We start from the raw sequence: 144,179 nt of genomic DNA on the forward strand, positions 1-144,179 counted from the left end.
ATGGTAAGACCCCCACTACAGAACGCTCCTCTGGCTTCAACCAACTTCTTGATCTTCTCACCATCTTTTCTCTGACGGAGATTTGGGAATTGAATGTTTTTCAAAAGACACTGATTTGTTCTATTAATAAAGCCACAGAAGGAGACAGACTACCAGGCTTCTTAAAAAGCTCACCAGTTTGACCAGATAATCTGTTGGGAGAGTGGCCGAGTCCCAGCAGTCTTAGCAGCTCAGGGTCACACTCTGTGTGATAAATGTAATATAGGTCTCTCCTGGTGCTTAGGACTCAAGGGACCTGTTTTCATTTCTGTCTCTGGCTTCCTTTCAGAACCTTGCTGAATCAGTATGTCTCAACTCAAGCATTTTCCAGTATAGACTAAAAACACTATCAGGAAATTAAATGAAACATGTATAACTTACTGGTCATATTCGTAACCCCATCGGTAAATATTTAGCACAAATTATTTACTATATATATCTGAAAATAAGGTGAGGTTTTTTTTTCTCCCCAGAGTTATCTCTCTGCAAAGAGGGAATGGCCTGATGTTTGAAACCTCAGCGACTCTCGCATTTTGCAGTGCCCTTCCCATTTACTTTATTTGGATCGTCCTTTGTTGTATTTTTACTGTTTGGGGAAGCTTATCTGTAAAGACTGCACATCTACACTGGTTTTGGCTGCTTAGAGAGGTTGCCTCACAGAATCAGCATTTTTTAAAAGAGAAAGAGAAAATATGGACTCACTAACTCTGGTTTTATGAGTTTACAAATTCAGTTGCAAATTTTATAAACAAGTCTTTTAAGATCGCAAATGTGCGCATCTAAAACAAATTTGTAAATAAAAGTGCTAGAATTCATATGAGTAGGTAGTTAGGTCTTTTATTTTTTATTCTGCCTGAGGCACTGTCTCCAGAGGTCCTGAGAACATGTGTCCCGCTAGTTAGGTCTTGAGATAGTATCCAAAAGTATCATTATCATAGCTGTAGAAAGTTTCCTATCTCAAAAGACGAGACATCCACAGGTAATATACACTGAAAATGTGTGCTAAACATCTTGAAGAAAGGGGACACTGGTACAGCAAAGACACAGATGCTACTAGGGCAGATGGAGAATTTGAGTGAAACTGTTACATGAAATGTGAAAGAAAAACAGCCATGTTTCTACATTAATAAACCATAGCACTCAATGTGTGATGTTAACCTGGCATGTGCCCCAATGGTTCTTTAAATAACATGGAGACTGTTTCATCTACAACCACAAACACGTGGACTGTAAGACTTGAAATTGAGTAGGTTGATTCCTCCCTTCATTATTCTTTTTCAAAATTGTTTTTAGCTATTTTAGTTCTCTTGCCTTTCCATATAAATTTCAGAGTATTGTCTAAACCTACAGAAAAAAATCTGGCTGGGATTTTGATAACAATTGTGCTAAACTTCTGTATGCATTAAACCTGGAAAGGGCTGACATTATTTACTATGTTGAGTCTTCTAATTTATGAATGCAGCATGTTTCTGCATTTGTTTAGTTATTCTTTGCTTTTTTAAAAACTTGAAAAATTGTTTATTTATTTATAGCAGGGTCTCGCTTTGTTGCCCAGGCTGGTTTTGAACTCCTGGATTCAAGCAATCCTCCCACCTCGGCCCTTCCAAAGTGCTGGGATTAAAGGTGTGAGCCACTGCACTCAGCCTTGATTTTTTTTTTTTAATCAAGTATTTTGGAGTTTTTAGTATACATAAAGCCCTGCACATATTTTGTTAGATTTACACCTATTTCATTTATTGGAGTGATTGTAAGTGGCATTCTATTTTTAATTTTAGTGTTCTTGTGATCATTGCTAGCATTTAGAAATCCAATTGATGTTTGTATGTTTATCTCATATCCTGCAACCTTGCTGATCTCAGTTTAAACCCGAGGTGTTTTCCTGATAGATTCTTTGGGATTTTTAAAATGGGGACAATCATGTCATCTGCAAATCGGGACAGTTTTCTTTCTTTCTAATGTATAAATGCCAATGAGTATGCAACTATGATGTGCAACTTTCAGTGTTGCCCAAGTTATAAGAGGATGATGCAGTGGCTGTGACTTTGAAAAACAAAGAATGGTCCATCAGTCGCAGCTGCTGCAGCCGTTTCAGCTATTTGGCAGAGGTGGTAATGCTGCCTTTTGGAACTACAATATAACCAAATCTTTGTTCAAATCATCTCACCTCCTGGCTATATTCGTAAGAAAGGAGGGTGCTTTCAGGCGCTGAGCTCATGGCACAGGTCCCACGAGTGACTTATGAGCCTCACCGCTAGGAGCCGCTTAGGCGCAGCCCCTGAGTGGGCGGGGACTGCGTTTAGGGGCGTGGCCTCCGCCGCAGAAGCCCCCCCCAGCTCCTCCTAAACGCGTGAGGGCGCTGTGGGGCTCTGTGGCTTGCAGGGGCGCTCTTTCTCAGCTTTCTTGGGTCGTACTGAGGCTTTCGGGACGGCGGCGGAAAGATGGCGGCCCCCAGGGGTGGGCTTGAAGCTGTGGAGCCAGAGGGCAGCGCAGGGCTCCGAGGGACCTCGGGAATAGAGCTGGCGCTTCCCTCGGGTCCCGCCGTCCCGGCCCCGCTGTGCCCTCACGGTGGGTCAGAGTCTGGGCTCAGCCTAACTGCCGGGTGCTGAGGGTGTGAGTTGGCTTCGAAGTGGCTTTGGGGGCTCGTGTATGTTTATCCTCGTCTTTCCCTCACCGTGTGCTGCCTAGAAAATACTCCTTCCTCGGAACGTGGTGTTTTTCAGCTTCCTTGAAAAACATTCAGAGCAAGTCTCCACTATTGTGATTTTGGCTCCAGGACTGTTTAATCCCTTTTGAGGGGACAAAATCTCTTTGGCGTAGGCAAAGAGAAGGATGCATGGTATTGAATAGTTCTTTCGTTGACAGGTACTTGGGGATTTCATTTGTTGATTTGCTGTCCTTTCAAAAATAAAAATTTAGGAAGAAAGTGTAATTCTTGCTTGGGAACTAGACTCAGTTTTCTGTAACTTACAGAAAGTGGGCGTGTCCAGCTCAAAGCTCAGTTTTCACTGCAAGGGCAATCTCGCAAGATATGTCAAAGTCCTTAATTCTCTGAGTCCCCCTTCTGGTTTTGGTCTCAGGTTTGTAACAGGCAGAATGTAGACAGCAACTATACTGACAATAGCATTTTCTTTCTGGAGAGACCAGTTTTCAAAAATTATTTATAAGTAGTCACTGCCAGAATGTTAACAGAGAGAAAAAAAACATTCATTAAACACAGAGAAGTCGGCGTGGTGGTGTGCGCCTGTAGTCCCAGCACTTTGGGAGGCCGAGGCAGGCGGATCGCTTGAGCCTGGGACTTTGAGACTAGCCTGGGCAAAAATGGCGATACCCTGGCTCTACAAAAAATAAAAACAGCCAGAGATCGGCGGTTGTAGTTCCAGCTACTCGGGAGGGTGAAGCAGGAGGATCGCTTGAGGCCGAGAAGTAGAGGTTGCAATGAGCCATGATCGTGCCACTGCACTCCGCCCTGGGTGACAGAGGGAGACCCTGTTTCAAGAAAAAACAAAACAAAACAAAAAAAGCAAAAAACAACTAAAGGGATGAATTTAATTATGATAAATTGTGCATAAAGCTCAAACACATTTTATTTAAGGGCGGTGAAAAGTAACTTGATATAGATGACGGTTATTTGACACTTTTCTTTTTTTTTATTCTGGAACTAGGACCCACTCTTCTGTTTGTAAAGGTAACCCAAGGGAAAGAAGAAACTCGGAGGTTTTATGCATGTTCAGCCTGTAGAGATAGAAAAGACTGTAATTTTTTTCAGTGGGAAGATGAAAAGGTATATCAACTTTTTGGATATTTATTTATTTATTTTTGGTATATTTGGCAATTTTATTGAGAATGTGTAAACAAATAAAATATGCGGTCTGAACATATGAGATAAATCTCTTAAGAGAGATGGAAATACTATGTTTGTTGGTTCAGAAAACTGGATTTCATGCCTACTCTGATTACTGATATCTTAAACTACTGTCTCGAAGTCTTAATTCCATGTTAAACTCTCTGAAGTGGTAATATTGAGTGGCTGATCTTGTATCTTAGCTTGGGTTTCTATCACAGAAGTAACATAGGCTGTGTGGCTTAAACAACAGACATTTGTTTCTCACAGTTCTGGAGACTGGGAAGCCCAGGATCAAGATGCTGGAAGATCCAGTGTCTGGTATAGGTCCTGCCCTCTTCCTGATTTGCAGACATCCATCCTTTAATTATATTATCATTTCCCAGAGAGAGGAAGCAAACACCGTCTGTCTTAGAGGGACACTAATCTCATTCCTGAAGGCTCTACCCTCTTGATCTAATTACCTCCCAAAGGCCCCTCACTTAAATACCATCACCCTGGGGTTAAGGCTTCAACATGTGAATTTTAGGGGGCACAAACATTCAGTCCATAGCACTGTTGGGCAATATAGATTTCTCACTAAAGAGAAATCATCATCATTCCAGAAAGTGTTAAAAAACACTTTTTTTTGAACATTTGCATTGAACGTCCCTTATACAGCTATTAGATGACCAATGAAGGTACTTAGAGATATAGTTATGAGCTTAGTGTCCTCTTGGACTCAGCTCCAGTTGAAGTGTCTGATAGCTTTGACGAGAATTTTCAGTTTTGTTAGGTTTATGGAAAAACAGTATTATATACCACTCTTCTGCAGACCCATAAGGTGAATGTTTGGCTCATGTCCTTTTTGCGACAGTGGACCATGCTACAGTGAACATATGTGCATTTATCTCTCAGTGCTTTAATATGCTGGATATTGCTTCAAGCTGCTCTAGAATTTTCCCAGTTTTCACTGTTTTGTTTTCCCCTGAAATGAATGCATGACGAATTTGTTGAATTTCTGGCCTCTTGATGTCAGAATGTGATACCAGTTCTTCTGGGATGATAGAGGCTTCCTACTTTATTCAGTGGGTTTTGTACTCTCTTTCAGTTATCAGGAGCTAGACTTGCTGCCCGAGAAGCTCATAACCAAAGATGTCAGCCTCCCCTATCCCGAAGGCAGTGTGTGGAAAGGTACTGATGTGGCGTCATTTTTCTTTATTAGTTTAGCTGTCATGTTTCTTTATTTGTTATTGTCTTTTTCGATGCCTTTAAGTTTACTTTCATTTATTTATTGTAGTTACATATACATATAGATATGAACATAAAATTTGCCATTTTAATCATTTTCAAGTGTGCAATTCAGTGACATTAAGTACATTCACAGTGGCCGGGTTTGGTGGCTCATGCCTGTAATCCTAGCATTTTGGGAGGCTGAGGCAGGTTGAATCACCTGAGGCCAGGAGTTGGAGACCAACCCGACCAACATGGAGAAACCCCATCTCTACCAAAAATACAAAATCAGCTGGGCATCGTGGCACATGCCTGTAATCCCAGCTGCTGGGGAGGTTGAGGCAGGAGAATTGGTTGAACCTGGGAGGCGGAGGTTGCGGTGAGCCGAGATTGTGCCATTGCACTCCAGCCTGAGCAACGAGAGTGAAACTCTACCTCAAAAAAACAAAAAAGTAAAAGTCCACTCACGGTGTTGTGTGGCCTTCATCTCTATTCGCAAAACTTGTTCATTACTCCAAACAGAAGCTATCACTCTTAAGCTGTAACTCCTCATTCCACCTCCTCCCAAACCCTGGTAACGTCTGATTTATTTCTGTGGTGTTTTTCGAGATAGGATCTCACTCTGTTGCCCAGGCTGGAGTGCAGTGGTGCTGTCATGACTCACTCTAGCCTCAACTTCCTGGGCTCAAGGGATCCTCCCGCCTCAGCCTTCTGAGCAGCTGGAGCTTCAGGCACACACCTCCACACCCAGCTAATTTATTCTTATTATTTATTTATTTATTTTTTGAGACAGAGTCTTGCTGTGTCACCCAGGCTGGAGTGCGATGGCATTATCTCGGCTCACTGCAACCTTTGCACTGAGGATTCTGATGATTCTCCTACCTCAACCTCCCGAGTAGCTGGGATTACAGAACCTTGCCACCACACCTGGCTAATTTTTTTGTATTTTTAGTAGAGATGGGGTTTTGCCATGTTGGCCAGGTTAGTCTTGAACTCCTGACCTCAGGTGATCCACCTGCCTCGGCCTCCCAAAGTGTTAGGATTACAGGCGTGGGCCACCATGCTTGGCCTATTATTTTTTGTAGAGACAAGGTCTTGCTGTGTTGCCCAGGCTGGTCTAGAACTCCTGGGCTCAAGGGATCACTCATCTCAGCCTCCCAAAATGTGAGGGTTACAGGCATGAGCCACTGTGCCCAACTATTTTTGTTGCTATGGATTTGACAGTTCTGTGTACCTCATGTAAGTGAGATTATACAATATTTGTCCTTTTGGGTCTGACTTATTTTACTTAGCCTAATGTCTTCAAGGTTCATGCACGTTGTAGCATGTATCAGAACAGTATTCCTTTTTATAACTGAATAATATCCATTGTCCGTATATACCACATTTACAAAATCTATTCATCTGTTGATGGACACTGGCATTGTATCCACTTTTTTGCTGTGTGAATAATGCTGAAGTGAACATTGATATACAAATATTACTTTGAGATCCTGTCTTCAATTCTTTGGGGTATATACCTAGAAGTGGAATTGGCAGTAATTCTGTGTTTAGTTTTTTGAGGAACCACCAAACTGTTTTCCATAGTGGCTGTACCATTTACATTCCCACCAAGCATGTATTAGTGTTCCAGTTTCTCCACATCCTTGTCAACACTTAACTATTTCTGGTTTTTTTTTTTTTTTTTTTGATAATAGCCATCCTAGTAATTGTGAAGTGGTATGTCATTGCAGCTTTGATTTTTGTTTTTCACCAAATGACTAATGATGTGAATCATCTTCTCATGTGCTTATTGGCTCTTTATGTATGATCTTTGGAAAAATGTCTATTCAAGTCCTTCATCCATTTTTAATTGGGTTATCTTTTTGTTGTTGAGTCACAGGAGTTCTTTATATGTTCTGGATCTTACACCCTTACGAAATAAATGATTTGCAAGTATTTTCTCCCATTTTGTAGACTGTCTTTTCACTTTCACGATGTCCATTGAAGCACGGAAGTTTTAATTTTGATGAAGTTCAAGTTATCAATTTTTTTGTTATTGCTCGTGCTTCTGGTGTATAGATCAGAACCCATTATCAAATCGTTTTCATGAAGATTTGCTGTGATGTTTCTTTTTTGAAATACTAAACCAAACAAATTTGAAAAAGCTATAAATGTCTATTTTTTAAAATCTGCATTGTTGAAATGTTTTATTGGGAGGATTAGAGTTGAGTCATAGATTTAATTTTTTGACAAACTTGTGAAAAGAATTTATCCCTTACCTGTGTCACTGACATTATACAGTATGGGCTAGGAGAAGCTCCTTAAAAAGCCTCTTGTCTAGATTACTGGTGACAAATAGGTTTTCACTTTTATGGCAGCTCCTTCATTTTATCTGGGCTGCTGTGTTCAGAAAGATTGTGAGACCTCATCTAGCCTAAGCACAGAGGAGTACTGGGGAAATGTGTACTATTTTTCCTGAGCTGCTTAATAGTACATTTTAAAGTCCTTTGATACAGGAGGCATTTCTCAAGATAATTTGATTGCCCTGTACTGCAGTGCTTAATCAGAGATGTCTATGTATTTACTGTATGGGAATTCAGTCATCACCGAAAACATCTTGAAAAGGGAATTAAAGAAAATTGAGGCTGGGTGCAGTGGCTCACACTGGTAATCCTAGTGCTTCGGGAGGCCAAGGTGGGCGGATCACTTGAGATCAGGAGTTCTGAGACCAGCCTGGCCAACATGGTAAAATCCCATCTCTACTAAAATTACAAAAATATGCCAGGCATGGTGGCAGGTGCCTGTAATCCCAGCTAGTTGGGAGGCTGATGCAGGAGAATTGCTTGAACCTGGGAGGCAGAGGTTGTAGTGAGCCAAGATTGTGCCACTGCACTCCAGCCTAGGTGACAGAGTGAGACCCTGTCTCAAAAAAAAAAAAAAAAAAAAAAAGAAAAGAAAATGGAGCACTACTGTGAGATAGGCACTGTGCTAGGTGTTTTACATGAGAAATTATTTAGTCCTGCAGAAGTGGTTTACTTAGATGAGAAAATTGAGGCTTGTAGGAGTTATACTTTATCATGTTCATGCTATGAGAAGTACTAAGCTGTGACTCATCTTATGCCTGATGCTAAGGGATTATTTTTAAATGTAAAAGCAGATAGTAATATATGATGTATGGTGATTTAATTTGAGGATATATAAGGAGATAAAAGGTAAGGACCATGTAGAGAAGTATCATAGTGATTATTGAAAGAAAATAAAGTATTGAAGATGGAGAAAGTAGAACCACATTGCCGGTGGTTTCTTCCTTTGAACTCATGACCTTGGTCATTTTGTATCATTTCCTCCTGGCTTTTTTCCCTGTGCCAGGTTTGTCTGTGGCCATAATGTATACATAGTTTTGTATTCTGTCCTTAACACTTACTCTTATCTGATAAGCATGTTTCTGTTAGAAGGATATTGGTGATTTAATTAAACTCTTTGTCAGAAAATCTAGGTGATCTTATTTCTATGCATAATAAAATTTTAGTTTGGAGCTAAACCATTGTTCTTTGTAAAATTTTTTATTTTTCAGTCTCTTTTTTTTTTTTTTTTTGAGATGGAGTTTCACTCTCATCACCTAGGCTACAGTGCTCGAGTGCAGTGACACGATCTCAGCTCACTGCCACTTTCACCTCCTGGGTTCAAGCGATTCTCCTGTCTCAGCCTCTGAGTAGCTGGGATTACAGGCACCTGCCACCACGCCCAGCTAATTTTTGTATTTTTAGTAAATATGGGGTTTTACCGTGTTGGCCAGACTGATCTCAAACTCCTGACCTCAGATGATCTGCCCATCTTGGCCTTCCAAAATGCTGGGATTACAGGTGTGAGCCACTGCACCAGGCCTAGACCACTGTTCTTATCTTTGTAGTGCCAGAACATGTTTATTTGATAAAAAATATGTATATATTTGAAATGGCCAGGCACGGTGGCTCACACCTGTAATCCCAGCACTTTGGGAGGCTGAGGTAAATGGATCACGAGGTCAGGAGATCAACACCGTCCTGGTCAACATGGTGAAACCCCGTCTTTACTAAAAATGCAAAAATTAGCTGGATGTGGTGGCGCACACCTGTAGTTGAAGCTACTTGGGAGGCTGAGGCAGGAGAATTTCTTGAACCCAGGAGGTGGAGGTTGCAGTGGGCCAAGATCACGCCACTGCATTCCAGCCTGGTGACAGAGTGAGACTCAGTCTCAAAAAACTAATTTTGAAATTCATATTTTATATTAATTAGAACATAAAAGCTGACTAAAATGTGAATTATTAAAGAATTTCCAAAAAGTTATTTTTTGGAGGAGGGCTATAATTTCAAGTTTTATCTAGTGCTAATTCTTGCCAGCGTATCTCAATAAAATGCTTTTCAATATCTTAAATCACCTATGACCCATTATCTTGGATTTTGTTGCCAAAAGTCTCCATCCAAACATCTGTCCACTTAGTCATTCACTCATTCATTCATTCAGCAGGTATTTGTTGAGGGCTCAAAAAGAACTTAAAATGCTAGTAATGGAGCTGAGATATATAGATAAAGATTATATAGTATAAAGTAAGGCATGTTAAGTATCCAAGGTATTCATAGAGAACAGCAAGCATCTTGGAAGTTGGAAGCCTTAGGGCTAATTTGTGGCCTAGGTGATGAGTAGAGGGTAAGGAGAGGGCATGTGAACAGGTTTCGGAAGATGGGTGGAAGTTTCTTATTATTCATTTCACTGTATCACTTTGTAATCAGTGTTCCTATGGTTTATTATATGCTTTCTATGGAGCAAACAGTTTGAAAGCAGTCATTCTTCTGAAAACATTCAGTGTCTTAAGATAAAGAGTCCTGTTATAATTTTGGCTTTTTAAAATCAAAGACACAATAAATAACCTATTCTCTTTCTCTGTCTTCAGCTTGAGACCAGCAGTTCATTCTTATGACTTCCTAAGGATGATGTACTATTGTTGAGATTGTGATTGTTTTCTAATGTGGATAATTTAATTTTGTATAACTCGTTTATAAGTTAGCTTATTAAACAACTATTATATTTGAAAATATTAAACTGCATTTAAACTTTATACTGATTCTTAAAAAAAATTATACATATTATCTATAAAACAAATTTTTTATGTTTTTGTGCAGTTACAATAGCTTTTCATTGACTAATTTATTTTTTAAATCATTTGTAGGGTCTTACGATAGCTAGCAAGATAAATTGACCTGTTAGCTGATTTTTATTATGGGACTGGTAGCGCTGCATAGATTTGTAGGTTTACAGAATAGGATTTGATTTTCATTTTTCTAATCTCACTCTTTGAACCATGCTTTATGTTTCATATGTGTTCAGTTGACATATTTACATTTCGTGCCTGAGATTTGCTTTTTAAAAATAGTTTTTAGCTGCCTGTTGTGCTCCGAAATGTGTTATTATGTTTCTTATGTATTGTGTTTGCACCCTTATTGTGACCTATGAAGTCTTAGGGAAGATATTTAAATGGAAAAATCAGCATTAATTTATGTGCATCCAAATAGTTTTGTTTCGTTGATATTTCATTTGGTTGTTTTTTTTTGCAGATCTCATTTAAACTGAGATTTTCAAAGTCTGCTATTAGAGAAATGCCATAAACATAATTTGTGTACTCCAGGAAAGGCAAATGGAACATCAAATGCAGATCAATAAAAATGACATTTCAAAATGCTAGCCTGCAATTTGTGAATCATGCTGAGCCATGCAGCAGAATGAATTTCTCTCCCCCTGGGGAATGTGTTGTAAATACGAATGAGGGGGGAGAGCTGAGTAATCTTGAGTGCTTCATATTCTCATGTTCTGTCTCCAAACTTCTAGAAAGCCGTGTGTCTGAACGTTAAATTTAAGGCGTGATAGTTGCTGATTATGTTGTGATTTTGAATAGAGCGAAATATGCACAAGATCTCAGTTTATCTTTTATCAAGAAAAGGTTAATAAACCAGCAGTGAAGCTTTCTGAAGGGCAATTTGAAAATACTTAAAGGAAAGAGGTAATTGTCAAGGCACAAAAATGTATCGTGTACGTGGAGATTCATTTTGCAGTGTTCTCCTGTTCTTCCTTTTAAAAATGATTCAGCTCAGTTCCTTATGGTGAATGAATCATCACCACCTCAACCCCCTCGTTCCTTTGAACTTTCTTTCCTGCCTTCCTAGTGATTTTGCAACTTCTGCCTTCAGCTGGTATTACTCAGTGGGTGATAGGTAGTCCGTTGGACCATATTTGAGTAACAAAACCCGATACAACTTCCTCTACTTGGGGGATTTTCCTTTCTTAGGTCCTCTAAAGGCCTTAATTATTGTTATTCTTTCAACCAGGAATATTTTTTCTTTCTTTTCTCTTTGTCTCTTTTTTTCTCTCTGTCTCGCTCCTTCTCTTTCACTCTTCCTCCTGCTCTTTCTTCCTTTCCCTTTGAATTCTCTCCTCTCTTTTCTTTCCTTTTTTGGAGACCGTTTCAATCTGTTGCCCAGGCAGGAGTGCAGTGGTGTGTTCATATCTCATTGTAGCCTCAAACTTTTGGGATCAAGGGATCTTCCTGGCTAATTTTTTTTTTCTTTTTTGAGACGGAGTCATCCGTCTGTTGCCCAGGCTGGAGTGCAGTGGCAAGGCCTCGGCTCAATGCAACCTCCGCTTCCTGGGTTCAGGTGATTCTCCTGCCTCAGCCTCCTGAGTAACTGGGGTTAACGGGCACCCACTGCCATGCCCAGCTAATTTTTGTATTTTTACTAGAGACGGAGTTTCACCGTGTTGGCCAGGCTGGTCTCAAACCCCTGGCCTCAAATGATCCGTTCGCCTTGGCCTCCCAAAGAGCTGGGATTACAGGTATGAGCCACCACACCAGACTCTGGCTAATGTTTTAAAATATTCTTAGAGATGGGGTCTTAATATATTGCCCAAGCTGATTTGGAACTCCTGAACTCAAATGATCCTCCTGCCTCAGGCTCTCACGTAGCTAGGATTACAGGTGTGAGCCACAGTGCCCGGCCAGGGAATATTTACTTCTCTAATATCAAATGTATGTCCTGTTGCTCGGTTCTGGCACCCAACTGAATGTGTGATGATGTGTTTCAGTAATGAATCATTGGGTGAGGGTAATTAACTCTCCACCTGTAGTTCCAGCAGTGCACAACACTTACATAAAAACATGACAGCTTCAAGAGCAAGGACCGAATTTTCACGAGGTCTGAGCTACATGTTGGCCTCTGGCTGACAGCAATTATAAATCATATCTTGATATTGCAGATGCCAAAATGTGAAAAAATATACACCTTAGAAGTGATGAAATCAGGTGGTTGGATTTTGCTTTGTGATTCAGCCTGACAGGCTTTCTATTTATTTATTTATTTATGAGATAGGGTCTTGCTCTGTCACCCAGGCTGGAGTACAGTGGCATGATCATGGCTCACTCTACAAAGTTGTACAGCTATCACAGTCTATGTCCAGAATATTTTCATCACCTCAAAAGGAAACCTCGTGCCTGTCAGCAGTTACTTCCATTTCCCCACCCCCTGCCCCGGCCTCTAGCAACCACTATTCCACTTTCTATTTCTATGGATTTGTTTATTCTAGGTATTTCGTATAAACAGAATCATAACAATAGCCACATATCAATTTTGATTTAACCTTTTTTTGATTAATCAAAGACTTATGTTTAAAAAACACCAAATTGTGCACTTTAGTTATTTATTTTTTTGAGACAGGGCCTTACTGTGTCACCCAGGCTGGAGTGTCGTGGCATGATCTTGGCTCACTGTAACCTTTGCTTCCTGGGTTCAAGAGAGTCTCGTGTTTCAACCTCCCAAGTAGCTGGGATTACAGGCGCATGCCACCACGCCCGGCTAATTTTTGTGTTTTTAGTAGAGATGGGGTTCTGCCATATTGGCCAGGCTGATCTTGAACTCCTGGCCCCAAGTGATCCACCTGCCTTGGCCTCCCAAAGTGCTGGGATTACAGGCACGAGCCACTGCATCTGGCCTGAATTGTCCACTTTGAAAAGGTGAATTGTATGGTACGTGACTTGTATCTCAGTTTTAAAAATCTCTGCGTGGTAGTAGAATCAAATCGTTCTGTGAGAGTGCACCTGCAAAGAATAATCAACGCTCCTGTATTTCTCCTTTCCCAGTAGCAACTGTAGGCAGCTCTTTAGGCTAATTCTTGCATCACATCAAAAGGCAGATCATGTTTGGTTGTTCACTTTTTGTGATATTAAGATTAATCACGTGTTCAGGTATTAGCCAACATAAACCATCCATTACAAACCTCCCCATCAGCCCTTTGTCTCATGATTTCAGCAGTAACTGATGATCATTGCTCAGAGGTTGTAAAGGGTTTTGGAATCTTGTCATTGTTTATGCATTCATTAGCTGTAATTCTTTTGTAAAGAAGAATGTTGTTTCATCAACTGTTGGCTTACCTTGTTACAGTTCATATGGGAAAGAAAAGATAAATGTTTCATCCTTCCCCTCCTGTCCTTTTTAACTAGTTTTTAGAAAAATGATTTGGTACTGCGGCAACTTCCAAAGTTGATTAATCAGGTCATTGTTCTGTTTTTTTTTGTTTTTTTTTTTTTTTTAATATCACTATGAAAACAAGTATTTTTAAAATTTGGTGTTTTATAGTTCATTGAGATTATTACTCTTTGTGATATAGCACTTTTAGAATTTGATCTGATTTTCACAATATGATGGGGGTTGTAAGCAGGGTGACTGTAGAATTTTAATCCAGGCCTAGATACTTTTTGAGGCTATAGGGGAGGGAGGCAGTAACCAGATGAACTTCAGGATGGAAGGTGTCAGCTGGGACTGTCCTGGACAACCAGGAGTGTGTGGTCACCCCAGTGGTATGGGATTGTTAGGGGAAAATTCACTTTTCCCCCACATTTTTACCTTTACTGAGGTATGATACTTTACATACAATTAATTGCACATATTTAAAATGTACCATTTGATGAATTTTGACATATACATCTACCCATGAAATCACCACCACAGTCAAGATAAAGAACATACTGTTACCTCCAGAAGTTTCTGGCTGCCCCACTGTTCTATATCCCCATAACGCTAGGGTCCCCAGACATCCACTGATCTGCTTTCTGTCACTAGAGATTAGTCTGCGTTTTCCAGAAGTTTATATAAAGGGAATTATGCAGTATGTACTGTTTTTTAAAGGCACGTGCATTCATTTATTTAGCATAAATATTTTTGATACTCATTCATGTTGATGTGTTTGTCAACAGTTCATTCCTTTATTCATGAATAATATTCCACTCTGTGGATATATCCATTCAACTGTTTGTGGTCATGTAAGTTTCCTCCAGTAACTGACTGTTAGAGAAGAGCTGCTATGAACATTTATGTACATGTCTTTGTATGGACTCATGCGTTTATTTCTCTTGGGTAAATACTGGGAATAGAGTGGATGGATCATATGGTAGATATAGGTTTAATTTTTTCCAAAGCTGCCAGACTTTTCCAAAGTGGTTGTACCATTTTACATTCCTTTCAGCAATGTGTAAGGATTCAGATTTTTTTCCTGTCTCCTCCAACACTTATTATCTGTCTTTTTAGTTATAGCCATTGTCAAGTGATATTGCATTGTGATTTTCATTTGTATTTATGACATGGAGCATTTTTTATGTGCTTATTGACTATTTTTGTATTATCTTTGGAGAAATGTCTGTTCAGTTCCTTTGCTGTTTTTGAATTGGGCTAATTGTCTTTTTATTGTTGAGTTATTCCTTATATATTGTGGATACAGTTCCTTTACCTGACATATAATTTGCAAATATTTTCTGCCATTCTTGGGTTGTTTCTTCACTCTCTCTCTCTTGTTTTTTTGATTTTTTTTTTTTTTTTTTTTTTGGCAGTGGCACCATCTCAGCTCACTGTAACCTCTTCCTCCTGTGATTATAGGCGTGTGCTACCATGTCCGGCTGTTCGTTTTTTCTGTTTTTTTTTTTTTTTTTTTTTAGTAGAGATAGTATTTCACCATGTTGGCCAAGCTGATCTTGAACTTCTGACCTCAAGTGCTCTGCCTGCCTCAGCCTCCCAAAGTGCTGGGATTATAGGTGTGAGCCACTGTGCTGTCTTTTCATTTTCTTAATGGTGTCCTTTGCTGTACAAAAGTTTGAAATTTTGATTAAGTCTGATTTTTTTTTTGTCTCTTATGATAAGGGTATCTTTTGAAGAAAAAAATTTTAAGTCGTTATGAAGTTCAGTTTATTGATTCTTATACTTTGTGCATGAGTCTATTTAAGAAATCTTTGCCAAACCCAGTTATTATTATTATTTCCTAATATGTTTTCTTTTAAGTTTTAGTTCTTAGAGTTAGGTCTGTGATCAATTTGGGGCTAGCTTTTTTTTTTTACATGAAGTGAGGTAAGAGGCAAGATTCATTGCTTTGCATATGTCTTTCAAACTTTTTCAGCACCTTCTCTGCTGTGGGATTAGAAGAAAAAAAGAAAAATTTTTCCAGCACGATTTGTTAATAATATTATCCTTTCCCCATTGAGTTGATTTGGCACCTGCATTAGTTTTCCTGTTGCTGCTGTAACAACTCACCACAAGCCCAGTGGTTTACAACAACATAGATTTATTCTTCCAGTTCTGGAGGCTCAATATTCAAAATCAACTAAAGCAAGTTAAAGTTCAGCTGTTGGTGGGGCTGGTTTCTTCTGAAGACTCTGAGAGGAGAATTTGTTTCTTGCTTTTTCCAGCGTCTGGGGCCACCTACATCTTTTGGCTGTGGCCCCTTGTTCCATTTGATAGCACATCACTCCCGTCTCTGCTTCTGTCACCGCATCATCTTCTCCCTCCCTCCACTGCCTCTTGCTTATAAGGACTCTAATAATTACGTTGCGTCTACCCAGATGACGCAGATAATCTTTGCATCTCTAGATCCATGCCTTCATGACATCTGTAAATTCTCTTTGATCCTGTGAGTGTATTCACAGGTTACATATTATCTTTGGTAGGATGTGGAGAATGAAGGGGCATCATTCAGCCTACTGCAGCACCTTTCTCAAGTCAGTTGACTTTATGTGTGGGTTTTTTTCTGGACTATTTTTTCCCCTCACCTATAGGTATATGTTTATGTAAATACCACATTGTTTTGATTACTGTTACTTTATAATGTCTTCTTGAGATAGGGTAGTGTACGTCTTCTAACTTTGTCCATTGTTTTCAAGGTTGTTTCAGCTCTTCTAGGTCCTCTTTATTTTCATACGAAGTTTTTGAATGGGGTTTTCAGTTTCTACAAAAAAATCCTGCTGCGATTTCGATTGAGAGTGTTGATTTTATAGATACATTTGAGGAGAATTGATATCTTAATCATACTGAGCTTTCTAGTCTGTGACTGTGGTGTATCTCTTCAGTTACTAAGTCATCTTTAATTTTTCTTGGTGATGTTTTGTAATTTTCAGTGTACTGTGGTTACACATCTTTCGTCAAATTTATCCCAAAGTATTTCCTTGAACTCCGGACCTCAGGTGATCCACCCACCTCGGCCTCCCAAAGTGCTAGGATTACAGGCGTGAGCCACCGCACCCGGCCAACATCCCAAAGTATTTCCTATATTTTTAATGTGGTTTTGAATTGTGTTGTTTTAAAATTTCAGTTTCTGATTGTTGCTGGTCTCTCTACAATTGATTTTATGTATTGATCTTTTATTTTTGAAACCTTGATAAGCTTACTTACTAGTTCTAGCAGGCTTTTTGAAGATTCCTTAGGATTTTGTACAGGTATGATCATGTTGTCTATAAAGAAGTTTTAATGTTTCCTTTACAATTTATGTCTTTTTAAAAATTCTGTCTTACCAAACTGTCTAGAAACCCTAACCAATGTCCAGTAGAAGGCTGAGAGCAGACACCCTTGCTTTGTCCCACTCTTGGGGGAATGCATTCAGTTCTTGAGCAGTACGGTGTTAGATGCCCTTTATCAGATTGTAGAAGCTCCCTTCTATTCCTAGTTTTCTGAGAATCTTCTCTTTCCTTCCTCCCTCCCTCCTTCCTTCCCTCCTTTCTTCCTTCCTTCCCTTTCTTCCCTCCTTCCTTCCCTTCCTCCCTCCCTTCCTTCCTGCCTGCCTGCCTTCCTGCCTGCAGGATTGTTGCATGGGTACCTACATGGCAAGGTGGTTTGCTGCCTCCATCTCTCTGTCACCTATATCTGGCATTTCTCCCCATGCTGTCTCTCCCAACTCCCCACCCCCCGCTGTCCCTCCCCTATTTCCCCCCAACAGACCCCAGTGTGTAGTGCTCCCCTCCCTGTGTCCATGTGTTCTCATTGTTCAACACCCGCCTATGAGTGAGAACATGCGGTGTTTGATTTTCTGCTCTTGTGTCAGTTTGCTGAGAATGATGGTTTCCAGATTCGTCCATGTCCCTACAAAGGACATGAACTCATTGCTTTTTATGGCTGCATAGTATTCCATGGTGTATATGTGCCACATTTTCCTTGTCCAGTCTATCATCAGTGGGCATTTGGGTTGGTTCCAGGTCTTTGCTATTGTAAACAATGCTGCAATGAACATACATGTGCATGTGTCTTTATAATAGAACAATTTATAATCCTTTGGATATATACTTGGTAATGGGATTGCTGGGTCAAATGGAATTTCTATTTCTAGGTCCTTGAGGAAACACCACAGTGTCTCCCACAATGGTTGAACTAATTTACACTTCCACCAACAGTGTAAAAGTGTTCCTATTTCTCCACATCCTCTCCGGCATCTGTTGTCTCCAGATTTTTTAATGATCGCCATTCTAGCTGGCATGAGATGATATATCAATGTGGCTTTGATTTGCATTTCTCTAATGACCAGTGATGATGAGCATTTTTTCATATGTTTGCTGGCCTCATAAATGTCTTCTTTTGAAAAGTGTCTGTTCATATCCTTTGCCCACTTTTGAATGGGCTTGTTTGTTTTTTTGTTGTGAATCTGTTTTAGTTCTTTGTAGATTCTGGATATTAGCCCTTTGTTAGATGGGTAGATTGCAAATTTTTTTCCCATTCTGTTGGTTGCTGGTTCACTCTAATGATTGTTTCTTTTGCTGTACAAAAGCTTTGGAGTTTAATTAGATCCCATTAGTCTATTTTGGCTTTTGTTGCCAATGCTTTTGGTGTTTTAGTCATGAAGTCCTTGCCTATGCCTATGTCCTGAATGGTTTTGCCTTGGTTTTCTTCTAGGGTTTTTATGGTGTTAGGTCTTATGTTTAAGTCTTTAATTTACCTGGAGTTAATTTTAGTGTAAGGTGTCAAGAAGGGGTCCAGTTTCTGCTTTCTGCACATGGCTAGCCAGTTTTCCCAACACTATTTATTAAACAGGGAATTCTTTCTAATTGCTTGTTTTTGTGAGGTTTGCCAAAGATCAGATGGTTGTAGATGTGTAGTGTTGCCTCTGAGGCCTCTGTTCTGTTCCATTGGTCTATTTCTCTGTTTTGGTACCAGTACCATGCTGTTTTGATTACCGTAGCCTTGTAGTATAGTTTGAAGTCAGGTAGCGTGATTCCTACAGCTTTGTTCTTTTTCTTAGAATTGTCTTGTCTATGCAGGCTCTTTTTTGGTTCCATATGAAGTTTAAGTTGTTTTTTTTTCCAGTTCTGTGAAGAGGGTCACAGGTAGCTTGATGGGGATAGTGTTGAATCTATAAATTACTTCGGGCAGTATGGCTATTTTCACAATATTGATTCTTCCTAACCATGAGCATGGAATGTTTCTGCATCTGTTTGTGTCCTCTCTTATTTCCTAGAGCAGTGGTTTGTAGTTCTCCTTGAAGAGGTCCTTTACATCCTTTGTTAGTTGTATTCCTAGGTATTTTATGTTCTTTGTAGCAATTGTGAATGGCAGTTTGTTCTTGATTTGGCTCTCTTTATGTCTGTTACTGGTGTTTAGAAATGCTTGTGATTTCTGCACATTGGTTTGTATCCTGAGACTTTGCTGAAGTTGCTTATCAGTTTAAGGAGATTTTGGGCTGAAATGGTGGAGTCTTTGAAACATACAGTCATGTTATCTGCAAATAGAGACAATTTGACTTCCTCCTTTCCTGTTTGAATACCCTTTATTTATTTTTCTTTCCTGATTGCTCTGGCTAGAACTTCCAATATTATATTGAACCGGAGTGGTGAGAGAAGGCATCCTTGTCTAGTGCCAGAGTTCAAAGGGAATGCTTCCAGTTTTTGCCCATTCAGTATGATGTTGACTGTGGGTTTGCAGTAAATAGCTTTTATTCTTTTGAGATACGTTCCGTTGATACCTAGTTTATTGAGAGTTTTTAGCATAAAGGGCTGTTGAATTTTGTGAAAGGCCTTCTCTGCATCTGTTGAGATAATAATGTGTTTTTTGTCTTTGGTTCTGTTTATGTGGGGGATTACGTTTATAGACTTGCATATGTTGAACCAGCCTTGCATCCCTGGGATGAAGCTTACTTGATTGTGATGGATAAGCCTTTTGATATGCTGTTGCAATCGGCTTGCCAGTATTTTATTGGAGATTTTTGCATCTATGTTCATCATAGATATTGGCCTAAAGTTTTCTTTTTTTGTTGAGTCTCTGCGGGGTTTTGGTATCAGGATGATATTGGTCTCATAAAATGATTTGGGAAGGATTCCCTCTTTTTGGATTGTTTGGAATAGTTTCAGAAGGAATGGTACCAGCTCCTCTTTGTATGTCTGGTAAAATTTGACTGTTAACCCATCTGGACCCAGGCTTTTTTTTGGTTAGTAGGCTATTAATTACTGCCTCAACTTCAGCCCTTGTTATTGGTCTATTGGGGATTTTGACTTCTTCGTGGTTTAGGCCTTGGGAGGGTGCAAGTGTCCAGGAATATTTCAGTTTCTTCCAGGTTTACTGGTTTATGTGCATAGAGTTATTTATAGTAATCTCTGATGGTAGTTTCTATTTCTGTGGAATCAGTGGTGATACTGCCTTTATCATTTTTTATTGCATCTATTTGATTCTTCTCTCTTTTCTTTTTTATTAATCTGGCTAGTGGTCTGTCTATTTTGTTGACCCTTTCAAAAAACCTGGATTTATTGATTTTTTTGAATGTTTTTTTGTGTCTCTATCTCCTTCAGTTCTGCTCTGAACTTAGTTATTTCTTGTCTTCTGCTGGCTTTTGGGTTTTTTTGATCTTGCTCCTCTGACTCTTTCAATTTTGATGATAGGCTGTCGATTTTAGATCTTTTCTTGCTTCTCATGTGGGCATTTATTGCTATAAATTTTCCTCTGGACACTGCTTCAAATGTGTCCCAGAGATTCCAGTATGTTGTGTCTTCGTTCTCATTGGTTTCGAAGAACATCTTTATTTCTGCCTTCATTTCATTGTTTATCCAGACAACATTCAAGAGCCAGTTGTTCGGTTTCCATGAAGTTGTACGGTTCTGAGTTAGTTTCTTAATCCTGAGTTCTAATTTGATTGCACTGTGGTCTGAGAGACTGTTTGTTATGATTTTGGTTCTTTTGCATTTGCTGAGGAGTGATTTACTTCCAATTATGTGGTCAATTTTAGAGTAGGTGTGATGTGGTGCTGAGAAGAATGCACATTATGTGGATTTGGGGTGGAGAGTTCTGTAAATGTCTATTAGGTTTGTTTGGTCCAGGTCTGAGTTCAAGTCCTGGATATCCTTGTTAATTTTCTGTCTAGTTGATCTGTCTAATATTGACAGTGGAGTTTAAAGTCTCCCACCATTATTGTGTGGGAGTCTAAGTCTCTTTGTAGGTCGTTAAGAACTTGCTTTATGTATCTAGGTGCTCCTGTATTGGGTGCGTATATATTTAGGATCGTTAGCTCTTCTTGCATCGATCCTTTTACCATTATATAATGCCCTTCTTTGTCTCTTTTGATCTTTGTTGGTTTAAAGTCTATTTTATCAGAGACTAGGATTGCAACTCCTGCTTTTTTTTGCTCCCCATTTGCTTGGTAAATCTTCCTCCATCCCTTTATTTTGAACCTATGTGTGTCCTTGCATTTGAGATGAGTTTCCTGGATACAGCACAGCCATGTTGCCCATGCTGGTCTCAAACGCTGGACTCAAGTAAACCTCACACCTTGGCCTCCCAAAGTGTTAGGATTACAGGTGCGAGCCACTGCATCTGGCTTGTCATTGATTTTAAATAATTTTGGCCAGGTGCAGTGGCCCATACCTATAATCCTGGCACTTTCAGAGGCCAAACCAGGTGAGTCAGTTGATCCCAGGAGTTTGAGACCAACCTGGACAACATGGGAAAACCCTGTCTCTACAAAAAAATACAAAAATTAGCCAGGTGTGGTGGCAGGTACCTGTAGTTGCAGCTGCTCAGGAGGCTGAGGCGGGAGGACCGCTTGAGCCTGGGAGGTCAAGGCTGCAGTAAGCTATGATCACATTGAGGGAATGTGTTCTCTTTCCAGGTCCATGAAGGGGCATAGGTTTAAGGGCAAGAATTTCCCAGCGCCGTGCCCTGCTCCCATCTCTCTCCATCCAGGATATTTAACAGTTTATGTTTGAATTTCGTGGGCTTGGAAAGAAACCAAAAGTCAGTCACCCCAGCGAAATTTTAAAGGAACTCCTTTCATTGGCCAGAGGAACTTAGGAAGGTGGGAATTTCTCCCAGAATAAATTCCCCTGCTCCTTGACTCATGCCAGATTTCCAGCTCTCTGGAATCCCCTCCCACATGGTGGGAGCTCCCTCTCCCCTCTAGGATTTCCCCTCTGGAATCCCCTTCCACACTCTTCATGGAAGTCTTTCTCTTCTCTTTTCTCTGCCTAAATAAAATCGCCTTTCTGCAACACTTCTTGGGTCCGATATTTACATTTACGAGCATACGGTGTACCTGCAGTGGTCCCATTGCTGATTCTTTAAGAGATTGGAGTCCAAGAACCCACAGCATTCTCGCAGGGGAGCTGTGCTTCACCAGCACCCAAGAAAAAACCTGGTTACAATGTCACTGTACTCCAGCCTGGGTGACAGAACGAGATTCTGTCTCAAAAAAAAAGTAAATAAATAATTTTATTATGATGTGTCTTATAGTTTTCCTTCAGGTTTCTTGTACTATGGTTCTCTGAGCTTCTTGATATTTTGATGTAATTTTGAAAATTATCATTTATTATATTTTCAAAATCTACCCTCTCCTTTATTTTGAGGGCTTCATTTCCACATATTTAGGCCCCTCAGTTTTTCATTTTGGGTCATATCTGAGACTGTGACTTCAAGTTCACAAAGCTTTTCTCTTTAGTCTCTGAGCTGTTATTCCCATGTAGGGTGCTTTTTGTTTGTTTGTTTGTTTTTAAATAAATAATTTTAACAAATCTTTGTAGGTTTGGTTTGGATCTTTTTATATTTTGTATGTCTTTGCTTAACAGCTCTTGCTTTCCTGCACCTTCTTGAACACATGGAGTATAGTTATAATGAGTAGCTTTAATGTCTCTACCAGTTTCATCATATGTCATTTCTGGGTTGGTTTAGACTTTTTGATTTTTTAAAATTTTTTACTTTTTTGAGACAAAGTCTCACTCTGTCACTGAGGCTGCAGTGCAGTGGCATGATCTCAGCTCACTGCAACCTCTGCCTCCTGTGTTCAAGCGATTCTCCTGCCTCAGCCTCCTGAGTAGCTGGGATTACAGGTGTGATCCACCACACCTGGCTAATTTTTGTATTTTTGGTAGAGACCGGGTTTCACCATGTTGGCCAGGCTGGTCTCAAATTCTTGACCTCAGGCTTGTCTCAAACTCCTGACCTCAGGTGATCCACCCATCCCAGCCTCAGTGCTGGGATTACAGATGTGAGCCACTGCACCTGGATGATTTTTTTTTTTTCTAATCATGGGTCATGTTTTTCTGTTTCTTTGCATACCTGGTAATATTTTATTGGATACTAGCAGTGTAGAATTTACCTTGTTATATACTGGATATTTTAAATTCCTGTATATATTTTTTATTTTGTTCTGGGACAGTTACTTGTTGTGGTTTGATGTTCTTGAGCAGGAGTTAGCAAACTACTACCTGTGGCCAGCCCTGGCCTTGCCTATTCACTTGGCTGTGTTTGCTTTTCTGTTATCACTACAGAACAGTTGTGACTAGGAGACTTTATGGCCCGCTCAAGCTTAAAATATTTATTATCTGATCCTTTACAGAAAAAGTTTGCTGACCCTGCTTTTGAAGGTGTGTCCTTAAGCTTTTTAGGCAGGATAGAGCAACCTTTCTTGGTTCTAGGGCTAATTCTTCCTCCCTACTGGGGCAGCGCTCTTCTGAGTACTTGAATGCTTGTGTATTGTGAAGCATTTCCACTGTGGCTTGTTGGGAGACAAACCATTCTGGGCCTGTGTGTGTTGATGAGTTCACCTGCTCCTGGCCACTGGTTCTTTGCCTTGCCTTGGGGAGTTTCTGCATATGCACGTGCTGCTCAGTACTCAACCGAAGACTCAGTGGAATCATCAGCTGGTCTTGGAGGACTTTCTCTCTGTCTCGCTGAGGGTACAGCTTTCTGCTCTCCTGTCCTCTCTGTTTATTCCCTGGTACTCTTCCTGTGAATTCTAGCCACCTTGCCTCCTGGAGTTCTCGGCTCTGTATCATCAGTTCCTTGGGAGTTTCGGTTTCCCATCCCTGTGCCGCCAGCTCTCCACAGGCAGGAAACAAGGCAGCTGTACCACTCGCCTCTCTATTCCCTTCCCTCAGCATTCACTCTTTTGGGCTGCTAGCTGTCTAATACCTTAAAACTGCAGTTTCATATGCTTTGTCTTTTTAAAACTTCTTTTTGAAGGCCAGAATGGTAAATCTGGTCTCTGTTGCTCCATCATAGCTGGCTATGGAAGCTCTCAACATTTTTTTCTTTTAGAGACAGAGCTTGACTCTGTTGCCTTGGCTGGAGTGTGGTGGCATAATCATAGCTCACTGCAGCCTTGAACTCCTGGCTTCAAGTGATCCTCCTGCCTCTGTCTCTTAAGTAGCTGGGACTACAGTCATCATGTACCACAATGCCTGACTAATTTTTACAATTGTTTGTAGAGATGAGGTCTCACTATATTTCCCAGACTGGTCTTGAGCTGATCCTCCTGCTTTGGGCTCCCAAAGCACTGTGAGCCACTGTGCCTGGCCTGTTCAACATTGTTAGCACTTAGTGATGAAAGGTAATAGTAGTAAATTAAATGTTTCTGTTCCCAAGGAGTGTTTATTGGTTCTTTCACTTGCATTTCATGTCGTAGGGCCATTTCTTCTACTGACGTTCTCACTTTGAATGACTAAGAAGTTTCTTCTAATATCCATCTATCTCCTTTTTCTTTCTGGTTATAGATAAAGCTGTCAAAAGATCAGTTATCATAGGAATAGAAACATTTAAAGTACTGGCACGATAGCTTATTTCTTGCTGCAGCCATTCAGAATATCTATTTGTCACTGCCTTGGGTGCTTTGAAGTGAAACTGTGCGTAGATACATAAAAGTTTAAAACTCACTTTGATTACATGTTAGGTTCAGAGTTTTTACACTGTAGTTCCTGAATTTAGTTCCATCAAAACTGTTATGACTAGGCCAGGTGTAGTGGCTCATGCCTGTAATCCCAGCACATTGGGAGGCCAAGGCGAGTGGATCACCTGAGGTCAGGAGTTCAAGACCAGCCTGGCCAACATGGTGAAAACCCATCTCTACTAAAAATACAAAAATTTGCTGGATATGGTGGCACATGCCTGTAATCTCAGCTACTCAAGAGGCCCAGGCAGGAAAATTGGTTGAACTTGGAATGTGGAGGTCGCAGTGAGACGAGATCACGCCATTATACTCTAGCCTGGGTGACAGAACAAGACTCCTTCTCAAAAAAAAAAAAAAAAAAAAAAAATGATATGACTCTTCCCAAAATGTAAGGATCATTTAGTGCACTGTTTAACATGCTTAGTTTTAGACATTTCTGACTCTCATGGTCCTCAATAATACTATTTCTTTTTCTTTCTCTTTTTTTGTTTTGTGTTGTTTTTTTGAGATGGAGTCTTGCTCTATCGCCCAGGCTGGAGTGCAATGCTGCGATCTCGGCTCACTGCAAACTCTGCCTCCTGGGCTCAAGTGAGTCTCCTGCCTCAGTCTCCCTACTAGCTGGCATTACAGGCATGCACTATCATGCCTAGCTACTTTTCATATTTTTAGTAGAGATGGGTTTTCACCGTGTGGTTTTCTTACTCTGATTTCATAACTGGCATCATATATACAAAATCAGCAGTTTTTAAAACATACTGACCATGATTATTTTCTCTTCTCAATAATCTGTAATAAAATTAAAAAAAAAAATGGTGACTTCAAAATCAGATATAAGGGTGAGTTGAAAGAAATCAAATGGGCTATTCAGTGTAGTCTTTTTTAAGACTTTGAATATTGTCTTGCTGTTTTTGAGGTGAGCTTATAACTCCATCAGTACTGCTAAGAACAGAGGAGCTTTGAGAAACATCTTTTATTTTAGGAGGTAATTTTTCTTGCTAAGTATGTCATAAGAACTTGAAGAATGATCTTAATTTCTCATTTTAAAATGACTGTCAAGTGAGCCAGACTGTTTAACAGATCAGTTAGAACATGTGGATTTGTCAGTAAATTTCAATTTGATAGTAGTTGTCATTACTACTAAGTTGTTTGAGTAATATGTTATATTCACATTTTAAATAGATATTGATCTTCATTCAGTGACTAAATTGGAGCATCTCAATTCTTGTGAAATTGCTGATCCTTTTCCTCTTTGTAGGTATGCAGTCAGACATAAATCCTAACCAACATTCCACAGATTTCTTCCTACATTTCTCCTTTATGTAGTACTCTTTAGGAAATAAGAGTACTTTCTGGATGCTAAAAATAGCAAAATACATTGTGTTTACAACAATAAACTTCAAATATATTTCTTTGTGTTTTATTTTGTCTTGAAGGTACTTGAAGTTTATTGAGTTGCCCTTGACTCAGAGAAAGTTTTGTCAAAGATGTCAGCAGTTGCTGTTACCAGATGACTGGGGACAACATAGTGAGCATCAGGTTCTGGGCGATGTTTCCGTCACCCAGTTAAGAAAGCCCAGTCAACTCCTCTATCCACTGGAAAACAAGAAGACAAATGCTCAATATCTGTTTGCTGATAGGAGCTGTCAGTTCCTGGTAGACTTACTTTCTACCCTCGGATTCAGAAGAGTACTATGTGTTGGAACACCAAGGTATGTCATATGATTTTTTAAAGAATTATCTTCTCACCACTATTCAAACTGCATGAAGATTTTATTAAGTAGTTATTTACCCTGTGCAAGGTATAGCATGTAGCTTTGAGTATTTAAAATGTGAAGCAGAGTCCCCCCTCTGAAGGAGTTTGCAACCTGTATTCCATTTGAGAAAAATCTTTATAGATTCCTCTCTGGTACGTGAGAGAAGATTCTTTCTGATTTAACTCCCAAATTGTTTATAATTTTAGACCTCTCTGTTTCAGATAAGTTCTGCTCTTAAAAAATATTTACAAAATTGAAACCTTGATTACACCTGCCAAATTCTCTTCAGGGTCTCATTGAAATATCACAAATGCAAGAAGAACATTGATGGTTTTGTTGTTTGTTTGTTTAATTATTGTCTATGACATTTGTGATTTCTTATTACATTTGCTTTCACTAATTGCTTTAGGTTGCATGAGCTGATCAGGTTGACAACATCAGCTGACAAGAACTCTAACATTAAAAGCCTTTTATTGGATATTGATTTTCGGTACGTTTGAAAATACGGTATTTATTTCCTTTCATTGTCTCCTGGTTTTTTTTTTTAATGCTTTTCTGTTTTTAATTGTTTATACTGTGTTAGAACTCTTTAGTTTACATTTAAAAATAGTAATTTGTTACTAGGAAACTTTTTAGTTCTGTAACCTCAACATGTAATCTGTATTTCAAACAGGGAGGCAGTTGATTTCTCCTTTTGCTGGTGTGCCTCCTAGATTTTCTCTGTGAATGTGTCTAGTTTGTCTTTGGCTTATGATCTACAGATGAATTCCCATTGAGTAAAGTTTCTTCTCATATATTATGTTCAAAGATAATCCTGAACTGCCTCATACTTAATCAGACTTCCAGGATTTTGTCTCATCAGATCTTTGAAGTGTGAGAACTCAGACATTTCTTTTAGTATATTTTACTGGATGTTGTACATATTGTCTTTCACTGAACGTAGCCTGCAGTGAAGGGAGTGCTGAGTAGGGGATAGACAGGTCCCAAAGCAGAGAATGAGCCGACAGACAGACTTTGTGGGCAAGGGTTGGAATTAAATGGCATCTGATATATTGGGACAACAGATGACACAGAGGGAGGAACACATCTTGAATCTCCCCTCTGGTGGTAATTTTGAAGGAACAGACCTTTAACTTATAACATGGGTGGTAAATACATCCGTCCACTGTGTCTATAATTCTGTTGCTTTGAAGTACTCTTTGCAGTTTCTGTAATTGTTTAATACCAGGAGTTCATGTTGAATTTATAAGATGCTTTGTTCTTAGTATTCTTGATGTGTTCTTGAAGGTATTGAAGGAATCAGGCTTTGTGTTTCCTTTTATTTAGATCTACTTCCTAAAAACAAAGCAGACAGATTTTTTTTTGCCTTAAACAGGGTCTCGCTCTGTCACCCAGGCTGGAGTGCAGTGGCATGGTCATAGCCCATACCCTTGAACTCCTGGCCTCAAGTGATCCTCTAGCCTCAGTCTCCCTAGTAACTAGGACTATAGGCTAACACTACCGCACTCAGGTAATTTTTTAAAAACATTTGTAGAGTTGGTGTCTGGACCTCCTGGCCTCAAGCACTCCTCCTGCCTTGGCTTCCCAAAGTGTTGGGATTACAAGCATGAGCCACTGAGAACCAAACAAATTTTTAAAGTGTAAAATGTCACTTTAAAAAGTGTAGACTGGGTCGGGTATGGTGGCTCATGCTTGTAATCCCACCACTTCGGGAGGTCAGCAGTGTGAGACCAGCCTGGCCAACATGATAAAACCCCATCCCTACTAAAAATACAAAAAAAAAAAAAAAATTAGCTGGGCATAGTGGCTCACGCCTGTAATCCCAGCTACTGTAGTGGCTGAGGCAGGAGAATCGCTTGAACCTAGGAGGTGGAGGTTTCAGTGAGCTGAATTCGAGCCACTTCACTCCATCCTGGGTAATAGAGCAAGACTTGGTTTCAAAAAATATTACTACTGCTAATAAAAGCATAACCTGGCCAGGTACAGTTGTGGGTAACCCTCCATATAGGCACCAAGGAATAAGAGCTAAGCAGAACCTTGGCATGGTTAGGGCTTGAGGAATATCTCACTTTGTAGTGTTACTACTCAGCAATTTCCTTTTATATAATCCTTTATATAATCATATATTAGTTTATAGAATTAGGGCTTGAGGAATCCCTTTATATAATTCTCTATATATAATCATATAGTAGTTAATAGTATGAGTGCCTAAAGAATATTTCCCTACATATATATAATTGTATCATAGTTTATAATTGGAGGAATGCCTAGAGTGGACACAGTACAGAGCGTAAATTAAGGAATAAGCAGCTTATAATTGGAGGAATGCCTAGAGCAGACACAGTGCAGAGCATGATTTGAGGGAAAACAGTTATACCAGGACAAGAATCCATGGCCCAGGCGGCAGCGTTCAGTATCGTAAAGATACCCACCGTATGGCAGGCTTAGGGCGAGAGCCACTCCTCCTGATAAAGGAGTTGTAGGACCTTGCTCCAGTTCTTGTGGAAGGCTGCCCTCAGACCAGCAATCCACCTTGGTAACTGTGAACTTTATCAGCTCTTGCTACTGTGCTGCTTGAAAAGCATCTTCCCATAGAACTCATTGGAAGCTGCCAGAAGGTGGCGGTAACCTTGACAGCTCTGTCACTGCTATGTGACTTAAAGTATCCTCCTATAAATCTTCTTAGAAGTAGTTTGCCCACAGATGGAAGTATTGCACACTGCACCGTCTTCACTGTGCACGGCCCACCTTCAAGCCTCAGTGACCTAATAGGGGTGAACCCCTTACTGCACATGGCCCTTGCCTTCGTGGGAATGGGCCCCTTGCTGTGCACTGTCTACCTCCTGGCCTAGGTGACCTAATTGGGGTGGACCCCATGTTTTATTGCTCACGACCCTATCACTATCCTTAAAGATGATTTCACTCATTGCCCTGCTCCCTAACCTATACACAATAAATACTGATGCTTCTGGACATTGGGGGCATCACCTGACTCTGCTTATAGGTGGCGTGGCCCCCTGAGCCCAGGTGCATTTTCCTTGTACTTCTGTGTCCTGTTTCTTTATTTCTCGGATCCTGCGCCTCAGCACAGCATAAGGCACACCCCATGACCCTGTGGGGCCTTCAGCCCTACAACAGTGGCTCATGCCTGTAATCCCAGCACTTTGGGAGGCTGAGGCAGGTTGATCACTAGAGTTCAGGAGTTCAAAACCAGCCTGAGCAACATGGTGAAACCCCATTGCTACTAAAAATACAAAAATTAGCCGGGCGTGGTGGTACGTGCCTGTAGTCCCAGCTATTCCGGAGGCGGAGGTGGGAGGATTGCTTGAGCCCAGGAGGTGGAGGTTGCAGTCAGCTGAGATTGTGCCACTGCACTCAGCCTGGCCAACAGAGCGAGACCCTTGTCTCAAAAAAATAAAATAATAAAACAAAATAAAAAGTGTAGCTTTAATAATTTATTTTCCTTTAGATTTCTGAGTCAACTCTAAGTTGTGTAACATACACAACCACCTTACTCAGAAATTACCTGTACTCTCTCATTCCTTATGAACAGTTCTGGCCTGTTAACACTCATCCCTTGTTAACAGGACTAGCACACTTCACTAACATCTGCTTAACGTGAGTGATCCTTGATAAATAATGATACAGACTTCTTTAAGATAAACTCAGTTTATTTTTAATTGGATATAATTCATTTAGTAGTCACCACTTAAAAGTATATATTTCACTGGTTTTTGTTGTAATCACGGTGTTGTGCAGCCATCACCACGAGGTACTCCTAGAATATTTCCATCACCCTGAAAAGAAAGCTAGCGTTCACTTCTCCTAACAAGCACTTTCTGTCTCTCTTTTTTGGATTTGTCTGTTCTGCACATTTGATATAAACAGAATCATGAAATCTGTGACCTTTGTGGCTGGCTTCTGTCACTTAGCGTAATGTTTTGAGGGTTCACCCATGTGATAGCATGTAATGGTACTTCATTCCTCTTAAGGCTATGTGATATGCCATTGTATGGATATGCATCGAGATAGCAACTTGTTTTTTTAAATTCTGTGTTCCTTTTCTAAAGTATTAAATCATTCTAAATGCATTATTTTAGAAGTAGAAGTTTAACTTTTGGGTTCTTACAACGTATTATTAACAGCTGGTATATTTTGTTTGTTTGTTTGAGAGGGAGCCTTGTTCTGTCACCCAGGCTGGAGTGCAGTGGTGCAATCTCAGCTCACTGAAACCTCTGCCTCCTAAACTCAAGTGATTCTCCTGCCCCAGCCTTCCCAGTGCTGGAATTACAGGCATGTGTTGCCATGCCCAGCTAATTTTTCAGCTTTTAGTAGAGAGGGGGCTTCACCCTGTTGGCCAGGCTGACCTCGAACTCCTGACCTCAAGTAATATGCCTGCCTTGGCCTCCCAAATTGCTGGGATTATAGGTGTGAGCCACCGTGCCTGGTATAGCTGGTATTTTTTGAGTGCCTGTCATATTTCAGGACTTGCCCTGACTCATTCCTCACATTAGCCCTCTAATAGATGTTATCATTATCCTTGTTTTTCCAGATGGGAAAACTGAGGCACAAAGAAGTTAAATAACTTGATCAAAATCAGAGTTTATAAGTGGCCAAGCCAGAATTCAAGCCAAGGCAGTCTGGCTCCCAAAACTAAGCTATCTATTGGAAATAACTTAGCTTTTGAGCTCGTATATATGCCTTTCTTGTCTAGTCAGTTTCTTTCTTGTCATCCTTCCATCTCTCCCTTTTCCCCTGTATCCTCCTACCTTGTTCCACAAAGATTTTCAGATGAATCAAAACTGGTTTCTAGGTTATTTATATATTTAGAATTAGGCACTCAGGAATTTTTTTCTTGAAGACCTGGAAATCCAGTCATGTAAAAGAGAATGTATCGGTTCTCATTACTGAGGACTAGCATATAGCAGGCTTTAGTCTAGCTGAGATAGCCTCACACAGTGTTGCTAGGGCTTCCTCCTTCCCTACCTCTCATTCTGTCTTTCTCTGTATATTGGTTTCATTCTGCAGACAGCTTCCTTCCTACTGCCAGGGACGTTGGTGGCAGCAGCTTTAAGCTTATCTAGTCTCGGCTTAATGGCCCGGTGGAAAGAGGCAGTTCTTCCTGAGAGCTCCAGTGGCAAAACTCCAGAGAGTGCTCTGATTAGCCTGATTGGGGTCACTTGCCTATTCCAGAGCCATCACCGTGGCCTGGCAGATGGTGTACTCCGGCCAGCCTCTGACCAATCACATGAAGTAGGTTCTCCACAGGAAACAGGTGTTCGACTTAAAGAGAAGGGATGTAGGTGCTGGAGAGACAAAAACCCACATGTCCACAACTAAACTATTCAAGGCAACATAGACAGTTGCCAGCAGCACTCATATTCCTACCTTTGACACTTTTACTTCAGTGAAAATGGTACAGTGTGATCTTTCTAAATAGTATGGTTTTGAATTTACATTAAAAGTTATATAATGATTCTAAGTTCATTAAAGACAAGCTTTTTCAAGCTAGTTTTAGTGGACTGATTTATTCAGAAAGAGACTAGGAAAAATCATAGTTTGTCTTCTCAAAGAACTTGTTAAAATTGCAAGAATCCTTGGTTTACTTTGTTTTTAAAAAAAGAAAAATGATCTTTGATTCTGCCATCCAAAACGTGGGTTTTGGCTATTTAAACCTTTTTTATGCATACAAACATTTAAAAAAGTAGATGCATAACCTTGAAAACTTTTCCTGGTGGTGATATTTTAGGTATATTTCTTTCTTTCTTTCTTTCTTTTTTTTGAGACAAGTTCTTGCTCTGTCACCCAGGCTGGAATGCAATGGCGTGATCTCAGCTCACTGCAGCCTCAACCTCCTGGGTTCAAGCGATCCTCCTACCTCAGTCTCCCAAGTAGCGGGGACCACCATTGTGTGCCACCACACCTAGTTAATTTTTGTATTTTTTGTAGAGACAGGGTTTCACCCTGTTGTCCAAGATGGTCTTAAACTCCTGGGCTAATTAATGCATTTTGCCCACCTGAGCCTCCCAAAGTGCTGGGATTACAGGGTGTGAGCCACTGTGCCCAGCCTATTTCTTTTTAAAAAATTGAGACATATTTGACATAAATAAAACAGTGGTTTTCTGTATATTCACATGGTTGTGTAACCGTTGCTACTGTCTAATTCCACAACATTTTCATCACTTTCAAAAGAAGCAAGAAGCACTCTCCCTGTGAGCAGTCGCTCTCCATTTGCCATGCCCCCAGCCTTTGGCAACCGTGAATCTACTTTCTATCTTTATGGATTTGCTTTGCCTATTCTAGATATTTTTTATATAAGTGGAATAATATACTGTGTGGCCTTTTGTATCAGACTTCTTTCACTTAAGTTTTCAAGGTTCATCCACATGGTAGCATGTATCAGTACTTCATTCCTTTTTATGGCTGAATAATATTCTACTATATGGATATACCAAATTTTGTTTATCTTTTCATGTGTTGATGGACATTTGAGTCACTTCCACATTTTGGCTATTATGAATGGTACTGCTATGAACATTTGTGTCCAAATTCCATGTGAACATAGGTTTTCAGATCTCTTGGGTAATATATTAGTTTGTTAGGGCTGCCATAACAAAATACCACAGACTGTGTTAAACAGCAGAAATTTATTCTCTTTCAGTTCTGGAGGCTGGAAGTCCAAGATCAAAGTTTCAGCAGGTTTGGTTTCTCCTGAGGCCTGTCTCCTTGGTGTACAGATGGCCACTGTCTCCTCACAAGGTCTTTTCTTCATATGTGTATCACTGGTGTATCTTACTATGTCTAAATTTCCTCTTATAAGGACACCAGTGAGATTAGATTAAGGCTCACATTAATGGCCTCATTTTAACTTAATTACCTCTTTAAAGGCTCTGTTTCCAAATAGTCACATTCTGATCTCCAAATAGTCACATCTTTATATTGAAGCCCAAACCACTTGAAAACTTTAGTGGTTTGGGCTTCAACATAAAGATTTTGGGGGTGAAACAGTTCAGCCCTTATACCTAGAAGTGGAATTGCTAGGTCATGTGGTAACTATGTTTACCTTCTTGAGGAACAGCCAAACTGTTTTCAAAGTAGGCACCTCATATTGTATTCTCAGGAATAGATGAGGTTTCTAATTGCTCCACGTCCTTGCCAATATTTATTGTCGTCTGTCTTTTTGAAGTGGTATCTCCTTGTGGTTTGGGTTTGCTTTCCACTGATGGCTAATAATGCTGAGCATCTTTTCATGTGCTTATGGGCCATTTGTTTATCTTATTGGAAAAATATAAATCCTTTGCCCAGTTTTTAATTGGTTATTTGTATTTAACTGTTTAACTGTGAGAGTTCTTAATATATTCTGGATATTCGACCCTTATTAGATACATGATTTGCTAATATTTTCTCCCATCCTGTGGATTGTCTTTTCACTTGTGATGAAGTCCAGCTTTTCTTTTTTCTTCAGTAGCTTTTTTCTTCAGTTGCTTGTGTATTAGGTGTCATATCTAAGAAAGTCTTGCCTCATCCAAGGTAATGAGTATCTATACCCATGTTTTTAGCTGAGAGTTGTGCAATTTTTGCTTTTACACTTAGGTCTTTAATCTATTTTGAGCTAATTTTTATTTGTTTCTGAGGTAGGGGTCTAACTGCTTGCATGTGGATGGCCAGTTGCTCTAGCACCATTTATTGAAAAGACTGTTCTTTTCCCATTGAATTGTCTTGGTACCATAATGAAAACCAAAGGACCACAAATATATAGGTTTATTTATGGACTCTAAGTTCTATTCCATTGATCTATGTCCGTCTGTATGCCACTCTCACACAGTCTTGATTATTGTTGATTTATAGTAAATTTTGAAAATTGGAAGTGCAAGTCTTCCTGTTTTGTTCTTTTTCAAGATCGTTTTGGCTGTTCTGGGTCTCTTGCATTTCCATATGAATATTAGGATCAGCTTGTCAATTTCTACCAAAAAGCCAGCCGGGATTTTTATAGGGATTGCATTGAATTTTTAGATTAATTTGGGGGAATATTGCCATCTTAATATTAAGTTGTCCAGTCCATGAAGATGAGATGTTTTTCCATTTCTTTAGGGCTTCAATTTCTTTAAATGATATTTTGTAGTTTTCAGTATATAATTCCTGTACTTCTCTTGTTAAATTTATCTCAATGTTTTATTATTTTTGGTGCTGTTATAATTTAAATGGTTTTCTGGATTTTATTTTGTGGTGTTTATTGCTAGTACTATGATTTGCTTTTAAAAGTTTTGCAAAAATACAGTTAACCCTTGAATGACATGGTTTTGGATTGCCCAGGTTCACTTACAAGTGGATTTTCCTCTGCCCCTGCCACCCCTCCTCTTCTGCCTCCTTCTAAGCCTAGTCACTATGAAGGTGAAGACCTGTATAGTGATCCACTTCCACTTAATGAATATTAAATAATATTTTCTCTTCTTTATTTTTTTTTAATAATAGAGACTGTCTCTTTGTAGTTGGCCAAGTTGGTCTTGAACTCCTGGCCTCAAGCAATTCTCCCACCTCGACCTCTCAAAGGACTTTCTTAATAACATTTTCTTTTCTCTAACTTTATAGTGAAAATACAGTGTATAAAACATAAACAAAATATGTGTTAATTGACTGTTATCTGTAAGGCCTCCAGTCATCATCGGCTGTTAGTAGTTACGTTTTTAGTGAGTTGATATAGTTTGGATATCTCATGTTGAAGTATGATCTCCAGTGTTGGAGTGGGCCTAGTAAGAGGTGTTTGAATAATGGGGTTGATTCCTCATGAATGGCTTGATGCTGTCATCATGGTAGTAAGTGAGTTCTCATTCTATTAGTTCATGCAAGAGCTGGTTGTTTAAAGAGCCTGGCACCTCCTCCTTGCTTTCTTGATCTTTCTCTTGCCATATAACATACCTGCTCCCCTTTCCCTTCCTCCATGAGTAAAGACTTCCTGAGGACTCAGTGGAAGCCCAGCAGATGCTCGTGAAGCAAATAAATCTCTTTTCTTTATAAATTACTCAATCTCAGGTATTCTTTTGTAGCAATGCAGAACGGACTGACACAGGAGGTAAAAGTTATATTTGGATTTTCTACTGCCTCCCTAACCCCTGTGTTGTTGAAAGGTCAACTGTACGTATAACAATTACCATAGTAGCCATCTTTAGATACACAACTTAGTGGTGTTAAGTAAATTCACATGGTTTGTAACTGATCTCCAGAACTTCTTCATCTTGCCTGATTTAATTGGAAAGATTTACATGGCCCCTTAACTATTTCACCTTTAATGCCATACCTTGTAGTTTTCCTTTTCTTGCACCTGTAGTTGATACGTCCTGGTCAGCGAAGGGGTTAGGGGATATGAATAAACTTACTTCATCATGTATGGAATATACTGATACTTTTTTTTTTCATAGTTTATTAACTTCTGTGTGTGCCTTGCAAACAAAAACTGATGATGTTCTATTGGCAATATCACAGCTCAGTTTTTTTGATAACATAGTTTGCTACCGAGTCAGTTCTGTAGGAGGTCAACACTAGTTGTTAAGAGAGAGCTGGTTTTGTGAACGATGCTCATTTAAAAAAAAAAAAAAAAAAAAAGAGAGAGAGAGAGACAGAGAGCTGGTTTATTGAAACACGTAAGTTGCTGGAAGGCTCAGAGGCTATTACCTGTATTTACAGCATGGTGGAGTGTATGGTTGGTTCAGATTTCTCCTAAAGACCATGGTTAAATTAGAAAAAAAAAATTCTGTGTGGTACAGAGTGACAGTGAGTAGGTTTTTGGCACTTTGACTTTGGTTTCTTGGTGCCTTACAACACGTTTATCTGAGGCTGGACTGCCTCGGACTCTAGTGTTCTCTGTGGATGTGCTATAAATACCTTTTTTAGGGAGTAGAAGATATGAAGTTCACATTTGCTAAGATGGATTTCTATATGCTCTAATTTTAGCATGAAAGATGTGAAACTCTGTTTGGCAAACTATTATCCAAGTAAAGTTATGTCAAAAAAATGAATTTCTTAGGTTCATTTCATGAACTAATTTTATTCAGCTCTTGATTACATTTCCTGTGTATAGAGCATGTTTCACACTTGGTAGCTGACTCTCATTTAAAGAGAATGAATGGCCAAGTTAAATGAATGTCCTTTTGAGCAGTTTTCAAGTGCATGCATTTCTGATTGGTTTTGTTTGCCTTATTCAATGGAGAGAATAATTCTTTGTGGCCAGTTTCATTTTAAGAGGGCAATGTTGAGTGATTTTTCATAATTTAAAATATGAATAATTATGCTCTCAAATTATGTATTTGATGGAAACTTAGAACTGAAATCTTGGCTTTTCTTTCCCTCTGGCTTTGAACACTGCTGCCCAGAATGTTTTGGACAGTTGTGCTGTGCTGAATTTCATGTAAATCAAATTTTCTTTTTTTAATATTCAAAACTGACTATTATATCTTTGTAAAGGAATAGAAACAATGGGGATCAAGTTAAAAAGGGAACGTATTTTCCTTTGCTTATACTCAGGGCAGTGCAAGAGAGAAGAAAACCCTCAAATCGGTGTTTACCCATAGCTGTGCTAGTACTGATATACTTTTTGTAAAGCCAGTTATTTGAAATTTAGTTAAATAGGAACATACTTGTTTAACGGTAATTTGACCTTGCCTACAGTCAATTTTTGGAATGTTCATGAGGTTACAGTAGATAGTTTAAATATTTTTCAGTAATCTAAACCTTTTATTTCTTCAGCAAATTTGTATCTTATGAAATGTGCTAGCAGTGTCTTAAATGACATTTAAGGATAATGTACTGAGAATGGTCGGCAGCTCTTCGTCCATCTCCACACAACAAGAAGAAATAGATTATCTTTTGGTGAACATAAATATAATTCCCTAATAATAGGATCATTAAGACATAAATCTTTACAGCTGATATTTATTAAAATAATAGCATTTAATATTTTAGTATCTGCTATGTAGCTGGCATTGTATTAAACATTTTACATACATTATCTCATTTGTTGTTATCTAGTCCTATGAGGTAGAAATTATTATTTTTCCCATTTTATAGATGAAGAAACTGAGTCTCAGAAAGGTTAAATGACTTATGTAGGATACCCAGCTAATGAGTGAGAGACCCATAGTTTGAAAACAGACCATCTGACTATAGAGCCTGTGCTCCTAACCACAGTGTAATGGAAAGAGGATAAACCAGTGCTGTCCCTTATGTAAATATTCACCATGGATGATCAATCAGTTATAGACAGTATGGATATCTGAGTAGAAATACAAGCAAAGAAGTTACCAGTATCATGATTTGGTTCAAGAAGTCATAATAAGTAAGGATGTGTCATAGATTTTTTTCAGTCTTTTCACTATGTTACAAATTCCCAAGAAGGATCGTGTGATTCATATGTGAATTATGTGTAATAAAATAGTCAAAGTTCAAAATCCCATTGAGATAACAAAGAGGTTTCTATATTATATGGAAAACTCAGAAATCAGCAAGACAGACATTAAGACCCATATACATAAATAGGGAAAATATACGAACAGACAGCACAAATACAGTTAAGAAGTACAGAAAGTTCCACCTTGTAAGTTATCAAATGCAGATTTAAATCATAATGTGATATGAGTTTTTCCTAGTAAATTAGCAAGAATTTATAAAATGTTAATGCCCAAAGCTGGTACTCTCATTCACTGCCAATGGCTTTTTAAAGTACTACATTAGAAAAACAAAATAATTCGATCAGTAAATACTTGGCACCAATTTAATAAATACAAAATGCATATACTTTTTCTATTATATTGAAAAGCATATTTTATTAAGCTAGTCTGCATTAGACAAAAAAAAAAAAAAATTGTATTTCTTTGTTTTTGAGACATAGTCTGACTCTATCGCCCAGACTGGAGTGCAATGGAGTGATCTTGGCTCATTGCAGCCTCCACCTCCTGGGCTCAAGCCATCCTCCCACTTCAGCCTCCCAAGTAGCTAGGACTACAGGCACGCACCCCTATGCCTGGTTAATTTTTGTATTTTTTATAGAGGCGGGGTTTCACCATGTTGCCCAGGCTGGTCTCAAACTCGTTAGCTTAAGCAATCTGTCTGCCTCAGCCTCCCGAAGTGCTGAAATTACAGGTGTCAACCACTGTGTCCAGCCTGTATTAAATACTTTTTTAAAAAATCCCCTCAGAAGAAAATAAATGAACAGGTTGTTGAGCAGAAATGTTGATTTATATCCTCCTTGAAATTATTAACCATGAGGGATATGTCTTAATTGCCAACCCACTGCAAGCTTAAATTGCATAATCATCTGTCAGTAACTGAATGTTTATGTATAATCTTCTGGTACATATGAACATGTGTTTTTTATATACGAGTATTCTGTTAATTAACCATGGGAAAATGACTTAAATTTATTTATTCACTGTTACAGATTCCCTGAAATTTTTGGAAATTATTCTTTATTTCAAAAAACTAAAGAATGATGAAGTTTTTAAATTAAAGGGGTGATTTTATAGTTTTAAAATTTAGTTTATATTTGCTTACTCTATAGATGTGACTGGGCAAATAACTCTATAATTATTTTACAGGTATTCACAGTTTTACATGGAAGATAGCTTTTGCCATTATAATATGTTTAACCATCATTTCTTTGATGGAAAGGTAAGAGTTGCGACCATTATCTCATTGTTCTCTTATTGTGGAATAACAAATTTCAGAGTGCCTTCTTTGTTCTTTCTCTAAATTCCCTCAAGGTCAAATTGCGGCTGTTCTACCATTTATTGATATTTAGTTTTATTCTTTCATTGTTTATTGAGCACCTAGAAGTGATTTTATTATTCCCTTGTTATGACTTTTCACTACTTTTTGGATGAAGGCCCACATTCTTAGAAGGCCCGTGGGCTCTGTGTGATCTGACCCCGATTTCCACTCTAGCCTCCCCTCTCCCTGTTTCCCCTTTGCTGTCTGTACTCAGGGCACAGGGCTTTCATCTGGAACTGGTCAGATGTCTTTCCACCACAGTGAAGACCCATGCTGTTCCTGCTGGTTTCTGCTATCTTTTTGCATTGATAACTCCACTCATCCTTTAGAACTTTGTTCCAAATCACTTCTAGCCTCGCCCGACTCCAACTCCCCAAAGGGTCAGGTTCTCCTTTGTAGACTTACCACAGTGTGATTAAATGCATGTGTCAGGGCTGGGGGTGTATGGAAGATCTTGCTTCCTTTCTCTCACTTTTTCTGTGAACCTAAAACTGCTCTGAGAAAAAAAAGGGTGGGGGTGGGGAGGTTCTTAAAAAAAAAAAAAAGACAACAGCTTAAAAAAAGCTTTTTTCAATATGATGTTAATAATGTCACTGAGAATAAACAGCATAGCAGAGCTGATACATTTAATTTGAGCTCTTCATCAGGCCTATTATAAAATAAAATCTGTAAGCAGCCAAGTAATCACACCTGCTAGGACACTGGCCAGAATTATTTTGAAATGATCAAGACACCTTGTAGCATACCCATAGATATATGCATACATGTCAATTTTGTAAAAATTGTGGACCATACTTACTAGATATTGTGCTTTGAGATCCTAACTAAGGATAGGATAAAAACCAAGCAAGACTTTAAAAGTCAGCATTCAGAAAATGAAAACAAATAGGAAATTGTTGGTTGGGATTGAAAAATGAGTCCCCTGATTTAGTAAGTATAGCACTCCTTCCATTTGAATCAGTTTAGCATTGGGATATATATTAATATTTTTCAGCTGTGAAGCCATTAAAAACCAGGTATTGAAATAAACAGCAGTTATAATTAGATGAATTTCAGCTGTTTTCCAAAGAGTTTATGTGGTTGGTAATCACTAGGATTTGAGAACTGATTAGATGAATGTGAAGGAAAGTGGGAGTTGAAAGTCACTTGCCAGTGGATGATGAGGGACTTCTCAGCTGGGACAGTGGCAGTGAGAAAAGGAGAGGAAAGAACTGGATTATCACTGCACTTATGTATGTTTCTGTTTAACTTGTGGACAAAGACTTATGGATAGGTGCAAAAAATAAATCCTCTTGGCCAGGCACGGTGGCTCACGCCTGTAATCCCAGCACATTGGGAGGCTGAGGCAGGCAGATCACGAGTTCAAGAGATTGAGACCATCCTGGCCAACATGGTGAAACCCCATCTCTACTAAAAAGCTACAAAAATTAGCTGGGCTGCCGGGCGCAGTGGCTCAAGCCTGTAATCCCAGCACTTTGGGAGGCCGAGGCGGGTGGATCACGAGGTCGAGAGATCGAGACCATCCTGGTCAACATGGTGAAACCCCGTCTTTACTAAAAATACAAAAAATTAGCTGGGCATGGTGGTGCATGCCTGTAATCCCAGCTACTCAGGAGGCTGAGGCAGGAGAATTGCTTGAACCCAGGAGGCGGAGGTTGCGGTGAGCCGAGATCGCGCCATTGCACTCCAGCCTGGGTAACAAGAGCGAAACTCCGTCTCAAAAAAAAAAAAAAAATTAGCTGGGCATGGTGGTGCGTGCCTGTAGTCCCAGCTACTCGGGAGGCTGAGGCAGGAGAATTGCTGAACTCGGGAGGTAGAGGTTGCAGTGAGCCGATATCACGCCACTGCACTCCAGCCTGACGCCTGACAACAGAACGAGACTCTGTCTCAAAAAATAAAATAAAATAAAATAAATCCTCTTTTGTAATCCAGAACTCATTGTTCAGTATGAGTTTTGTTATATATAGGAAGAGATTTTATGATACCTGAGACAGTTAACTGATGGGAGTATTGATAGTCCTAAAAGTTGGTTCCAAGCCAGGTGCAGTGGTGCAAGTTTACAATCCCCGCACTGAGGTGGGAGTATTGCTTGAAGCCAGGAGTTCAAGACCAGCCGAGGCAAGAAAGTAACAAACACCTCATCTGCACAAAAATTTAAAAATTAGCTGGATATTTGGGCATGTGCCTGTACTTGCAACTACTCAGGAAGGGGAGGTTGAGGCCAAAGGGTTGAACCCAGGAGTTGGAGGCTGCACTGAGCTTTGATGGCACCAGTGTACTCCAGCCTGGGTAACAAAGACAGACCCTTTCTCTTAATTAAAAAAGATTAATTCTAGGAATGTAAATAGTTAAACAGCATGGGATATGAGGGAAATCCTCAGCAGGATTAATTTTGCATTCCAATTTCACATTGACTTGATATATAAGATGGCTTTTTGTTTTAAAGGCTTTTATCTCGAGAACATGATGTCTGGAGTTAAAGGTATTGTCATATTTCCACACATCTGTACTATCCTTGAGTGTCATTACTTAGGAATGAGTATGATTTGAACTCATTCATGTTAAGAGAGGGTACTAAATTGAGAACCAGGCAAATCCACCACCTACAGCAAAAGCGACCCTAAAGTAAATTGGTTGAAGAAATTAGATCCCAAAGATACTTGGTGAATTTTGAAGTCTTCATCAGTATATCCATATTAAAAGGAGATGACAGAAGCCAAAATAAAAGAATTATGGGCTGACAGGACAACTGGATTAAAATAAGCATCAGTTTCATTAAAAAGGGCTAACTTGACGATAAATCTTTTCACTCGAATTCTTTAGAGGATTTAAAGTGATCTTGATGGACAGTGGAAGAAAGCACAACCTGGAATTCCTTGAATAAAAATTTATTGACTTTAAATAATTTTGGCTAATGTTACACATATACAATTATTTAAAAAAAAAAAAAGCAAAATTCTAAGGGCTGATATCCAGAATTGACAAAGAACTAAAACAGGTTTACAAGAAAAAAACAAACAAGTCCATTCAAATGTGGGCAAAGGATATGAACAGATACTTTACAAAAGAAGACATACATGAGGCCAACAAACATATGAAAAAATGCTCATCATCACTGGTCATCAGAGAAATGCAAATCAAAACTACATTGAGATACCATCTCACGCCAGTCAGAATAGTGATCATTAAAAAATCTGGAGACAACAGATGCTGGAGAGGATGTGGAGAAATAGGAACCTTTTACACTGTTGATAGGAGTGTAAATTAATTCAACCATTGTGGAAGACAGTGTGGCAATTCCTCAAGGACCTAGAAATAGAAATTCCATTTGACCCAGCAATCCCATTACTGGGTATATATCCAAAGGATTATAAATCATTCTACTATAAGGACACGTGCACACGAATGTTCATTGCAGCACCATTTATAATAGCAAAGACTTGGAACCAACCCAAATGCCCACTGATGATAGACTGGACAGGGAAAATGTGGCACATATACCCCATGGAATACTATGCAGCCATAAAAAGCAATGAGTTCGTGTCCTTTGTAGGGACATGGATGAATCTGGAAACCATCATTCTCAGCAAACTGACACAAGAGCAGAAAATCAAACACCGCATGTTCTCACTCATAGGCGGGTGTTGAACAATGAGAACACATGGACACAGGGAGGGGAGCACTACACACTGGGGTCTGTTGGGGGGAAATAGGGGAGGGACAGCAGGGGGTGGGGAGTTGGGAGAGATAGCATGGGGAGAAATGCCAGATACAGGTGATGGGGAGGAAGGCAGCAATCACACTGCCACGAGTGTATCTATGCAGCAATCTTGCATGTTCTTCACATGTACCCCAAAACATAAAATGCAATTTAAAAAAAAATTAAATTTTAGATCTCATGTCAAAAAAAAAAAAAAAACTCTAAAAAAACGGGTTGTCTAGGCAGTCAGAAGACTCTACTGAGGGAGAAGTCCAAGCTGACTTGGTAGAATGGCCTGGATTTGTATTTTTCTTCCAGACAGAGGGAAGCAAAGTTTGGAAATGTGGAGTTTGTGGGGCTGGTGGGATATTGATGTATCCAGCATGACCACTTGAAACCACAGGGCCTTGCCCTTGGTGAGGTCAGGGCTGTGATGTAGAGATGAGGAGGTCATCGAGTTTGTATTACTTGATGCTACAGTAGTGAGTTAGGGTTTTCTTGTTGTCTATTTTAATCCCATGCTATGATTTTGCTTTTTATTTTGAACAATAAAGACAAAATAAGGATAAAATTACATTTATGTTGGCTAGCAGTTACGTAACAGTTGGCAATATTTTATATTTTTAAAGAGTAACAGGTAATTAGCCTTTTTCTTGGAAATGCTTTGAAGCTTATAGAAAGTGTGTAGCATTACCTTAAACATTTCTAGGATAATGGTTGGAATAAGCTGCCCAGATTGAGTTCCACTTTATCTTCCCTGAAGAAAAGAGTCGTTCAACTCAGGCTTTCCTTACTCCGTATTTCAGCAGCAGCCTCTAAATAGCGCTGCAACTGTAGAGATTGATCTGCGGAAACCCATTGTTTTAATGATTTTACTATCTTCCCTTTTTCTGCCTACTCCTGGAGTCAAGCTTTTCACTAGAGATTTACCATCCACTAATCAATCACTAAGTATTTAAGTGTCAGCTCAGTGCCTGTGAGGCTGTCCAGGGATGCTTAGAAGAATAGAAGACTCTGTTAGTGCACCTCAGCACTTTACAGTCCGCTAGATTAAAAGCAGGAGTTCCCCACACAGAATTTCTTATTGCAAATCATATATCTTTAAAAAATGCCTTCTACCTTAATGGCAGAGGGGGTTAAAGTATGTAAAGAGGATGGCTAATTAAATTGCCGGGCACTTTTTAAATGATAACTGAGATAAAGGAAAAAGTAAGGTGACTGTCAACATTGGTGATAAGCAAGTATCTGTTTCCCATAGGAGGTCGTCATTAAGACCATCAGCAACTCCTGTTGGACTATGATGCCATTGATTCTTACCTGGAAGAAAAATATGCTTTAAAAATATTTTCGAAGTTAGGTTAGGAGTTAGACATCATTGACATATAATTTCTCTTTTCTGCTTTTAAATCTAAGGAGTTTGAAGATTTCAATATCATCATCTGAAAGTCCTTGTTCATGTAAGCAGGTTAAGGAAGTGCAGACAGCACTTGAAAAATGATTAACCTTCTTGACAAGTCATCCTCTGCTGTAGGAGTTCCAGTAGGAAATTAATGAAGACACTCCTGGGGAAAAAGGTTTTCCTCTCATCAGTGGGGTCTTCTAAAATGATTTAGCAGTAGAACAAAATATAGTTTATTAGCAAGTACATATAAGCTTATTAAAGTTTAAAATGCCATTAAATTTTAAAATCTCATGTCGTTTTGTATACTATGTTGACTTATTTTGGTAGATGAGTACAGTCAGCTCTCCTCATCTGTGGGTTCCACATCTGTGGATTCAACCAACTGCAGATCAAAAATATTAAAAGAGAAAAAAAGGATGGTGGTGACCGTACTGAACATGTACACTTTTTTCTGATTATTAATTCCCTTAACCATAGAGTCTAAGAACTATTTGTATATAATTTACATTGTATTAGGTATTATAAGTAATCTAGAGACGATTTAAAGTATATAGGAGGATGTGTATAGGTTATGTGTAATGCTACAAATTTTATATCAGGGACTCCAGCACCTGCAGGTTTTGGTATATGCGGGGGTCTGGGAACCAGTCCCTCAGGGATACCAAGGGGCTGTACTTGAAAGCTTCTTGCAAGTCAGTTGACTGGAGATACTGTTATATGATATCTCTTAATAACTTCACCCATAGCAAAAACCGTTAAATAGCCTTGTTAATGTTTACTTTGCAGTTACTCAGAAAGCTGAAAGTAACCTTTGGGAAAATGTGTTAATAGCATGGTTTCATGGACCAGATAAGCTTTGTTGTTTGTGAACTTTCATTTCTTACTGACTTACAGTGCATGTTCAAATATGTCTGCCTGATACTCAAAAGCATGTGCATGTTTAACTGTCAATTTGTGGCTGTTATTAAACTGAACTCATGGCACTGGACAGACCAGACAGGAAGACAATGGCTTACTCCTCCTTGTGTCCCAAGTGCTTAGCACCATCCCAGCTTCTGTTTGCTGAATTGAATTTAACATTTTAGATAGTTTTCATGGGTAATGAGTTTCTTTTAGGACACTAAATTTAGCCTTTTAATTTAACCATTTGAAATGTGTAGTCTTCTGATAGTGATGGTGTTTGAATTTGCAATTTTAAAAACCTGCTTATCAAGAAAACCAAAGATAAAATCTTACAGGGGCTAAGAGAGGCTTCAGCATGTCACTGAGGGATGCTGTGGAGGCAAGATGACTTGGTAAAGTTTCCAGGATTAAGAGTGAGACTGAGTCTAATGCATTCTCCTCCAAACAGGATGAAGCGCCTCTCTCTCGTCCTAATTTAGAAATGAATTTTTATTTGTTCCAGACTGCCCTTGAAGTATGCAGAGCATTTTTACAGGAAGATAAAGGCGAAGGAGTCATTATGGTGACAGATCCTCCATTTGGTGGCTTGGTTGAACCTCTGGCTATTACATTCAAGAAGTTAATTGCTATGTGGAAAGAAGGTCAAAGCCAAGGTGTATAATTTATTACTGCAAAATAAACATGTATCTATGTATCTATTTCCTGTCAAATATTAGCTGAGCTCAGTGAATCAGAGCACTGATAGAATATACATGTCTTGAGTTCTCTTAACAAACTTATTTGATGTTGAAGCAGACTTCATTGTCATTATATACTCTGTATTATTCCAGTCGTGGGGTTTTTTTTAATGGCTTATAGGTAAAATACTGTGTTTTTGATGGGGATAATGGGACATTATGCAGAAGAGCAGGAACTGTTATCATTCATTCATAAATACTTACTGAGTGGCCACTGTGCGCCAGGTACTGTTTAGGTACTAAGAATAGTGTCTAGGTACTAGGTACTGTGTGCCCTGTGGACCTTACATTGCCTGTACCTAAAGCCTTGCCCAGAATTTCTAAGAGGCACTCAACCTGAGTTCCAGGATTCTATGCTTTGCCAGGATTCGAGTTTGGAGGTTGGACATCCCATAGACTGATCATGGTTATAAGTGACACAGATTCCCAGCCCTAGAGCTGGGTTAGTGGCTGGGGGTTATTATTCAGTTTAAAGCGGCTTAGGACTTCAAAGTATTTTACATAATTATCTTAATTAGTTGGTACATTCATTTTTTATAAATATTTTCCAGCTTGCAAGTTGATAAGTTTGTTAGAATGTCAGGAATTTTGTGATCAGGCTTCTCCACTAATTGTGCTTTGGGAGACAGAATGCAAATGAAATCTATAATGTGACTTATATGGTTAAGTATTTCACTTATTTGCCGTTTTTAAGTACCCTAATTAGAGTGGATAAAATCAATGTCATTGGGGAAGCAATAAAGAGCTTTTGTGGGCTTGAATTCCTCTTCTGCCACTTACTAGCTGCATGGACGGCTTTAGTTTCCCTATCTGTAGAATGGGATAATGTCTAATTCTAGGGATTATTGTAAGGAGACGGTACATAGAAAGTACTTATTATAGCTTAGTGTAAACATTATGATTAGGCTTCCCTCTGATTAAGGCTTTTCAGCCTGTTGGAGTTTTAGCTGTAATAGAGCTTACACTAATCTTTGATAAGAACTATTCACAAAGTACCTACCCTATACTAGGTGCTTTGTAAGTAATAGCTGTGTTCCCTTTCTATCACAAAAACTAATTTTGGTAAAACTGTTTTTAAGAATTTTCCATGATTCAGAAAAGATTGATTCATCCTTGGAAACTAAGATAATGAGTTGTGGCAGAGCTGGGATTCACACCCAAGGCTACTGTCTTCTAGTCCAGAGGTCCTTCCACTATATCATGACTACCTTTGTCAAAAATGACACTCCTTTTCTATTTTCAACTTTTTAGGTAATATCTTTGCCTTACCTAGACAGTAGTAATATACATGTAAACGTTACTTTTACATACTCTTAGTAGCTATGTTTCTGTATAAAGGAATATTTCCACCGACTTTTGGGAATAGTCAGGTTTGAAATGGCAGTCTGGTTAACATTTTCTGTTTTTGTATGAGATTTAAATATGTTGAATCATTGCAGTTTCTCATGCTAGCAGAAGTTTTTCTATTGTAGCTATTTTTTCATTAATTTACTATTATTTTTCCCTTTTTGTGATCTATTAGATGACAGTGACAAAGAACTACCCATTTTCTGGATTTTCCCCTATTTTTTTGAATCTCGAATTTGTCAGTTTTTTCCAAGCTTCCGGATGCTGGATTACCAGGTAGAGTACATTTTCTATTTGCTGGCATGGTTGGGGAATGGAGATTCTACTTGAATACTCGTAAGACTACCCATTGATTTTAGTAAATTAAAATACAATGAGCTGTATTAAACACTAAAATTATACCATATACAGCTCAGTCCAGTGGTTCCGAAATATCTGTAATCCCTAGGGTGCTTGTAGAAAATACAGATTGAGTACCAAAATGAACCCACTAAATCAGAAGTAGAGGACAAAGCCCCGAGAAAAAATATCTCACCAAGCTCCTTGGGTGATTCTAAGTGTGCTAGGTTTTAGAGCGGCTGATTTAATCTTTTGTCATCACTGGGAGATTTTGCAGTCCCAGGATCATCATTATGAACATTGGTTTGCTCTGTTCAGAGCATAAAGAAAGGCAAATCACCTTTCTGGTTGGTGGAACGCCATGTATACTTTACTGTGCCATGGATACTTGACCAGGATGTCAGGAGTGTCGGAGAAGGCAGAGACGGTTCTGCGTGAATGTGTTGATTCCGGGAGGAAGTTACTGGAGTGCGTAGACTTCCTCCTTCACAGCAATGCCTGTGGAATTTTCCCCATGCCTGAAATGAGGATGAGGCTGCCGTCCACAGTAGCTCTACCAGTTCCTTTAAGTTCATTTTGCTTTAAACTCCACTTTCCTGTATCTTTTCCTTGTATTTGAAGTTAACCCTGTTGCCATCACCATGTATGGTCTTCAGGCAGGTACTGCTTCCTTTTTTTGTTTTTTGTTTTTTTTTTTTTTTTTTTTTTTTTGAGACAGAATCTCACTCTGTCACCCAGGCTGGAGTACAACAGTGTAATCTCAGTGCCCTGCAACCTCTGCCTCCCAGGTTCAGGTGATTCTCATGCCTCAGCCTCCCAAGTAGCTGGAACTACAGGTGTGTGCCACCATGCCAAGTTAATTTTTTTTTTCCTGTATTTTAGTAGAGACAGGGTTTTGCCATGTTGGCCAGGCTGGTGTTGAACTCATGGCCTCAAGTGATCTGTCCACCTCAGCCTCTCCAAGTGCTGGATTATAGGCGTGAACCATTGCACCCAGCCTGCTTCCTTTTTTTGTAAGAGTTTTCTATTCGAGTTTCCTGGATAATTGACTAGCCTCTGATTAAGGCAGAGTTTTAGCCATAAATGTCTTCACTCGCTGTGGCAAGCTAGCACTTGGTTCTAATCTTTCTAATCTTGAAGGCATATACCATTATGAAAATTATTTTAAAATTCTTAAAGAAAGTGTTACCAAAACTTAGGGCAAGTTGTGATTCCACCCAAACAGCAGACACTATACTTTCAAAGTGTTCACTTTTAATCTTTTTTTAAAGCACTTTTTACATATTTGTAATCATAGAAGACAATGTTGAATTCTGCTTTTTCCCAGTGTCTTATAAGTATACATTTTTAAACATAGCTACATAATCTTTATGCTTTAATAACTTTAAATTATTTCATTAACAGGCTATATTATTATTCCCTTATTTTTGGACTATAGGTTGTTTTTACCTTTTAAGGTGCTATAAATAACACTGCTATAAACACCTTTTATGGTTATAATTTTTTCATGTTTTACATAACTTGCTTAAAATAGATTTCCAAACCTAGGTTACTTTATCAAATGTGATGGACCTTTTTATGGCTATTGAACAGTATTAACAGGTTTTGTTCTAAAAGTGTGTAGCACAGGCCATTTTAAACTTGACTTCTTGAGCTCTGCTTTGGGCAAAATTTACGCCGTAAGTCTTCTCAGAGCCCATTTAACTCCGATTTTAGGGCATCAAGTTTTCGGTTACTTGTCTGAGCGTTGCTCCTGGTATTGACATTTGCAATGCAGAGATAGCTGACATATTCTAAAGATGTTAACTGCGTAAACTGGTTCTACTTGTCGGCAGCATCTACTGCCTTTGGCAGTGGATAATCATATGTTTGGCACACGGTAGGTACCATGTATATGTCAGATGGATAATTGAATGAAAAAGCATGAACCCTGGAGTCAAAAAGGATCTGAGTTTTCATCCTGGTTCTGGCACTTACTTAACCTCTCTGAAGCTTATCTTACCTGTTAAATGAGCGTGGCAATCATGTATCTGTCTCTTAAGGTTTTAAGGATTTTATGAAATAATGCATGAAAACGTTTAGCTCTGTCCTTAAGACGCAGAAAGTGTTAAGTTTCGGTTCTTGCTGATGGCGTTGTCACCATCACTGCCACTGTCATCATTCAGATAGTCCTGGGGTAGGGATAAAACTCTTTCTCAGGTCCTTTTTTGATACATCTGAGACATTGAAATTGCATAATTATGTAAATTGGTACAAAAGTAATTGTGGTTTTTGCCATTCCTTTTAATGGCTCATTAACAAGCAATGTTATTATTCCCCTCTTTTTGGACTATAGGTTATTTCACCATCTGTAGTACTTATAAGGTACTACAAATACTACTACTATAAACATCTTTTATGTTTATAATTGTTTCATTTTTTTTTACATAACTTGCTTAAAATAGATTTCCAAAACTGAGGTTACATTCCTTTTAATGGCAAAAACTGCAATTACTTTGTCACCAACCTAATAATTTGTGCCCTTAGAAAACTATTGCATCCACATTTAGAGAAGATGGTTTTTTTTCACTATGGGCAAGAGTATGAAATTGTGAGAGGGCAAAAGAAGACAGATCCAGAATAGAGCAGAGGAGAGAGGCAACTGTGAATAACAAGCTGTCACTTGTTAGGCAGTCTGTGTTACTAGGAAGAACTTTTGGAAATATTAGGGTTATAGTTTTGAGAAATAGTTGCAAGGTCCAAGCTTGTGGACAGTAATTATATGCTTTAGTGTATCGATGAAGAAAGGTTCTGATTAGGTCATATATGTCTGGCAGGCTAAAAAGCAGTCTTCTCAATAAAGAGAAAGCCAACCTTTGGAAAGAAAAATGAGAATAAAATCTAAGACAAAGCAAATGTGTTTTTCATGATTCCTGCCAGAGGGAAGAACAGTATACATGCTCATGTTAGAGAAACTGATTTTCCCATATCTCCTCATGTATTTGTAAACATTATTTGATGGACGTTCTTTGACAGTTTTTCTATTTTTTGAAAATTTCTCTGGACCTGTTATTCCTTTCTGAGCATTTTGCTTTCTTCCTTTTGTTATTTTAGCTTCATTATTATTATTTTTTTTAATATAGAGATGGGGTCTCTCTATGTTGCCCAGGCTGGTCTCAAACTGGGCTCAAGCAATCCTCTCACCTCAGCCCTCCCAAACTGCTGGGATTACAGGTGTGAGCCACCACTCCTGGCCTAACTTTATTTTGTGGTACTTTTTTTTCTTTTATATTAGCCTTCATTGAATGAAAACTTTGAGTCTCATCTCCTCCTTCATATATCTTTTCCTACAGACCTTGATTAGGCTTTTTTTTTCTTTTTTGGACATCACCTGAGATGATTATAAGTCCCTAAACCACAGTGCAGTAAAAAACCCCAAATCACTACATCTCTTTTTTGGAAATACTTTCCAGGTAAGAGGAAGGCAGAAATGCTGAAATCTTCATAAAACATAAATTATGTAGACTCTTCAGTGATTAAGCACTCTAAGAATACGGAATGTAATAGTCATCAAAGACCTGGCAAACCAAGGGTTTTATTAACGGCAGATTAGAAAGGAAGGATAAGGAAGGATGTGATGATAAAAAGAAACTCTGATTTAGAGTTAGGAGAAGTCTGAGTCCTGGCACTGCCTTTTCGAGGCTAGCTAATCTTGGGAGAAGTCACTTTATCTTTCCAGGTTCTGTTTCCTTACCTATAAAATAAAACGATTGAACCAGAAAAAGAGGTGGCAGATAACTTTCTCTTTTGGTACTAAGCCTGATAAATTGCCAGTGATTTTCTGGAGAATTTGTTGAGAATACCAGGCTCGGTAGCAAAGAGTAATGTCATTAGTGATGTCTGCTATGGAGCTGGGGTCAGGAAGTGGTGGCGTTCATGTCCTGAATTTTCTGTATCTGAATTAGATGGTCTCACATCCCTTCCACCTGGGACATTCTCCTCTCTCTTGTTTCTACTTAATATGGGACACTTTTCTGGGGGTATTAAAAGTATAGCTCTTTGCTTTTGTCAAAGCTACCCTTTTTAAACATCAGCCTTTCAGGACACTGTGTTTTTCAAGATTAGTTTCACAGTCAGAAGTGAAGATATTTTAGTTGCAATTTCTGGGAAATATTGCAGATTAAAAGATGGTTACCAGAATTCTTAAAATTTAACGTATAATCATAAAACATTTAGTGGGTTTGAAGTAAAAAGAAATATAAGATGTACACATGTTAATTTTAAATAAGAGGCTATGGGATTTAGGGACTATGAAAAACTTTACTGCTGTGATAGAAGCTGCTTGCTGGAGCAGAAGAAGGTACTGAGGACCTTCTGTGTCTACTGAAATCCAGTATAATACAATCCTTAGGGAGTTATGGAAATGCAGGTACTCTGTTTTATATAATCTTTCTTTCCTGGCATGACACATGGAACACAGTAGGCACAAAATAAATGTTGACTTGGATGTCTTAGTCTCCATTGAACTAGTTTCAGTCTCATGTTATGGAAGACATTTGCAAATAGATAAAATTAAAAGTTAGGAATTGCAGAGATTTTGTGCTTTCCCTCATTTCTATACAGTACTTCATCACATTAATCAGTTCCATGGGAGAAATTTTCTATTTGAAAATGCCTCTCATCATCATTGTGAGTGAAATGTCAGGGATAATGATGGGAAAATGGTGTATCAGCTCCACTACTAGTGATAGGCAATTTGCAAAATTGTGTTTGCTTTACAGCACTTCCATAGGAGGTTTATTTGTGTGGCTGAAGCTATGAAATATGGATGTATGTTAGAGGTACATTAATTTACTCTAGCAGCATGCATTTTACATACCATATGTTTATAGTTAATTAGCACAACAAACCCGCATTTAAAAATAATAATAATCTCAATTAGGTTATGCAAAATCAAGCAATCAGCCACCTTCCTGACACATGCATTCTCTGACTCCTTGGGTAACCATAAAGAAATTGTTCCTTTTTTTTCCCTCTCTTCCATCTGCTATCTAGTATATTGCATAGAATATTCCATGTACTAGAAATCTTTCTAAAATATTATTCTCCAACATTTGAAAAGCTTTATATGATTCTCTTGGGAAGAATTTTTTTCTTATGATACTCATAAATGTTCAAAATACCTTTGTTGAGTTTAATAAGGTCCTATATATTTATTGAGTACACAGAGGAGTGCATTAGGGGGAAAGTTGTGAATTTACATGATTTTAAGAGAAAATGACTTACAGTACTATTTTGAGGTGATTTTGTAGTAAAATCCATTTTTGTACCTTAGCCTCTAATAGATAAAATATATTCATAGAATTTTCAGAGTTAGAAAGAAACAGAGGTAACCTAGACTGACTTCCCAACATAATAATCCTCTCCACTAAATTCATGACCAGCCGTCATCCAGCCTCACTTGAATGCTTCCAGTGAGCAGAGGCCTACAGCCTTAGAAGGCAATGCAATTTATTTAATAGCTCTAATCGTTAGAAAATTTTCTCATATGGAGATAAAATATGCTCCCCATTAACTTCCAACCATTGGTCCTAGTTCTGTTCTCTGAAGCAATAAAGGATAAGTCCAATTTCTATTCCATATGACACCCCTTCGGTTACAGACTAGCTATCAGATCCTCCCTGTCATCTCTTTTCTGGATAAATATCCCCAATTTGTTAAACTATAAATTCTGTTCATTCCCATTATTTTTCAAAGAAATGAACTAGTTTTTTATCAATGTCTCTTTTGAAATGTAGTGACTGAACGTGAGGCTTCAAATGTGATCTACCCTGAAAGTTTCCTTGGTGTGATGCTGTACTTCCAAACAGGCCAACTGTGAATCCATGCCAGCCTTTACATAGTTATGCTGGACCGCAGAATCACCATACTGACAGGCAGAAACCCTTAGGGGCTTTTCCACACTGTCCCTTGGGTCTCCTCATCCTGTGCTACAGTGTACTTCATTTTTCCCGGTGCTGAAGCTTAGCCTTAAACTAGACAGGGCTGGAGAAGAAGCCTAGGAATTTCTCCGTAAAGTCATCTCTTTCCCTTGTCCTCAATTTCTTCCATTTTTGTGATTCACTTATTAAATAGCCAGCTTACGAGCCAGTTTTATCATAAGTTCTTGTGTATTCTTGTTTATAATAGAAACAATTTGGTACATAACCTATTTGAATGTCGAGCCTACCTGTACTGACCTCATAAAAAAACCTCATGGCATTCTCGTGGATAATCGAAAGCAGTGGTTCTCACACTTCAGTGTGCCAGGAGGGCTTGTTAAAACACAGATCACTTGGCCCCACACCCAGAGTTTCTGATTTATTAGGGCCTAGGTGAGGTGAGAATTTGCATTCCTAATAAGATCCCAGGTGACACTGACATTGCGGATCCAGACACCACACTTTGAGAGCTACTGACAAAGAAAGATGGATTTAGTGGCCAGGTGGATTCATAGCAGTCTTAAAACCAAATCGAGAATGCGTGTGGATAATAGTTTGGAGGAGGAGACTGAAGCAAGAACCTAATAGAAGTCATGCTGGTTCACTTCAGTGTGCTTTCAAGATAATCTGCTGAAACTAAAGGCTGAGTTAGGGACCTTGAGGAGAGAGGTACATGTTTGAAATGGTCACTGTGGGGAGAACAACTATAATTGTGAACCTGTGTCTTCATCTCCATTTTTCTACCTTATGCCAGGCCTTGAATAAGTACTTAACATACATTATCTCATTGAATCCTCACCGCAACTTTAAGTACTGGTACCCTTCTGTTACATAACATGACACAGAGCAGATTTCACACACAAAATGGGAAGTCCCAACCAAACCAGCACACATCTTCAATGGCTGAATTTTTTAAAGCCAAAAGCCAAGTTACGGAATGCATAATAGACTTTCCTGTAAAGTCTGTTGCATTAGATAAAAGGTTAGAAAGTTCCTTTAATACTAGACAACATGAATTTGTCATAACAAATCTTACCTTTTTAATAATGAAATTTCACTGCTACAGAAGCTGTTGGTTAATAAGTAAACTCTTGCTCTTAAGAATTTCTTGTTAAATACTGTAAGGGAGATGGCTGCGCTTTAGTCAGGAGTAGGCTAAGGTGGCTTTCCAGTGCAGCATAACTCAGCGGGTTTGGAGCACGGGCCCATAACTCTGCACATTATGTAACCACACCATGTGAGGCGCATTAGGTGATCACCCATGTGAGCTCGTGCTTGGCTTGGAGCCACTATTGTCTGTAAAAGGTATAATTACCCTGCTAACACTGTGCATATGGCTTATGCCTGGGCCGGCTTGTGCCCAGGCTCGCTTGCACCCAGAGAGAGAGTAAAGCCATGTTGAAACTGCAATTCCTCGAGTGTTTTTCCAGTTACCTGGTACTGGTCTACCCACTCCCCTTGGTCCTCAGCTTGGGCTGAAACCTAACACTTGGCATGACAATTGGCATCATGAACAGGATACCGAGGAGAGTGAGCCTTTGTTCCCTGCTGATTCTGAGTCAACCATGTGGCCACAACATGGGTTATGGTGCCCAGTGGCAGCTGTACTGCTTGAATGGGCTCCGGTGGAAACCTGGGCAGGAGTAGTTGGGTCCCCCACAAGTGTGGAGAAGGTGCTGAAGCAGCTAGAAACACAGAGCCCTGAGAAGGAGCAAGCTTTTGCTAGCGGAATTGGATGAGTGTTTTTTGACTGTGCTAAGAGAAGTACACACCCAGTCCCTGAGCGGTGCAGTAGAGGCAAGGGCCCTCCAGGTACACATAGGGTGCCTGGAGGGCCAGCTACACAGCTCAGAAAAAGAGGTGGGGTGCCTGGAAGCCCAGCTACAGAGCTTGGAAGGGGAATTAGAGGCTGCTGTGGATGCAAGCCTGAGTCCATCATCTCAGCCAGAGACCCCCACTTGGTCTGATACCAAGGAGGCTGTCCATGGGATCAAGGGGTCCATGCTGTAAAGGGGAAGATGTGCCACCCACATGGGTTCCCCGAGTGGGAGAAAAGGGGGTCCCAATGAGTGACACACTCACAGATGTGAATAGATTTGATTTTGGCCAGAGTTGACCAAGAGAAAATTGATAAGCAGCCCAATGCAGTACTCTTAACTTTGTGGAGACAGTTGTCTCTGGAGCAGAAATTCCAGAAAATGCCCAAGCGGGAGAAGGATGTTGCTGTGCGACTTGGTCCCAGCCAGGTGCTCCAGCTCAAAGACTGTGCTGCAGACAGGCAGGGGTGAAAGTCTTTTCTGTTTGATGAGGGAACTGGCCAAGGTGCTCAGCTTGGGGAGACACTGGATGACTGGAGGCTGCATGTGAAATTAGCAATCCACTGGTCTCCCACCAATGCACAGCAAGTGCTGGTGCTGGTAGACACCAGTGCAGATACATTCTGGGGTTGGATATTTTACAGAGCTTGACAGCTGTGCTGTCCATCACGGACTTGATGGACCACTTAATGGAACTGGGACAGTACGGGCTAAAGCATTGTTTTGCAGAGAGCCTGGAATAGTTTGCCTTCATGGGAGGATGACGGTGGATTTTCACAGTGTTGCCGCAGGGTTTTATGCATGGCCCCACCATAAGTCATGGTCTTGTTAATGATGTTACACTAATCTCTGATTCCCTTGCAGATTTAGAAGTGGCATCACTCCCCTTACCTAAAATTAAGATTGTATGGCTGAGACCACCTTCCTGGCAGCCAAGAGGGCCATTTAGCAGGCATAAGCCCTAAGGATAGTTGACCAGGGCTGCCTGTTTGAGCTGGATGTGTATGTGGCCACAGATAGTTTTGGCTGGGGCCTGTAGCAGTGCATGAAGCGCTTGAGAGCACTGGTGGGTTTTTGGTCCCAGCTGTGGAAGGGAGCTGAGCCCCGGTGTTCATCGATAAAGAAGCAGTTCGCAACTCATTTGCTGCCCTTCAGGCTCATGAGAGCGTGGCAGGATGGGCTACAGTCATTGTGCATACAGTTTACCTGATAGTGTGATGGGTGCATTCATGGATAACTACCCACCCGGACTGGGACAGCACAGACATCCACTTTGGCAAAGTGTGGCACCTACTTGGAGCAACGGAGTATACTGAGTACAAGTCCCTCCAGCAGAGTTGCAGGAGGTCTTGGGGCCTGTAGTCCTAATGCAAGATAAGGCCATGGCCCCGAAGCAACCCTCCACCTTGAGCATCGCTGTTTAAGGAAGGGCATCCCCCCATTCCCGATGGGCATGGTACACAGATGGGCGTAGCCAAGGTGCTGCTGCTGCCTGGACTGCTGTTGCATTCCAACCTAGTACTGACACCATATGATTTGAAACCAGATATGGGCAAAGTAGCCAATGGGCTGAACTTAGAGCAGTGTGGATGGTGATCACTAAGGAGGTGACACCTATGGTAATCTGTACTGATAGCTGGACAGTTAACTACCTAGAAGTTACAAAGGTGACTAGTTGGTCACCAGGCCATGTGGCAGGACCTAGAGGAGGAAGGATGACCTTCTCCAACCAGGTATAGGGATGAAAGGTAACCTATCGTTGCCTGCCCCAACACCTTTAAAGGTAGGGGAACAAAAAAACTGGCTTAATGTATAAAGCAACATTGTGGTGATGTCCTTATGGGGTGGTTGTCCGCCATAACCTGGAGCTGTTGCTTTTTTATTGTTGATGTGTGTTATGAATTCAGGGCTCCAACCTATGGGCACGTGTCCCTGCCCAGAAGGCACCCTTGGCCAAGGGAGTGGAGTGTGAAGGAGTTGGCTGTGCTTTTGTCAGGAGTAAACCTACGTGGCTTTCCTGCACAGCATGACTCTTAACGGGTCTGGAGCGCAGTCACAGAATTCTGCACATTATGTAACCGTGCCATGTGAGGCGCATTAGGTGATCACCCACATGAGCTCGTGCTTGGCTTGGAGCCATTATTATCTGTAAAAGATAGAATTACCCTGCTAATGCTGTACATAACGGCCTGCACCCAGTTGGGCTTGAACCCACAGCTCACTCCCAGCCTTGCTCACACCCAGAGAGAGTAAAAGCCATGTTGAAACTGTCTACAATCCTCAAGTGTTATTCTAGCGACCCACCACTGGTCCACCCACTCCCCTCGGTCCTCAGCTTGGGCTGGAACCTGATACTTGGCATGACAATACTTTAACTCCTGTACTGGCATCAGCTTGTACATGTATTGGTTAAAAAATCCTAATGTTGACTAATTTGAGTAAATTTTCTTTCTGCTTTAATTTTTAACTTTCTAGGTAGATTATGATAATCATGCACTTTATAAACATGGAAAGACAGGTCGAAAACAGTCTCCTGTGCGTATTTTCACCAACATTCCACTCAACAAAATAATCCTTCCTACTGAAGAAGGGTACAGGTAAGATCACAGTGGAACTTTGAAGTACATGAGTCACTGAAAATGAAGTTACATATATCTGTCAGTAAAATGCTTTCAGTATTGAATTATGTTATTCTATTACTTTTAAATTAGGTCCATAATTTCATAATGAATTGAATTCAAATTGTACCCAGTTTTTGTAATGAGTGCTTTGTAAACTTTTATCTACTCTGTAAATCTCAATAAATATATGCAGCCTCTATCTCTGTCCTTTACTCTTTAGATTTTGCTCTTTGTGTCAACGATACGTTTCTCTAGAGAATCAGCACTGTGAGCACTGTAATTCCTGCCCATCCAAGGTATGATGTTCTTATAGAATGTGTTTTTACTGAGACATATTCATTTCATTTTAGTTTACTAGTTGTATTAGTTTTTAAATGTTATTTTGTTAATATGATTTGTCTTCATATGTATTATCATTTATTAATTATACTATAATACAACATTTTAAATTATAGCGTACAACAGGCTTTTAAAAACACTTAACTGCCTTCATCATCACCAACAGTTATTGGAATTCATCTTCATATGGTACGGTATGACTGCTAAAATTATCAGTGTTTCAAATAAGGCACTAAATGAATGCTCAATTATGGATATGTTGAGGGCAAAAGTATGGTGTTTCAAATAAGGCATTGAGCTATTAGGTACCATCGTCATTCTGATGAAATAATTAATAACATGCACTGTGCACTTTTAATATGCCAGACACTTTCCTAAGAGCTTTACGTGGATTAACTCACTTAATCCTCACAACAGCCTTATTAGGTACAGTTACTCGTGATTTTTTTACAGATGAAGACTGCAAAGGGACATACCTCCTATTTATTTATTTATTTAGATATTATTTTTTCTTAATAGACTTAGTTCTTTAGAGCAGATTTAGGTTAACAGCAAAATCAAGCAAAAGGTACAGATTCCTCATATGTCCCCTGCCCCACACATGCACATTCTCCCCAACTGTCAGCGTCTTCCACCAGAGGGGGGCATTTGTTACAGCTGATGGACCTGCGTTGATACATCATTAACACTTGGAGTCCATAGTTGACATTGGGTTCACTCTTGGTGTTTTACACTGTATGAAACATTACAGTGTCATACAGAGTGGTTTCACTGTTTTCACTAAAAATCTTTTGTGTTCCGCCTACTCATCATTCTTCCTGAAAGATATCTTTGGCTCCTACTATCTTTTTACCATCTCCATAGTTTTTCCTTTTCCAGAATGTCATACAGTTGGAATCATACCATATACAGCCTTTCAGATTGGCTTCTTTCACTTAGTGATAGGCATTAAACGTTCTTTCATGTCTTTTCACAGTTTGATAGCTCATTTTTTGTTAGCGCTGAATGATATTCCTTTGATGTACCACAATTTGTTTACTTACTCACCTACTGAAGGAAATCTTGGTTGTTTTCAAGTTTTGGCAATTACAAATAAACCTCCTAATTTTGTGGGAAGGCAGGATGACCCTTAAGCTGTTTTGTTTATTTTAACTAAATCTGGTCAGAAAGGGCCTGTGAAGTTTAGATTGGCTCATAAGCACAAATTATTCTCCAAAGAATAGGCTGCATTTATGTAAATATTAGAAAGTACATTTTTCATGATTATGTAATATTATATTTTCCATGATTATATAATATTACTGGTTATACTTGTTTTTAACAATGTTAATACATCTGATTGTTTATATTTAGTTTGTATTAGTTGAGACATGATGTGTATTCTACATTAAAACAAAATTATGCCCACATTGTATAGTTTAAAGTTGAGGAAAATGAACTTATTATTTAGAGATGCACAAAGGTGGTAAAAGGAAGCAAGAACAGGGAAATGACAATCACAAAAACTGAACAGGTGTTACTTGGAGGGAAAGGGAAGAATGCTGTGATTGAGTAGGGGCACGGGGGAGTTTCCAGAGGGCTGGTGGTATTCTTTCTTGACCTGGTGGGTTTCATCCATGTTTGCTTTATAATACTCACTAAATTGGGTATGTTTTATGCACTTTTTTAGATATTTTTTATTTCATAGTTTTAAAATTAATCAAACAGTAACCTATAATCTGTCTTTCTAAATTATGTAAAGTTCTCAAATATGAATTTCATTAAGGATTATACAGTATAGACACATAAAATTATGAATCATTAATTCTCTTGAAATTTTCATTTGAGTCCTTCTTTGTGCAGATTGAGTTGCTTGAACTGGAGTGGATTTTCAAGATGATTTAGATAAATCTCCTAGTTTTACAGTTAAGGAAATTGAGGCCCATCAAGGAGGCATTTGAGTTGAGTGGAGAAATGCATAAATTAAAATCAAAGTATTTAATTGTGAAGCCCAGAAAAGGCAGAAATAGGGAATGAATAATTTACACAGATTTTAATAAGACATTTTAATTTTTAATTGTAGAACTTGATTTTTAATAACAAATTAAATATGATTTTAATTTTTTTTTTTTTTGTAGGACGGAAGGAAGTGGAACCATTGCTTTCTCTGCAAAAAGTGTGTGAAGCCTTGTAAGTACTGATACTTAGTGTTTGAGATCCTATGAATACATTTTAGAGTTTTTCTCCATCTAAATAGGATTTTTCATTGGATTTATAAAGGAAAAAATAATCATTGTAGAGACTTGTAGTTTATTTGCTTTTTAATTTTATAGTTATCAACATGTATGTTCTGCCTGGTTCTGCCTTGATGACTGCTAACCTGTTTCAGTGTGGCATTTGGTTTTACTTATTTTAATAAGGCATTGTGTCACTCAGCCAGCCTCCATTGTAACAGTAACTGTCAGCTAATAACTCACTGGAGAAGGGCTGAAATTGTTGCCATTTCACAGAAAGAAGTTAGCTAGTTTATGTGGAGTTCTAACCTCTTCATTTAGCCAAACAAAAACTAGCTGTGCAACCTAGCCACAATTTTTCAAGTAAACACTGTTCGTATATCCTACCTTAAAGGTTAATAAGATGAAAAATTACATTACATGAACTTATTTTGAAACTTAATTTTTATTTTGCAGCCTGGATCCACTGTAGCATTTGCAATCACTGTGCTGTTCCAGACCATTCTTGCCAGGGCCCCAAAGATGGCTGCTTTATTTGTGGTGAACTGGATCATAAACGCAGTGCCTGTCCTAACATCGCTTCATCTAAAAGAGCTAACGAGTCAGTTGAATACTTTACTACAAAAATATATTCCCTCTGTGTTTTATACAGGGTAATCCACAAAAGCATGCAACATTCAGAGGATTTTGAAGTGCCAGGTTAATTGTCACTTTCAGTGTTATGTATTGGCTGCATAGATGGGCGGATGGAGGAGAGGAAGATGATTCAAAGAGCTTGCTTTCAAAGAGCTTACAGTTTTATAGCTTAGACATGAAAATAACCAAAATATGAGTTAGAAAAAAAATTTACATCTCATTAGCTTTACGTCTCATGTGTAAAGTTTTAGGGGGTGACAGTTCATGCTTTATTGAAGGACATGGTATTTAAGTCAGGCTTTGAGGGACAGATCAGATATAGACACAGGATGGGAGGAAAGGCTAGAGAAGGCATTTCAGATTGAATAGCAAGTACTTCCACAGTAGGCAAATTGTAGAAAGTTAATTCTTTATATCAGATTTTAAGAAAAATATTTAGACATGCTTACTTAAGTATCTGAAATTTTTATTACTATTTTTTCTGTAATTATTTTCATGTCTCTTACCAATATTTGATTACAGCTGTGAATTACAACTCAGTAAAGTGATACCAATAACAATAACATATTTAGAAAAGCCATTGCTTCTGGAATAGTTATCCCCAAAACAAAGCAAAAAAAAGAAAAACATTGCTATTTTAACCAGGCTAATTTGAATGGTTATACTTTTTTTCTAACTAGAAGGGGTGATAGAATTAAGTTATCTTGCTTTATTGATAAGAAAACTAATGTCACACAGTTATTAATTGGAGATTGCCAGATAGCTAAATTTGACATTATGTGAAAATTGAGATTAGGGTAAAAATGTTGGGCTGCCATATGTCTTGTGATTCCAAAAAATTGATTCATATTAGAAATATCTGATGCTTTTGTAATGATTTATGATAATATTAGAATTCTTTCTCATGTGTTTTGTTTATTTGTGGTCAGTGAAAACTTTTTTTTCCATTGTGGTCCAGCCACTTGAATTCTGGCTACTGCTACAACTGTCTCTTTTCTAAATTTACTCTATTTCAAATAATTATTTCCACTGAGTAATCCAGAATAGAGTTTTAAAAAATCAATTCAAGAAGCTTATTGAAGAATCTTATGAAATATTTTTCCTTAGAATAAACGTTCAAAAACTGAATATAGCCTCATAAACATATTGGTCTGGGACTGTTGTACTATTGACAGTGTAATTCTGGGTGGGAACAGGAGTCAGTAACATGCTCAGCCTTTAATTCTGTGAGCTTACATGGGAACTAAATTTGCGTTTTAATACTCTATTGTAGGCTCTTCATTGCTTCCTGAATAGCCTCAGCTAGTCTGTTTGGCACTAATATACTATTTCATTAGGGGAAATCATCTAGTATCTTTCAGTACTAGATTTTATCAGGTTTAATTCCAAGAGCAAATCTTTTGAGATGCAGATGCCTGATCATTTTAAATAATACTACTTTTTTTCTCAAAGACTCCTAAATTCCTGTTAATAATTACTGCTTTCAAAAAAAAATTATAATGAAATTCACAAAGCAAAATTATTTTTTTCTTTATAATAGTAAAAAATAACATCCTTTTTAGCATACATGGCATAAAAAGGCTTTCCCTCTCATGCCTTTTACAGCTGTCTTATATTAATCTGTTTTTCCTTGGTGTTAATTTTTCTTTCGTTGCTAACTGGAATGATGCTGGCTCCCTCTTGTGGTTAAAACTCATTTTATCAGTTACATAAATACCTATAATTTAGAGGACAAATACTAGGTCAATTTAATTTTAAGGCAAAATAAAACTGACTTATAGTCATTTCATCGCTGTTCAAAGACTTTATCTCCGGAAAGTTTTGTATATTCATAGTACAAATGAATATTTTCAAATATTTTCCTCCTGTTTTTGTTTCCTGTATCCCCTAGTGAAATCTGGTTCATTTTTAGTCCTGCTTATACGTGCATGAGCCAAAAAGAAACTTAAATTTTGTGTACAGGCACACACGGCTTCATTGACTTTGCCGTTAGAGATCGTATTATATACTTCATTAAGTTTACTAAATCATCACTTATCAAGAAATTATCCTACTAAAAAATGACTGGGGAAGTAGATTTATATAGTATGCAAGAATCAGTATAATAGTATCAAGATGACTTGTTTGTTTTAGTTTTCAATTCTACTCCTGTGGACTGTTTTATTTTGAACTGATAACCCCAGTCCATAGTGCAAAATCTAAATATGAAAAAAATTTAAAGTTGTCAAGCAAAATTCTGCATAACGGTCACATGGAACTAATAATAGCTAATATGTATTGAATGATTATTATATGGTTAGTAGTTTGCATATATGAATGATTTACAGTAGAGTATGTGGTATCAGGGTGATTAAGAGCACAGGGTCTGGAGTCAAGGTGGTTCTGCCAGTTCCTCATGGGATGATCATTGATTTCATAGCGTCAATATCTTTGCCTAAAAAAAGTAAGGATGGAGGGGAGGGGGTAATCATCGCCTTTATCACTGTCTCCCAGCTCCTTGAAGTCAACAATTATGCCTATTCATTTTTGTATTCTCAACAGCTAACATATATGCTGAGTAAACAAAAATCGAGACATAAACTGAATCCATTAGGGGATACACTGTTTATGAAGTTCTTCACCCAGGTTTTCTCCTGGCAAGATCAAGAATAAGCTTTTCTATGAAGAAGCTTATGAGACATGAACCTAACAATTGATATTGCTGGGTAATCAGGGGAAGATTCCAGGTTTGCCAGTGCTATAGCTCCGGCCTGTTCCTCGGTTCTCGATATGATGAGTGGTATGATTCTCCTAGCTTGGAGAAAGTGAATGGATGGGCCTGTGATCTTCTTAGCCACGGGTCGCCCGTAACTTACTTCGGAGAACACCAGAAACTAAGAATCTGTTTTGTCAGGTGTGGTTCGGTGTTTTTAGAGGGTGAGGTCCAGCTTGTTTATTTTGAAGCTAATCTTCAAGATAAGGACCACAAAATGCTGATACCCTGTGTGGCACCTGTTAGGACTTTTGATATGCTGAGGAAAGGAAAATCTGCAGGATGTAGGAAATGGGCCCTTTCAAGGCTTGTCAGTTTTTTCCATTGTGCTGTTTCATTTTCCTGCCTCTGCTAACTGCCACATACATCAGCCCCTCTCCTGAAAAACAGAATTCAAGGATTTGGAGATTGAAGTGCTGAGTTGAGCAGTACAGATGTACAAAACACTTTTTAAAGAGAAAAAAGTGCGGTTTTTTTAAAGCATGACTTTTAAAAAGAAAAATTATGCTCGGCCGGGCACAGTGGTTCACACCTGTAATCCCAGCACTTTGGGAGGCTGAGGTGGGTGGATCACGAGGTCAGGAGTTTGAGATTAGCCTGGCCAACATAATGAAACCCCATTTCTACTAAAAATACAAAAATTAGCTGGGCATGGTGGCACACGCCTGTAGACCCAGCTACTCGGGAGGCTGAGGCAGGAGAATCAATTGAACCCAGGAGACGGAAGTTGTGGTGAGCTAAGATCTCACCAGTGCACTCCAGCCTGGGCAACAGAGTGAACTCCATCTCAAATAAATAAATAAATAATAATAAAATCCAAACTCACCTGCTTTGCATTTACATCTGTGGTGAGTTTGCCCCGACCAGCTTATTCTAAATTCGTAGTGACCGTCTTTTAAAGAAATTTTTTTTTTTCTCAAACATTTTGCTGATCAGGCCTCTGTCTCCCTGTTGTTACGGTTAGGAGACTGAGGATTTATGCTCGCAATACACTAGATGCTTTCCCTTCTTGTATTTTCTTATTTGGTTAGCTAGTTAATTAAACTTCAACATAATTACATAATTCACTGTGCTCATTCTGTGAAATAATTTAGCACCTTGTTTTCCAGGGCTGTCAGAAAGCAGAAGCAAAGAAAAAGTAATAAGATGAAAATGGAGACCACGAAAGGACAATCCATGAATCATACATCTGCTACAAGGAGAAAGGAAAGGAGGGAAAGAGCCCATCAATATCTTTGCTCTTAAATGTCCAGTGACTTGAGAATCAGAAAGATCTATAGCCCAACCTTTGACACCATTTTCTGAAAGTGCCACACTGGACTTAAATTCAGCCGCTTTCAGAGGTGGGCACCTTTCTGAGCTAGATAACAGGCAGGTGGCATTTGCTCGCTTATAGCCCCTTATCTATCTCTCTGGAGATTTGGGGAGTCGGTCCATCTTTAGCTGGTTTACTAGTTCTTTCGATGCTTGTTTTCCCTCACTTTAAGTCTCTCCCAGTCACATTATTCTATTTTTTTTATTTATTTTTGAAATGGAATCTTGCTCTGTCGCCCAGGCTGGAGTGCAATGGCAAGATCTCAGCTCACTGCAACCTCCACCTCCGGGGTTCAAGCGATTCTCCTGCCTTAGTCTCCTGAGTATCTGGGATTATAGGCACACACCAGCATGCCTGGACAATTTTTATATTTTTGGTGGAGACAAGGTTTTACCGTATTGGCCAGGCTGGTCTCGAACTCCTGGCCTCAAGTGATCCGCCTGCCTTGGCCTGCCAAAGTGCTGGGATTACAGGCATGAGCCACTACGCCCAGCCTGTCACATTATTCTAGCCTCTTTTATCCAAAAAATGAGCAGACAGCATTCTTTTGCAGACGATATCAGAAGAAAATTAAAGTGAAAACCTATGAAGTTTGTTTACATTAAACATAAAAATATGTTAATTTAAATAGGAGACTATTTTATGTTAAATGTGAAACAATAGTTTAAATCCCACGTGAAAAGAAAAGTACAGTACACAATTGTTTTTAGACTGAATCTGAAGATGATGGAAAGAATTTTTACAAAGCCACTGTAGATAGAGATTGTAATTATAATTACATTATTATTAAATGTTTATTTTCCAAGTACTTTGTGCAGTTGTCCTTTGATGGTCTAGAATCACTTAAATGTTTGTTGAATGAATGAGATGTTTAGAAATATGACTTGCTCTGTCATTCCAGTGTCTTTTAACCGAAGCAGTAAGTTTCTCTCTTTGTGAAGCAGTTAGTAGCAGAAGGCAGGATAGTTTGGTAATTAAACTCCTCATTCCTACCCTTACATTTCCTGGCTGTATGGTCTTGGCCAGGTCACTCACTCCCCAAAAGCCCTGGTTTCTTCATTATTGTAACGGGAGAATAACAGCTATGCCTGAGGGTGGTTTGGTGATTAAATTAAATGAGATCCAAGTGCTTGGCTCTCAGTCTCCTCTGTCATTGGTGAGTCGTGTTAACAATGAAGATTGTTACTGAGGTCTAGTGGTAATTATCTTTTGGCCCAGTGGCATAGCACTGAAGGCAGTAGTTTGAACTCCCAGAACAAACAGTTCATCTCCCCATTTATCCGCTAGTTATTATCTCCTTAAGACTGAATTGTTTTGAATGACTTATATTTGCATAATGACTTTTCTCTTGTTTCTGAACAACTATAAAGCAGATTTGAAGGCATCTTTGCTTGGGGTTAGTCAGAGGCCTGTGAGTAAGGGTAGAGGAACTGCATTGCATCTGGTATTTAAATTCCAGGTAAGTTAGGGCTGATGCCTGGTGTAGAATACTCCAGTGTGGCCCAGATCAGTGTGGCAGTGGTGTGCATCAGTTGATATCAAAAGATGAGTTATACCCCTGGACTTCATAAGCATCAGAAAGCCCTTTTCCCCTTTGTTACATGGAGTGCTATGATGGAAGGGGCACATTTGGAGGTGACTGGGTGACAACGTTGTAAAGCCATTGTGAGAGTTCCCCTCTCTGATTCAAGCAGACATTGCCTGACTTTATGGTGTTCTCCATTCCATGGTAAAATCTATTGAAATCTCTGAAACTAAGACACCTGAGCAACTATGACTACTGAAGAACTGAATTCTGAAGGCCAACAGCTATTCTCACCCCTAGATTTCCTTAATTTTAAAATACCATCAATTGTAAAACACACCATTGATTTTATCATAGCTTTTCAGGGGGAGAAAAGAAACAATACTTCATTAATTATACATATTAATTTTTAGATTATCTGATTTCAGAAATAGTGAAATGTAAAAAAAAAAAAAAAAGCACATCTTAGAATTGAGGAAATAGTTATAATCAGGAATAACATACTTATTTATTTTGAGGCAGAGTCTTGCTCTGTTGGCCAGGCTGGAATGCAATGGCACAATCTTGGTTTACTGCAACCTCCGCCTCCCAGATTCAAGCAATTCTCATGCCTCAGCCTCCCAAGTAGCTGGGATTACAGGTGCCCGCCACCACGCCTGGCTAGTTTTTGTATTTTTAGTAGAGACAGGGTTTCTCCATGTTGGCCAGGGTAGTCTCAAACTCCTCATCTCTGGTGATCTGTCTGCCTTGGCCTCCCAAAGTGCTGGAATTACAGGCATGACCCACCACACCCAACCAGGAATAATGTACTTTAAAACTTTGTTACTGTCTTAGAAAGTTAAAAATAAGAAAGTTGGTGATTTTATACTTAGATTCAATTAATACTGATTTTAAGGACTTAATCTCTGTTCCTTTGTCAGAGAATAAACTAATTGGTAGTCTGTAAAAATGTATTTCTGGGAAGTAGAATGTGAAATGGGATGAGGTCATTTGTTCTTAATAGAAATCTGCATATTTGAATATTAAGATACTCAAAACAGCAATAGAAGAAAATCCCTGAAATTTGACAGAAAACATTTTCTAAGCTTTTAAAAGGACACTTAGTAAATAATTACAGCTAAATTTCATTGTTCTTTCTTATATTATGAAATTTAATGAACTATGAAGTCTTTTTGTCTGCCCTCAGTAATTAGATTTCATGTTTTTCCCTGTATTAGTCCAGTTCCTAGACTAGTTTATTTCTCCATACGCCCCCTTCTTCCAATACTGTTCTTTCTGCTTGGAATATGTCCCCCTACGTGGCCAGTCTGTTCTCTTTTGGGAATCTTCCACAAGTCCCTGATACTGAAACCTTCTTTTGCCCCTTAGCGTTTTATGCCACATTTAAGGCACTTTCACATATTCTGTGATTATTTGTACAGATTTTATTTCTCTCAAAGATTTAGGTTTCTTAATGTCAGTACCCATTTTATCCACTCTTGTGTATCCGGTGCCATGTTGGTGCTCAATAAAAATTTGATGTAGCCAGGCACAGTGGCTCACACCTCCCAAAGTGATAAACCCAGCACTTTGGGAGGCCGAGGTGGGTAGATCACCTGAGGTCTGGAGTTCGAGACCAGCCTGACTAGCATGGAGAAACCCCATCTCTACAAAAAATACAATATTAGCCGGGCATGGTGGCGCATGCCTGTAATCCCAGCTACTCGGGAAACTGAGGCAGAAGAATCTCTTGAACCTGGGAGGCAGATGTTGTGGTGAGCCGAGATGGCGCCATTGCACTCCAGCCTGGGCAACAATAGCTAAACTTCATCTCAAAAAAAAAAAAAAAAAATTTGATGTAAGAATGGAATTTTCTAGAGGCTTTGAAGTGGTAGGCATGCCTGAAATATGGACTGGATCTGCTCTTTTAGGTTTCTTCTAAGGACTAAAAAAGACAACAGATTTGTATCAGGAGGGACTTAGAGTCAATATGAGGACCACCCTGACACTGAGGTTTTAAATGTGGGGATGTGCTGTGTGAGGAAGATTAGTAGCCTTATCTGCAAGGCCCCTTCAAAGTAATCTGCAAAATACTAGGGAGAAGTTTGACTAATCTTGAAACATAAAATCACAACCTACAAAGGGTCTCGGTCTGCTGCCACTGCATTCACAATGTCCGTGTTCATCTCTCCAGTGGAATAGTACATCTGTTGCCAGAGAAATAAAAAAGGGTGTGTTTGTGTGTGTGTTGTTGTTGTTGTTGTTGTTGTTTTAAAGGGAGTCTTTGTCACCCAGGCTGGAGTGCAATGGCACAATCTCGGCTCACTGCAACCACTGCCTCCCAGGTTCAAGTGATTCTCCTGCCTCAGACTCCTGAGTAGCTGGGATTACAGGTGTGCACCACCACACCCTGCTCATTTTTGTATTTTCAGTAGAGACGGTGTTTCGCCATGTTAGCCAGGCTGGTCTCAAACTCTTAACCTTAGGTGATTTACCTGCCTTGGCCTCTCAAAGTGCTGAGATTACAGGCGTGAGCCACCATGCCTGGCCTGTGTGTGGTTTTTATACTTCTTTTATGGTACTTAAATCATGCCCTCTGTAAGAATGACTTTACATATTTATTTAGCTCCATACAGATTAGAAGCTCACTGATGGCAGTGCCTGTGGACATCATTGTGTTTGCTTCCTAGGCACGAGAACTGTGCCTTACCTAAGGTGATAGAGATTATCAGCTGCATCACCTGTGACCTCAATTAATGGGAAGCAGGCAGCCCAGCTAACACATTTCTTTACCCTCTGGGTAGCAGGTGCTTGTAAATACCGAGTGAATGGAAATGCCATTTATTATGCCGCTTTATGCCTCACACCCTAACCATGCTATGCAAGAAGTGGATACACTTAGAGCTGCCTAGGTAGGACAGCTTCCACAAAATCTAAAGGAAAATCCAGTTTTACTCTTTGATGTGATTTTAAATGGACCATGAGGACCTGGGTTGAAATTACTTGAGGGTCAGCTAAGAAGGTCATTGCAGTAAAGTGGAGATAAGATCTCTGCTATTTGATTTCGGGCAATTTAGTATAAGTGTTAACTCAGCAAGATGAGACAAATAGAGCAACGAGATCTCGGAGCTCTGAAAGGTTGAGTTTTAACCCAGCTGTCTTTGGCAGGACAGTTACAAGGTCCCTGGTTTAGTTGCTTGATACCGCTGGTGACCAGAAGAGGAGAAACAGCTGGTGATCTCTAAGATGGTAGGTCTGAATAGACGGGTCAATTTCTTCATCTGTGTTAAATAGACTGAGCTCCAAGTTTCTCTTCAAAGAATCAGTGTGTCGGTATGTTTCTCTCTCTTACTCTTTGTTCCCCATCTTAAAGTTTAACTTCCTGGTTCTCTTTACCCCGTTGCCTCAAGTTTCAGTAAACAACTTTCCTGCCAGTTCTAATCAGTAGTCCGTATCTGTTCCCCTGGTCACCTGCTTTGACCTGAGCCACTCCTGGTCACCTGCTCTGACGTGAGTCACCTTTAGTTACCTGTTCCATAACCATCCTTTCCGCCAAACTGCTCACCCCACCACTCTGGCTCATACCCCTCCTCCCTTTAAAATGGCCAATTAGAATTAGCTTAGACTATGTGGTCCAACCCTAGCCAAAGGGGGAATGACGCAGCAGTAGGGGCTAACTGCATTAGGGATAAAAACTTCTTCCTCTCCCTTGTTCAGGTGTGCTCTTGCTATTGCTCCATCGGTGAGATGCACGCTTCTATAGAAGTAAATTGCCTTGCTGAAAAAAATCTTTGATCACTAGTTCTTCTTTTTGGCACCGAGGAACAAGCACTTGTTTCTGACATCTAGAAATGTGGAGAGGAGGAGTGGGAGAACACTAGAGGAAGTCAGCCCAAACATTCTATGTGCTTAAAGAAGACAGAAGAAAACAAAGGTTGCTGCCTGTTAACTTTACAGTTAATACATGAGCCAGGTAAATCAAGGAAAATAAAAGTATCTCTTAACCTACCACCCAGAGATACCACCCAGAGATAACCACTATTACAACTTCCCTGTCTACCCTTCCAAAGATAGGTTCTTGCATAAACAGGTATACAGACACATGCTAAAATTTCCCTCACGAAAATGGAATTTTAAGTACATACTGTTTTGTGATTCACGCTTTTTTGTAAGTATATTGTGAACATTGATTTATGTCTGTGTAGTATTTTTCAGGATCAATATATTTTTTTTAAATTTATGATGGGACATCTAGGTTGTCTGCATTTTTTTCACTTTTGTTAATAACCTTGTAATGAACATGCTTAAGTATTTATTTCTCCTGCCTTTACCTCCTTAAAAAGGACTGATGCCTGGTCCCTGAGCCTTCTTCCCTTTTCCTCTTTACTCTGTGTCACAAATGCACAAATGAGCCAATTTGACAAAGCAGTATTTTCCTAAGGATGGGGGAGGCAAACGGAGTAGGTAAAGCAAAAATCTTTATGGGGCAAAGAGAAAAGTTTGGAAGTCTACAGCCATACCACCCTGAACATGCCTGAGCTCGTCTGATCTTGAAAGCTAAGCAGGGTCGGGCCTGGTTAGTACTTGGTTGGGAGACCACCTGGGAATACTGGGTGCTGTAGGTTTTATTTTAAATAAATAAATAAATAAATAAATAAAAATAAAAGACTGGAAACACTGTGTTAATATTTCTTGTCTACAGCTACTTTGGATCATTTCTAGGAATGATCCCTGCCACCACTGCCTACCAACACACATGAGGGGGCTATAGCAAGCTTGTCTAACCCGCAGCCTGCAGCCCAGGGCGGCTTTGAATGCAGCTCAACACAAATTCGTAAACTTTCTTAAAACATTAGGAGATTTTTTAAGTGATTTTTTTTAAAGCTCATCAGCTGTCATTACTGTTAGTGTATTTTACGTGTGGCCCAAGACAATTCTAATGTGGGAAGCCAAAAGGTTGGATGCCCCTGGTCTATAGCAGCATGTAACTCTGCCGTTTCCTGCCCCCATTTGGAACTCCACACCTGTGCTGTTTTGTTTGCTGTAAGGCTTAGGAAATTCATATTCTGTGAAGACTTCATGTGCAGGTGGTTATACTCTGTCCTTTGCAGTACAGTGTTTATGCCTCTGGGAACAGCCATTTTCATGAGTCGTATGGGTGTTTGTATTCAGGTAAGTTCCAGGAAAATGGACATTCAATTTCCATAAGAATGTAAAGTGCATAGATACTGGACCCCCACCAGATGGTCCGTTATAACTGCCCCAAAACAACACCTGAAAATGCATTTTGTGAAAAAACAAAGGCAAGTGTGTTTTCACCTTAGAAATGTTGATTCTGGAAGAGTTGGAGTGACATGCTAAGTTGTTTGTGGCAAAGACAAGGGTTGCAAAGGCTCTGAGAGGAAGTCAAGGGTTAAGAACAGTGCCTGGCACAAATTAGTTACTTGACACTGAATGAATTAATCTCCCTCCATCATCTACTTCCCAGGGGGTAGATCCAGTCAGAGGTCAAGAAGAGGGGGCTTGTTGGAAGTTAAAGGTCCTGCAGTGCAGGGCTGAGGGCCCCACATGGTCGTGATATGTCCCTTATGCTGTGCTGAGGCGCAGGATCCAACAAATAAAGAGACAGAACACAGAAGTACAAGGAAAACGCAGCTGGGCTCGGGGGGCCACGCCACCCATAAGTGGAGTCAGGTGAGGCCCCGAATGTCCAGAAGCATCAGTATTGTGTATAGGTTAGGAGGCACGGCAGTGAGTGAAGTCATCTTTAAGGATAGTGATAGGGTCGTGAGCAATAAAACAAGGGGTCCATCCTCATTAGGTCACCTAGGCTAGGAGGTGGACAGTGTGCAGCATGGTGTCCACCCCGATTAGGTCACTGAGGCATGGAGGTGGGCCGTGCGCAGTGAAGAGGGTGCAGTGTGCAATACCTCTATCTACGGGTAAGCTACTTCTAAGAAGATTTATAGGAGTATGCTTGAAGTCACATAGCAGGGACAGAGCTGTCAGGGTTACCGCCACCTGTTGGCAGCCTCCAATGAGTTCTATAGGAAGATGCTTTTTGGGCAGCACAGTAACAAGAGCTAAGAGTTCACAGTCACCAAGGTACGATTATCCAGAGGGGTTTTGAGCCCTTGGATGCTCGAGGGATTGCTGTTCTGAGGGCAGCCTTCCACAAGAAGATGCAAGGTCCTACAACTTTTTTATCAGGAGGAGTGGCTCTTGCCCCAAGCCTGCCATACGGTGGGTATCTTTATGATACTGAATGCTGCCACCTGGGCCATGGATTCTTGTCCTGGTATAACTCTTTTCCCTCAAATCATGCTCTGCACTGTCTGCTCCAGACATTCCTCTGACTATAAGCTGCTTATTCCTTAATTCATGCTCTGTACCATGTCTACTCCAGGCATTCCTCTGATTATGAACTAAGATATAGTTTTATATATATATATATATATGGAAATAACTGAGTGGTGAGGTATTCTTTAGGCACTCATTCTATGAACAAATATATGATTATATATAGAGGATTATATAAAGAAATAACTGAGTAGTAACACCATAAACTGAGATATTCTTCAGATCTTAATTATGCCAGGATTTTGCTTAGCTCTCCTTCCTCAGTGCCTATGTGGGGGGTTATCCACACTGAGGTCTCTCTCTCCATTGAACAAGTGAAAGGTAGTGAAAAGTAGTTGGCTTTCTACCATAGGTCTGTGGGAAGTAAAAAAGTTCCTTTTTAAAGTTTCCTTGCTTATTAAAGAATAAGTGTGCTAATAACTCTTTGTTAAGCCCTATCCTATGTAGTTGTTAGACATGCCATGCTTGCAGGCAAGCAGTATATTCTATGTTCTTGTACTCTAACCAAGATATCTGTGCTGAACCAGGCATATCCCAGCTCTTCATTGCTTTTACCTGTTTAGAAAAGTTTTAAGTTGTTAGCCAATCGGGTTTTAGTTTAGATTGTGAGGTCTGGCTCCTGCTAATGAAGATCAGGCACAGCAGTAAGGATGACCCCAAATGCAGAAGGGATAAATTTGTATGTTTTCCTTTGTTCATTGTATTCTCGTGGCATGATGGCTAGTGAGAGTACTCTTCCTGCAGTCCAGGAAGTAAAAATTGTGTTGCTGAAAAATCCTTTGTCTCAGTGCTAATTTTTCTTTGCAGCACCGAACATCTATTTCCAACAGATTTTAGGAACCCTAGGATGACATTGTCACATTCTCTCAGGGAGGTCATAGCTGTGGGAACTGTGAACATGTTGACTCATTTAAATGTGTCCTACATAAAGCAACATCAGATGAGTTCTGATTTACAAGACTGCCACGCGGGCCTGTGGGCCTTCTGGGCAAAGCTCATCCCATGCATTCTTGTAGCCCCAGCTCTTCCACATAGTAAATGCCCAAGAAGCTATAGAAGAAATCGTGTGTGAGCCCACAGTCCTCATTCGTTATGATGGGGCTGCAATTACCAATAAGTTGTGAGAGTTAAAAGGGACGAAGAGTCACAGTATGATTTGCCTGTTAGCGAGGTTTTAGGGCAGGCCCCTCTTCCCTCTTCAAATTGGAATCACCCAGAGTTTTAGTAAATACTGGGCCCATCCAGAGTTAATTCTCTTTTAATTGGTTTGGGGTGCTGCTTGGACAGGGGAACTTTTAAAATTCTATACTGAGCCACCAGGACTGACATGAGAACTACTTGTTTGGAGTCTGTCAGAGGAGGCTCCAGCTGATCAGAACCTAAAGTTCATATTGTTTTTCATCTCCCCATTGTCGCTGAAGCCTTCCCCCTACACCTCTACTGTCCCTTCGAACACAGCAGCGAATTTCTGGGAAAACTGGGAAGGTATGTAAGCATGCCCACACGCGGGCACACAGGCATTACCAAAATATCCGGGTGCGGCCTTCCATGGCCCAGCGCCGAGCGTTCCCACCTGCAGCTGCGTCCACCGCTCTGCCTCTCTCTACGCTCCCGGGAGGACTACCTGCTCCGCCCACGTGCCCCACCCTCCCTCACGCCCCGCCCCTCGCCGTTCCCTTCCCCGCCCACGTACCCCACCCTCCCCCTCGCCCCGCCCCTCGCTGCTCCCTGCCCCGCCCACGCGCCTTGTCCCCGTCCGCCAGGCCCGGTGCCCGCCCCGCCCCGCCTTCTCCTCTCGCGAGGCAGTCAGGAGCCGGAAGTGCCTGGAGCGCGCGGCAGCGGCAGGGCGGGGCGGTCTGGAGGCTGCGGCGCGCTGCCGGCAGAGGGAGGGGAGAGGCCGCTGGGGCCCTGTTGGTCGCCGGTGGGGACTCTTGCAGGTACCGCCGCGGTCCGGGCTCCTGGAGGAGGGCCGGGAGCTCCTGCTGGCGTCTGACTGGGGTGTCCTTGCAGGGCCGTCCCCATGTTGCGTTTTCCGACCTGTTTCCCGTCCTTCCGGGTGGTGGGAGAGAAGCAGCTCCCGCAGGAGATTATTTTCCTGGTCTGGTCTCCCAAGCGGGATCTCATTGCTTTGGCCAACACAGCGGGCGAGGTAAGTGAGCCGGTGGAGCCCGCCTGGGCTGGGTCTGCCCGCTGGGGGCCCAAAAACACCGAGCCTGTTCATTCGGGCCACAGGCGGCTGGAGCCTCAGTTTCCCCTTCTGCAGACATGGCGGGCCACCTGCTATCCCTTCCCTGCCTCCTAGGACGGCAGTAAACTTTAAGTAATATGCGAAAGGTGGTGTCTTTGCCATTTTCGGTACTTTAATGGCTAAAGTAACAGTTTTCACACAGCTTAACACCGTCAGGCAATCCTGCATCCCCAAGTCTTCTTCACTCATCGCTTTGTTAGTTAAATGAACTTTTTAAAAAGCCCACGATGTGCCACCCATGAGCTAGACACAGTGGTAGATTCAGGGCCTGCCCTAAGTTTGCTTACAGTTTTAATAGCAGAAGGAAGAGTTATTTTCGAATTTAGCTGCAAGACTGTATGCATGTAGCTGACCCAGAATATATATTTAAGAATCTGTAGTCTCTTGTCCACGTTTTATACTACGGGTTGGATAACCAACTTCCACTAAAAAAATACCTTTAAATTGGACAAGGAAAGGATGCATCATCGGATTCCAGACAGAACGTGCATGGGTTTTGTCAGCATTTCTAGTTCACATTAAACTTCATTAAGTATAAACCTGTTGTACCCAACTTTCTGCTGAGAATTATTACTTGCCAGCCATTTTGTAAGGAAACCTTCACCTGTGCATCTTTCCACCTCTGGCTTGAACCTTTTCTGGCCAGGTGAGAGTTGTGTAAAGTTAAGTTTGGAAGCTAGGTGGTAAGGAAATCTTAGCAACCTGTGGACTGCTGCACCATGTTATCTACCGTGACCCAGTCGCCAGAGTACTGATGTCTAATTTTTCGGGGCCCTCCATGAAATCTAGTCTCCCTCCTCTGCCTGGATGCTTTGAAACTCTGCCGTGGCTCTAGAGAACAGCAGGTGGTACAGCCACAGGAGTAGGAGGGAAGGTAGAAAGGAGGCACATCTGTGCGATCAGAAGGGTAGGCATGATAGGGGGCACTGTTTTTTACATCCATTTCCCAGTGAAGGAAGAAGCAAGGGAATTTTCTGTGGGTGAAGATGGAGAAGAAAATATTGCAAGCTTGAGGAGAAAGAAGAGGTCTGAAAACGCTAGCCGAGGCAGGTGGACTTGGGAAACCTAAATAGTAGGATTGTCAGTCAGTGTTAAGAGCACCACAAGATCGGTGTTCTTATTGGAGAGACACTGGTTGAATGAGATTATGTCTCCGTTCTGTTTGGCTGTGTGGGTGCACACAGGGTGCACACAGTTGGGTTTAACCAGGATTGTTGTTTAGCAAGAGAAAGATGAAAGAGTTGAAGTTATGTGCAAGGGGAGCGATTGTGTTGATGAACTTTGGGTTTAAACCTGGTTAAGGAGGTAAGTGAGGGCAGGTGTAGGGAGAGGAACAGTGACTAGGGGGTAGAATCAACAGACTGTATATTCCCGTGAGGTCAAAGAATTGGAGTTGAGTGTTGCAGACATGAGCTGGAAGAGGGGTGGTGGATGGAAGGTGGGAAATCTGAAATGGAGATTTTGGTGGCCCTGCAGTTGTTGGTAATGACCAGGCTGGGGGTGTGACCCCGGGAGTGGCTGACTGCAGTAGAAGATATGATCACTGGAGGTGAGGTAGTTGACAGCTGAAAAGCCAGAACATATAGCTCTTGAAATCACCAAAAATGAGGATGAGTGTGCTGTTAGAAAGCCTGAGCGAGCCAGGTGTGCAGATCTTCAAGGAATGAGGGGAATGGCCTCGGGGTCTGTAGAGGACTGCAGTTAAGGGGAGAGTGGGTGGTATGGTCTGACTGCATGTGATTCAAAGTTAGGAGATTTTCAAGAAGAGAAGAAATGGCATTGAGCATCAAGGAAGACACCTGCTTCATCTCCTAGCCCAAGAGGAGCAGTACAGGGTCTGTGGGATACAAAATGGTCACCACCTAGGAAGGCTGCAGGGAAGCCATGTCCTCTGGTGAGAGGCACATTTCCGATAAAAGTATGAAGGTTTAAATTTCATGATGATATCTGACCATGAGCTGCAGAAAGCACAGAGGAAGGGTTTCAGAAGTAAGGAATGGCAGAAATGGTTTCAGAAAAGAGAGGGTCAAGTCTGAGAGATGATGTATGTTACCAGGAGTGAAGGGTGCTGTGAGGTAAGGCAGGGCATGGTGGTGAAGCCGAGTGTGTAGTCGGTGGAGATCGGAAGGGGTCTTCTAGGAGCATGTGCAGTTGTGAGGCCTTTTCTTCCTTACTGTCAATGCATTGTATGGAAGCTGCAACAGGATCAGTCTTAGAGCTCTTGGGCAACATTTTGACCTTCCAAGGTGGGAATTTACTGGTGTGGAAATGGAGATTTAGAATGCTTAAGTGATTTGTCTAAGATCCATGGCTAGTGAGTGACACAACTGAAATTAGATGCCACATGGTCTAATTCCAAGCTTAGTATTATTTGACTATATTACAGCTAGCTACCTTTTTAGTGATGTTTATGTTCTTTTATTTCTTTTTTGGTTGTCATATTGGACAGCCTTCTTCTTTCTAAAAGGTAAGTTTCCCGTTGACATAAAAGGTGGGAAGGTGTATTAGGTACTGGGTTAAATTAGACCTTGTTTCACCCATTTATTTTAAAATACTTTGTGTTCCTCTCAGACACTGTTGTCTTTTTCTGTTTTTCTGATAGCTAACTATACTTGAGAGAGAGTAATTTTTAAAAAGTTTTTAGTAGAGATCTAGGTGTATTTTATTTTTGGAAATGGATTTTTAAAATTTCCTGCCATTATATCTGCTTTGTCTTAGGTGTTACTTCATCGACTTGCAAGTTTTCATCGAGTTTGGAGTTTTCCACCAAATGAAAATACAGGAAAGGAAGTGACCTGTCTGGCGTGGAGACCAGATGGCAAACGTAATGATAATATTACAAAAATATGTTTTTATTTTCACAAGAGTGTTCTGTAAAGAAAGCCTGTTTTCAGGAAGGATTTATTGTTCTTAGTATACATTAGAATTATAAATACCAGTTAGGGGCCTTTTTTTAAAAACATGCCTTAAAATATTGTTACAGAACTCAGATTAATTCCGCTGTCTTGTTTCTTGGCAAAGACATCTCTTAAATAAAATCTGGTTTCTTGGCAAAGATAACTCTGAAGTGAAATCTGATGGAATGTACAAAATATTTTGGTTTTGTTCTTTCTGCTGTCATCTTGGCCTGTGTTGTTTGGCCCAGGCAGCACCTGCCACTCTCCAGTCAGTCAGTTCGAGGCCACCATGGCCTTTTTCTTTAACAATGGATATTAGCACGAAATGTGTGGCTCGTATTCCCTTGGTGCATGTATGTTTGCCTCCCCAGGGGGACTGTGAGCTTTGACTCCATACCTTCCATTTCTATGTGATCTTTCTTCTGGTCCCCTCCTATGTTATAGCCTTTTATGGCTCTGGTGACAGAACTTTCCTCTTCCATGTGATATTTTTACAATGACCGTCCTTATTGGAACTGTTGTACACATATAATCAATGAAGTAAAATGCTGTAAATCCTACAGCTTCAAGTTCATCTGCATCATGGGTATTTTAAGAAAAAAGTGAATTGTTTTTGTAAAATATGTGTTCTTTGCTTAATTTTTCTGTAGATAAATATAAAGTACTTAAACATTTTATTGGTGCTTTAAGAAAAATGCATTGTTTTTGTAAAATATTTGTTCCTTGTTGCCTTTTTTTCTATTCTTTTCTTTTTTTTTTTTTTGAGACAGGGTCTCACTCTGTCACCCAGGCTGGAGTGCAGTACGGTGGTGTGAACTCGGTTCACTGCAACCTCTGCCTCCCGAGTTCAAGCAGTAACAGTGACTACAGGCGTGCACCATCATACCCGGTTAATTTGTGTATTTTTTGGTAGAGACAGGGTTTCACTGTTTTGGCCAGGTTAGTCTCTAACTCCTGGCCTCAATGATTCGCCTGCCTACTAGAGTATGGGGATTACAGGTATGAACCTCTGCACCTGGCCCTCATTGCTTTATTTTTGTTTATAGATAAATATAAATATGTACTTAAAAATTCCCTGAAAGCAAATCACTTAGAGATGACAATTATTTCTGTTTTGGTGAACATCTTTTCCAACATTTCCTGATAAAGTATATACTTGTAGAGATCTATATATATATAGTTTTATCAAAAAAAAAGGTCATTTGGTACATGCCAATTTGTTGCTTAGCTTTTTCTTTTTTTTCCCCCCACTCACTTTTCCCCATGTCAGTATGGATAGATTTACCACATTAATGTTAAATGACTGCAAACTAACCCATTATATTTGTATATATTGTAATTTACCAAACCTGTTCCCCCTTGGTGGATATTTAGATGGTTTTCAGTTTTTGGCTTTTATAAGCAATGCTGTATAAACATTCTAAACACCAGGAAGAACTTTGCCAGTAGCTCCCTTAGATTAACTACCAAAATGGAATTTTCAGAAATGTTTTAAAAATTCTATGCTCATTCTGTAGTCATTTTGCTTGGAGCATATGTAGAATATGGGTAAGTTTAGAGGACTTTTGTAAGTAAAGTTTTGAGATCGTGTACTAAATAATTCAAAAACGTGGAATCTCATAGATAAATCATTTAAGTCAATGTGCATTAAAATATATTTAGTTGTATTCATTTTTTAAAATCTCATGTTTTCGGATAGTAAAATATGTTTTTTATTAGATAATGATCATTTCAAGTTTGTTTTAAATTGTTTTTAAGAAGGAAGGCTGGGATTGGTTCACATCTGGCAGAGTTGTGTGTGATGGTGATATGCAGTGAAACTCATTGCCCTCTTTTTGGAAATTCTTAAATTCTTAAATTATACATGTTAGGAAGAAATAATGACTTGTGTAGAGAAACCATACTAGAAAATTTAGCCACATTCAAAGGAAGATTTGTCTGTGTTCAATGGCCTCGTTTACCACCATGGTTTAGAAACATAAAAGAGGAATACAAAGCCTTCTAAGAACAAAGCAGATGGAATCGCTGTTTACCTTTTAGACATGTGTTAGGATGTAATTGTTTATCTGTTGAAGCCTCTTCTGTATTTTCTGCTTAATTGTTTATTTTTTGAAGCCTCTTCTGTGTTTTCTGCTTGACAACAGGGTTTTAGTCTGGAATCTTTAATGTGTAAGATGTTAAGTGTGATATATGAAAAAGTAGTAGATCGCCTGTAAAGTTTGAGCACTTGAAAATAAGCTTAGATAATAACAACTACAATATATGCAAATATCTCTTTTTTCAGGTTTTAAAATATTGAAGGATGTTTAGGTCCAAAATGGCCATGATTAAGATGCACGTAAAAGTGAAACTGGGCAATGGGTGAGATACCCATTTATTGTTCTGAAATGTTACGCTAATTTATTCTGATTGCTTTTTCTTGTTTTAGTTTTGGCCTTTGCTCTTGCTGATACCAAGAAAATTGTTTTGTGTGATGTAGAAAAACCTGAGAGCTTACATTCTTTTTCTGTGGAGGCGCCAGTTTCCTGTATGCATTGGATGGAAGTGACTGTAGAAAGCAGGTAATTCAAAAAACTTACATAGTCATAGGATATTCATGAGATTTTTATTGTTTAAAATGGAAACTTGGGAGTATCTGAGTATTGTGTGTATGTGCATTGCATTTAAATTTTGGTTTAACTTTAGCAAGATGAAATTTTTTAATGGTTTCCTAGATTTCTTTTCCTTCTGATAAACATCTGTAGGCATACTTCAGATATTGTGGGCTTTGTTCCAGACCACTGCAATAAAGTGAACATTGCGATAAAAGCAAGTCATTTGAATTTCTTGGTTTCTCAGTGCATGTAAAAGTTAAGTTTCTAGTATGCTATAGTACATTTAAGTGTGCAGTAACGTCTAAAAAAAAGTATGTACCTTAATTAAAATGTACTTTATTACTATTACTAAAAAATGCAAATGCTCATCTGAACTTTTAGTAAACTGTCATCTCACTGAAAGTGGAGGGTCTTGCCTTGGTGTTGATGGCTGCTGACTGATCAGGGTGGTGGCAGCCGAAGGTTAAGGTGGCTGTGGCAATTTCTTAACATCAACAGCAGTGGAATTTGTTGCATCAATTGACTCTTTCTTTTATGAAAGATTTCTCTATGGCATGAGATGCTGTTTGATAGCATTTTACCCAAGGTAGAACTTCTTTCAAAATTGGAGTCAGCTCTCTCCAACTCGGTTGCTGCTTTATCAACCAAGTTTAGGAATATTCTAAATCCTTTGTCATTTCAACATTGCTCTTAGCGTGTTTACCAGGACTAAATTTCATCTTAACAAACCACTTTCTTTGTTCATCCCTAAGAAGCAACTCCTTATCCAGTCAGGTTTTGTCATGAGATTGCAGCAATTCAGGCCCACCTTCAGACTCAATGTCTAATTCTAGTTCTCTTGCTGTTTCCAGCACATCTGCAGTCATTTCGTCCAGTGAAGTCTTTTTTTTTTTTTTTTTTTTTTTTTGAGACGGAGTTTTCGCTCTTGTTACCCAGGCTGGAGTGCAATGGCGCGATCTCGGCTCACCGCAACCTCCGCCTCCTGGGCTCAGGCAATTCTCCTGCCTCAGCCTCCTGAGTAGCTGGGATTACAGGCACGCGCCACCACGCCCAGCTAGTTTTTTGTATTTTTAGTAGAGACGGGGTTTCACCATGTTGACCAGGATGGTCTCGATCTCTTGGCCTTGTGATCCACCCACCTCGGCCTCCCAAAGTGCTGGGATTACAGGCTTGAGCCACCGCGCCCAGCCTGAAGTCTTGAATCCCTCAAAGTCATCCATGGAAGTTGGAATCAGCTTCTTCCAAACTCCTATTAATGTTGATGTTTTGCATGAATTATGAATGTTCTTAATGGCATCCAGAATGATGAATCCTTTCTGGAAGGATCTCAATTTTCTTTGCCCAGATCCATCAGAGGGATCACTGTCCATGGCAGCTCTAGCTTTATGAAATGTTTTTCTGAAATAATAAGACTTGAAAGGTGGCTAGGCACGGCGGCTCATGCCTATGATCCCAGCACTTTGGAAGGGAGATCCCAAAGTGGGATCTGCCCAAGGTGAGCAGATCACTTGAGCCCAGGAGTTCAATACTGGCCTGGGCAACATGGTGAAACCCTTTCTTAAATATTAGCCAGATGTGGTAGCTGTAGTCCCAGCTACTCAGGAGGCTGAGGTGGGAGGATCACCTAACCCTGAGAAGGTTGAGGCCACAGTCAGCTGTAACTGGACCACTGCACTCCAGCCTGGGTGACAGAGTGACCTGTCTCAAAAAAAAAAAAAAAAAGATTTGACAGTTGAAATTACTGCTTGACCCATGTAATGCAGAATGGATTTTTGTGTTAACAGGCATGAAAACAACATCTTGTATATTTCTGTCAGAGCTCTTGGGTGACCAGTCATGAATGAGCAGTAATATTTTGAAAGGAATCTTTTTTTCAAAGCAAGTAGGCCTCAGCAGTGGATTAAAACATTTAGTGAACTATGCTGTAAACAGATACGCTGTCATCTAGGCTTTCTTGTTCCATTTACAGAACACAGATGGGATAGATTTAGCATAATTCTCAAGGGCCATAGGATTTCAGAATGGTAAATGAGTTTTGGATTCAACTTAAAGTTACCAGCTATGTTAACCCCTAATAAGAGAATCAGCTTATCTTTTGAAGCTTTGAAGCCAGGCATTGACTCCTCTCTGGCTATGAAAGTACTAGATGGTGCTATATTTGACTGGCTTATATATATACATAATCGTCCATGGCATCTTCTTCCAATAAAAGGCTGTTTCTTCTCCATTGAAAATCTGTTGTTTAGTGTAACCACCTTCATCAGTGATTTAGCTGGATCTTGTTGCAGCTTCCTCTCAGCACTTTCATAGAATAGAATTGAAGAGAGTTGGGGCCTTAACTCTGGCTTAGTCTTTGGCTTAATAATGTTGTGGCTGGTTTGATTGTCTGTCCAGATCAGTAAAACTTTCTCCATTTCAGCAATAAGGCTATTTCACGTTCTGATTATTTGTGTAATCACTGGAGCAGCACTTTTAATTTCCTTTAAGAACTTTTCCATTGCATTCACAACTTGGCAGACTGGCAAAAGAAGCCTAGCTTTTGGCCTATTCTTGGCTTTTGACATGCCTTCCTCACTAAGCCTAATCACTTCTAGCTTCTGATTTAAAGTGAGACAGTTGAACACTTAGAGATCATTGTAGGGATATTAACTGGCCTGGTTTCAATATTGCTGTGTTTCAAGGAGTAGGGAGGCCTGAGCAAAGGAAGTGGGGAAGCCAGTCAGTAGAGCAGTCAGAACACACACATTTATCAATGAAGCTCACCATTTAAAAAAAAGTTTATTTTTATTTAATTAATTAATTAATTTTGAGATGGAGTTTTGCTCTTGTCTAGGCTGGAGTGCAATGGTGGGATCTTAGCCCACTGCAACCTCCCCCTCCTGGATTCAAGAGATTCTCCTGCTTCAGCCTCCCGAGTAGCTGGGATTACAGACGTGTGCCACCACACCCAGCTAATTTTGTGTTTTTAGTAGAGATGGGGTTTCTCCATGTTGGTCAGGCTGGTCTCGAACTCCCGACCTCAGGTGATCTGCCCACTTTGGCATCCCGAAGTGCTGGGATTAGAGGCATGAGCCACTGCACCTGGCCTTATTTATTTTTTGAGACAGTTTCATTCTGTCACCCAGGCCAGAGTGCAGTGCAGTGGTGCAGTCTCGGCTCACTGCTGCCTCTGCCTACAGGGTTCAAGTGATTCTCCTTCCTCAGCCTCCCAAGTAGCTGGAATTATAGGTGTGCACCACCACGCCTGGCTAATTTTTATATTTTTAGTAGAGACAGGGATTCACCATGTTGGCCAGGCTAATCTTGAACTCCTCAAGTGATTCGCCCACCTCAGCTTCCCAAAGCTGGGATTACAGGCATGAGCCGCCACACCAGCCAAAGCTCACCATTTTGTATGGCCATGGTTTGTGGCACTATCAAAACATTTACAATGGTAACATCAAAGATAACTGATCTCAAATCACTTTAACAGATACTATAAAAGTGAAAAAGTTTGAAATATTGCAAATATTTCAAAATGTGTCACTGAGGCACGATGTGAGCACATGGTTTCTGGAAAAAGGACTCCAGTAGACTTGCTTGGCTGATAGACTTGCTTGACACAAACTTTTGTGAAAAATGCGGTATCTTGGAAGCAGGATAGAGGGAAGCACAGTGGAAGGAGATATGCCTGTATTTTCTTACTGGAGTGGGAATACCGAATAGCTAAGACTTTTCTCTTCTTTCTAGTCATTTCATACTCCTAAAATAGTTGCTGAGACAAAAAAACAAAGCTCCAGACGAGATAAATGGTGAAATGGAGAACAATCTCCATTTGCCAATCAGTAATTTTAAAATTATATTAATTAATACATTGATTTCCATTTCACCATTTAAATCACCTGGAACTTTGTGTTGTGTCTCGGTAAATATTCTTAGCGTATGAAAAGTGCTAAGTTGGACATTCTGTTCTGATGCTGGACAGGTTTTTTTTCTTTGTCCATGGTCCTGATACTTTCCTTGTTTCATAAAAACAATTCTGCCTTGGTCTGAATAGTTAAGTAATACACCAGGGTTGCAGTGAAGAAGGCTGGAGGAAGCAGTGGGTTTGGCTAGTACTGAAAACAAAAATTGTTTTTCTTTTTTGGGGAAATAGACTTTTTTCCATTAGCTTTTCCTTTCTAATTAAGTTACACTAAATTAATATCAAATGGATTTGTAAATTCTGGATATTAGTTGACAGTTTTCCTAAGGGAGGCTGAAAGAAATGGATGACAGGGGTTTGGCCTGGGGTTTTAAATTCACTGTAGATAAACCAGAGTGACAAATCCATCATCAGATCATGAAGGATTACAAATGGTTATGTGAATCTGTAGAAGGTTAGAGGATCAGAGCGTACCATGTAATTCCTATTCCAGCCCAGTTATCTGCTATGTGTATTCCCAATATGCTTTCTACTAACAGTTTAGAAATGTTATGTGGAGATTCCAAGGTCTCACGAGGACAGCTACTTTTTGTTAGGGTAGGAAAAAATACTTGTTAAATCACCACGTTTTACTTGCTCACTCATTTATTTCCAACCTTATTTGGAGTTAGAATTGAGAAGGAAAAGGGAGTAAATAAAACTACTTCGAAAGGCATGGCGTAGTCTCATATACCTTTGGATTATCAAATCCTCAAGTGTATGTAAGTCGTAGGACCAATAATTAAATCATACAGTAGGCTGCGCACAGTGGTTCCTGCCTACGATTCTGCACTTTGGGAGGCTGAGGCAGGAGGATTGCCTGAGACCAGGAGTTTCAGACCAACCTGGGCAACATAGTGAGATCCCCATCTTTACAAGAAAAGAAACTGAAAAATATTAGCTGGACGTGGTGACTTGCACCTATAGTCCCAGCTACTCAGGAGATGGAGGCAGGAGGATGGCCTAAGCCCAGAAAATGGAGGCTGCAGTGAACCATGATCACACCACTGCACTCTGGTCTGGGTGACAGAGTGAGACCCTGTCTCAAAAAACAAAAAGATAGGGTAATTGCATTGTTCTTTAAAATTACTCTTAGTAATATGTTTAGTGTGAGTTCTTAAATGAGAGTTAAGAAATCATAAATTCTCAATGTCTGAGTACGTATGAATGCATTTCATATGCTAAGAAAAGTGTTTATTAATATTCATTTCTCTAAAAGTAAAGTGTGCGAGATTTTTTTTTTCCCCTAAAATAACAAAGAAATTCCTGCTTTTCAATTTCTCATTTGGGACTGTTATACTGACTACAGCTGTATATTATTTGTGTCATCTACTTACTTGATAATGTTGTAAAACTCTGGGTATCTTTTTTAAAAATCAGCATTTTTAATGGTAAGAGAAGTAAAATCTTTGGTGTTTTTATAATGCTTTTATTCTTTCCTTTTTAGTGTTCTCACATCATTTTATAATGCTGAGGATGAATCAAATCTTCTCTTACCTAAACTACCTACACTACCAAAAAAGTAAGTATCACTGGTTTCTTTGAAATTAATCTTGCACGTTTCTCTTTCTTCTGCTTTTAGCACTGGAACAATTTTCAGATACATTTTAAAAAATGTATTTTTGCTGCGTGTATTTTTGATCCTAATCTCTGTTTCCTTCTAGCTATAGCAACACCTCAAAAATATTTAGGTAAGATATGCTTTTTTTGTTTTGTTTTCAAGTTAGATAGTCTGTTATCATTTGAAAGACAATTAAAAGATGACTCTTTTTATATTTTAGTGAAGAAAATTCTGATGAAATTATTAAGCTTTTGGGAGACGTCAGGTAAGTCTTACAGATATCTTAAAGAAGTCTAACTTCTTAAAGTTATTTCATAATTGAGGCAGTTTTCAGTAGCTTCAGGAGCAAATCCTTTATTTGCCATTTTATTTCATTTTTGTTTTTGAGACGAGGTTTCACTCTTGTCACTCAGGCTAGAGTGCAATGGTGTGATCTTGGCTCACTACAACCTCCACTTCCTGGGCTAAAGCGATTCTCCTGCCTCAGCCTCCTGAGTAGCTGGGATTACAGGTGCATGCCAGCATGCCCAGCTAATTTTTTTGTTTTTAGTAGAGAAAGGATTTCACCATGTTGGCTAGGCTGGTCTCAAACTTCCGACTTCAGGTGATCCACCTGCCTCCGCCTCCCAAAGTCTGGGATTACAGGCATGAGCCACTGCACCCAGCCTCACTGTTGATGATAATACCTTCAAACAATATATAGACCTTAATATCTATTATTGTTTTTATTGTATGGCCTTTCATTTTATCAAGTTTTGATAATTATATGATGTACATGTTTATTTTAATAAGACATAAACTAGAGTTTCTAAAATGTAAGTATTCATGTTCTTTAAGCCCATTTAGTATATTCAGCATCATAGCCATGATAAAACTGATGGCACTTTGTATTAGTTGGTAAAAGGATTGTTTTGTTATTGAGAATGCATAAATATAGTTGTTATTAAAATAATCTTATAGTAAGCTGATTTTTTTAGGCTAGAGGAAATTTGTTCTTTGAAAAAAGAAATAAGCCTGATCTGATTAATATTGAGTGTTAGTGGATTTAATGTTTCACTTCCCTCTGCAGGGGAGCTTCGGCATGTAGATTATATGAAAACAGTAACAGTTGATATGTTGGTTTAAGAATGCAGTCATCTGTGTTGTTGATTGGTTCTCAGCTTGTTGCATTATTTTTAATTAGGCTTAATATTCTTGTCCTTGGAGGAAGCTCTGGATTTATTGAGCTTTATGCTTATGGAATGTTTAAAATTGCTCGAGTCACAGGGGTAAGTTTTTCTTTAAAATGTTCTATTTCTAAATTGTTTCTCTTAGAACATACTAGATACTTCACTTATGGAAAAAGAATAAAGCACCAGGTTTTTTTTTTCTTCAGTTTAGGTTATTGGAATTATTTGTTCTTAAATGTTCAGAGAATAATTTTCTTACTAAGATAAAATACTTGTATGTCTATAAAGATTGGGAGCTATTTGTGGAATTAGTCAAGTTTTTTTTTTCTTTAACAGAAAAATTAGTGATGCACTTGGTTATGATTTAATGTTTTTCTAGCCTGAGATGTAAAAGAGCTTCAAATGTGATTGGAATGTAAGTCTTCAGAAGCATTCTTAAGGCTAGTACTGAATCCACTGAGTTGCTACGCTCAGTCTTCTCCATAGCTTTTTCGTCTAACTCTTACACTCCCAAAAGGGGTAGAAAATGTTGTAGGCTCTGTGGAGTATTTTGGTTCTCCAGCACTTGATTTGAGACTCTTGATGGGTAGGGGTCAGGAAACCCATGTTTTTGTGGCCTCCTAACTAGAAGAGTCCATGTAGACAGACACCTACCTCATCTGCTACATGTGTGTGGCTGGAGCCTGCAGTATATGTTTGTGCTTTCTGGAGCTTGGAATTTTTGCTTTCTGCATTATAATCAGATTCAACCTAGTAATGATATTAAATACACTAAGGGGTTTGACTGTTTTACAGATTGCTGGTACTTGTCTAGCATTATGTTTATCGAGTGATTTGAAATCATTGTCCGTGGTCACAGAAGTCTCTACGAGTGGTGCTTCAGAAGTTTCATACTTTCAGGTGAGTATTGGAACTCGATAACCGTAAATATGTATTTAATAGGTTTTATAGATATTTATCCACATCTCACTGTATTGTAATGATGATTATAATAATACAAAATAATCTACTTGGAATTTCTAAATCCTGTATATATTGTTATTATAGTGAATGCCATATTATTCTCCCCATACTCCAATATAGTTTTAATAGGAAGTGTTTTGATGGTCTGTTAATGACCATATTAATTGGTTGCTATTCCAGTTCGGCTTTGTACCAAATGTTTGCTTAGGACTCTGTCCCTGATAATAAAGGCTAATATTTACTGATTATTTAATGCGTGCCAACTGAGTGCTTCAGAACAATTCATTTGAATCTTCACAGCATCCTAATAGGCAAATACTGTTATTATCCCCATTTTTTAGGTAAGTGCATGGTTACACAAATACTTCGAAACTTGCTTGATGTCACGGGATTGGAAGGTGTTGCTAGGCAGTCTGGCCCCACAGTCTGTGCTCTTAACTAGCACATTGCGTCTTGTGTAAAACAATCACTTAATATTGGGAAAATACTTCATTGTGTGCTGTTTGCATTGTAGATCGAGGAGACTAATAGGGCTCTCATAGAGTATTTAGATCATAGCCTTGCCGAGAAATCTCAAAATTTTCATCTTAAATGTCCCAGCCACTTAAGTATTTGTGAACCCTCAGAAAAAAGTAGAACAAAAAAGACGCAAGATGCAATGTGTGTGATGCCTTCCGACATTCTCTTTGTATTCAAAGCATCAGAGAACTGTTGACTTACTGTTCACTGTAGTAATGATTGTTCATATTTGCTCATCATCTTAAGGTTATGTGACACTGTGATCACCAGGATTGCACTGGGGTTCTAATAAAATGATTCACTACTACTGCAAAGTTTATAACAGATAATTTTTAATGACACATTTATTACAGTTCATATATCATTGATAGTTATTTTCCCAATATTTATCAGTAGCCTTTAATTCCTTCTATTTCCCTTTAGTTTTTCTATATATTTGCGATTTAAACATTTCTTTGTGACACTGTTGCAAGATAGATTGTATTACATTTATTTTGTCTACACAGAAGGGGTTGATGACCCAGAGAGAGTGATTTGTGTATGTTTATGCATAGGTTAGGAAGTCCTAAGGCTGTGTGCTGTTAGTTTCCAAACCGTTAATGCTCAAAGAGGGCAGAATTCTGACATAGTCTTTGTGATACGTAGTTTAACCTACACTCTTTAAATTACAGGCTTTGCGGCAAGTCCATCTGATGGTGACTCAGCTTACTCTTTTGATTTTACAGCTTGAAACCAATCTGTTGTACTCTTTCTTACCCGAAGTAACTAGGATGGCCAGAAAGTTTACTCACATTTCAGCTCTTTTACAGGTATTTATTTAGAGCTTGTTTTATGTGAATATTTATTGGCTTCTAAAGTTCTGTAAGTAAAAAAACTTCAAAATGTTGTTTTGTAAAGCTGTCTGAAGTAGGGGCATCTAGTCTGATAGATAATCTTATAAAGTCCATTAAAGCAGGAAAAGAACATTTAATTGAGAATCTACTTCCACCACACCCTATTTTCCACCTCCAAAATAAAAGGAAAAAATAGTTTAAATCTTTAAAATACTCTCATAAATAAAATACCATTGGTATTAATAAAGTATTGTAGGAAAAACAGTCTTCACATCAGTTTACATTTGTTCATAATAAACCCACCCCAAATTAGCTCCCAATTCTCTAGGTTGGTGATTTAGGCTAGGCTTAGCCAAGAGGTTTGGGTGACTAGACTTGGTCATGCCAGTGATATGTGTCCCTTGGCTGTGATGGGCTTGTCCCTACTCTACATCCGTCATACTTCAGCAGGCCAGCACAGGCTTGTCCACATGGTGGTGGTAACGGGGCATTGAGGGTGTAAGTGGAAGCATACAAAGACTGTTGAGGCCCTGGAGTCAACAGCGTTATTTCTGCTGCATTCTGTTTGTCAAAGTGAGGCTCGAGGGCTGAAGAAACTAACTCTACATCTGACTGGAGGAGCTACAAAAAATTGTGACCATATTTATTCATTCTATCACAGTCATTAATTTATTTGATAATAAAGGTTTCTAGAGATCAGTATCTTTTTAAGGATCCTGTTTGAAAATTGAATGGAAATTGAATAGTTGACCAAACCAGCATTTTGACAGTTACTGTGCGTAAGACATGTCTTCTATAAAAAGCTTGGGGATATTTGTTTTACCAGATAAAAACTTAAGAATGTTTTATTATGAAATTCTAAGAATCAGTGGAATGTTTCATTGTTAAGTGATGAGCAAGCTATATAGTCTTTTTCTCCATCTCAAGTGAGTTGAAAGAGTGATTGAGGCTGGGCATGGTGGCACACACCTGTATTCCCAGCACTTTGGGAGGCTGAGGTGGGCAGATCACTTGAGGCCAGGAGTTCGAGACCAGCCTGGCCAACATGGTGAAGCCCCGTCTCTACTAAAAATACAAAAATTAGTTCGGCGTGGTGATGCATGCCTGTGATACCAGCTACTCGGGAGGTTGAGGCAGCTTGAACCCGACATGTAGAGGTTGCAGTGAGCTGAGATGGTGCCAGTGCACTCCAGCCAAGACGACAGAGCAAGACTCTGTCTCAATAAATAAATAAATGCAAGTAAAAGAGTGATTGAAAGTAAATTCATTGAGATACTTGATCATAAGCACATATTTAGATAGCAAGTTGGTTTAAATATTTTTTGCCATTTCAATTTTTTTTCTTTTTTGCTAATAGTATATAAATTTGTCACTAACATGTATGTGTGAAGCATGGGAAGAAATACTAATGCAGATGGATTCTCGTCTCACCAAGTTTGTGCAGGTAAAGCAGCTGAAGTTTCTCATGGAGAGGGTTGAGGAATGTGTGATGTATTTACTGTGAGGTACATGAGAAAAATCAGTTGGATTCATACAAGGCTAAGATTGTGATTTCTTTCAAATGGCTCAGTCTAACTTCAAACTGTTTTCCCAGATTTCCAAAAAGGGCTCTTTTCCCATTGGTACAGCTTAGGTGGAGACAGGATTGTGAAGTGGAGCTGGTGGGGCTTGGGCAATAAGGGCAGGTGTTTAGAACAGCTGACTGGCTGTCTTCTAGTCGCTGATGTTCAGATGATCACTTTATGGATTTGATGGAAGTTTAAGGCAAGGAAAGGGAGTCATGTTCCTGTAATTTTGAATAAATATGCTTATAATTTAGTAAATATATATATCACAATTCTTTTCTTTCTTTTCTTTTTTTAGGAAAAGAACACCACGACATCAGTGCAAGATGAGTTCATGCACTTGCTATTATGGGGGAAAGCAAGGTAATAAACTCAGATGAGGTGCTCCTGCTTTGGCTTCTTCTTTAAACAGTAATTATTTATTTGAAAAGTAGTTTATAGTCATATGAATTTTTTATTGATACATAGTACGTAGTATTTTTAATTGATGTATGTTTTACATATTTATGGGGTATATGTGATGTTGCATAGAATTTAATTTTTGTTGAGCCGTTTATTTTGTTTCAAAGTCTTGTTTGTGCTTTGAAATTTAAAAGTTGTAAGTGATGCATTCAGATTTCTAATGGAGAAGTGACTAAAAATACTTTGTCTTTTATTGTAGTGCTGAACTTCAGACTCTCCTGATGAATCAGTTAACAGTAAAGGTGCAGTTAATGTATCTGTGTGTTAAAATGGCTAAGAATACATTCTTAATTTTTTTTGAGTGGCATATAATATCCTAATTGTGTGCTAAATATATTTTCTTCTTTCAATTAGGGCTTAAAAAAGCTTGGCCAGTCTATAGAGTCATCATATTCCAGTATACAAAAATTGGTCATAAGTCACTTACAGAGGTATGAAGATGACGTAGAATCTTTTGGTATTGTATCCACATGTACCTGGCATCGGCCTTCTTTCTGCCGCCCTCTCTTCATCTGGCATTCTCTTTTTAAACCTTTTCTAGCTAAAATTGTTGCATGGCATTTGAGAAGAATCTTCGTGTACTCAAGACTGAAAGAGTCAATAATAATTCTGCTTTATGAAGTAATTCTCCAACATCTTTTCACCAGGCTAGACTCTATCTGGGGTTTTTTCTTAATCACCTAAGCATGAAGTATATTTTGAAATAAGGCATGTATCCCTTTTTTGAGCAGTGAGATTAACATTTTACAGTTTACCAAGAATACTGTATATTTATTTAGTATCTTAGCAAGGTGTTGGTCATTTCAATCTTTAGCTTAAAAAGTTAATGTTGGGTAGCTTTACAGTGGCACAAGAGGAAACAAAAGTTCAGAATCAGTTAGATGGCTGGCCCAAAGTTACTAAGTGTCGGAGCCAAAACTTCATCCTAGATTTTCAAGTCTCGTGCTTTTTCTATCCATAGCTAGTCCATTGAAGCAATTTAAAAGTGGATGCTGAGCGTTTGGTTTATTTTTTTTGTTTTTTGAGATGGAGTCTTGCCCAGGCTGGAGTGCAGTGGTGTGATCTCAGCTCATTGCAACCTCCCCCTCGCAGGTTCAAGCAATTCTCCTGCCTCAGCCTCTCACGTAGCTGGGATTATGGCTAATTTTTGTATTTTTAGTAGAGATGGGGTTTCATCATGTTGGCCAGACTAGTCTCAAGCTCTTGACTGCAAGTGATCCCCTGCCTTGGCCTCCCCAGATGCTGGCTGGGATTACAGGCATGAGCCACTGTGCCTGGTGGTGCTTAGTTTAAATTTTAATAAATTCCTTTCTGCAGAATCCCTGACCGTAACTACGTCACCCTCCCTTGGACCACTGTAGCACCCTCTGGACTAACTGGGCTCTTTCCAGTCCACTGTCCCTTGAATGGATTTTCCCCAGTGGAGCTGAACATATTACTGTCTTACTTAAAAATATCGAATACCTTCCCTTAGAATGGAGACCTTTGTGTAGCCTTTAGCATACCTGCCTCTCTGCCTCACCCACACTGGTGGTCTTTTAGTTTCTCCAGCTTGACATTTTGTCTCCCACCTAGGGCTTTTGTATATTCCTCTTGTTATCTGGAAGGCTCCCACCTTGTTCTTCATGTGCATGCCTCAGCTCTCAGCTCACATTCACTCCTTCAGAGAAGCCTTTCTGAATCCCAGATTAGCTCAGGTTCTTCTGTTATACCTGTACCCCATGTATTTCCTTCAAGGCATGTATGGTAGTTGCAATGGTACACTGTATGACTGTGGTCGTGACTGTCTTCCCTGTGACACTGTCAATGCCATGAGACCCTTTGATTATGTTCACCGTTAACGTCCCCAGTATTTAGCACAGTACCTGACCTAAAGTGGGAACTTCAGAAATATTTATTGAATGTTGACTCTGTAGTAGTTGGGTGAACAAGATGGCCATACGACTACCTTAAAAGGTCAGGAACACAATTTGATCATCTTACAAAATTTGATCTTTTCAGATTTGTTTCTCTCTGGAGTCATCTTGACCAAATGGTTCTGCTGCAGTTTTTAGGAATAGTTTTGAGAAATAATTATTTCTCTTGGAAAGAAAATGAAAATCACTTTGAGTTTTATTTCCAAAAATTTAGAAATATTCAGGCAAGGTAGTTGCTTGATGATCATCATGATACTAATTTATTTCTGCTCTGTTTGGATAGTGGCTCAGAGTCTTTATTATACCATTTGAGTGAATTGAAAGGAATGGCTTCATGGAAGCAAAAGTATGAACCTCTTGGACTAGATGCTGCAGGAATCGAAGGTAGTGATTTAATTTCTCAGTGGAATACATTAAACACATTTTGCTTGTTTGACAAATGACATTTATTTATTTTTTCCCTTTAGATGCCATAACTGCTGTGGGTTCTTTTATACTCAAGGCAAATGAACTTCTTCAGTAAGTGTTGGGAGTACTTGGAATCATTGACCTAATGATATGTCACTTTTGACCTAAATAAGAACCTAGTAAAAACTGTTACAATTCTCTTAAAGTCAGTTTTTAAATTTTTATCCCAATTATGTGTTTATATGATTCTGACAAGCCAATAGCACAGAGAGTTTATAAAGTAAAGCTGTATTTTCCTGTCCTAGTCATCCTCACTCTGGGTTTTCTCTGCAGAGGGAATCATTTTAACTCTTTAACTACTTCAATTTTTAGTTCTTCTATGGGTTACCTCCGTATTTCTAAGTTGTATGACTATGCCACATTTCTTTTGTCGATTTTTAGAAATTATTCTGTTTGTTTTGTTTTTCCTAGACTGTTTGGCTTATTTGTTTTCTTGCATCGTCTGTCTTTTCTGCATCCTTCTGAAGGGTGGTGCAGTATCCCGAGGGTGCCCTGGTCCAGGCCTTTTTTAGCCTCCCACCCGTCTGTGTCAGCCTGCAGCTGAGCTCCAGTTCTCCACACAGGCATTGTCTTCATTGCTTTACTGGGTTAGACCCAGAACTGCCAGGATTGCCTCTGTTTCTTGATTTGTTTAATCATTTTGCTGGAAAATATCCTCCAGTAACTTTCTCAAAAAACAGACATAGAAGGTAAACTTTATCTCCTTTTGTGTTTTTTTCCTCCTGTCCTTACACTTAATTGACAGTTTTGGCTGGGTTTAGGATTCCAGGAGGGTTATTGGTTTTCACATAGAACTACAAAAGCACAGTATTTTGGGCTTTTTGTTGCTGATGGAAGGTCTGGTGCTTCTGATTCTTAGCCCTTTATAGTTTTTTTTTTTTTTTTCTTTTTTGAAAAAGCTGTAAAAGCATTACTCTTTATTCTTGCTATGTTGAAATTTCCTAACAGTGTTTTTAGATGTGGATCTTTTAATTCATTGTGTTAAAATAAGAAAGCCATTTTAACCTGAATTCTCTTGTATTGCATTCTTTTAATAGTTTCCTCCTCCCTCTTTTATTTACTTTATTATTATTCATTTATTTTTTGTGACAGGGTCTCTCTGTGTTGCCCAGGCTGAACTTGAGCTCCTGGGCTCAGGTGATCCTCCTGCCTCAGCCTCCCAAGTAGCTGGGACTACAGACCATTATGCCTTGGTTTCTCTTTCTTTTAAACTAGATATTTGTTCTAGAAATACGTTTGGTCAGATATTAGAATTCATGGTGGACTGATTGCTGTGTCTCTTCTATTTCTCTTCTATTTTTCATATCTTTGTCTTTTTGACTTTCTGAGAGTTTGACTGTTGTCAAATGGATCGTTCATCAGTAGATATTTGTTGAGCACTTAACTATGTCTTAAACGAGTTCTAGACACTGAGGATGTAACAGTAAACTAAACTGAAACAGATATCTGACTTCATGGGTCTTATGTTCTAATGTGATAAGACAGACAATAAACACATGGATAATTAAAACATTTAGCAGGTCAGACAGTGATAAGTAATGTTGAGAAAAACCAAGCAGGAAAGGAGAACGTAGGGCATGATAAGGCAGGGGATTCACCTTCATACAGGTGCTCAGGGAGGCCTCACTGAGAAGGTGAAGTTAGAAGGAGATGGGAGGGAGCAAGCCCTGTCGATGTTCGGGGGCGGAAGGGGCAGCAAGTGTGAAGGCCCTGAGTTTGGAGCACACCTGGCATGTTGCAGGGACAAGGGCTGTGTAGCTGAAGTGGCTCGAATGAGTGTCACATAGGGGTGAATGACAGGTGGTAGAGGATGGCCAGGTTGCATAGAGCCTGTGGGCAGTTGTTAGGACTTTGGCTTTTGCTCTGGATGTAATGAGAAGCCCTTGGGGAGTTAGGAGTAGCGAAGATTTAGGATTCAGAAGGATCCCTCTTGCTCGAGTTGAGAATAGCTTATAGAAAGGCAAGGACAGAAGCCAAGAGAGAAATGATGGTCAGAATCTGAAGTGGTCAGGATCAGGATATGTTTTGAGAGTATGATTAACATTTTCTCAATGCTTATGATAGATGGTGATAATAAGGGAGTCATAGGATAATTATGAATTTAGGGTCTTAGCCCTTGAAATGGTAGAATTGACGTTTACTGAAAGGGGGAACTAACGTGGAGGCAGGTTTTAGGGAGGGGCACTGTGGAGTAAGGTCAAGAGTTTGGTTTGGACATGCTAGATTTTTCTTTAGACTTCTTATTTAGAAATAATTTTATATAAAAATTATAAGAATAATAAAGACAACTCTGGTAATATGCCTTTACCTGATTCATCATTTAAAAATATTATGGCTATAGTTATCATATGATTTATCTTTTCTGAAACATGTGAGAATATGTTGTTTACATCAGGTGACTTTGCCCTGGAATACTTTAGTGCATCTTTTCTAAGACTAAAATTATTTTCTGACATAACCATAGTACAACTACCAAATTTAGGAATTTGAACACTAATACAGTACATAAGCCCTCAGTTCAATTCCCCTTTAGCAATTATCCCAATTATGCCCAGTATGATAAGATGCAGTTCAGGATCACATATTGGCTTTAGTTGCTATGTCTCTTTAATCTTGAGCAGTTTCTCATATTACTTTCTTGGTCTTTTATGAAAATTAACATTTTTTTTAAAAAGCAGATCATGCATATGTATATATATGTGTGTCTGTATATCTTCACTTGTGTTTCTCATTTTAGGTTTGTCTGGGTTTTTTTTTTTTTTTTTTTTTAATGATTATATTTAGGTTATGGATCCCTGGTCAGAAATACCACGTAATTGGTGTGTCCTTCTCAAGTTGTCACATCCGGCAGCACACACAATGTCCATTGTCCACCCCTGTCAGTGATGATAATTTTGGTTACCCTGTCAGTTTGCTAGATGTATCAAATTTGAAATGCCCATTAGATCTGCAGGCGGAGCCGTCCGGCACAGAGTTAGTTATGTGAGACTAGTGTTGAAGGGAGGGGTCCAGGCTGGAAATGTGCATTTGGGAGCCCTCAGCACATTGGTGTTATTTAAAGCCATGGGACTGGATGAGACAAGGAGTGTGCTTAGAGAACAGGAGCGACCTGATTTAAGAATGGGGACGATGAAGTAGGAGAGGAAATGGGAGAGACAGAACAACCAGAGGAGTGGGCGTCCTGCAGGCGGCGCGAAGAAGGCACCGCAAGAAGGAATGAGGGATCGGTTGTCAGATGCTAAGTCAAGCAAGGGAAATACCAAGAATAGAATAGAGTCTTAGAATATTATTAGGATAGTGACCTTGATAAGAGCCACCTTGGGGAGTAATGGGAGCTGGTACATTACAGAATCAGAGCAGATGCAGAGAAGACAGCAAGGACAGCCTCTTGAGGAGTTTTGCTGTAAAGGGAATGGCCAGTAGATGGAAACAGAATTGTTAGGTTTTTTTCTTCTTTTTATCTTGGAAAGAACTGGAGCATGTATATATGGATGGCGTGATCTTCTAGAAGGGAAAAAATTGAGATGAGAGAGGAGAGGCTCTAAAGCAAGAGTATATGAGAGAGGTGGGATCTAGTGCAGAAGGGAAAGGGTTAGAAAAGCAGAGGCAGGAGCTCATCCAGTTATAGGAGGGAAGGCTGAGAGAGGAGGGTCGCAGAGGCCAGTGTGTGAGCAGGTGGGATTCGGGGGATGTTCCCTTCAAGGTGCTTCTATTGTCTTAACAGGACATCTGTAATCAGCTGGGAGTAAGGATGGGGAGGCAGTGCTGGAGGTTTAAGAATACAAGGAGACCTGTGAAGCAACTGCCTAGTCCAGCAGGAGGTCTAGTGGGCTAATGGAACAGGAGGGCTCTGGGAGTGGGAAAGTGAGGCCCGCTGGCATGGCTGCAGGTCTGCTCTAGGAGTGGGGCACAGAGCAGGGAGCTGTTAGATTTGCCAGGTGTCATGAGTACATGAAGCAGGAGGAACAAGGGAATGGAAGTAAGGATCAGATTAAAATGATGACCCTCAAATCTGAACTACTTCAGGAAGGAAGTGAGGACATGTAAGGGCCGAGAGACAGCTCAGAGCACAGAGGCTCCTTCCCAGCTGCCGTCTCCATGCACTGCCTGGCACGGGCCTCCGTTCTTAAGCTGCACCATTCACTTTTGCTGTTGAGCTGCATCAATCCTCTGTCGCTTTTGACATTTCTGAAATTTGATTTCTATTGTTCTCTTTGTTTTTGTCAGTTTCTAACACATGTACCCCTCTCCATCAATGGCCATTTTAATGGTATTTTAGAAGGTAGAGGCTGTAGATGTGTAGATGTGTACACCTAGAAGACAAAAACACAAGGAGAAATGGCATTGCTTTTCCTGTATTTAGAAGTATTTTTTGGTTCATCGTATTTGTAGGGAGCAAATATAAAATATTATGCTTTCTGTGATCACTTCTCAATATGAACAAAACGTAGTTTATTGTTCCTTTCAGGTTAGTAGAATTATTACAGGTTACAGATGGAGAAACTGAGCCATTGAGCATTTTGATGTTGTTCTGGTGGCCTGGGGTTGGGTTGAAGATAGTGACTGCACAAAGGAACTCTTTTTCTTTCTTTTTTTTTTGATCATTGCTGCAAGAGGGTTTTGATTATGTTGCTTAGTAACATTGTAACATAAGAGATATTTCAGTCTTTTATTACAAGTGTTTTTCTTTGTACTGAAAGGTTAATGCTACTGACCTCTCTCTCCAATGATATTATGAAACTTAATGCTTGGAAAGGCCTTTGAGATTTAGGAATGAAAAGCACAGGTATTTACCTGCAGTAATTATCTTATACGTGTGAGCTTAAAGAGATTGTTTAAAAAATGATAACCCATCTCTATTCAGAAACAGCTTTATAAAAATGAAGATGACTTCCATTTATAACACTTAATTTTGGGGGTAAATTTGTGTAAAGCCAAGGGAAATTCAACTTTTGAGATCTCAATTGTTTGAATAAAAACTCAGCTTCCAAAAATAACGTCCACTGATATGAGAGGTAATGACATAGCACTAATCTGTAATAATGATTTTCTCTTGTAGTTGATGTTTTTTCTTCTTACCGACCAATGAGTATTTTCTTTTAAAATGAGAATAATGCTGAAAACTTGTTTTTTTCTGATTTCTTTCATTTGCCAAGTTAGAAAAGAATTTCATGCTTTACTGAATAATAAAAAAGACTGTTAGCAGTTTGTGGCAAGGCTGTTGTAACCAGTTAGAATCTAAGTTATTTGCTTTATTTTTTGAAAATAATCAGTCTGCTTTTTTGAAATTTTATTTTTAGGTATGTGTTTGATTTGTAATATCTGTTGTTCTAAAGACTTAAATGTCACCCAGATAGGATAAAATAGAACAGGAAGGATTATGATATTTCATGGCAGTTGAGCAGTGATATTTGAACCCCCCACATAATAATCTTATTTCTGATTTTTTTTGTTTTGTTTTTATCTTTTTTAGAGTTATCGATAGTAGTATGAAAAACTTCAAAGCATTTTTTCGGTGGCTCTATGTGGGTAAGTTAATTGAGTAAAGTGTTTATATTTTAACACTTAAAAAAAACTGTGGGAGTATTATCTTAGACTGTTTCAGTAAATCTAGTACAATTTCAAATACTTATCAAAGTAGAGAGAATTGTATAATGATCCCTGTTGTACCAATCACCTAACTTCAGCAGTTATCAGCACATGGCCAGTCTTATTTTATTCATACTCCCACCCAGACCCACCTCCCCACAGAAATACTTATTTTTTATTAGTATATAATAAATATACATATTTTTGATATACTTGTGATGATTTTGTAGTACATTCATATAATTTGTAAAGGTCAAATGAGTATAATTGGGATACGTATCACCTTAAACATTTCTCCTTGTGCTGGAAACATTCCTCACAGAACAATTAAAGCTAACTTGTAGCCCCTGTTATCCCTGTCACTCACTGATAGTCCACACTTTTTTACTTTATCATGTCTCCTTAGGTTAAAATAACATTTTTAAACATTTTTTTAAAAGTATGAGGCACTGTTAGGTGCTGGATTTTAAAAGTGAAAAAGAAAAAAAAAGAGACTTTGTCCTTGGGGAGCTTATCTTCTGTTTTATTATTTGGTCTTCTGTCTCTGGATCTCTGCTGTCCACTATGGTTGCCACTAGCCACATGTGGCTGTTTAAGTAGGTTGAAATCATATAAAACTATATATTTGGTTCCTTAGTCCTACTGTTCACATTTGAGGTTCTCGGTAGCCACAAATGGTTAGTGACCACGCAGAAGTAGAACATTTCCATTACCACTTCTGTTGTGTATTGATGCCCAGCTAAATAGAATGCAGATCACTTATGGCCTTTGTGTCTTCACAATGTCTTTGCATTTGCGCAGGTAGTTAATAAGTATTTATCGACTTGATATTAAATGTTTTGTATTCACTTTGTAGTACATACATATTTTATTTAGGTACATTTATATTGCTATTTTTGTGAACTCTAAATATCCTTAAAATAACCCAGCATACATTTCCTTCCAACATACGCAAAATTTAGCGTAAATGTAATTTATCCCACATTTGCTTGAAATTCTAAGAGTAAAATAGAATGTAAATTACCTGTAATGTGCTGATATCCTTTAAACACATGTCCATATCTTCAGTTCTAATATTGTAAAAACAGACTTTATGTTTTTCAACCTAACATAATTGCCTTTTTTAAAAAAAACTGAATGTGATCTGCATATGGTAATACTTGAAATTTTTTTATGTGTCTGGAAACTGTACCAATACTAGCCAGAATGAGGAACCAGAGTGCTTATCAGGCTGGCCTGTTTAAGAGCCATGTTGTTAATTAGAATAAATTACAATATTAAAACTGTGTGAGACCTTAGGAGTATTTTTTGGCTTTGCAGAGGTAGTTTGGTTTTGCTTAAAATTATTGGAGGTAATTTAGGCAGTGTCTGTTTTTACTGCACATTCTAACTATAGTAAGAATCAGGATTAGAAGAGAAATGAGTTACTGCTCAGTCCTTCTCATTAGAGCAGGAAGGACATTGAAGAAAGCACACTGGATTGGAGAAGTGGAGATCTACTTGTGATCCTGTCTCTGTTTCCAGTAGCTGTATAACCTTGGTTTTCTTTTTTGTAAAATGTGTTCTCTATGAAGGCAGGGATATCTTTTATACTGATACATTGCTAGCACCTAGAGTATGCTCAATAAGTAGTGTTTTTTTTTTTTTTGGATGGATAAGAATGAGTGGAACTAGATTTTAGCCCCCCTTTCAGATAACTTAGAAGTTTAAATTAGTTAAAAACAGTTCTGTATTTGCAAAGGTACTTCTGACTTGCTTGTTACTGACCAAATACAATTAAGAACCATGTTCAAATACCATGCAGAAGCACATGCGACATACTTTGTCTTGACTTAGGTGGAACATAATACAAAACACATAGTAATGGTGAGGACAACCCTGTGAAAGGACAAAGAGTCAGCCACAGATACTAGATCAAAGAAAAGCATATAAATATGCGTAACTGTAAGTGTGTAGCAGAAAAGACCAAGGGAAATAAACAGGTTTCTTTGGTATTGTAAGGCTTTGGAGGAAAGAACGGCTTGCAGATTTTAAGAGCAGAAACATCACCAGGTATGGCCAGGCGTGGTAATCCCAGCACTTTGGGAGGCCAAGGCAGGCAGATAACGAAGTCAGGAGATTGAGACCATCCTGGCCAACATGGTGAAACCCCGTATCTACTAAATATATGAAAAAGTTAGCCAGGTGTGGTGGCACACGCCTGTAATCCCAACACTTTGGGAGGCCAAGGTGGGCAGATCACAAGGTCAGGAGATCGAGACCATCCTGGCCAACATGGTGAAACCCCGTATCTATTAAAAATACAAAAAAATTAGCTGGGTGTGGTGGCGCACACCTGTAATCCCAGCTACTGGGGAGGCTGAGGCAGTAGAATTGCTTGAACCCAGGACGCAGAGATCGCAATGAGCTAAGATTGTGCCACTGCACTACAGCCTGGGTGACAGTGTGCCACTCTGTCTCAAAAAAAAAAAAAAACTTTAAGCATCTGGAAGTATTAAAAAAAAAAAGAAACATCACCATGTTAGAAGGAGGGATCCATGCACACGTAGTCTTAGCACAGACAGCAGTTAGATTTGTCTGGAGTGACAACAGGTTGAATCAAAGAAGAAGAAACAAAATAGTTTAGAATGGTTAGACCAACAGTTTTGAACCTGAAACTTAAATCAAATTTAAGTTCTGGCACCCTTTAGTTTTTGGAAGAAAAATGATTTTTATTGGTGAAAAGCTGTACAAAATTGAAGATTTTGTTCAGTGTAAAACACCTTGTCTTTGAAATGTATTTATAATTTAAATTATGTTTGTAGTTTGCCTTTAAAGATAATTTTTAAACTTTATATTTCCAGCAATGTTGAGAATGACAGAAGACCACGTGCTTCCCGAGCTGAACAAGGTAGCATGTACTGGTGCATTTTCGCAGTGTTGACATTGTCCTGGTTGAACTCAGCTGTGCTGGTCGTTTTGGTAGTCTTACTCAGTTATTAGTTAACAGAATGTCAGGATGTAGACATTAGATCCCTTAAGTCACAACTTTTTAAAAAAGAAATTTGTATGTTCTGTATATTATTTCATCTCACAGAATACCTTCATTATGACTATCTGAATTTATAGTTTTCATGTTTGGATAAGGTTTTATAATCCATGTAAGACAGCATCCTTGTATTCCTTACTTTGACTTCCTTAAATTTTAAATGCTGCTGCTTTTCCTTGGAAATCAGATGCTTAGATATTAGTGCCTGTGTTGATGTCTGATAAGCAACAGTTTCTTTCTAAGGAAAGAAAGAAAAAGGATTCCTGTAAGGACTGAGACAAGTGATGATGGAATCTCCTTCCAGGGAAGTCTTACAGAATAGGGCAGAATTTCCTTTTGATTCCTGCAGCTCACTCTTCCTCACCCCTGCTGAAACTGTTGAGAATAGGTAGTTTTGAGCCTCAAAAAGTGGGCAGCATTAAAATAAGCCTGTGTGAACTAGACGACAAAGGGATCCTCCACTCTCCACAACTCTTGCTAAGTAGATCTTTTGCACTGTGGGTGATTGGCCTTGTAAACCAGGAAAGTTTCACAATAGTAGTTGTTCTGACATCACTGTTAGCTTTATTTTGGGAGATAAGATATGTCAGTTTTTCGAAGGGATCTTAAAATATAATTTTCTCAGGGGCTGAAGAACTAAATTGGGATGAATGCAGGTCATTGCAAGAATCAGGGGTCTACACTGAAGCAGACAGTACTGTTTGCCTCCAGCCCTTGACTAAGGGTGATGATGCGTCTCATCTGGGGTCCAGTTCCCATTCCCAAAGGAGGGACCTCAGCACATGTGGTCTTAGCACAAGGCCTGAAATAACAAACAAACAACCTTAGGCTATAAGGAGTTTTGCAGCTCTTGGATTAGCTGATAGGAAGATAAGTTCGCATGTTTAATTACATTTTCAGAACCCCAGGAGTTAATATTTTCACAGTTGCACAATCTACATTTCTTTGAAAGAACTTTGCTGGTTTTTCTGTGGCTTTTAGTAGATAGTAAAAATGTCACATTTATTATAATATACCATTTCTTTTATTGAGCAGTTTTCTTTTATCTTGATTTATTATCTTTTTGCTCTTCTTGTTGGTAGATGACTCAGAAAGATATCACATTTGTTGCTGAATTTCTTACTGAACATTTCAATGAGGTAAGAAGTTGGTCTTCTGTAATGCAGTCTAAAAAAAAAAATAATTGCAATAAACCTGGGTAATGATACGACATAATTAAATTTAACCCAATTTAATTGAAGTCTGTAGCAATTACTTTTTTTAAACTGTTGAACTAATTATGTTTATAAGCATAGTCAATAAACTAGACTTTTGTTTGTGTGTCTTACAATCCATAAAAGAGAAGAATAACTGCCACTCACAGCTCTCTTAAAAAGGAAAGTTTTGGGTTAAAATTTAGGATATTTTTCTTTGTGAGCTGAATTAAGAATTAAACTCTGCTTATTTTTTCCAGGCTCCAGACCTTTATAATCGAAAAGGAAAATACTTTAACGTTGAAAGAGTTGGTCAGGTATGGGCTCTGAACTCATTTTATAAACCTTAGCAATTGTTCATCTTTGTTATCCAAAATTTCTGGAAAGTAATATAATACCAAGTAATATAGGAGCTCTGCCCTGTTAGTAAAATAACCAAAAAGCAGCAGCTTTTAAACTTTTTGATCTGAAAACCTTTTTACATTCTTAAGAAGTATTGAGTACTAAAAGTACAAAAATAAGCCGGGTGTGGTGGTGGGCACCCGTAATCCCAGCTACTTGGGAGACTGAGGCAGGAGAATCACTTGAACTCGGGAGGTGGAGGTTGCAGTGAGCTGAGATCAAGCCACTGTACGTCATCCTGGGTGACCGAATGAGACTCCATCTCAAAAAAAAAGAATTACTGAGGACTAGAAAAGAGCTTTTGTTTATGTGAGTTGTCATCTATTGCTGATAGGCATGATTAGGTATTAAAAATTAAACATAAAAAGAATTATTCCTTAATTCACTCAAAAATAGAATATACCAGCCAGGCATTATGGCTCACACCTGTAATCCTAGCTACTCAGGAGGTTGAGGCACAAGAACTGCTTGAACCCAGGAGGTGGAGGTTGCAGTGAGCCAAGATTGCATCACTGCACTCCAGCCTGGGCAACAAAGTGAGACTCAGTTGCAAAACAAAAAGGAAAAAAGAAAATAGAATATACCCACTTACTATTACATGTTAATATAAATATTTTTAGTGAAAAATAATATTTTGCAAAATAAAAATAATTTAGTGAAGAGTGGTAATGTTTCATATTCTTGCAAACCTCTTCGATGTCCAGCTTAATAGAAAACAGGTGAATTCTCCTATCTGCTTCTACATTCGGTCTGTTTTCATATGTTGTTTCTATAATATCAGTCCTCACACAGGTGTGTATATGGAAAGGGAGAGTTATTAGCTTTTTCAGATAATTGTGATGTTGCTTTATTAGATCAAATCTGGACAAGTGATTGTATCTTAAAGGTTTGTTTCAATGTAGAATCTAAAATTGCGTCAGTGAACGTTTTTTACTCTGTTACATTAAAATTCATTCATCTCCCTCCCACTTTGGGTCTTTTGGCCATGCATAATTTTGTAACATCATGCTTTGGTCATTTTGGAAGTATCGGTTCTGTGAGTCATGTAAGCTGTTCTAAATACTGCCACCTTTCATCAAACTATAAGCTAGATTTCATTAATAGCATCACCAATTTACTCAGAAAAGACTTTGTGTTGTGAAGCACACAGGGGCAGATGAGGTTTTCCAAAAACAATTTTTTTTGAGACAGGGTCAGTCTTCTGACTGCAGTGGTGCGATCATTGCTCACTGCAGCCTCCACCTCCTGGACTCAAGTGATCCTGCCACCTCAGCCTCTTGAGTAGCTGGGGCTGCAAGCACACACCACCAGGCCTAACTAATTTTTGTCTTTATTTTGTAGAGACTCGCCATGTTGCCCAGGCTGGTCTTGAGCTCCTGGGCTCAAGTGATACACCTGCTGTGGCCTCTTAAAAGTGCGGGGATTACAGGCATGAACCACTGTGCCCCGCCTATTTTTGCTTTTAACATAAGTACTTTTTCTCAAAATAACGATAATATATTTTGTATAGCAAAAGTACCTATGTATAACTCTCAATTCTGTCACACAGAATATTAAAGCTTTGTACTCAAGGGTTGAAACTTAATAAAGTCAGTAATTTAATGACTTCAAATGAAACTATCAGTATGTGACAGAGAAACAATACAGTGACTGCTGGTATGGTTTGGGGCCTCTACCTTAACTCCTGGCTGAGTCACAGTTTTCCCCACCGTCAGTACAAATGTTACCACAGTGTAAAGGGCAGGTGACATCTGCATTATTATAAAACTAGTATTGACCTTGTAGGTCCCCAGAAGCATCTTGGGGATTCCCAGGAGTCTGTGGACCTTACTTGGAGAACAACTGCCATAGAGTGAATGGACAGTATGTTGACAATTGATACTTGTGAAACTAATTGATAACTTGCATATGTAAAATTAAAATATGCCCATGAAAAAGAAACAAAATTTAAGTTTGATTTGTGGTCTCTACATCTACGGCATATAACTCTTTTAATACTTTGCAGTTTGTTTAGTTGCTTGACTAAACAAACTATAAATTGTTCAGCAGTTTCTTTGATTGTTAAGATAGTAGCTAGCTGAGACTGATGGCGGGCTTACTCTACCTCATACACATAGCAGATTTTGGCTACCTCACTTAGAATAATAGTAATGCACTTTCAGAGGACTTGGCAATAAAACAAAGTAACTTATTGAATTAAAAAAGTGTTAAATATGAACAGCTTTTAGACCCGAATTCTTTGATTCACTAAATTTTTTTTTGTCTTTTACTTTTTCTATTTTCCCTTTTAGATATGAATAAACTTAAATTTCTAATTCTGTATTTCTAGTACTTGAAAGATGAAGATGATGATCTTGTGTCACCACCTAACACAGAAGGAAACCAGTGGTATGACTTTCTTCAAAATAGCAGCTACCTGAAAGGTATTTTATGAACCAAACAGATTTGGGGCATGGTTATTTTTACTTAAGACTAGGTCTTGAATAGATCTGCTAACAGTTTGGCTGAAAACTTGCTGAACACTTATCTAAGTTTATGAGACTTATTTTTTGTGTCCATTTTTATTTGATTAAAGGATCAGTAAAATAACCAATAGTGTATGACATCACCATGATAGACAGAAGACACTCTGAAGTTCATTATGCCGTAGTAAGATTGCTTATTCCTAAGTGTTATGTAAGTGTGTGTTTTGCATCCTGTAAAAAAAAAATGGGATTTTGAGGGGAAACTATAGAGCCAACTAGTGAGGAAGGTCTTTTTTTTGCCAGTTTCAATTTATTATCTTCTAAAAGCACAGTGTTGCTCAACTGTATTCTCAGGTTGTAGGGGTGGCTGTGTGTGTGTGTGTGTGTGTGTGTGTGTGTATATGTATGTATACTTGTTACGCCTTTCGTTTTCTAAGATGTCAGTGTTAATACAGTAAAGCTGTCTGCATAATTAGGGATGCAGCACATAACAGCACCCATTAAATATGCCAACACATTTTACCATTTTAGGTGAAAATATTTTTAAAGCACGTGTTTCTTTGCTGTCTGAAAGAATAACCTGACCACATTTAGCACTTTCTTTGATCTTTAAGGTAGTAACTAACATTTATGGGGTGTTTAGTCTGCTATATACACATAATACCTGCTTTCATCCTCACGAGATTCTATGGGTAGCCACGTGGCATCCCCATTGACAAATGAGGAAACAGAAAGTTCGAGAGGCCCGAGATCACACAAGCTGGTCAGTGATGGAGCTAGGATTCTGTTAACGGGAAAGCCTGAGGTTTTAACTAGACAGTACGAGGTGACCATCTTAATCCAAAGTCTGAAATGCTCCAAAATCTAAAGCTTTTTGAGCACCAGCATGACACCACAAGTGGAAAAACTCCATACCTGACCTCATATGACAGGTCGCAGTCAAGACTTTGTTTCAAGCACAAAATTATTAAAAATATTGTGTAAGATGTACATGAAACATGAATGAATTTCATGTTTAGACTTGAATTCCATTCCCAAGATATCTCATTATATATATCCAGATATTCCAAAATCCAAAATAAATCCCAAACACTTCTGGACCCAAGCATTGTAGGTAAGTAAAACTCAACCTATGGTAATTTCTGACACTTCTGTTTGGTTGCTGCTTCTATGAATGGATGAATGAGGGAGAGAATTCTTTGATGCCCAGAACTTTGCATATAGTCTAAATTCTTTTTCAGAGCAGAACCTGTTTTGTATCGCCAGAGAGTCTTGAGGTCAGTAGGGAGCTGCCTTGGTGCAAGTTAGCTGTTGAATGGAGGGAGGATAAAGGTACAGGAGATGCTACTCATTTACTGTATTTTATCAGAATGCCCAAGGAATAAGGCAGGATGTCTGGGGAGGGCCGGTGGCAGGGCGCCAAGAGTAGTGACACCTGGACCCCATTGCTATTTTGGCTATTATTGATTCGGGGAACTTTACCATGCTAGAAATAGGTCCTACCCTCTTCCCTCCCACTTCCCCTCCCCCACACACACATCTTACGTGTCTGAATAAGAAAGGCCTGATCTTAGCTACAGACCTAATGGAACTCACTACTGAGTTCCGTAATGAATCCCAGTCAGGAAGTATCAGCGAAACTATTATCTTAGACTGCAAAAATCAACTGCTAAATACTTGATCTGTGTACTTTCTTAGGGTATGTGGGTCATTGTTGTGTATTGGGTAAAAGTTGGTGCAATGGAAGCTGGCTTGTCTGGGTTGGAATCTGCTCTACTTCCTAGTAATGTGGCTGAGAGCAAGTTGTCTAACTCTCTGTGCCATAGTTTCTCATCTTAAAATGACGATAATAATGCCTCCCTCAAAGAAACTGGTGTGGAGATGGAATCAATTAATCTAGATAAGCACCTGGACTAATGTGGCACTTAGCACAGAAGCAGTCTATTGGCCACCGTCTGAGCGGTTTCTGCTTAGTGTTTCTGACAACAAAATGAGGTTTTTTTTTCCTCCTGACACCAATCAATTTTGACACCAACAGGGTATCCTACAATTCGGTTCTGACACTAATTACAGGCAGTTAGCGCAGATGCCACAGGATGAGGGCACAGTCCCGCAAGACCGCCCTCGCATCAGGTGTCAGGTCTCTAGGTCACCCACATCTCTTGGGTAGCCATGCTTGTTGCCTGACTTCGCTATACAGTCAGGAGTTCCCAGAACCTTCCTGCCCTTCAGGTTGGATAATTTAGCTAGAATGGCTCACAAAGCTCAGGGAAACATTTAATTTATGTTCACCACTGTATTGTAAAGAATATGACTCAGGAACAGCCACAGAGAAGTGATGTATAAGGCAGGATATGGAGGGAAAAGTGCAGAGCTTCCACGTTCCCCCAGCACCTTGACATGTTCACCACCTAGGAAGTTCTCTGAACTCATTGTCCCAGTGTATTGATGGAGCTTTCATTATGTAGACATGATTGATGAAGTCTTTGCCCGTTGATGATTGAACTCAACCTCCAAGCCCCTCTCTCCTCCCTGGAGGTTGGTGGGTGGAGCTGAAAGTTCCAAACTTCTAATCAAGGCTTAGTCTTTTTGGCAGCCAGCCCCTATCCTAAAGCTATCTAGGTGCCAGCCAAGAGTTGCCTCGTTAAAACAAAAGATGGTAATCCTAGCACTTTGGGAGGGTGAGGCAGGCAGATCACTTGAAGTCAGGAGTTTGAGACCATCCCAGCCAACATGGTGAAACCCTGTCCCCTAAAAATACAAAAATTAGCTGGGTATGGTGGCGTGTACCTGTAGTCCTAGCTACTTGGGAGGCTGAGGCAGGAGAATTGCTTGAATCTGGGAGGCAGAGGTTGCAATGAGCCGAGATCACACCGCTGCGCTCCAGCCTGGGCAACAGAACGAGACTCCAAAAAAAAAAAAAAAGAAAAAGAAAAGACACAACAAAAAGAAAAAAGATGTTCCTGTCATCTTTATCACTCAGGAAATTCCAAAGGCTCGAAGCTCTGTTCTAGAAAGGGGAAACAAAGATCAGTGTCTTTCTGTGATACCATAGCATCTGTCACCTGGTGAACTTAAAATGTTCATGTGATTATAGTTCATTTTATCCAGCATGGCTTTATCTAAGGGAAGGCCTACAAAGCACAGTGGAAGAGGGTGGGTATGTGTCAGATTTGGGCTTGATTGATAATCTAGATACTTAGTTATTTTCACGTTGGGCAATTGCCTAAACCTGCTAAGCTTCATTTTTTTTCATCTGTAAATTGGAGAATATGGTGTTTACTCATATGGCTGTTATAAGCAATTAAAAAAATAGATTATTTTTAAAAACCTAGCACAGCAGGTGTAAGTGCTGAATTACATATTATTTTCTCCTGGTAAAGTAACCTTTTAAAAAGTAAAGAGCTTATTTATATAGAGCTAGTTTCCAGTCTCCTGTTTCTGAGACTCTTACAAGACAATACTGGACTGTTACTGTCATTTCACTGTGGCTAAGAAGAGAAAATGAACTTTATTTCCTCATATATTTGATGGTTCCCAAATCGTTCCTTTCTTCTTATAGCCAGCAGAAACATACAGTTGGATTCTGGTGAGTCTAAGCTTGTACTAACTGAGGTGGTTTTTAGTGAGCTGTCAGTGGAGTTTGATGAAAGGCAGAAGGCCATGGTCGTTTTAATGAGGTTGTGTGAAAATCCAGTGAAGTGGTCAGTGAAAATTCTACCTTGAGTTAAACTGTGCACACTGGCTCTAACAGTAGATTATTTTCTTCTAGTTATAAGTTTGCTATAGCTTCTTTTATTTTTGTTTCTGTTCTTGTTTGAAACCAGAAAGTCCTTTGCTGTTTCCTTATTATCCTCGAAAATCATTGCATTTTGTGAAAAGGCGGATGGAGAACATTATTGATCAGTGTTTGCAAAAGCCAGCAGTAAGTTTGAAAGAAATGCATGTCTTTGTGTAGGAGCAATAGTGACTGCAGTATGTGGCTCACTTATTTAAATGATCTTAATTTTTAGAATGAACTATGAAAATGTTGATATTCAACTGTTTTTGACTAACAAAAGTACAGTTTCACATGCTTCAACCTAATACTCTTAACGTGTTAGTTTCTTACACACGTGTGTGTGTGTGTATGTGTGTGTATATATATAAAGATTACTAAAGGTGTTACTTTAGTAGATTTAGATGATTACTAAAGGCATCTTGAGTATTTTATTTGTTCTCAGAAGAAATTCATTGTAAACAGTCTTAGTTACAGAGCTGATGTGTTCTCATGTTTACTACTAAAGACTGTGAATGAAGGGTTGTTATGAGACCAGAGGGAGGTGGTCTTAAACCTGCCCCGTGCCTAACTCCAGGGTCCTTTTCAGCTCTGAATTTTCTTTTTCCTCACTGTTAAAACTGTCACTAAAGTTTCTCATAAAAGTTTGGTGATACAGGCGATTTTTTACTACCTTCGAAGAGTGATGATCAGTTACTTTCTGTAGAGTATCTGTATAAATGCTTTAATTATTTCTTTAAATCTTATTTTATATAGGATGTAATTGGGAAATCGATGAATCAAGCAATCTGTATTCCATTGTATAGAGATACCAGAAGGTAATCCTGTTTACCTCTTGGGTGGTGTAATTCAGCAGCCCATTTAAATTTTCCTCATTTCTTTTTCCGTTTTATTTTAGTGAAGACTCTGCACGTAGATTATTCAAATTTCCTTTTTTGTAAGTGTGTATTTCTTCCCGATCTTGCATGAACAATACAATTTTGTTTTAGCCAGCAACGGTTTAAAAATGTTACGACAATTTTTTTTCTTAGGTGGAATAATAAAACTTCAAATCTACATTATCTTCTTTTTACTATTCTAGAAGATTCGCTTTATAAAATGTGCATCTTAAGGAGACATACTGATATTTCCCAGTAAGTATTAATCTGAAGTTTGAATCAAAGAGATAAGATTTTATTCAGAATGAAGCATACAGCTGTCCAGCATTTCAGATTTTAAACTACTTCGCTACGTGGGGAACCCTACCGTGTGAATATTTCCAAAGCAAATATCACAATACGGATGGTCTTGAGCCCAGACACAGGGATGCCTGAGAGAGGGAAGTAGAGATAAGTTGAATCAGGAGCAGATAAAGGAGAATCTGCTAAAAGATATTCTGATGAGTAAAACCAGAAAACCTTTTCACAGGTGAGTCCTAAAACAAGATCAAACCAGAAACACCTGCAGTCATGAGGAACAATGTCTAGACAAGTTTTATGATCACAAGGAATTTCCCTTACCTTTTACAACCACTGATTGTGTATCTGTAATGTATAGATTTGCATTTCCTCTTGCAATGATGTAAACCAGAGCTGAGAAAATGTATTTAATCCAAACCTTTGAGGAATAAACTCACTGTTAGAGCATTGTCTCTTTCAGTCCTCCTGATCCCTGCCTGCACTGTCTCTCTTTCTTCTCACGCACCCCCAACTCAGGTTAGAATCCTCTTGCTGGTCGAGAGCTCCCGCCAGATCGCTACTTTTAGATTTGTCATTTAATTGTTTGTTTTCATCTAATTAAGATGATAACACGGAATTAGGAAGTTATATAATCTTGTTCTAGATTAATTTTGTATTGGCATATAATCATTGTGTGTAGGACTTTTCTTTAGAGTTAGGAAAAATGTGACAGCAGAAAACTCAGGATATTATATCTCATTTTTTAGAAGTTAAAAACTTCCAAAAAGTTAAAGTAACATTTTAGAAGTCATAAACTTCTAAAAGTGGCTGCCTTCTAAAAGGGATTTTTGCCTAGGGTTAAGTATACTTTTCATTAAAAAAGAGGCCTTGCCTAACAGAGACTTACTTTGAAATTCAAAGTAAAAGTTCTGAAAAATAAATCATATTTAGAATGCCATTGGTATCTTAAAAATGGTTTTAAATCTGAATTTGAAGAAAATGTTGAGACCAAGATGTAACCAAAAAGAATCTGGTTATTTCTATTCCAAATTGTCTCTGGCTAAGTTATCTATTTACTTTGGTGACTGTATGATTTTAAACCAAGTTGGTTTATCTGTCTGGGCGTTTAAGCCAGTTCTCAGTGTTCTAGAGAAGGACAGTGGTGGTTTTGGTCTGGGATTTGGTATTAGGTAAATGTACTGAGCCTGACAATCATGTTCTTTTAAGCATTTAGATTATTGACTATGGAGATTGTTCTACAGAGTCTCTTTTTTTCCTCTCTTCTTTCTTTAAGATCTGTAAGTAGTGGACTAATTGCTATTAAATTTGGGAGCTTTACATATGCCACAACGGAAAAAGTCAGAAGAAGGTAAGTCTTGCATCTTGTTTGGATGAAATGTAGATACATATGTGTGTGTGTTTCTGTTTGGATGAAATGTACTTACACGTATGCGTATATATGTTTGGGAATGTGATCAGACTCAGTTACGGTGATAATATAGGCAAAAGGGCTTTGTCACGTCCAACATAGAAGGCAGGATTCTTTGTAGTCATACATAGAGAATGATTTGACTTATGATTGAATAGAACCTTACTGCCCTGCAGGAGTTTATATCATGTGGTTTCCTATAATTACAACTTCCGAGCTTCCCTGCTGGCAAAGAAGGTAATGTGCTTCCAGTGGGCAGATGGCCTATGGGGCCGAAATACTTGTTAGGACCAAAAAATTATGAGGCGATGCCATTCTCAGTGATCGGAGATTTTCTCAGGATTCAAAAGGGTAACAGTACCTAAGCCATCCCCAAGGCTTCGCAAGGGAAAGAACTGACTTCGCAGGCTGATCTTTTTCTCACTTTTTTCCTTCACTTAAAAGAAGTTTTTTTTTTTTTTTTTTTTATGATAAACTTTTGGAGTTGCTGTGCCTGTTTTTCATATGTTGTATCTTATTTTTTTCAGTCTAGTCTACTGTGTTTGCTGAATGTGTATGTAAGGTGTCATTCATAGAATTTCCACAGGCTTAAGGCCTAACCATTGATAGTCAAGGCTTTTCTAGAACTGAAACGACTTCACAGATTGTGGGGGGTCATGATTAGCCGTTTTTAAGATCTAATTATATATATGAATAATCAGTGCAAAAAGTAATTGAGTTTAATACAAACCAATGGCATATTTTAAATGTTATTGTACAGAATGTCCTTAGTTTTTAAATTTTTTTCCTGCTTGCTGCCAGTTTAACATGCACACAATATTTCCTCAGTAGTCATGACCATCTTTGATATAACAAAACTTATTTTAATTTTAGCATCTACAGTTGTTTAGATGCACAGTTTTATGATGATGAAACTGTAACAGTAGTTCTTAAAGACACCATCGGACGTGAAGGAAGAGATAGACTCTTGGTCCAGCTGCCTTTGTCTTTAGTATATAACAGTGAAGATTCTGCAGAATATCAGTTCACTGGGACTTATTCTACAAGGTAACTAGTAAAACTGTCTTTCTGATATTACAGTTAAATGTTTTTTAATTGCACATTATAAATTCCAACCTTTTAGTTTTGCTAGATAATGGTTATTTTGTTACTAGGGATAACCATAGAGGTAGCTGAGCAGAAATGCTCCTGTTTTTCATTCAAAATATGCTGGCCGTAATAGCTTTTTTTGTCCCTTTGCTTTACTAGCAAATCAAGAAGTATTTGCTGGAATCAAGGTGAGGAATTACTTGGAGTGGAGAATGGGACTTCTTTTAGTTACATTTTCAAGGAGAGCATTAACCCTAGTTGGTTGGAATTATTTTTTTATTTGCCTTCAGTATTTTCCCTCCAGAATTAAGACTGCAGTACCCATGTGGGAAATATACTGTCACTATCAAGAGATGGCTTTAATTGACTGAGACTTAAGTAAGCAGATCTCTTCGACTCTAATTTAAAAATGTATCCATTTACTTTCTTTGACAGGGAGTCAGAAACTTTGCTAAGATGATATTCTGCCTATTTGGAATTAGAGTATTTTTATTTATTTATTTATTTATTTTTCAGACAGGGCCTCTCTCTTTCACCCAGGTTGGAGTGCAGTGATTCAATCATAGCTCACTGTGCCCTCAAACTCATGGGCTTAGGTGACCCGCCTGCCTCAGCCTTTGAGCTACAGGCATGTGCCACCTTGCGTGGCTAATTTTAATTTTTTACAGGTTTGGGATCTCACTACATTGCCCAGGCTGGCCTTGAACTCCTGTATTCAAGCAGTCCTCCCATCTTGGCCTTGTAAAGTGCTAAGATTACAAACATGAGCCACTATGCCCAGCCAAAATATAGAATATGGAATTTTTTTATAGAGTATTATATCACAGCTTTTTTTTTTTTTTAATACAACAGTTCCTGAAATTATATTGGAAATAGGAGTATGAGTAGAAATCAAAACCATAATTGATCCTCATTCCACCTGTGATAAACTAGGGAGGAGAAGATCCACTTTTCATTTCTGGGTGGTTTTTTCCCCCTCTTTAGGCTAGATGAACAATGTAGTGCTATTCCTACCCGTACCATGCATTTCGAGAAGCACTGGAGGTTACTGGAAAGTATGAAAGCACAGTATGTTGCTGGGAATGGTTTTCGAAAAGTATCCTGCGTGGTAAGTGTTTACAGATCATTTGGCAACGAAGAAATAGCAAGAAGTAACATGGCTTCTTTGGAACCTTCATCAAATACATGATCTATAAGGTCCTTCTGTGCCAGTATTTTTACTGTGATTTATAGCTTGCCTTGATTAGGATCCTGTGGTGGCCTTAGCTATTTAGTTCTCTTGTTCTGATAAAGCTTACTAAGTAGTTAATAATAATTCTAGATTTTAATCTCACGAAATTGCTACTGTTGTTATGTGGAGATCTTTTCATACAAAATGGAAGCTGAGTTTATTGATTTTACGGTAAATTGATGGAAATACAACTTTCCCATAAACCATTCTTTGATTCAGGCTTCTGATTTCTAATTCCTTACGTATGATATGTTAATTAAGCCATTAATTTAAAATGCTTCTGTGGCCTTTTCTTTTTTTTAGTTAAGCTCCAATCTTCGTCATGTGAGAGTGTTTGAAATGGACATAGATGATGAATGGGAGCTCGATGAGTCTTCAGATGAAGAGGAGGAGGCCAGTAATAAGCCTGTGAAAATCAAGGAAGAGGTGCTGTCGGAGTCGGAGGCAGAGAACCAACAAGCCGGTGCTGCTGCTTTAGCTCCAGAGATAGTCATCAAAGTGGAAAAACTTGACCCTGAGCTAGATTCGTAATCTGGCTTGCTATTACTGTGTGTGTGATTATGGCCAAAAGGGCCTAGGAGATGGACTGAGATGTCTTGGACCGCCTTTAATTTTCTTTGTGTAACAAAGAAATAAACAGTAAATTTTATTTTTTCATATTCTGCTTCATATTCTCTTGGTGATATAGTCACTGTGGTAGACTTTATTTTTGCTGAGATTTCTCTTTAATGCTGTGTGCAGAACTGGTGTTTAAAGAAACAGGGCCAGGCGTGGTGGCTCACGCCTGTAATCTCAGCACTTTGGGAGTCTGAGGTGGGTGGATCACTTGAGGTCAGGAGTTCAAGACCAGCCTGGCCAACATGGCAAAACCCTCTCTCTACTAAAAATACAAAAATGAGCTGGGTGTGGTGCACGCACCTAAGATTCCAGCTACTTGGGAGGCTGAAGCACAAGAATCGCTTGAACCCGGGAGCCAGAGGTTGCAGTGGGCCGAGATCGTGCCATTGCACTCCATCCATCCTGGGTGATGGAGTGAGACTCTGTCTCAAAAAAGAAAGAAAGAGAACAAATTGAATGTGAACAAAAAGTGTAATCTTTTCTGTCAAAAGGGTAGTTATTAGGAATTGTTAGTATATCAGGAAGAAATTACATTGAAATAGTCATTCGTCACTGGACATTTTAATGCATTTAGGATTTTTAAATTATAGGTAACATTTCTATTTTTCCATCTCCCCTTCTGGTTCATTTTGGGCTTCCAGAATGATTTTAAAATTATGTTTTCAGAACAAATTATACTGATTTACTGTAACGCTAAACCAAAGGATGGATCCTGTCTTTTATGATTTAAACATCATACGCACTGCTTGACACCTACGTGGTTATCTTTTCTTGTTCTGTCCTTGCATTTGAGCACTGAGTTCTTTACATCAGCAGTGCCATCGAAGCATCTACGACTCGGTCAAGGACGTATAGTAGCTGTCTGTCTGGTTGACTTCCTAGGAGTGTGAGAAATATGGGCCAACTAAATGTTACCTAGCATTCGTGCCGATAAGTTACTGTTGATTTCCTACTGCTCATTCCCAAAGTAGAAGACGGTTTTCATGTGACTTGGAAAGGGTTTCCATTTAATATATGAATTCCAGTGTCAGCTCATTGACAGTCACTTTTTAAAGCTTTCAGTATCTTTAGGCAGGAGGATGTACTGTGACCAAGTGAATGGGTAACTGCAGGGTTGCTGTGTCATTTGTCTATTTAACAGGTAGTTGTCTCTGGGTACTCCAGGGTACCAGTGGAAGCCACTGTTGTATGACATAGTATTTAGGACTGTGATCAGGAGGTTGTATACTGGTCTGCAGCCTTGCATATGATAGGTCTTAAACTTGATTAGCAAATTTATGTAAATGTTTATTGATGGTTGGGCATTGCCTGAGGTAGTGCAGAATGTCTTCAGTTAGCTTTTGTGAGTAAGAAAGTGAACTGTCAGATGTCACTGCCAAAAACCGATAGGTTGTGGGCATGTAGAGCGTTTTTAGAATGAATGTGTTGTGCAAACTTACCATAACATTTAAAGAGTTTTAATGGATTCTAGGAACCAATAATTATAGCCTGTTCTTAAAAAGAATGACAGTTTCACAATCAGCAACCAATTCTTTTTTAGTTAGTAATTTGTCCTTTATGACCTCAGTGTTAGATTTATAAAGATTTTTTGATACACAAATTTACTTTCTATGGTTTCAGCATAGCTATAAAATATGGGAGAATTGGTTTTTCATTAATGCTTTTAATATGTATAGCAAATATTTAGGAACTAGAATTGTATTAAAGTGGAAAAGCTTAAATTGACATCTGAATCTCTTAAAGTTTTAATAAGATGCATAGAGCAGAGAATTTTATTGTATTTTTAGATACATGCAATAGTTTTTGACACCATTGGACATTTTACTTTAAAAGAATTTTTTCATTTTTGCGGGTACATGGTAGGTGTATCTATGGGGTACATGAGATATTCTGGCACAGCATACAGTGTAGACACTTTGCTTTTACAATGTAGAACCAATTCGATCATTATATACTGCTACTTTTAGTATGTTTAGCTGCAGATGTTAAATTTGAGCTTTGAATTTAGTGAGCAGCAAATGCAGGGTGGGGATGTGAGGACCCTGGGAAGAGGAGCCTCCAGGTCCTGGCTTTTGTGGATCTTGGCACCTTGGCTCTGTAAAGTGGGGTAATTGAGTGCCTCTCTCAGGGTTTGAGGACTAATGAGGGGTGCTTGAACATTGTGGTTGGCACATGTGAGATACCCAATAAAGTTTAGCACTTCTGTTTACGATATTCTATCCTACTTTTTGCTGAGATAAATTGTATTGACTTTTTTAAGAAACTTAACCTCCTTTTTTTTTTGCCAAACTTGATAGGACTATAATAGTAGTCTTTCTAATTCTCTGGCTTAATAGGGTTTTTTTTTTTGTTTTTTTTTTTTGGTTGTGTTCTTGATTTTTTTCCAATATAAAAATTTTACACTTAGCAAAATGCTAAAACATTCTGTCTTCTTCATCAGGAACATTTGAATGTAAATGTGAAGAAAACTATTATGCTATAGCCTTGAGTTTATGATGCCATAACTAGGGGAATTTATATATATCTGAGTTGATGTAAATATTTTTCATTCTTGAGGGAAGTCCAGCAAGCAGACGTGTGTAAACACTTCTTTCTGAAGGATGCTAGAATTGAAATCATAGGTTGCATGATTTCAGCAGGAGCAAATCAGTTTCTTTCACACCTCTTTAAATTGCGATGTTGTGGTGATTATCTACAGTTTATGTTTACTAGAACTTACAGTTGACTGTCCATCATGGTATTTTTAGCCCTCCCTGAGCACAAGGAGATAGTTCGTAGGATTCTACTAAGGTCACAAAAACCTTACAAGAGCATGTAATGTATTAGCATAGAAATGATCTTCTTATGAGGAATATTTACTTCAGAAACTCGATTACTAAATGATTCTGGGAAATGATTTATTAATATGGTTGATAGCTGATACTTTTCACTTTTTTTCTTGTTCCAAGCAAATGAAAGTTTCTAGACGAGGATTTCTCATGAAGCACGCACTGGTACATCAAAATTGCCAGGGCCACTGATTAAAAATGCATGAATTTTACCCGAAGCCTACTCAATCAGAATCTGAGGGTGAGGCCAACATCTTTAACCAACTCACTTGATCATTCGTACACCCACTAAAGTTGAGAACCATTATTTTTCTGTGAAAGCTGTGTTTTAGAAATTAGATGCTTACAATTTTTTAGTTGGAGGTTCATAAACTGTTCCCTTGGATGCAGTGAAAATAGATCTATTTTTTTCTTTAAAAATGACCCTGACTGGTGGTTAATGAGACATGCAGATTGCTCACACTTCAATAAATCTGTTTAAAACGATGGTGAGCATAATTGTACCCCAACTCCCTCTGTGCACTGCAGCATTGTAGCAACGAATCCCTTGGGGCCGCATTTCAGCCCTAACAGGACTACGTTCAGCCAAGTGGGAGATGGTTGGGTATGTATGTGCTGTGCTGGTAATCAGCCATTCCAGTTCATAAATGTCACCTTTCCTCTGGTGTGTGCAGTCAGACTGAACTCACTGCTCGAGATGAGGTGTAATGTGTAGTTATCACAGTACGGATGATAAATCTGTCCCACAACATGACTATAAGTGAAACTGATGTTTACCGGCTTGTTACATTTTAAGCAGTAAAACAAGAAGACAAGTTTGTTGTTTGTGCCTCCTGCCGACAGATTAATGACCAAAAACTTTAGGGGCTGTTTTTCTTCCTTTCTGCATTCCTGACTCCTATTACAGAGTGAATATTCTTTCAAATGATATTTCTGTCCACTGTTCAGACAGTAAAACTAGGTGGAGCCCAAACTGGAAGAGCGGCCAGCTTGCTATATACGATCCTCGTGATTGTCAGCATTTTCATGATACTGCAAAACTTTCTAACCTTGAGAATATGTTACTTCCCTTTTTCCTTTCTACCACTTACTTTGTCCTGCCTAATTGCTGCAGGAAGAGATACAAAGATTAAAATACATATGGGCCTGGCGTGGTAGCTCATGCCTGTAATCCCAATATACTGGGAAGCCAAGGTGGGTAGATTGCTTGAGCCCAGGAGTTGTGGCAACATGGCAATGCCTGTCTCTATGAAATACAAAAATTAGCTGGGCATGGTGGTGCACGCCTGTAGACCCTGCTACTCAGGAGGCAGAGGCGCGAGAGTCGATTGAATAGCCTGGGAGGTCGAGGCTGCAGTGAGCTGTGATTGTGCCACTGCACAAGCTTGGGTGACACCCACAAAGCCTTGGTGACAGATTTTGTCACAAAAGATAACTTCATATATATGACATAATTTACATGTGTGTGACTTGTGTACGTGTATATGTGTATATATGTATGTGTCATGTATGCACACGTGTGTATATATGTATGTGTATATATGTCTATGTATGTATATAATGGTCCTTGTTCTCTTGTGATAGAAGGTTAAGATCTAGCAGCAGAGTGTGGATAGCAAAGGGGCTGAAACCATCATTCTGGGGCCCTGCCAGGTGTGGGGCCATTTTCTACACTCCAGAAGGAGGGGACTAAATGGCCTAGGTGGCAGGAGGACTCAAGTGACTGGTTTGGTGGACACCCTTTAGGCCGGAGTAGTCAGGCAGGTTAGATGCAGTGGAGAAAGAGTGGGATGGAAAATTGCTGTTGTCTCTGAAAAGCAGCATGTCATTGGTGACCCTGCTAGAAACTTGGAGGCGTGTTGAGAACAGGAGCCCTATTGGAATGGGTGTGGAGGAGATGTGAGGTGAGGCAGTGGAGGCCAACTGGGGGCAACTCTTGGAGGATTTTGCTGAGGGGCACAAAGGTGAAGTGGTGGCAGGGGAGGGACACGCATCAGAGAACTTTTAAAAAATATTCATCAATACGAGTGATCCACCAAAGAGGGAGAAATTGACCATTGTGGAGTAAAAGGAGAAACTGACCATTGCAGGGTAAATGAAATTCTTGAGAGGGCCAAAAGGAGTAGGGCCCAGTGACCAGTGCAGGGATTGGGCTTAGGGCAGAACATGACTTCCATCCTGATGGGAGTCTGTGGAGTCGGATGCTAGTGGGTGCAGCACCCGGTGGCAGATGCAGCATTTTTCGCTCGGAGAGAAGTGTTCGGGTCTTTATGGAGAGTGGTGAGGAGAGGAGAGGCAGAAAGTAGGTGCCTCTGATTGGAAAGTGAATGTACTGAGAAGTGTTAGCATCCATGGTTCATGTGGGATTAAAAGGAGAACCATATAAATAAATGCAAAGTGAGTCCAATTAATGTCGTTTTCTCCACCTCAGGTGTGGGGATGGATTCCTTGGCACGTTGGGTTTAACCTGAGTTGGGGGTTTTTTATCAAACCATTACCACAAGGCAGAGACTAGTAGGGGGTGTTTGCATGTAAGTGGGGAGGGTTGTTAACAGCCATAGTGTCAGCAGGGTGGAACGTGAGAGAATTGTGGAGTTTTAGAATCAGAGGGACAGAAAGAGACTGTGACCAGAGAAGGGACACTGGCAGTCGTAGGGAGGTGGTAAAGTCTCTGATGACAGGTATAACCATGGCAGTCGGCAGCTGCCGTTAGTGTGAAGGAGAAAGTCACTGCAGCCAAGTAGATTCAGAGCTGAGTGGCCAGGGTTTTGGAAGGCTCATCTGTGTGGCTGTTAAAGTTGCAAAAAAAAAACAGATGATAACAGTGAGTTGGGTCCTGAGGTCACCAGTGAATGAGGAGGCGTTGATGGGGGATCGAGAGGGGAAGGAGAAACTGTCTGTACTTCCAAGACTCTTGGTACCTTGAAAGGCTCAGAGGAGGGTCAGGCACCTTCCTAGTCACTTAGTAAGTAGCAAGGCTGGGATCTAAACCCAGGTGGACTGGACTGCCCTGGGGGGGCTCCTAACAGACATAGAACAGGATAAAAACACTAAAGCCAACTTGTGAGTGTGGCCACTGCCTTTTAATTCCTGTCAACTGTAGGTTAGTACTCCTCACACCTGGGACTTAAGACTAAGGGTTCTGGTGGTGGTTTGTTTTTTTGTTCTCTTTTTGAGACAGGATCTTGCTCTGTCACTCAGGCTTCAGGCTGAAGTGCAGTGGCATGAACACAGCTCACTGCAGACTTGACCTCCTGGACTCAAGCAATCCTCTCGAGGAGCTCAGCTGATGGGTGCGTACCACCAGCCCTGGCTAATTTTTTGTTGTTGTTTTGTTTTTTGTAGTGACGGGGTCTTGCCATGTTACCCAGATTGGTTTTGAAACCTTGTGCTCAAGCAACCCTTCCACCTCAGCCTCCCAAAGGGCTTGGACTACAGGTGTGAGCTACCGCACCTGGCCTTTTTTCCTTTCTTTTTAACCCCAAAGCAGGTCATTTCTGATTATTTTAAATGTGGAATCAGTAGCAATCCCAGGTGTTCTAGAAAGTGGATGTTTACGGTTGCTTTCCTGCCTAATCTTGTCTTTAGTGCCCTGCTGGTCACAGTTATGTGTGTGGCACAGGGAGGAGGCAGCCCAAGATGACTGTGTGGGAGAGTGGGCCTGAGCGAGCCCCTGCTCCCAGTCCAGGTCAGGAGGCTGGGTGAGGTGGGACGGACTGAGGAGTCGGTCTCCGGCTGTATGAAGGTGCAGTTCAGGGCTTTCCCAGCCCTGGGCCAATGTGGTCCATATCGCCACGCCTTTCCTGAGTGGTCTGAAGATTTTCTTAAGGGGAACTGCCCAGTCCAGGTACCTCTGGCCATTTGGGGAATGAGGCAGGCCAGCCTCAGCTTGGCCTCGGTGACCAGGCCCCTAGGAGTTGGCACTGGGCTTCAGCTCGCTTCTTCGCAGTCCCTGGAGGGCCTAGACCCAGCAGGATCTGGGAGCCTTTGGAGCTGCCAAATTGTACATGAAATTGTGTGTGAAATTCCTGTGTGCCTGGGACCAGACAAGAGTCTCATGATCAAAGTGTCTGTACCTGCACCTGCCTCCGCCCCTCCCCCAGACTCTTCCTGTCTGCATCTGGCTTTTTAAGGTTCTCCTATGCAGAATTGGTTGTGGAAGAGAAATAGCATGGGTGAGATTGCACGGTGCTTTTTACATACATTCTCACAGAATTTTGTGAACAGCTAACTCTGCAATGAAGGGATTGCTCATCTTATTTTACAGAAAAGTTGAGAGAGATTTGGTTTGACATGTCCCAAATCACATAGCTAGTAGGTGGAAGGGCCCGGATGCAAAACAGGTGGTCTGACTCCAGATAATTAATTGCTAGCATGATTGTTTAGTAAGAGCCAGAAATCATGCCAAGAACGTTCCATGGATACCTTATCTAAACCTCGTCACAGTCCTACAAGGTAAGTGCTATTATTATCATTTCACAGATGAAGAACTTGAAGCCAAGAGACGTTCACTAAGTTGTCCATAGGAATTGCCCAGGCAGCAGAGTGGGACTGGGTGGGAAGCCAGGCAGTCTGGCTGCAGGACCCATGCTTTCAGCCCCCACACATGCTGCCTTTCTGGATCTCTCTGCCCGCAGCTGCCTTGCCCCGAGGCCACACTCACTGAGCCTGGTCTTCCTGCAGCGGCACAACTGCCCGAGTGTCTGTGTGGCACAGGCCAGCAGGGATGGCCAGGCTTGCATTCATGATGAGCTTTGTTCCGCTAGAGCCCCTTCATTCCTAGCCACCATCAGCTCTGCGGAAATGGGCCGTGAGGAGCCATGCTTTTCCCCTACTGACGGGAATGGCGTGTGGGAGACCTGGGACCAGAAGCTGGGCTTCTGACCCTGTAGTTTAGTGTGTTTCCCTCCAAGACAGCGCTTGTGCAAAGCCAGCATTACTTTTGCATCCTTTGTCACCTTAAGAGATCTCTTTTTTTTTTTTTTTTTTTTGAGACAGAGTCACACTCTGTCACCCAGGCTGGAGTGTAGTTAGTGGTGCAATCTTGGCTCACTACAACCTCTGCCTCCAGGGTTCAGGTGATTCTTGTGCCTCAGGCTCCCAAGTAGCTGGGACTACAGGTGCCAGCCACCACGCCCAGCTAATTTTTGTCTTTTTAGTAGAGACGGAGTTTCATCATGTTGGCCAGGCAGGACACCTTAAGAGATCTCTTGTGTGTCTTAAGGTCTCACCGGAGACAGAGCTGCACTCTCCCCAGAGAGGCTACCAGCTCACCAGGTGAAAAGAAGGGAGATTTCCTACTCTGTGTGTGTGTGTGTGTGTGTGTGTGTGTGTGTGTGTGTGTGTATGTATTGGACAGGATCTTGCTCTGTCACCCAGGTGCGATCTCAGCTCACAGCAGCATCCACCTCAGCCTCCTGATTAGCTGGGACTATAGCTGTGTGCCACTTTGCCTAATTAAAAAAAAAAAAAATTGTTGAGATAGGGTCTTGCTTGTTGCCTAGGCTGGTCTCGAACTCCTGGACTCTAGCAATCCTCCTGCCTTGGCCTCCCAAAGTGCTGGGATTACAAGTGAGAGCCACCACACCCAGCCTCCTACTGTATGTTTGCCATGTTTTCTGTCCCCTCTCCCAATGTTTCAGAATGATACGGCATTTTGTTGGTCTACAGAGTCCCATTGGGTAAAGCTTCCAGGGGAGATGGGGCACTTGGGAGAGGAAGAGAAACGATCTTCAGAATGAATACATGGGTGAAGCAGATGGCAAATTTGTCATTTGCAATAGAGAAACTATTTTTAAAAATCAGAGAATGCTGAGTCCTGAATACGTCGAGGAATACCATGTGACTGTGAAATACAGACCAGCAAAGCACACACTGGTCCATTAATTGGGATCTAGGAACTACGGTAACGCAGAGTCAAGAAAGTAAGTGCCTCTACACCAAATAGAGCATCACAAGCCAAATACCCTATTTATCCATCCAAGATATAAAAGCAACTTGATGGGGTGAGACAGTCTTGGGATGGAATAGCAAATATAATAATTTAGTTTCCATTTGAGAGTTGGAAATTGAAGGAGCAAATGTGCAAATCAACTCAGCAATGCAGTTAAAACATGAGCCTTAGATCTTTCAAATTTCTAGTCCAGTACTTTGCCCTCCCTATAAAGTGTCAAACTTATTGCAAGGGCCCATTTATGTTTAATTAAATGTAATACAAATTTACAACTAGATTTGCTCTGGGCTAGGCAATAGTTAAGTGATACAAAGTACCTGGTCCAGCGCATTTCCATAAGCCGAGGGATGGCTGATGGCTTACTGCCAGAAAGCGGCTGAGTTGAAGACGTTATGCAAATCTTTACAAAAGAAACGGGTCGTGTTCTCTGGGTCGAAACAAGACGGAAGTATGTGAAATGTGTCCACCTAACCTGGAAGAAATATTTGTTGTCGTTGCCTTCCCTGTGTCGGCCCCAGAGTACAATTGAAATGCTTTTTCACAGCCTCCCTTCACTCCTCCGAGCGCCTCCCCACTTCAACCCCTGACTAGCTGTCATCTGTGCCTCCACGGAGTTCTCATGGAAGCCACGTGTTCACTAAGTCCTGACCGTGGTGAAGTCCTAGGCTAGATACACTCCAGGTTTACTACTTGTTTCGCTGCCCCCACCCCACCCTCCATGAGGAAGAAAGCATTATTGATCCTTTTGGGCTGAGGAGGACAAAGAGGCACAGAGAAGTTAGGTAACTTGCCCAAGGTCACACAGCTAGGGAGGAGTGGGGTCTACGTTCTCTGTCATCTGCTGTACATTTCTGACATCTACCACCTGTTCCCTTTAGTTATATGTAAGGCACACTTCCCTTTTGGGATGTGAACTCCCTAAGTTGAGGGCAGGCACCCCGAGGTGCCTCGCTAATTTCTGTGCCCTGTGGGCAGCCCTGCTCCTGAAACTGATGAGGCCTGTACACCCTGAGTCCTGTTTGGAAGCTCTAGTACCCCCTGGTGCCTGAGAAGTCTGCCTTTATCCCCCAGCTGGCCAATGCCGCAGCCTCCCCAGCTCTTGGGGCCAGGTCAGCAGAGCTGAGCCACCCAAGGTAGGAAGGAGCTACTCCCCACAGCTTTGGCCACATGGGATTCCGAGGGTACTTTGTGGGAGATGTTGGTCGCAAGTTTCAAAGTGGTGGAAGTGGAGAATGTCTCGATCCGGGAAGCCCAGGCAAACCACAGGCTTCCCAGCTGAGTCTGAGGGTTGCCAGGCATTACTCCCCCAGACCCAGTGGTACAAGTCTGGGCATGGAGTTAGGAAAGTGTACCTTCCAGAGAGGCTGTCCGGGAAGCTCCCCATCAGGAGACTCTGGGATTCCAGAGGTCTTGGCTTGTAAGGTTGGAGGGTGGTGGGAACTCCCTGCAGAGGGCGGCATTTTGCTTTTTGTGCTGTTCGTTGCAGGACCAGCTTCTTGGATGGCAGATCTGTGCAATCACACAGGCCCTGGGCTTTGAGAGCCTGTATTAGTCCTTACACACCCGAGACTGGGCAATTTACAAAAGAAAGAGATTTAATTGGACTTAGAGTTCCCCATGGCTGGGGAGACCTCGCAATCATGGCAGAAGGCAAGGATGAGCAAGTCACATCTTACGTGGCTGGCGGCAGGCAAACAAAAGAGCTTGTGCAGAGAAACTCCTGTTTTTTTAAAACCATCAGATTCTCGTGAGACCCATTCACTCTCATGAGAACAACACAGGGAAGACCCACCCCCATGATTCAAACATCTTCCACCGGGTCCCTCCCACAACACGTGGAAATTATGGGAGCTGCGAGATGAGATTTGGGTGGTGACACAGAGCCAAGGCATATCAGGCCTATGCTTGGTTAAATGCTCTTTGGAAATAAATGAAGACCAAGAGAGAACGGGCAAGGGCTCTTCATTCGGAGCGTACTGTATGACAAGAGATAGCCGCCAGCACCTGCGCTTGGCAGGGACTCAAAGGCAGAAGAGTGGAGAAGGTTTATGGGCAAAGGGGAAAAGCTTCGGAGGCACCCGGATGGGAGGCTGGTTGCTTGGGGAAGCTGGGATTCTAACTAGAAGTGGAGCGTCTCATATAATTGTTTCAGGCTGTGTAACTGGAAGTGGAGCATCTCATGTAATTGTTTCAGGGTGTGTAACTGGCTTGCTTTCAAGTTGGTCTTAAGTTGGAAGCAGGGACAACATTTAGGGAAGCCTGGGTGCAGTGGCTTATACTTGTAATCCCAAGACTTTGAGAGAATGAGGCACGAGGAGCATTTGAGGCCAGAAGTTCATGACCAGCCTGGGCAACATAGTGAGACCACCTCTACAAAAAATTGAAAACATTAGCCAGGTGTGATGGTACATGCCAATAGTCCCAGATACTTGGTGATTGTGCCACCTGCACTCCAGGGCAAGAGACAGAGACCTTGTCTAAAAATAAAAAATAAAAATAAAAAAATAACAAAACAAAAAAACAAAAAACGTTGTTTTGTTTATTTATTTATTTTTGAGTTTTGCTCTTGTTGCCCAGGCTGAAGTGCAATGGCATGATCTTGGCTCACCACACTATCCATCTCCCAGGTTCAAGTGATCATCCTGCCTCAGCCTCCTGAGTGGCTGGAATCACAGGCACCTGCCACCATGCTCGGCTAATTTTTGTATTTTTAGTAGAGACAGGGTTTCACCGTGTTGGCCAGGCTGGTCTCGAACTCCTGACCTCAGATTATGTACCCGCCTCAGCCTCCCAAAGTGCTGGGATTACAGATATGAGCCACTGTGCCAGCAAAGCTGTCAGTTATTAAAGTCTTGGACCTTTTGTGCTAATCATTACAGAAGTTGTTGTTTAGCTTCCTAGTTGTTACTAGAGATAGCAGTCTGACTTCCTAAAGAATGATGTATAGCAGAGTGGCTTCCTGGGCTGATTGCTATAGATAAAACATTGGTCTCCTGGGCAAGTTGTGAATCAAAGTTCTGGGTTTTTTTTGTTTTGTTTTGTTTGTTTGTTTTGAGATGGAGCTTTGCTCTTGTCGCCCAGGCTGGAGTGCAATTGCTCCATCTCGGCTCATCGCAACCTCCGCCTCCCAGTTTCAAGTGAGTCTTCTGGCCTCAGCCTCCCAAGTAGCTGGGATTACAGGCATGTGCCATCACACCTGGCTAATTTTGTATTTTCAGTAGAGAGAGAGTTTCTCCATGTTGGTCACGCTGGTTTCGAACTCCCGACCTCAGGTGATCTGCCCTCCTCGGCCTCACAAAGTGCTGGGATTACAGGCATGAGCCATCGCTCCCAGCCCAAAGTTCTGTTTATACATAAAGTCTGACCTTTGTCTATTTGTATACTCAGTCTCACTCTGATGTCACTGTCTTGAAATTCTAACAAGGGGTCTTTCATTTTAAGCTGGGCTCTGTGAGAGACAGCCATTCCTCGGCTCACCTTGGCACTGATAAACAAGGAAACTTCCCTGACACTGTGGCTTTGGGCAGATGCCTGATCTGCCTGCAGTTCTCAAGCTTTTTCTTAGAATGGGAGATGATCTGTCACTAAGTACTGAGGGCCTCCTAGCTGCACCCAGGTGCCCCTCCAGGGCAGGCAGGAGCTGTGTTTTATGCAACTGGGCATGGCCAGGACCTTCTGGGCAGCGTGAGGACTCAGAGAATGCAGGTTGAAGCCAACGTCTTCCCCGGGGCCAAACCTCACTAACTCAGATCCCATTCAATTTAAATAGGGAAGATTTGATCTGTTTTTGAAAAAATAAAACAATAAAGATTTGCTCGTCAAGTGTACTGTGCAAAAAGTTTGCAGGCACAAGCAATATCTAATGTCAAGAGCAAAACTTTCAAGGACCTGCAGAGCACCGTGTGATACAAACCCATCACCTTTTAAGTATAAAAATCGAGTTTCAGTGCATTGTTTGCTGTTTATGAAGTGGCTCTTCACGTCCTCTGCTTGGAGACTTAACCTACTCAAGGAGCCCCGAAATACTCAAAAGCAAGAAAACCAAATCCATTTATGGTGATTTGTTAACTGTGGGTCCCTGCAAAAAGCAGCATGGCTTTTGCAGCCCTCACACTAAAGTGCTTCTGCTTTTCTTGTCGCTTCCCTAGGCTTCCACTGTCTAGCCCACGTGGGCGCCCAGCCTTCCCCGAAGAACCTGCTCCCTCCCTTCCTCCTCTGGCCCAGTCCACAGCTAGTGCAAGCCACCTCCCTGCACATCCCTCACCACCCCACACCCGGTGCCAATCAAAAGCTCTGGAGACAGACGCAGCAGGTTCTGAGCCCACACTGCCACTTAGCAGCCGTGAGACCTTAACCAGGCTACTTAACCCACTCCCAGTCGGATTTTCCTCATCTGTGAGATGGCGACAGTGATCCCAGCCTGCATAGCATCCAGGTGAGAGCTAAATAGATGATAATGAGATAATGTGTGTGTAATGTGCTGGCCACATGCAGGAACTCAGCGATGATGCTCTCACTCGCTTACCTGGTTAGCTCTACGTAGGCATCCTCACACCCCGTAGTTTTGGTTAAATTTTTCTTCCTGGTCCCAGCAAATTTTCCTCTTGAACTATCATCTCTGACATCAGCTCTGGCTTTGAATCCCCTCCAACCTCTCAAAGGATGAACGCTTTTCTCCATGGAGTGTATTCAAGATAATATTTCCTAGGCGCCATTGGTAACTGCCAAGGATGCCTTCCCCCAACTTTTGGAAAAACAGTACTATGGGCTGGAGACGTATGTGGCCTCCCAAGGTGGTTATTTGCAAGGGGAAGGGCTCACTGGCAGGCACAGTTCTGAAGGAGGGTTTTGGACGAAGTCCCTTTGCCGTCTGGCTGCAGCTCTAAGGCAGAGTGTTGGGGAATGGCCAGGGTCAGAATAAATGGTGCCAGGCACTAACCAGCAGCCATGTGCACTGTGCCTCTCTCTGCCCCCCGGTGTCTTCCCTGCTGGGCCCCATGCTGCCATCAGTTTGAAGACCCTTGCACCTGGCTGGCCCCCACGTGGGTGATTCATGGAACGATGTGGGCACGCCATTTTTGCAAACACTTGGTGCTCACCTTGGTTCACAGTGGCCAGAGAGAAAGAGTAAGTGCTTACTAAATGCCTTTGCCTGACCGTGCGCTTCACTGACTGGCTTGGCTTTCTTGTAACCCCCATCACAACCACCCTGACTTTAATACTTGGCAGTCTTCACAAAAGACTCTGGGAAGCTGAAACAATACCTGAGTTATGAATCAGAAAACCAGGTGCAAAATGAACTTTTAAAAATGGAACCAAACCCAACTTTTGGCTCAAATGTTTTTCAAACATCACGATCTGTCTTCTTAAAATCACCAGCAGAGGACTGGGTGCCATGGTTCATGCTTATAATTCCAGTGCTTTGGGAGGCTAAGGCAGGAGGATCACTTGAGCTCATGATTTTGAGATCAGCTTGGGCAACAAGGGAGACACCACCTCTATAAAAATATAAACAATTCGCCAGGTGTGGTGGTGCACGCCTATAGTCCAGTTGCACCTATAGCTACTGGGGAAGCTGAGGTGGGAGGATCACTTGAGCCCAGGAGGTCACGGCTGCAGTGAACGATGATCGCGCCACTGTACTCCAGCCTAGGCAACACAGTGAGACCTTGTCTCTAATTATTTTTTTGAGACAGAGTCTTGCTCTGTGGCCCAGGCTGGAGTGCTCTGATGCTGTGATAGCTCACTGCAGCTTCAACCTCCCAAGCTCAAGCAATCCTTCCACCTCAGCTTTCCAAAGTGCGGGGATTACAGGTGTGAGTCACCATGTCCAGCTCTAAAAGCAGATCGCCTGGGAGAAAGCCACAAAAAAAATGTTTTACATGAAACAGATAAGCCTTTCCATTTGCTCCGGGCAGGCCTGGTTGCTCTCTATTTCTGGAGTGGCCAGAGCTGGCACCTGCTTCACCGTCACCCGGAGTTCCCTTTGCCTCTGCTTCCTGGATCCTGTGCCTTCCCATTCTGAGTCAACTTCCCTGTTTGGGGAAGCACATTTTCCAGAAGCTTCTTAAGAAAGGGTACTGGCTAGACACGGTGACTCACACCTGTAATCCCAGCACTTTGGGAAGCCAAGGTGGGAGGATCACCTGAGGTTAGGAGTTTGGACCAGCCTGGCCAACCTGGTGAAATTCTGTATCTATTAAAAATACAGAATAAGCCAGGCATGGTTTCTTACCCCTGTAATCCTAGTTACCCAGGAGGCCGAGGCAGGAGAATCACTGGAACCCAGGTGGTGGAGGTTGCAGTGAGCTGAGATCGGGATATTGCACTCCAGTTTCACAAAAAGAGAGAAACTCCTTCTCAAAACCAAACAAAACAAAAAAAAACAAAGGGTCCGTGGGAGGTAAACTTTCTGAGACGGCCTGTCTCTGAAAATGTCTTTATTTTAGTTCAAGAGAGTTTGGTTGGGCATGTATTTCGTGGTTAGAATGTTGCCGGCAGTGCTCTGTCACACCCTCGCTCTCGGCATTGCTGTCCCTGTCCTCCATCGGTGATGACCTGGCTTTTGTTTCCTTCTCTGGATGTGTTTAGGATTTTCCCTCTTTTCCCCAGGATTCTGAGACTTTGGAATGATATTGTTTTCATGTGGGCCTAGCTTCACTTACTTACTGGGTCTTTAGTGACCTTTTGTTTGAAAAATACTGCACAATTTGCAGTAAATTCCACCTGGCCAATGGGTGCTCATAAATTACTTTCATTTCTTTTCTTTCTTCCTTTTTAAAATTATTTTATTTTTAAAGTTCTGAGATACATGGGCAGGATGTGCAGGTTTTGGACATAGGTAAACGTTGCTGCACCTAACAAGCTGTCACCCAGGTATTAAGCGCAGCATGCATTCATTAACTCTTCTCCCTAATGTTCTGCCTGCCGTCACCTTCCCCCAGCAAGCCCCAGTAACTGTTGTTCCCCTCCTTGTGTCCATGTGTTCTCATCGTTCAACTCCCGCTGATCTGAACTGTGCAATAGTGTGATCTCAGCTCACTGCAACCTCTGCCTACTGGATTCAAGAGATTCTCCCTGCCTCAGCCTCCCGAGTAGCTGGGATTACAGGCACCTGCCACCACACCTAGCTAATTTTTGTATTTTTAGTAGAGATGGGGTTTCACCATGTTGTCCAGGCTGGTCTTGAACTCCCAACTTCAGGTGATCCATCCACTTCAGCATCCCGAAGTGCTGGGATTACAGGCATGAGCCACCATGCCCAGCTGATCTCATTCCTTTTTATGGCTGCATAGTATTCCTTGGTGTTTATGTACCAGATTTTCTTCATCCAGGCTATCATTGATGGGCATTTGGGTTGATTCCATGTCTTTGCTATTGTGAAATGCGCTGCAATGAACACACACGTGCATGTGTCTTTATAATAGAATGATTTATATTCCTTTGGGTATATACCCAATAATGGGATTGCTGGGTCAAAAGGTATTTCTGGTTTTAAATCTTTGAGGAATCACCACACTGTCTTCACAGTAGTTGAACTAATTCACATTCCCACCAACAGTGTAAGAGTGTTCCTATTTCTCCACATCCTTGCCAGCGTTTGTTGCTTCTTGACTTTTTAATAATTGCCATTCTGGGCCAGGCCTGGTGGCTCACACCTGTAATCCCAGCCCTTTGGGAGACTGAGGTGGGCAGATCACAAGGTCAGGAGTTTGAGACCAGCCTGACCAACATGGCGAAACCCTGTCTCTACTAAAAATACAAATATTATCCAAGCATGGTGGCAAGTGCCTGTAATCCCAGCCACTTGGAAGGCTGAGGCAGGAGAATTGCTTGTTCTTGGGAGGTGGAGGTTGCAGTGAGCTGAGATTGCACCACTGCACTCCAGCCTGTGCAACAGACTGAGACCCTGTCTCAAAAAAATAATAATAAAATAAAATAAATAAGTTCCATTGATGACTGGTGTGAGACGGTATCTCTTTGTGGTTTTGATTTGCATTTCTCTAATGATCAGAGATGTTGAGCTATTTTTTATATGTTGTTGGCTGCATGTATGTCCTTTTTTGAGAAGTGTCTGTTCATATCCTTTGCCCACTTTTTAATGGGGTTATTAGTTTTTTTTTCTTGTAAATTTTCTTAAGTTCCTTGTAGATTCCTTTGTCAGATGGATAGATTGCAAAAATGTTCTCCCATTCTGTAGGTTGTCTGTGCTAATGATAGTTTCATTTGCTGTGCGGAAGCTCTTTAATTAGATCACATTGGTCAATTTTTGCTTTTGTTGCAATTGCTTTAGGCAATTTCATCACAAAGTCTTCACCCATGCCTGTGTCCTGAATGGTTTTGCCTAGATTCTCATGCAGGGCTTTTACAGTTTGGGGTTTTACCTTTAAGTCTTTAATCCATCTTGAGTTAATTTTTGTATTACCTGTAAGGAAAGATCCAACTTCAATTTTCTGCATATGGCTAGTCAATTCTCCCAGCACTGTTTATTAAATAGGGAATCCTTTCCCCATTGCTTGTTTTTGTCTTGTACAAGATCAGGTGGTTGTAGGTGTGTGGCTTTATTTCTGAGTTCTCAATTCTGTTACATTGGTCTATGTGCCTGTTTCTGTACAAGTGCCATGCTGTTTTGATTACTGTGGCCTTGTAGGGAATTAAAGAAGACACAAGCAGATGGAAAAACATTCCATGCTCATGGATAGGAAGAATCAATATCGTGAAAATGGCCATACTGCCCAAAGCGATTTATAGATTCAATGCTATTCCCATTTACTATTGACATTCTTCACAGAATTAGGAAAAACTATTTTAAAATTCATATGGAACCATAAAAGAGCTTGCATAGCCAACACAATCCTAAGCAAAATGAACAAAGCTGGAGACATCATGCTACCTGATTTTATTTCTTTTTATTTTATTTTATTTTTTTTTTGTCAAAGTCTTATATTGCATTCAACCTATGGTTGCAACTCAAGCATGATTTGACACACTCAGACTGTGAGTAAACACCTGTTTACTATCTGATTCAGCCAAGAAGCTGTTCACATCATTGATGAACAAGTATACTTCTGACATGAATGGGAGTTGATGTGTTTGTTTCTGTTAGGAGTAAGATTAAAGTGAGACATCAATGGTATGTGTCAGACATATAAACATAGGCATAAATTCACAGATTAAACATAGGCTTAAACTCAAAAGCATAGATCATTGTAACGTGTTGTAAAATGTAGTAAAATAAGAAGTTATAATTTTGCACATTCATTACATTTGTTTTTAATATAATTTAGTTAATTATAAGTTTACAGCATTTTTTTTTTGGTATTTTTTTGTAGAGAGGGATTTTGCCATGTTGCCCAGGCTGATCTCAACTCCCGGATTCAAGTAATCTGCCCTTCTTGGCCTCCCAGAGTGCTGGGATCTTGCTGAGGTGAGAGCCACAGTGTCCAGTCTGCAATGTATTAATAATTTTTTTTTCTTTCTTTTTTTCTTTTGAGATAGGGTCTCACTCTGTCACCCAGGGCAGAGTACAGTGGCACGATCACGACTCACTGTAGCGTCAACCTCCCAGGCTCAGGTGATCCTCCCACTTCAGCCTCTCGAGTAGCTGGGACTACAGGTGTGTGTCACCATGGCTGGCTAGTTTTTGTATTTTTAGTAGAGACAGGGTTTTGCTATGTTGCCCAGACTGGTCTTGAACTCCTGACTCAAAAATGAGCCAATATAACCAGATATCTCAAGTAAATTTCTTACGTGGAAAGCAAAACAACGTGGAGGAACCTGGTGATGAATGACAGTGAAAACTAAACACACCACACGCACACAAGCCAATCCCCCATATTTTCGGGAACATGAGACAAGATATTGTATCCAAGAAGCAAGAACGAGATCTACAGGAAGAAGGAAGAGGAGAAGAGTCACAGTAATCCAGGAACAAGGAAAGGCTAGAAAATTGAAATACGCTAGAAAAAAATGAAAATTAATGGAAAGGTTAGAACACAAAAGTTGAGGAAATCTTCCAGAAAATAGAATGAAAAGGCAAATAGAGCAAAAATACGAGAGAAGAAACTTTTAAAAAAGACAATCAGTTCACACAAATTCCAAAGAAAAAGGTGAAGCTATCCTGTTCTGGCTGCTGAAGTCACTTTTTTTTTTTTTTTTTTTTTTTTTGAGATGGAATTTTCCTCTTGTTGCCAAGGCTGGAGTGCAATGGCACAATCTTGGCTCACTGCCACCTCTGCCTCCCAGGTTCAAGAGACTCTCCTGCCTCAGCTTCTGAGTAGCTGGGATTACAGGCACTCACCACCATGCCCAGCTAATTTTTTATATTTTTAGTGGAGACAGGATTTCACCATGTTGGCCAGGCTGATCTCGAACTCCTGACCTCAGGTGATCCACCCGTCTCAGCCTCCCAAAGTGCTAGAATTACAGGCATGAGCCACTGCACCTGGTCCTGCAATGTAATTTTTAAATAGTATTTAATAACTGACTTGCAAAATATCTGAAAATTTAAAGTGACTCTAGGAGGCTGGGCGTGGTGGCTCATAGCTAGCCTGGCTAGCTGGAGCGTGGCTGGTCTAGGATGGCCTTGTCTAGAGCATCTTGGCTTTGTTCAATTTGGCCTTGTGGATTTATGTACTTTAAAAAAAAATCCTCATAGTCTCATTTTAGTGGTATTTTACACAAGGTAGAGGTAAATAGGTATATGTAATCTGCCATTACGAGTAACCAAAAGTCCCGCGATTACATTTGTTTTTCTTATCACAACGAGCAGGGAGGAACTGGCTGGATGAAGAAATTGAACGGAGAGCTGTGTGGTTGGAGGCACAAAGTACTGGAGGAGAGTGGCATGCGGTGAGGTAGGCAAGGGCTGGGTCATGCAGCACTTTGCAGCCAGGTTGAGGATTTTGTATTTTCCTTCTTTTTTTTTTTGAGACTCTTGCTCTGTCACCCAGGCTGGAGCGCAGTGGTGCGATCTCGGCTCATGGCAACCTCTGCCTCCCGGGCTCAAGCGATTCTCCTGCCTCAGCCTCCTGAGTAGCTGGGATTACAGGCGCACACCACCACACCCAGCTAATTTTTGTATTTTTAGTAGAGACGGGGTTTCACCACGTTGGCCAGGCTGGTGTCAAACTCCTGACCTCAAGTGATCCACTTGCCTCGGCCTCCCAAAGTGCTGGGATTACCGGCGTGAGCCACAGCACCCGGACTGCATTTTCCTTTAAGAGCATTAGAAAGCTAATGAAGCAGTTTATGAGGAGCAGAGAGATGATCAGATCAGCATTCCCTACAGACCTCTGGGCCTGCTGTAAAGGCTAAACTGGGAGAGTCGTGAGTGGATTTGGAGACATCGTTAGAAGGTATTGTAAGAGTCTAGCCAACAGATGGTGGCTTGGACTCAGGTGATGGAGGGAGCAGAACTGAACAGGTGATTGGGTGAGGAGGTAGCCAGAGAGAGATTTCTGTGGCTCCCAGGTGGGGAGAGGTTGGCAGGATAGTAGAGAGAGATTTGTTTTGTTTAGTAGTGGGGATGGCGACAGAAAAAAAAATCCAGCTTGAATGTGGACACACTGAATTGGAGGCGCCTTTGGTATGTCCAAAGGGAGGTGTTTGCTCTCTGGGGGCACTCAGAAGCCTGATCTAAACTGGAATCTAAATTTGGAAATCAGCCTGAGTGTGGTGAGGTCTCCTGACGAGAGAGCAGAGTAGGAAGGGAGCAGGGCCTTACGTGACCACAGGCCTCCCGGATGCAGGACTCTGGAAAAGGAATGAGCCTTGGAGAGAAAGCCTAGAAGGGGCACCTGGGGAGGGAGGGGGAAGCCTGGATCGTGGGTGTCGGAGAAGCCAGTCATGGGGTTTTCAAGGAGGAGAAGTGGTTAACCACGAAGACCCTGAGAGGCCCAGCAAGATGGGAGTGAAAATTCCCCAGTGAGTGATCCCATGGGGCAGGTGTGGCTCATCCCTTAAACCCAAGTCTCTGCCTCTCGCCGTCATTTTCATTTTCTTCCATGACTGACGAGCTCACCCTCCGAGCTGCAGGATTTCTATGCCGCCTGCGCCTTGCTTTCATGTGCCTGGGGCTCTTCCCTCTACTCTGGGTCAGTAAGACTGACCAGTAACAAATGTGTGCAGATGCTGCGGCCTCCATTCTGCCGTCACTGCGCTGCTGCTGACAGTATTTCTGGACTGTGTCTCTGGTGACAGTCACGGTGCCAGGTACTTTGTGAGTCCCGTCTTGAAGCCTTGCAACAATATTATGATCACCATTTCACAGCTGAGTAAACTGAGGCTGAGTGGGAACTGACTTGCCCGATGTCGCACTCCTGGTGAGAGGTTCTGCAGGATCCCTAGACATCGCAACAACCTGAATGTCCTTTTTAATATCGCATTGTCATTAGTGATGACGATGGAGTCTCACTCCCATGGAGCGTCTCAGTATCGCTGCATTGACTCACAGCACCTAACATTTCCGGTCCAGCTGTTAGAGGAAATGTCTCATGCTTTGCATTCTCAGACCTGCTGGAACTCCACAGGGGTTTGTCACAAGGCTAAGCAGTCCCGGGTCTTTGGGTTTGAGGCTGAGCTAAAGAGAACCGTCAACTCTCCATTTCCTTCCACTTCCTTTGTCACTATAATCACGAGATTCTCATTGTCCCTTCATCTCCCATCCCCCCAAAAAGTTGATTAAAAACAGTAGGCCTCAGGGCCGGGCTCAGTGGCTCACTCTGGGAGGCTGAAGCGGGTGGATTACCTGAGATCAGGAGTTCAAGACCAGACTGGCCAACATAGCAAAACCTTGTCTCTACTAAGAATACAAACATTAGCCAGGCGTGGTGGCAGGTGTCAGTAAGCCTGGCTACTCAGGAGGATGAGACGCAAGAATCACTTGAACCCAGGAGGTGGAAGTTGCAGTGAGCCCAGATTGTGTCACTGCACCCCAGCAAGACTCTGTCTCAAAACACACACACACACACACACACACACACACACACACACACACACACACAGTAGACCTCAGTCTTGGAACCTCATGGGTTTTTGGAGAATTACATAACTTAATGGATGTAAAAGCATTACACAACAGATGCGAAGCTTTTAGAAGGCTCTTTGCATTCACAGAGAGAGCACTTAGCAGTGTTAATGGCCCCTGCTCCCACTTTGGGCAAGAGAACAGGCTGAGAACTCCAGCTCTAGACTGCCAGGGGTCGACTCTCCTCCATCGCACAATGCCCGGGGCCTAGAGCAAGTTACTTGATTTTTCCATGCCTCAGTTTCCCCATGTGTACTCTAAGGATTATAATGCTACCTGCTGCAGAAGTTTGTTGTGAATATTGAATGAGTTAAGAGATGTGACAGACTTACAGCAGTGCTGGCGTCTGCCAGACTCCCCGGCGTTCGCTGTTGCTTCTGTAACAATGACAGGGTGATTCTGTGCACAGGGCTTTCCTGTAGGTAGCGCTCCAATGAGTGCTTACAGAATCAGTGGCCCTCTCCTTCCCTCTCCCAGAAACTGAGCAGCTAAGATCAGATCAAGATAAAAGCTGTGACAGACGTGAAATGAAGACACACGGCTGAGTCTTTTTTTATTACTTACGTGAGGGCATCCGTACATTCCGTACATTTAGCCAGGAGCTGTGTGAGTTTTATACACCTCCAAGCTAGAAATGGGTCTTTTTCCTTTCATAATTAACATTTAATTTCTTTTGAATTTTCAAAGTGATATATAGTTGTGGTAGAAAATGTAAGAAATACAGAAAAGTGAAGAACAAAATCACTCACAAGCCCGTTAATTCGAGAGAACACGTTTGGCTGTGTATCTGTCCAGTTTTTGTCACACACTTATACATATTTTAGCAGCATTGAGATTATATAATACACATGATTTTGTAAGTTGCTCTTCTACTTATCAGTATATTGTGGGCTGGGCTTGGTGGCTCACACTTGCAATCCCAGCACTTCAGGAGGTCGAGGCAGGAGGATCACCCGAGGTTAGGAGTTCGAGACCAGCCTGGCCAACATGGTGAAAGTTTGTCTCTCCTAAAAATACAAAAAGTAGCCGGGCATGGTGGTGAGTGCCTGTAGTTCCTGCTACTAGGGAAGTGGAAGCTGGAGACTCACTTGAACCCGGGAGGTGGATGTTGTAGTAAGCCAGGATAGCACCATTGCATTCCAGCCTGGGCCACAGAACGAGACTCCATCTCCAAAAAACCAGCCAACCAACCAATCATGCAAACAAACCCACAAACAAACAAACAAACAAAGCCCAGTATATTGTGACATGATTTTCAGGGGACTCTTAGATATCTTTGTATCTCTTGTTGATTTTTAGAGCAAAGTTTTGCCCTCTTGTTCAAGGTTTCTCAATCTTAAGTTGCTGTTATAATGCTTTCACTGTTAAATTTCTTTTTTTTTTTTTTTTAAAAAGTCATTTTACTGTGGCTTTGGGGGAACCTGTGAAGGTTTGTTACTTGGGTGTATTGTGTAATGATGGGGATTGGATTCCTAGTGTACCCATCATCCAAATAGCCAACATCATACCCTTGAACTTTCAAACTTCACTATCCCCCACTCCTCTCTTTTGGAGACCCCCGTATCTATGATTTCCATCCATATGTCCATGCACATCCATTGCTTAGGTCCCACTTATAAGTTAGAACATGTGGTATTTGATTTTCTGTTTCTGAGTTATTTCACTTAGGATAATGGCCCCCAGTCCCAACCAAGTTGCTGCAGAAGACATGATTTCATTTTTTATGGCTGTGTAGTAGTCAGTGTGTGTGTGTGTGTGTGTGTGTGTGTGTGTGTGTAATATAGAATCACATTTTCTTTATCCAGTCAATCACTGACGGACATGTCGGTTGGTTCCATGATTTTGCTACTGTGAATAGACCGTAAACACAGAAGTACAGGTATCTTTTTGGTGTGATGATCTCTTTTCCTTTAGGTAGATACCCAGGGATGGCATTGCTGGGTTGTTGTATTTTTAGTTCTTTGAGGAATCTCCATACTGTCAAACTTAAGTTATTTGTGGCCTCCTTTACAGAAAACAGTTCATAGACCCTTAAGAATCTTCCATCAGTGAACATTTGGAACATCCTCAGGCCCCAGTTTGAGAAACAGTGCATTAGATAGGTTGATAGATGGAAGCCAAACGAGTAAACATGGGCAGCAGACACCTGCTTTGGCAGAGACTTATTTGGGTCTCTGAAAGTCTTCCTTTATGTTGGATGAGGCTCATGACAGTGATTCATATCTGCAGGTGCAGGCATGGTCTGGACCGACAGCCAGCCACATGCTGTTCCTGCCATTTGCCATCTGCACTGTGTTTTGACTCCTTTTTCAACTCCTATTTGCAGTACCAGAGCTGTTTCCAGCTATCACTGACTCTAGTCATCAGCCAGGCTTCTCAGCCAACCTGAAAATATGCCAGACTGTCCATACATTTCCAATCCACCATGATGTTTAAAATATTCATCCTGTATTTCTATTAAAATCATAGAGTTTTAAAATCTTTTTATCAAAGGATCCATTAAGAAAAGGAAGCAAATTATCACTATATAGTTTGATAAATGATCACTTATAAAGTGAAAACACCCAGATGATCAGCCCTCAGGTCAAGAAGCAGAATATTACCAAGATCTCAGAAGCCTACTTTATGCCCCCTCCTCAAAAGATAACTGCCATGCTGACCATATCTTTTGTCTGGCTTTGAACTTCCTGTAAGTAGACTTATCCTCACTATACATGTATTTTTGTGTCTGTATATTTACTTTCTTACTCAACATTATCTTTGTAAGATCCATCTGGGTTGTGTGTAACAACAATCTGTTTATTCTAATTGCCTTATCATATTCCATTGCTAAGTGTGCCACAATTTATCTATTCTGTTGGTGGGTATTGGGTTGTTTTTGCTGTTAGTTTATTAGGAATAAATTGCTATGACCTTCTTGCACCTTTATTTTGGTGAACATGTATCAGTATTTCTGTTACGTATGTACCTAGGATTCGGTCATAAGGTGTATGGCAACAGGTTTTTCAAAACGATTGAGCCATTTACACCCCCACCAGCAGTGTCTGAGGGTTTCAGTTGCACCATCTATTTGCCAAGACTTGGTGTTACCCATCTCTTTCATTTTAGCCATTCTGTTTGGTGTGCAGTGGTATCACATTGTGGTTTTACTTGCATCATATGATCGTAAGTCATTAGATGACTTACGAAATTGAGCACGTTTTCATATGTTTATTGACCATCTGTAAATCCTTTTTTTTTGCAAAGAGCCAATTCAAGGATCTTGCCTGGGGAAGGAGGAAGAGGATGAAGGCCAGAGAGAGGCAAAGGCAAAGCAGGGAAAACTTTGAGATCCCCCATTTTACTGAAAACTTTTGGTACCTGCAAGTAATGATTCTGGAGTCACTGGGATGTTATTCTGAGATGTCCATAGTGAAAAATCCCTTTGTATGATGTGATGCCTGCAGGGAGGCTCTCTATTGTTCAGGTATGCTGGAACACGCAAGGAATACATTAGAGAGTGTGCCCCGGCCTGGCTCACAGAAAGGCTATTGCTTGTCTTAGGCCATTTGAGTTCCTAGCTTCCACCACCAGTTTTAGGAGACCTTTACCTTGCAATCAAGTCATAGATTATAGTACTATTGAACCTATACGAATCAGCCCCTCAGGGCTTAGGTCACATTTGGTTAGAGGCAAGTCTCATGTAAGTACATTTTCTCCCCATGTGATGTTTATGAAAATGATGAAATTCAGCACCTCTTTTCTACTTCTCTGTATTTCAAATCAACCAGATAATTTCCCCTTTTCGAAGGCTGCTGCAGTGTAAATGGAAAAGCTCATGATTCAGACTCAGACTATACCAGTTTAACTCCCAGTGCTAAATATAGTTGTGTATTTTGACTAAGTCACTTTACCTTTTTGAGACTTAACTGCTTGCCTATATGGATACATCTACCTTACAAGGATAGAATTCAGATAATTGATGCAAAAGCAAACTGTAAACAATGTTATTATTTATATTAAAGTTTGGGACCTACAGAAGGAGATCTTGGAAGACTGTAGGACTGGGAGCCAGAGGCCATGGAAGATAGGGAAGGAGGTGAAAGTGGGAAAAATTACACCCTGGAAACCCGGTGACCAATTCTTAACTCCTGGCTGGCTTGTCTCAAAAGCTGGAGCCTGAGCATCTATCTGCTAGTGAAGGAGCCAGTGCAGAAATTCCTCTGACCACTAGAGGGAGGCATACATTAGGTTGGGCATCAGATGGGCCTCTATTATATTTAGCAAAGATCTCACGGTGCCTGCCGCTTTGATTTCACATCTGTAGGTCTGAAAAAAGCACTAAGCCTGACACTACTTCTCTTGATTTTAAAAAATTATCTTCTTCAACATCACCACCACTTCTATCATCATCCTAGTGTTTGCCTATCTGTCCATTAGTCTTGTTATCCCTTTAAGGAGTGAAACAATTGCCTTTAAATTCACAATTCGCAAAGAGAAACATAATTTTCTAACAATCCACAGCCTGTGTCTACCCACCAGGATTTCTCTTCTCTGTAGTGCAATGACATGAAGTGCCAACTTTTAAATCACAAGCTGGCCAGCCCGCCCACCTCCACCAGAGGACAGGCCTGCCTTGGAGGGGAGCCTTGGGGCCAGGGCTGGGCAAAGCCCTTCCCTTGTTGCATTTGGTTTCTTTAGAAGGAGAACACCAAGGCCATGTGAGAGTCAAGCTTGAGAAAGAATGTGTTTATTTTTGGAATTTCTGATAAGGCCGAAAACAGACAGGAAAAAGAAAAAGCTGAACATTCAGCAGATTCATTTTACTGATACTGATGTTGCTAACTTCTCTGGGAAAATTCAACTCAGACAACTCCGCGGTGATAAGAAAGCAGTGTTCCCGTACATTTCTCAATTCCTGGAGGAGGGCAAGGCAGAAGATGACGCATGTTTCTCCTGGAGGAAAGGGCTCGATCCTGGAGTCAGCTGGGTCAGCCTGAAACGTCCCCTCCAGTGGGGTTCGCTCCTACCTCTGCCTGACATCCAGGTGGAGCCTTGCTAGGAAGCTGGTGTGGTCCTGGTGCCTGCTCCACCCCCTGGACTTCCTGGCCCTCTGCCTGGGTCCCCCAAGCTATGAGGAAGTACTTGGGGGTCAGGAGCAGCTCAAGAGCATCCTGGCAAGTCTAGAAAATTTCACTTTTCAGTCTGAGCATGGTGGCTCATGCCTGCAATCCCAGAACTTTGCGAGGCAGGCAGATCACCCGAGGTCAGGAGTTCAAGACCAGCCTGGCCAACTTAGTGAAACCCCGATTCTACTAAAAATACAAAAATTAGCTGGGCATGGTAGCAGGTGGCTGTAATCCCAGCTACTCAGAGGCTGAGGCAGGAGAATCGCTTGAACCCAGGAGGTGGAGGTTGTAGTGAACCAGGATCACGCCGTGGCATTCCAGCCTGGGTGACAGAGTCAGTGAGATTTTGTCTCAAAAACAAAAGAAAAATAAAATTTTACTTTTCTTTCATATATTCAGGCATTGGCTTTAAAGATAATTCGCATTCTCATTTCTGTCACTTTAAGGGTAATATTAAGAGAAATAAAACTCAGGAGATGTGGCTGATTTCTGCTGAGTGTTTCCTTTATTCAGCCAGTATTCCCGGGTGTGTACCATGAACCAGGATCTATGCAGGCTCCTGCAGATGCGAGATGAAGAAGACTTTGCCCTTGCCCTTGAGTGGTGGGAGAGGACACAGATGGGCAAGCACCTAGATGAGATGAGAGGTGTGGGGGTTGGGCTCGGCTCTGCCTGTGGGAGCCTGGGAAGGCTTCATCAGGAGGTGGCGCTCAAGCTCAACCAAAAATATGGGGAAGTCGTTCCCCAGACTGACAAAGCAGGAAAGGACATTTCAGACAAAAGCACAGTGTGTGCGAAAGCTTGGAGGTCAATGATTGGTTCACCTCCTCCGACTTGTAAGTCAGGTCGAGTGTAGTTGGGGTGTTCTTGGGGAGAGAGACAAGAAGTCTGGCCAGAGAGGTGGGCAGAGATCATGGAAAGATGAGGTGCCATACTAGGAAGTTACTGTTTATTCATTCAACAAACACTGAGTGACTGCCTCGGTCATGCTGTCATCGTTGTGGGCGCTGATCAATACCCAAGTCTTGCCCTTATGATCTTACATTCTAATGGTGAGAGAAGGATAGATGATAATCAGGTACACAAATACATGAGCAAGCTAATTTCACATAACACCACAGTGTATGAAGAAAGGTGAGGC

General features: G+C 40.3%; 2 protein-coding genes and 3 pseudogenes across 5 annotated transcripts; all 5 read left to right on the forward strand.

The window, feature by feature from the left end:
- Nucleotides 1–2,444: 2,444 nt before the first annotated feature.
- ZCCHC4 (zinc finger CCHC-type containing 4) lies at nt 2,445–65,949 on the forward strand. Its single transcript, XM_003927487.3, has 13 exons — nt 2,445–2,604; nt 3,702–3,820; nt 4,971–5,053; nt 25,981–26,256; nt 26,711–26,791; nt 38,889–38,961; nt 45,568–45,718; nt 47,325–47,425; nt 57,741–57,862; nt 58,107–58,182; nt 60,343–60,394; nt 60,895–61,039; nt 64,936–65,949. Exons 1-13 carry the CDS (start codon nt 2,478–2,480, stop codon nt 65,069–65,071), a joined length of 1,542 nt encoding a protein of 513 aa, XP_003927536.2. The 5' UTR covers nt 2,445–2,477; the 3' UTR covers nt 65,072–65,949.
- LOC120363823 (small nucleolar RNA SNORA40) lies at nt 40,284–40,402 on the forward strand (annotated as a pseudogene).
- On the forward strand, nt 40,961–41,038 carry LOC120363822 (small nucleolar RNA SNORA40; annotated as a pseudogene).
- Nucleotides 65,950–71,151: 5,202 nt separating the features above from the next.
- On the forward strand, nt 71,152–71,270 carry LOC120363855 (5S ribosomal RNA; annotated as a pseudogene).
- Nucleotides 71,271–74,824: 3,554 nt separating this feature from the next.
- ANAPC4 (anaphase promoting complex subunit 4) lies at nt 74,825–116,161 on the forward strand. 4 transcript variants are annotated; one of them, XM_074395962.1, is made up of 29 exons: nt 74,825–74,942; nt 75,016–75,154; nt 77,972–78,077; nt 80,579–80,711; nt 86,135–86,209; nt 86,352–86,378; nt 86,469–86,513; nt 87,432–87,516; nt 88,213–88,317; nt 89,571–89,708; nt 91,090–91,176; nt 91,596–91,660; nt 91,959–92,001; nt 92,114–92,190; nt 93,959–94,059; nt 94,143–94,194; nt 99,617–99,672; nt 102,576–102,625; nt 103,843–103,899; nt 104,214–104,270; nt 106,685–106,778; nt 110,648–110,745; nt 111,355–111,416; nt 111,497–111,535; nt 111,630–111,731; nt 113,050–113,124; nt 114,058–114,231; nt 115,258–115,381; nt 115,808–116,161. In XM_074395962.1, exons 2-29 carry the CDS (start codon nt 75,026–75,028, stop codon nt 116,033–116,035), a joined length of 2,484 nt encoding a protein of 827 aa, XP_074252063.1. In that variant the 5' UTR covers nt 74,825–74,942; nt 75,016–75,025; the 3' UTR covers nt 116,036–116,161. The 4 variants fall into 4 exon arrangements, with proteins under 4 accessions (XP_074252063.1, XP_074252064.1, XP_039324296.1 ...); XM_039468362.2 differs by having other exon boundaries at nt 74,826–74,942; nt 89,625–89,708; XM_039468363.2 differs by having other exon boundaries at nt 74,826–74,942; nt 89,625–89,708; nt 102,576–102,622.
- The last annotated feature ends 28,018 nt before the right edge of the window (nt 116,162–144,179 follow it).

Source organism: Saimiri boliviensis, chromosome 3, assembly GCF_048565385.1.
Source record: "Saimiri boliviensis isolate mSaiBol1 chromosome 3, mSaiBol1.pri, whole genome shotgun sequence".
In the NCBI taxonomy this organism is placed as follows: Eukaryota; Metazoa; Chordata; class Mammalia; order Primates; family Cebidae; genus Saimiri; species Saimiri boliviensis.

Excerpts from the sequence above, each read along its gene's own strand:
- ZCCHC4 (XM_003927487.3), top strand. The coding sequence starts at position 2,478 with ATGGCGGCCCCCAGGGGTGGGCTTGAAGCTGTGGAGCCAGAGGGCAGC. Across the intron at positions 3,821-4,970 it reads TTCAGTGGGAAGATGAAAAG|TTATCAGGAGCTAGACTTGC; the intron begins GTATATCAACTT and ends ACTCTCTTTCAG. Across the intron at positions 47,426-57,740 it reads TCCGGATGCTGGATTACCAG|GTAGATTATGATAATCATGC; the intron begins GTAGAGTACATT and ends TTAACTTTCTAG.
- ANAPC4 (XM_074395962.1), top strand. The coding sequence starts at position 75,026 with ATGTTGCGTTTTCCGACCTGTTTCCCGTCCTTCCGGGTGGTGGGAGAG. Across the intron at positions 86,514-87,431 it reads AAGCTTTTGGGAGACGTCAG|GCTTAATATTCTTGTCCTTG; the intron begins GTAAGTCTTACA and ends ATTTTTAATTAG. Across the intron at positions 111,732-113,049 it reads AGACATACTGATATTTCCCA|ATCTGTAAGTAGTGGACTAA; the intron begins GTAAGTATTAAT and ends TCTTTCTTTAAG.